This window comes from Herpailurus yagouaroundi, unplaced genomic scaffold (genome assembly GCF_014898765.1).
Source record: "Herpailurus yagouaroundi ecotype Mexico unplaced genomic scaffold, PumYag 140, whole genome shotgun sequence".
In the NCBI taxonomy this organism is placed as follows: domain Eukaryota; kingdom Metazoa; phylum Chordata; class Mammalia; order Carnivora; family Felidae; genus Herpailurus; species Herpailurus yagouaroundi.
The window spans coordinates 10667780-10794374 of record NW_024412395.1 but is presented as its reverse complement, the minus strand read 5'-3'; the positions used below and the strand labels follow the sequence as shown (position 1 = coordinate 10794374).

Sequence of the window (126595 nt, the reverse complement as noted above, 5' to 3'; positions counted from 1 at the left end):
TATTTCTGATTTTCACTTTGTGTTTCTTCATTCATTATTAAAGTTGTGCACGCTCCTTGTAGGACATTACACGCCCATGGGCGCCGTCACCCCGGGGAAGTTTGGGTGACCAGGTGAGACCCAGTGGGACCCTGTGGCTGTGCTGAAGAGAACCGCCTGGAGGCTTCCTGGTGTCCCTGAGAAGCTATTTAAGCACCAGGCAGGTCTTCCCAGTAGCCTGCTCAACCCTGAGTCTGAGTGTCCAGACGGCCTGGAGGCTGGCTTTTAGCCTCTCAGTACAAGGCACCCTCAAATGGCTCGTCTAGATTCAAGTTTTTCTTTCTCTGCTCTGGTGCCCACTCCCTTCCTCTTGGCTCTCCTATCTTACCCTTTCTCCCAGCACTTTAAGTACACATCAGCTCCTTGAAATCCACCCCCCCACACCCCTTTAGCGATATTATGCCCATTTGACTGAGAAGGGCATTGAGGATGCAGAAGACAGTGCTGTTGCCAGGTACATGCGACTCGGCAGTTCAGATGGAAAAGCTTGGGTCTGCATACACTTCCATAGCTAACCCTGATTTTCTGTGACTGACCTCTGGTCGGATTGCTAACCTGCTCGCTCTTAAAACAACACATTCTAGCCCTTAGCAGCCTTCCCTACCCAAAGAGGCTATTGATAAAGGTACAGTTGGTAAATCACAGCAGAAATAAAAGGGGAAAAAATGTTTTCAGCTCTCAGCTCCACACTAAATGCCCTGTATGTATCCGCCTAAAGTATACATGAACATGAGCTCATTTTTAAGAACTTTGGCCCCAGAAATACTCACTCAAAGACTCAATGAAATATATGCAGGGATGTTTGTGGAAGCACTGTGACAGGACCAGAAAACAGGACATAATGTATGTGGAAGGGGAACACTTAGCCCCACCTTGATATTTCCTTCCTCCAGGAGTGCAGCCATGAGTATAACCCTCCTGACCTTTCTCTACCTGCTCAGTAACGCCCTCCCCCTAACACAGACACACACACTCACACACACACACACACACACACACACACACACACACACACAGGTGGGGGAGCTCTATGTGATTCACACATTTAGGATAAGGACTGGCATGAGGTTCTGCACCTCCCCCCTCCCTCCCTTGCCTTTGACAGGTCCCCCACCTGCAGAGAGCCTGTCACTGGATTGCTGTAGCCAGGCTGTCACTGCAGGTCAACTCTGCCCTTGTGAGCCAGTATCACCAGTGATAGGGTGGTGGTCTATGTAATTCTGCAGTTCAGTGCTAGAAAACCCTCTTGCCTGTAAGTATAAGCCACATTCTCCAAGATCGACTTTATTACCCATGAAAGTGATATTTGGCCTCATCTGTCTTACATTTTTTTTTAAAGTTTATTTATTTATTTTGAGAGAGAAAGCACAAGCTGGGGAGAGGGGCAGAGAGAGAAAGGGAGAATCCCAAGCAGGCTCCACACTGTCAGCACAGAGCCCAAGGCGGGGCTCAAACTCACAAACCTGCAAGCTGAAATCAAAGAGTCCAATGCTTAACTGCCTGAGACACTCAGGAGCCCCTGGCCTCATCTGTCTTAACCTTAATTCTTAAATGGTTCAAGATTCAGGCTAGAAAGAATGTTGCTTCCTGGGCCCTTGAAACCCCAACACCCTAAATGTGCATCCGAAAGAAGATGCTGTAAGGACTTGCCATTCTTACTGATTAGACTTCCATGTTGCTTGAACATCTTCTGTAAACTGCTGTATGTATTGCTTTTTTGATGGAAAAAATTTTTCAAGAAAACAATACACAAAAACGTAATCTGTGCTGCATACAGATTGCCAGTAACAAAGCAGAGCAACATTTGTTCTGGGCAATTTCATAAATTTCTGGCCCGCAGCAAAGCTATTCTTCATTAAATGAGAGGCAGCCTCTCTGAGCATTGAGAAAAGGGTCTCAAGTGCTTGGTGAGAAGCCCATTTACAAGCCATGGATACGGTTAGTGGTTTTGCAAAACCCGTCTGAGAAAACAACTCCATGATAGGAGTGGAGGGAAGAGGTAGCGAAAGAACAACGTATTTAGTACCTGCCAGGAGCTGGAGAACCTTTTAGGAACTTGGGATAGGTCATGTAGCCAATCCTTCCCGCCTATATGAGGGATATTTACTTACCTTGACTAGTTGATGACACTCGAGGCTTAGGCACTCACCTCCAACAACACAGCTAACAAGGGACAGGGGGGCAAGGTTTAAACCCAGGACTGAGCGCAAAGCCTCTGCCCTTTGCCCTTTGCACTGGACTAGGGTTCCTCTCAATCATGAAGATGACTTCCTGGGGCACCCGGGTGGCTCAATTGGTTGAGCGGTTGAGCATCACGTCGGACATGGTTTGTGAGTTCCAACCCCACATGGGACTCGTTGCAGTCATGCCTGTCAACACAGAGCCTGCTTCAGACCCTCTGCCCCCTCTCCCTGCCCGTCCCCCCTTGCGCTCTTCCCAAAATAAAAAAAGTATTTTAAAGTTTTTTTTTTTTAATGTTTATTTATTTTTTAGAGAGATAGGGAGAAAGGGAGCATGAGAGGCAGAGGGGCAGAGAGAGAAGGAGACACAGAATCCAAAGCAGGCTCCAGGCTCTGAGCTGTCAGAGCCCAATGTGGGCCTCTAACTCACAGAGTGCAAGACCATGACCTGAGCCAAAGTCAGAGGCTTAACTGACTGAGCCACCCAGGCGCCCCAAAATTTAAAAAATATATATATTTTTTATTAAAAATAATTTTTTTTAACGTTGTTTATTTATTTTTGAGACAGAGAGAGACAGAGCATGAACGGGGGAGGGGCAGAGAGAGAGGGAGACACAGAATCGGAAGCAGGCTCCAGGCTCCAAGCCATCAGCCCAGAGCCCGACGCGGGGCTCGAACTCACGGACTGCGAGATCGTGACCTGGCTGAAGTCGGACGCTTCACTGACTGCGCCACCCAGGCACCCCTAAAAAAATATTTTTAAAAAGATGACTTCCTTACCATGCTTTTGCATGTATCATCTTGTTTGACCCTCAAAACCCCATGGGGCAGGCAGGCCCAGTAGGAGGTCTGGCAGGAGAGGGAGAACCCTTGGCTCAAAAAGTTTCACTGACAAAAGTCAGCCGAATTTAACGAAAGAACCATTAAAGGAGCAGAGGTGTGGGCAAGTTAAAGGGCACCGATGAGGGACAATAAGGTTCCAGGGACCAACAACAGTGGGCCAAAAGAATGGCAAAGACTCTCTCCTTGAGGAAACTTGAGCTCAGCTCCTCAGGGCCTGTTTCTTGACTAGGACTTGACTTTGGTGCCCTCTGTCTCTGGCCTGCCCAGCCCAGTCTTGGCAAGAGTCTGGCCGTCTTCAGCTTAGTGAGAATCCTTCCAACTCTTGATGGCTGACCAAACTTGATATCTAATCAAGTCCCTCATTCCCGCCTCTGATGTCTCAATCCCTGCCTGCCTTCAGCAAGAATCCTGTTAAATCCTGTTAGCAACAATCCCCACCCCCACCTTGGTATCTCCTCTTAGGGATCTTCCATCCACTGCCCCCTCACTGTGCTCCTTGGCCATAAATCCCCACTTGTTCTTGCTTTGTTCCAAGTTGGGCTTGGTCTCTCTCCCTTCGTGCAATACCACTATAGTAAGTCTTGAATGAATTCTTCCTTACCATTTTAATAACTGTCAGATAACGTTTTCTTTTCTTTTTTTTTTTTAATTTTTTTTTCAACGTTTATTTATTTTTGGGACAGAGAGAGACAGAGCATGAACGGGGGAGGGGCAGAGAGAGAGGGAGACACAGAATCGGAAACAGGCTCCAGGCTCTGAGCCATCAGCCCAGAGCCTGACGCGGGGCTCGAACTCCCGGACCGCGAGATCGTGACCTGGCTGAAGTCGGTCGCTTAACCGACTGCGCCACCCAGGCGCCCCTCAGATAACGTTTTCTATAACAAGGGGCAAGGAGAGAAAACAGTGTCCCCGAAGCTGGCAAGAGCTGTTCTAGACTCACCCATAGGGTGAGCAATGCATGGAGCAATGCAGCCACTGTCAAAACCGTGGCCCTGGCAAAGGGGTCAGGAGGTCAGATAAATGCCCTGACCCCTCCTCTCCCGTCCCCAGATCTCCTGGAGATGTTTTCCATTGGTTGAACACAACCCAATGCCAGAGACAAGGCGGACAGACGGGAGAAAGAAACTATTCATATAGTTTACCTGCTGGATGGAAAATGTAGAAAATGGGTTTGGGAGGGATGAGGCAAAACAGAAAAATCCTGATGAGGGAACAAAGGCAAGCTGAGGGTAAAACACAAGTTAACACCCCCACCCCCACAAACTCCCTCCAAGGGGGGTATGTGTGACATTCCTCAGGCGCTCCTGGCTGCCCAAGAACAAAGGAAAATGAAAAACAAGTGGTTAACTGATAGAGATCACGGGCTTGCAGGACGTGACTCTCCACCAGTTTGCAATTGTCTTAATGATTTACAACAACAAAAAAAGCAATCTCCAGAAACCTATAGACTCAATTTCCTGGAGCCATAGCATCACCCTCCCCTCCACAGGATAGAACATCTTATATAATCAGTCACTCCTCACAACGCAAGTGCAGCTCTTTCTTTCCACGGGTCCTGTCCCCGTGCTTTGCTTTAATGAAACCACCTTTTTGGGGGCGCCTGGGTGGCTCAGTTGGTTGAGTGTCCAACTTTGGCTGAGGTCATGATCTCATGGTCTGTGAGTTTGAGCCCCACGTCGGGCTCTGTGCTGACTCGCAGCTCGGAGCCTGGAGCCTGCTTCGAATTCTGTGTCTCCCTCTGCCTTTGCCCCCCCCCCCCCACTCATGCTTACTCTCTCTCTCTCTTTCAAAAATAAACACATAAAAAAATAATAAAACCACCTTTTTGAACCAAAAATGTCTCAATTCCTTCTTGGCCATTGGCTCCAAACCCCAACACTTCAAACCGCATCAACCCCACTTGGAAATATCATTATACCCATTTAACAGATGAAGAAACTGAGATATGATGAGACTGTAGCTCAAGATCACACATTTGGGAGGTAGGCTTGCTGGTACTGAAACTCTGGATTTTTTTTCTTCACACAGAGTGGTCTCAGGGACAGGCAGCTTCAGGTAGCGTCTCAGGATCCTAAAGGTGTGCATCCCAAGAAAGAGCAACACAGGAAACTGTGTTGTAATTGATGAGCAAGCCCTGGAAATCACACAGTGCTACTGCTGCGGCTTTCTATGGTCCATGTTACCAATTTTCATAATTGTTAACTGAGGAAAGGAACAAATGAGCCCCACCATTCTGCTGGGACCAGCTGGTTGTCCCAGTGGGATCCCCAGGGGCCTGGAAAGCACAGCTCCTGGCTGAGTTGGCCAACACCTTTGCTGAACAAACTCAGATAAACCTGTGGCAAGACAAGCCAATAACTCCAGAGACTAGGGCTTGGAAAGAGAAAGGAAAATAAGTTTATTTTGGGTGCCAGCAGCAGGGGGAGGTGGCAAGCTTATGCCTTAACAACCAACCTCTTAGCCCGAAAGATGGATACTAGAGTTTTACAGAGAGAGATGGGGGCTTGTGTGTGAGAGATGGGGGTCAGTATGTGCTCAGCACAGGATCACAGGAGGGGAAAGGGATATGTGGAGTGGTCTTCTAGGCATTCGGTTGCTCTAGACTGGTGGTTGGAATGTTCCAGTTATTGCAAAATGTCTTTGTCAAAGCCTCAAGAAAGTGTGATAAGGAATAAGCGCAATGGGTTTTAGTTAGAGCTGAGTTAAGGGGTCTTGTCTATTTCTGGTTATAACCGTTGCGGTCTAGTTGAGCAAGAGGGCTCACTCTTGACATCCAGACAACCACAAAAGCGTGCCCAGGTTCAAGGGAAGACAGCACAGACTCAACCTCTTTATGGAGGAATGAGAAGATTTTGGAAGAGTGTGTGAGACCATAAATACCATTATGGGGACCGTGGGGACATACCATGCTATAAACCCTTGAAACTTCATTACAGCCCCCATGACAGGGGTCCTCTCTTTGATTCTGATGACTTTCTCGATTCTAATCCTTTTCTCCTAGTACCCCTGCCGGTAGAGTGGGGCATACACACGTAAGTCATGACCACCCCAAACACTGGAGGTTCATGTTCTCCTAACAGTAATTAGAGGTTACCCTGGGGCGCCTGAGTGGCTCAGCTGGGTAATTGTCCGACTTCAGCTCAGGTCATAATCTCACAGTTCCTGAGTTCGAGCCCAGTGTCAAGTTCTGCACTGACAGTTCAGAGCCTGGAGCCTGCTTCCGATTCTGTGTCTCCTTCTCTCTCTGCCCCTCCCCCCTGGCGCTCTGTCTCTCTCAAAAATAAATAAACATCAAAGAAAATAAATAAAGAAGTTACCCTGGGGATGGAAGGTCCTGCATTTGGTTCTAGGGTAACTAACTTGTTCTCCATTGATTTCATACAGATATTCTTATTACCCCAGTGAGGCAGAATGTAAGGGTAAAAACTGAAGGGCACCGAAATATGTGTGAGGATTTTTTTTTTTAATGCTTATTTATTTATTTTTGAGAAAGAGAGAGAGAGGCAGAGAATCCCAAGCAAGCTCCACACTGTCAGTGCATAGCCCAGCGCTGGGCTTGACCTCAGGAACCACATGCTTAAATGACTGAGCCACCCAGGCATCTCAGTCTAAGGGTTATTTTGAGCCAAAAGCCATTGACAACTAGCAGCTACAGGAAAAGCTCTTTACCCCACCTCCCACTACCTAATAATAAAGTATAAACGTGCTTTTTTGTAAAGGAAATTTACATTTGTAAAGGAAATTTACATTTGTAAAAAAGTCTCCAGACCGGGAAAAGAGCTATCCCCGAGACAACTCTTATCACCTAAAAGACTCTTGTCCACATAAGAAGACAAACCTTATTTACCATGCATTTGCTCCCCTCCCCTTCTCATAACTCGCCCCCCCCCCAGCCCAAAAGTCCCCAACCCCCTTTTCCTTTGTTTAGCCTAAAATGGTATATACACTTCAATCATCTGGCCACCTTCCTGAATCTCATTTCCTTGTGAAACTCCAGCTCATCTGCTTTTGCCCCTGTTACGCTGTCTTTTATCAGATTGATTTGCAAGCTTCAGCCATTGAACCTGGGAAGGTAGGGGGTAAAAGATTTTTCCCTCCCCTACAATACAATCCTCCAAAAATTAAATTTAGAAACTTCCCTGGAGCCCCAAGTGGAAGAGATCTTTTCTCCTCTCCCATATCTTAGCATTTCCTTTAGAAACCTTATAATTAGAAATCTCCATCTCTTCGAGATGTATGTAAATCTTTTTAAAAGTGAAATAAACCTATTGCCAGTTTTGCATCCCAGAAATGCCTTTCTTGAAGGCCGTGGATACATCTCCGTGAAATGTGGACATCAAGGCATGATGGTGCCCCGGCTGTCACCATGGAGGTTGGCTCAGGCATTTGGCTCCAAGCTGTAATTTCCTGTTTGTCAAAAAAATATGAGAAGTTTTATTTTTCCTTTGGATAAAGACAATTAAGTTGCGTGTAATGAATTGTATCTGCCTGGGCTCCATACAACGGTAAGATTTCTTATTTGTCTTTGGCATCTGTTTTGGGGATTCTCAGCGACGTGCATCAAAGTCTGGTCTAATGCTTAACAATAAAATTGATTGGGGGGCCTGGGTGGCTCAGTCGGTTGAGTGTCCGACTTTGGCTCAGGTCATGATCTTGCTGCTTGTGAGTTCGAGCCCTGCGTAGGGCTCTGTGCTGACGGCTCAGGGCCTGGAGCCTCTTCAGGTTCTCTGTCTTTCTCTCTCTCTGCCCCTCCCTCGCTCACACTCTGTCTCTCTCTGTCTCTCAAAAATAAACAAACATTAAAAAAATTTTTTAAACAATAAAACTGATTCATTCTTTTCTTCATTTGGGGGAGACGGTTCACCCGGTTGGCTGGAGATTTTATTTTGAATTACTTCTCCAACAAGAAATTAAGTTGGTTTTGTTTTGTTTTGTTTTGCTTTGTTTTGTTTTTGCATTTTTCCAAAAGCAACAAACACTTGTTGGAGAACTAATTAAGTACATTCATTCGATGAATATTCATTGAGCTCCTACTCTGTTCCAGGTGGCTGTGCCAGAATGATAGAAGCCTGGGGAAATTGCCCGTGTGGCGACCTCAACCCTGTACACAAAGCCTGTGGTACTCAGTTGCAACCCCTCCTGGTGGGGGGGGGGGGGCGCGCTGGCAAGATGATGGAGGCTGGTGGTCAAGACTTGAGAGGCCTGCATAACCACACAGTTCACAAACCAGTCGGTCAGCTGAAGTGAGCAACTCCAGAGTGTACAGTGGATGGTACTGTGAACTGTGATACATTCTGTGGGAGCATGTACTAAGGACCGAACCAAGCCTCGTGGGTTAATGTATGAGGTTGAGCCATATCAGTCACCATTCTTGCACGTAAAATATATTTGAATATCGATCATTTTATAAGGTTCAACCTACCCAACATCTGCTGTATCTGGCCAGCCTCTAATCCCTCTTCTTCTGGTATAAGGATCTCCCTTCCCCTCCCCTACTCTCAGACCTTGTGGCTTGGGTGGGACTTCCATCAACAGCAGCCCAGAGGTGAGCATCTGACCCAGACCTCGGCAAGGAGAGGCACCACCAGCAACTAACCACAATGACTGCTTTCAGGGTTGGGCTCATTGATGGGGTTTTGGAGTGATGGGGGTTTGGAGCTGCTGACCAAGAAAGAATTCTGGAGACCTCTTTGGTGCAAAAAGGTGATTTTATTAAAGCACAAGGATAGGACCCATGGGCAGAAAGACCTGCACTGGTTATATAGTTATATACTATGAAGTTGGAGAGGTAAAGTCAACTGGCAAGCCTCCAGAGGGCTTGGAGATGCTAAAGAGGACTCTTAAGCTACTTGAGGCCTTGCTATGGTCAAGCTAAGGTTGTTTTCCCTCTAGGAGGTCATTAACATTAGCACGGTAGAAGGTTCCTGGAGAAATGTTATACTCTGTATTTGCCTCCAGTATTTGTCAACGGGCTGCAGGTTATGAGGAAATTTAATTTTCCCTGCCATTTCCTTCTTGCCTTCTTTCCCCACATCACTATCGAGGGGTGATGTTGGGGCTCCAGGAAACCTATAGGTTTTTGGAGATTAGACTATTGATAAGATTGCCTTTTTCTTGTCATTTACTAAGACATTTGTAAACTAATTGGAGACTAGTGTCCTTCCTGACTGTGGTCTCTATCAGTTAACCATTTGTTTTCTTTCTTTTCTCTTGTTCTTCCATAGCTAGGAGTGCCTGAGGCATGTCACACATATCCCACCTGGTGGTGGTGGTGGAGGGGGTGGTTTGCAGGGTTTCAGCTTGCTTCATACTCCCTCACCTTCTTGACTCACATGTTGGGCCAATAAGAGTGGCGCCACCAAACCTAGGCATTAGCATTATACTCAAGCCAGTAGCAAGATGGCGGCCCTCCCATATCATGAAGCCATTTTGGCTGGAAATGAAGTCAACATTGAGTGGAGAACCCAGAGACAAAGAAAGACAAAATCCTAACCCCATCCTCTGGCACCTAGAGGCGACTGTGACTAAAGCCTCTCTTGACAGAAGATAGACAGGTAGATATGTTTTTAACCTTTGTTTTACTTTTGAATCCATTCTGTCACTAATCCCTTTCTGTCACTTGTAACAATTTCCCCTGGCATACACTTAAGGAAGTCTCCCTGGGAAAGTGATATGTGAGCAGAAGGGACTAGGGGTAGGGGATGAGGAGGACATTGTGAAGGAGTGAGGAGCTGGCTGTCCCTGGAGGTCAGGGGCCTTCACCAAATGAACACACCAGTGACATGAACTTGCTCTGCCCCTTCAGCTGTTCAATAAACCAAACAAAGAGGTCTGTCCTCTCTTGAATGTGAGCTTTTCTGGAGCCGAGCTAATGTATTATTGATGAGCCATAAATAATGGGGCAAGCATGATTTCCCATTCAGTGCTGAAGTACAAAGGTATAACACTGACATTTTAATGAGGTTTTTATGGTCCAGGCTCACTGTTTACACTCTGGAAATGTGGGCTGGCTTTCTCAGGAAAGCAGTTTTTCCTTTACTTTTCTTATTTTCTGCCTCCATTTGTCAGCATCCTCTTATTTTATTTATTTTTTTTAATTAATTTTTTTTACATTTTTATTATTTATTTTTGATAGACAGAGAGAGACAGAGCACAAGTGGGGGAGGGGCAGAGAGAGAAGGAGACACAGAATCCAAAGCAATCTCCAGGCTCCGAGCCGTCAGCACACAGCCCAATGTGGGGCTTGAACTCACGAACTGTGAGATCACGACCTGAGCCAAAGTCGGATGCTTAACCGACTGAGCCACCCAGGCGCCCCTGTCAGCATCCTTTTAAATATTTCTATGAAATATATTTGTTAAAACAGATCAAATAAAAAAAGGGCAAATAAAACCAAATCTGAAAGACAATGTTACCAGTGTTCCCAAGGCCTTATCTTCTCCGGATGGAGCAAAAAATGATGAGGTATGCCCCGACCTCCCAGAGGCTCCCCACATTTCGGCCTGATTAGGCTATTTGGCCTGGCATTCAGAAAAGAATGCTGGCAACAAACAAACCTGGATTCAAATCCTGACTTACTCATCAATTAGCCATGTGCTATCAGGCAGTCACTTTAACCCTCCAGGCCTCAATTTCCTCATCTGCGTAATGGGCCAAATAATACCCATCTTTCAGCAGTATGAGGTTGAAAAAAAATCAGTACAATTAAATTGTCTGGATATACAAGTTAAGATGCATTTGGCTGCAGACAATGGACAAACTAACTCAAACTGGCTGACGTAGCAATAAGGCTGGGTGCTGGCTTATGTGACAGAGAATCCAGAGACAGAGTGTCCTTCAGGGTGGACGAATGCGTGGTTCAGACTCTGTTTGCAGGTGGTTCTCTTGCCCCTTCCTCCTCTCCTCTTTAGCATATCAAAGTCCCTCTGGAGGACTCCCATTCGACTTTACCTCCCCAACTTCATAGTATATAACTAGTCACTCGTCATGACCCCAGTGCAGCTCTTTCTGCCCATGGGTCCTGTCCCCATGCTTTAATAAAATCATGTTTTTGCACCAAAGATGTCTTCAAGAATTCTTTCTTGGCTGTGAGCTCCGGACAACCCCACCATCACCCCAAAGATATTGACACTTTTCTATTGAGAGGTGGAGTGTGCTAGGGAGGAAGCATTTACTCTGCCTGCTGAGGTCCTACTAGCTGGACTAAGAATCAAATGGGCATGAGACAGATTAAAAGGGGAAAATAAAACTTAATGACATACATTCAGGGAATCCAGACAGACAAGAAATTCCAAAGACAGGCAAAGTAAGTTATGTATGTCATTCTGAACTAAGGAGGAGGGGATAGGGGTCTGGGACTTCAAAGGGAAGAAAATGAATTCATAGGAAGATGAAAAAGAATAAACGTTTGCTGTAAACAAACATTTGCTGGGCCCCTCAGAAACAGGGGGGCATAGACAACTTTGATCAAACAGGCCTTGCTGGGTCCCTCCCTGTCTGTCATACCCAGTTCATAGTATAAGGTAGTTGTGTCTAGTGATAGCTCCCTTCCTAGAGCAATTCCTTTAGCTACATTCTTTTCAGGGAGCTGAGGGGGAGATAACGAACTTTTCTTGAATCTTCTGGGTATTGATTACTTTTTATTTGTTGATGTTTTCAAATGTTTATTTATTTATTTTGAGAGAGAGAATGCACGTGGTACACGAGCAGGGGAAAGGCAGAGGGAGAAACAGAGAGAGGGAAGGAGGGAGAGAGAGAGAATCCCAAGCAGGTTCTGGGCTGCCAGTGCAGAGTCCAACTCGGGGCTCAATCCCATGAATAGTGAGATCATAAACTGAGCTGAAATCCAGAGCAGGACACTTAACCCTCTGAGCCACCCAAGTGCCCCTTGATTGCTTAAAAAAAATTTTTTTTAATGTATATTTATTTTTGAGAGAGACAGAGAGAGCCGGGGAGGGGTAGAGAGAGAGGGAGACACAGAATCCAAAGCAGGCTCCAGGCTCCGAGCTGTCAGCACAGAGCCAGACCCGGGGCTCGAACTTGTGAACTGTGAGATCATAACCTGAGCCGAAGTAGGATGCTTAACTGACTGAGCCACCCAGGGGTCCCATGATTGCTTTTTAATTCAAAATAATCTTCCTGACAAAGTGGCCCATCTTGGAGTGGCCTGCCCTTGGCCCCTACAAGTCTATGTTCCCTCTTATAAAAGAGTGGGTCTCCTCGCCCGTTCATGCTCTGTCTCTCTCTGTCCCAAAAATAAATAAACGTTGAAAAAAAAAAAATTTTAAAAGAGTGGGTCTTTGAGAATGGCCTCAATGGGTAGAATGAGGTGAAAGTAGAACTGTGCAACTTTCAAGGTTAGGTCATACGGCTAGCATATGCCTGGCTCTGTCCTGGGACACTTGTCCTTGGAATCCAGTGGCCATGTTGTGAGGAAGTCCAGGCATTATGTGGGTATTTTGAACTGTATATCATTCATATTCCAAATATATATAAATATATATATATATTCCAAATATATAAATATTCCAAAAATATATACATATGCATGTACATATACATATAATATGTATACATATGTAGAAATTTAGATCTCTGTTGGCATGACTCATCAATGACCTGATCCTACAAATATTTTGGAGGTCCTCCCATGTGCCAGGCAGAGTGCAAGGTGATAAGTATACAGTAGTGAACAAGTCAGGCCATCAGCTGACTTCAGAAGAGGTAGACATCAGGAAGACAGACGTCAGAGAGGTAAACCCATTGGTCTAGAATCACACGCTGCAGTAAGTGCATTGAAGGGAGAGCACCCAGTGTTGGGAGAGAGGGTGGTGGGGTTGGGGTAGGGCCTGATTTAGAAAAGGAAGCCAGGAAACGCCCCTCTAAGGAAGGGATCCTTAGACTGAGTAGGAACTGGCCGAGTTTCGGGTTATTTATCGCTGCAGCTATATCTATCCCAAAGCTTGCATGCTTGAAACAACCACCATTTTATTATTTCCTACAAATGTTGCAGTCCCAAATTCAGGCAGGCTTGGACTGGGAGGTTAAAGCAGTCACAGACCTACCTAGATTCATGGGCAGGGCCCAGGGACCCCACCTCTCCATGAGAGGAGTGTCAGAATTTTCAGCCAGCTTTAACCCAGCACACCAGGGGAGGCACCGTGGGGTGTGGTGAGAGAAGGAGGAGAGAGAAGGCCAGAAGTAAGTTTCTGCCAAGCCTTGAAAGTTATGTTAAGGGTTTTGCATTTTCTTTTCCGTACAATATGAAGCCACAGATGAGTTTTAAGGAAGGAAATGAGCTGTTCCCTGTGCTTCTGAAGCTTATTGTTTATAGCTTCTGTGTCTGTTATTACACTCATTTCATTGACTTAGTTTGGCAGAGGTTGGGATACCTTTGTATTCTGCTCACTGCAAACTCTCAGTGAAATAAATGTGAAATACATAAATGAATTAGTTAAATAATTGATCGTGGAAAACAGCGGTAATTGTAGGTCATTGGTTTAGTGATTCTCAAACTTTAAAATGTGTCTGTGAATCTCTGGGGGATGTTATTTATTAAAATTTTTTTTAAACGTTTATTTATTTTTGAGACAGAGAGAGACAGAGCATGAATGGGGGAGGGGCAGAGAGAGAGGGAGACACAGAATCGGAAGCAGACTCCAGGCTCTGAGCCATCAGCCCAGAGCTCGACGCGGGGCTTGAACTCACAGACCGCGAGATCGTGACCTGAGCTGAAGTCAGACACTTAACCGACTGAGCCACCCAGGTGCCCCTGGGGGATGTTATTTATATTTAGGTTCTGATTCAGTAGGTCTGGGTGACCTGAAATTCTGCATTTCCAACAGGTTCCTGTGCTAAAGTGCACGCTTTGAGTGGTGAGTGTCTAGAAATCATTGTATGTCAGAACAATTTCAGTTGAAAGGAGATAATGGGATGCGGGCACCAGACAAGCAGAGGTGAGATGATGTCATGCAGGTCCAGAATCTTCTTCCTGTCTCCTTGCCCTGCTAATCCTTCTCACCAGCTTCACCTTCACCCTCAGGCCCCTCCTGGCCTCTGATGGCTGCTGCATTTCCAAGGAATCACTTCTGGATACTACAATGTCCAGAAAGAGAAAGATACTGTATTTATGAAACATTATCTGTTTATGTATTTTCCAGAAGTTTCCCAGAAGCCTTTTCCTAATGTCTCTGTGGCCAGAATTGGGTTACATACTCAACAGTAAATCAGTGGTGGGCAAGAGGACAGAAGTTTCCATGACCAGCATAGACTAACCAGCATCTACTGCTGGAAGTGGGGATCTGGGGATCAGGGACTGGGGAGAAGCCTGTTCAAAGCTGGGAGGTGGGAGTACACAACCAGAAATGTCCACTACACTATAATATGCACTTTGGTGAACTGTGCAGAGAACCTACATCTTATATCGATATCGATATCTATATATCTATGTTTGTGTCTATCTTTACATATGAAATAGGGACATTGCCAAATTTACCTAAGGAAAAAAAAATAAGGATTTTTTTAATTAAAAATTAAAAAAACTAGGGGCACCTGGGTGGCTTGGTCGGTTAAGCATCCGACTTTGGCTCAGGTCATGATCTTGCGGTCCGTGAGTTCGAGCCCCTCGTCGGGCTCTGTGCTGACCGTCTCAAAAATAAATAAACATTAAAAAATAAAATAAAATAAAAAATTAAAAAAACTAAGGATTTTAATGGGTCTTACCCAAGACCCACTAAAAAGTATATGGAAACAAGCATTTGATGATTTAAGCTGGAGTAGAAAGGTCTGGGACTGTGGGAAACACAGTACTTGTTCTATAATCTACAACCTTGTTGGGGCAACAAAACAGAAAGAACTAAAACAACCTACTGTATAAGCAGATAGATTTTTTTCATCCACTTGGCCAACAGTTACTGGGTAATCACCATAAACAAAGATCTGTGTCAAGGGCTGTGGGAGATCCAAAGATAAGGCACAGTCCCCTCCTGATAAGAATTTCACAGTTTAAGACACACAAGTAGTAAGAGGTGCAACATATAAAAAGATAAGTGCCAAAAAAGATGATAGAAGAAAGTGTGTGGGAACCTGGAGGAAGGAAACAGTCCTTCTGGTTCAGAGGGCTTCAAGGAGGGTAGAAAATATACCATCGCTAGCACCAGTCTTGAAAGATGGGCAGATTTTTAACCAGTGATGATGGCAGTGGGGGAGGGATTGGAAAATAGGATGATGGGAAAAGTAAATATTCCCAGTGTGAGTGTGCGTGGGGGAGGCGGGGACCACATAGAGCACAAGTGATGTGGGTGTGGGAAAGGCAGGTATTCTTATTGGATTCCTGCTATAATTTCTTATCGACATGAAGCCATAAATAATATCACGCAAGTGTCAAGTCATATAATGAAAAAACGAGACAAGGACAACTCCTGGGAAGAGAGAAGCCCAAGCTGTCTGTGTATGGAATAATGTCCATGGGTGGGCAGGGTGAGTAGACAGGGCTGGAGGTCTAGGGGGGGCAGGTCCAGCTTCATGGTGTATAACTCCTAAATACCAGTATCAGAACACAAACAGTTTCTTCAGTGAGTAAGTTGCAACAACAACAAAAAGAAATGGAGGGAGAACATGTTGGTTAAAAGACACCTAAAGACATATCAGTCTGTTGTAACGTGTGGGTTTTATTCGAATTCTGATTCAGACTGGCAACTCTAAACACGACATGTAAGTCATTTGTGGAACTATTGAGTATCGGGTAAGTGAAGATGTTAAATCACTGTAACTTATTAAGGTACTGGCATTGTGGTTGTACTCTTTTTTTTTTTAAGAATTTTTATCTTTTGGAGGTATATTCTGAAATATTTATGGATGAAATGATGCCTGAGATTTTCAAAAGAATACAGGGAATAGGGGGAAGGTATAGAGGAAACAAAGACTGGCCGTGCTTTGATCATTGTTACAGATGGGTGTTGAAGCTTCATCATACTATTTGCCTACCTTCGTATATGTTTGAAATTTACCATAACAGAAAACGGAAAACAAAATATATTGAAGAATTAAGTGATTGGGTGAATGAATGTCTGGCGGGAAGCTCCACCCACTGAGCTCAGGAGGCCCCGCCCCTTGGGGGGCCAGCCGCTCTCCGCCATCTGCTCTCGCAGGATTCCAGTTTATACTTTTTTATACTTTTATGACTTTCCCATTTCCCTTCGGAAATCCATTGCCCTCGCACCTCCTAAGTCGTTCTCTCTGTTCTTGCCCAGGCCGCACAGACTGCTTCGAGTCCCCAGAAGTCACCAGCGGCCTCCGGAGCTCGAGCGCCTGCCGCCCGTATCCGCCCCGCCCCCACGTCCCTGGAGAGTTTGGTCGCGTCCGGCCGCCGACCCTGGGAGCGCGTCCTAGTTGTCATGGCGACGGTGGCTGGCGCCGGCGCCGGCCGAATCCCGCCCCGGAACCACCTCCTGTGTGAGCGGCCTGGGACCTGGGGGTAGGGGTGCCCCCTTGGCCGCCGCTGAGCTGCTGAGGCTGCCTGAACCGCGGGCAGGTGGTCAGAGGAGAGGTCGGACCTAAAGGGTTAAGTGGGGATGTGGGTAGTGCATGGGGCTGGGGTCGACCCCTACCCCTAGCCGGAGATGGAGTGAAGGGGCGCTGAGGGGGAGCAGGCGTCTGGCTAGGATGAGAGGGCCTGCGGGTAGAGGATGGGGCCAGGAGACCAAGAATGGGGGTGTGTGAAAAGAGACAAGTTCACCCTGGAGTGAGTGAACTGGAATAGGAGAGCTCTCCTGAAAACGGTTTAGGCATTGTTCCTGCCTGAAGTACAGGCGAGGAATTTGAGGGGCCCCAAGGAGAGGGGGCTGGAAAGTGAACTTTGAGGCAGGTGTTGAAGGGATGAAAGGGAACGAAGCAGGTGAGGTAGAGGCTGTGCCGAGGAGTAGGGAATCTTCAGAGATGCTGGGGCTGGGGGTAAGGGGAAAGGAGAAATTTTCAGAAAATGATTGGTAAACACCTGCTTGAGTATAGTCACTGTATTTTGCTTGCTGTTGTGGACTCCGGAGAATCTAAAGCTATGAGTCTTCTCCAGAAAAAACAAACAACAAAAAAAGCCAGCACATAAAGATCCAGACCGGATTTTACATTCAGTCTCAGAGGCATCACAGAGCAGCTCCCCCCCCCCCCAAGCTTGCTTGTCCAAGGACCCCCAGTTTAGAGACTTAGCTGTAGAAGATACCAAGATGCCTAGGCTTGTACATGGCAATAAATCATTCATACCTCATGAGTAGTAGAGGCAGTAGTTGTAAAGTATGTTGAAGGGTGTTGGGGTCAGTGTGGCCTTTATGAAGAGGGTGGAACTTAAAATGAATGCTAAGGAAAAGCAAGTCTGACAAAGGGTCAACATGAACTGGGATCCTAGGTCCTGGGACAGAGCCCCTAGGAATGCACCCCCTGGTGGTGGAGGGGGCCTATTGGCTACCCTGTCTCCTTTTCACGCCAGAGAGGGGCCCAGGAAGGTGGTTCAAAAATGCCAGTGTCTTATAAATAGTGTCTCCAAATGTTAAAGGGTTTCATGGTCACATGCAACTAAGAAACTGATTTGGAGAAATCTCAGAAGAGGCCTGTTTAACTATTTACTTCAACATTTTCGGATTTTTTTGATTGTGAGTGCCTTTATTTTTCCCTTCAGGAGTCCAAAGCATCTCAGGACTACAGTTTGGGAAAAGCTCTTGAAAATTAAGGGCCACCGAAGGGTTTTGAGCGACGGCAGGAGATTGGGGTGTGATATGTGACGCCAGATTAATGGGACAGCCCTGTGTGGGAATGGAGTGGCCGGCAAGGGCAGGGAGGCAGGGAGGGCCTGGGCCACAGTTAACCGCACAGTCACAGAGGTACGTTTGTTAAAGATTGAGAAAAAAAAAAATGTGCGTGGTTTCTCATACTGCTACTGTTTTCTTCCCAGGAAGTGACCTTTGGCTCTAAAAAGGAGACTCAATTTTTCATGATAAAATGGCAGTGGTGAAAACCCCCAGCAGAGAACTAAACAGTGCCAAAGAACCATTTACTAACGTATCTCCCCTCCTTTTGAGGAGCCTCGTGGAGGAGCCTAAGAAAAGAACTCCAGTACCTAATCACCTTCTAGAATCAAGTAAGTTGGAATCTAATCAAGTAAGTTGGATCGCAGAGGATCCAAAGTCCAGAAAGCACAAAGAAATTTTTGGTGCTGATCTCTCTATATTGTCTTATAGGCTTACAATAGCTTTTATTATTAAGAACAATGGTTCTGGGGCGCCTGGGTGGCGCAGTCGGTTAAGCGCCCGACTTCAGCCAGGTCACGATCTCGCGGTCCGTGAGTTCGAGCCCCGCGTCAGGCTCTGGGCTGATGGCTCAGAGCCTGGAGCCTGTTTCCGATTCTGTGTCTCCCTCTCTCTCTGACCCTCCCCCGTCCATGCTCTGTCTCTCTCTGTCCCAAAAATAAATAAACGTTAAAAAGCTTTTTTAAAAAAAAAAAAAAAAAAAAAAGAACAATGGTTCTATTTAGGCCCATCCACTCACGTGATAGGTCCTTGTGGTGTACATGAGTCACCAAGTTCTGCTGCTCCCACTTCCTCAAATATCTTACCTATCTGTCCCCACTGCCTCAGCAGGTCACTAGGATATTGTAGTGCTCTCCTCCTTCCGACCTTCACACCCCGTCAGTTTCCTTTGTGGAATCACGGCTGTCCCTGCCCCTGTTCTGCTCAGATGCTCTCAGCGGTTCCCTTGCATACGGAATAGAGCTGCGATTCTTTCCCTTGGCATTTGGCCTCCTCTGCCGTGGATGTGAACTTGCCTACTCGGCCCCGCCCCCCAGGCCTACCATGCTCTGTACCTCTCACCCCCAGCTGCAGCCACACCATTACTCCTGCTCCTTCAAGACCACATGCACTTAATACCCCCTTGCTTTTTTCCGTGCACATCTCTCCCATTCTATGTACGTGGAAAGCCTGGTAGATCCTCTAGTGATTATGTAGAAGACTAATCATTCGGCCTACGTTATTCTCACTCATTCTGCACAACATCAGCGTTCTGTTTTCATTTTACTGTTGGGAAAGCTGACAATCAGAGAGGTCAAACGAATTCCCCAAGGCGGCACAGCTGAGTGGGGAGGTGGTGTTCAGTCATTGTAGCCCAATGTCCAGCTCTCTACCATCACACTAGCTGGCTTCCAATTCATCTTGCAAGGCCCATCACACATGCTGGAAATGCAGTAATTTGGTGTGGCTCTTTCATTACCGTAGAACTTATTGAATGCAGATTAATATACTCAACTATTTCTGGGGGTATTAGCAGAACAATGCCTATTTTACACCTGTTTGTGGCTCTAAAAACAAAAGCAAAATATCCAGCATCTAAAAAATTTACCAAATAAGGGTGCCTGGGTGGCTCAGTTGGTGAGGCTTCTGACTCTTGATTTTAGCTCAGGCCATGATCTCATGGTCAGTTGGGAGATCAAGCCCCATGTTGGGCTCCAAGGTGAGTGTGGAGCCTGCCTGGGATTCTCTCTCCCCTTCTCTTCCTGCCCATCCCTTGTGCTCATGTGCGTGTGCTCTCTCTCTCTCAAAAATAAATAAATAACCTTGAAAAAATTTTTTCAAATGGGGCACCTGGCTGGCTCACTCAGAGGAGCGTGTGAATCTTGATCTCAGGGTCGTGAATTCGAGCCCCACCTTGGGTATAAAGATTACTTAAAAATAAAATCTTTTAAAAATTACCAAAGAATGTTCATTTCAATACTTAAAAAAATGATCAGATAACCGACAGAGATCATCTATCCCCAGAAAGACCATCCTTAACCCCATTCCAGCCCTTCACTTTGGCCCAAAGCTGATGACAGTGTTCAGCTCACCTGGTGAGGATCAAGAACACCAACCATTTCACACTCACTCTAGATATTTACAAGAATCACACTGGGCTAAGGAGCGGGGTGGGGGATCTGTGGCTCACAGGGTGTGGATATAGCCAAAGGTGAAAAGTCACCGTTGGTGAGAAATTGGATGGTGCATTCGTATTGAAGGAGGCAGTCTAGCAGCTGGAATCAGACCTGGGCTTGATTTTCAACTACCAGCCGTGGGCAAGTTGCTTAATCTTGTTGAGTCTCAGCTCCTTCATCTGCACAATGGAAATAATACCTGCTGCGCAGGGTTGGAGTGAGGATTACGAACAAATGCCTGACATCAGCGCTAAAGGCACAGAGACAATGGGGTAGTGGGTTCCCAGTGCCTCCTACACATCTCAGTTCCTGCCTGAATGAAGAGCTGGGAAAAGTTGTGTAGACCTGGATGCTTTTTTTTTTTTTTTTTAAATATATTTTATTGTCAACTTGGCTAACATACAGAGCATACAGTGTGCACTTGTTTTCGGGAGTAGATTCCCGTGATTCATCGCTTACATACAACACCCAGTGCTCGTCCCAACAAGTGCCCTCCTCAATGCCCATCACCCATTTCCCCTCCCCCCCCTTCATCCCCATCAACCCTCAGTTTGTTCTCTGTATTTTTTTTTTAATTTTTTTTTCAACGTTTATTTATTTTTGAGACAGAGAGAGACAGAGCATGAACAGGGGAGGGGCAGAGAGAGAGGGAGACACAGAATCGGAAACAGGCTCCAGGCTCTGAGCCATCAGCCCAGAGCCTGACGCGGGGCTCGAACTCACAGACCGTGAGATCGTGACCTGGTTGAAGTCGGACGCTTAACCGACTGCGCCACCCAGGTGCCCCTGTTCTCTGTATTTAAGAGTCTCTTATGGTTTGCCTCCCTCTCTCTCTGTAATTCTTTTTTTCCCCTCCCCTTCCCCCGTGGTCTTCTGTTAAGTTTCTCAGGTTCCACATAGGAATGAAAACATATGGTATCTGTCTTTCTCTGCCTGACATATTTCACTTAGCATAATACCCTCCAGTTCCATCCATGTTGCTACAAATGGCCAGATTTCATTCTTTCTCATTGCCAAGTAGTATTCCATTGCATACGTAAACCACATCTTCTTTATCCACTCATCAGTTAATGGACATTTAGGCTCTTTCCATAATTTGGCTATTGTTGAAAGTACTGCTATAAACATTGGGGTACATGTGCCCCTATGCATCAGCACTCCTGTATCCTTTGGATAAATTCCTAGCAGTGCTATTGCTGGGTCATAGGGTAGTTCTACTTTTAATTTTTTTTTGAGGAACCTCCACACGGTTTTCCAGAGTGGCTGCACCAGGTTGAATTCCCACCAACAGTCCAAGAGGGTTCCCGTTTCTCCACATCCTCGCCAGCATCTGTTGTTTCCTGAGTTGTTAATTTTAGCCACTCTGACCGGCGTGAGGTGGTATCTGTGTGGTTTTGATTTGTATTTCCCTGATGATGAGTGACGTTGAGTATGTTTTCATGTGTCTGTTGGCCATCTGGATGTCTTCTTTGAAACAGTGACACTTTTTTTTTTTTTAATTTTTATTTATTTTGAGAAAGAGCTAGAGAGCAAGCGGGGGAGGAGCAGAGAGAGGGAATCCCAAGCAGGCTCCACACTGTCAGCGCAGAACCCAACGTGGGGCTGGAACTCACAAACTGTGAGATCATGACCTGAGCCCAAATCAACAGTTAGACACTTAAGGGACTGAGCCTGTACCCTTTTGTAAAAGAGATCAGCTGTTTTAACCTTGTTCTCAAAACTGAAAAAAAAAAAAGAAAAGAAAAGGAAAGACATTCACATTATAGTAATAGCAGTTGGAGACTTTTCTGTCCAGAGCGATAATTATTCAGAGCTTTACAATTATTCTATCACATTGTAATTCTATCCAGAGGAAATGAAATAATAACAGTTAAACACATTAGAAAACTAACACTTGGTGTTTGGATATTCATCGCATGCTAGGTAATCTTGGTGTTATACGGAGCAGCAAAGATAAGGCGCGTGCTTTTTACAAGCTCGCATTTTATTTTGAAGACTTGCACAAAACGTGAAGAGCAGATTATTTCACTAAGTGGTCAACAGTACATGTGAATTTGTATTGTGATGATAATATCTCCCAAACAATGTGTAAAAATAGGGAGAAGCAGTACAGTTCATTTGGAATAGATCATTAATCTGGTTCACATCTGTATCCTCTGTCTGAAACTTTCATAGGCTTAAAATATCCTAAAGAGAGCCCACCTTAACAGGATCTTCTTTTATTTAAGATTTTCTTTTATGTCTCATCTCCTGATGTATTTATTTACATTGCTTTTATAGAGGTTTATGCAAAACTTCTGAATAATAAGGTCATACAGGCAAAACCTGGCGTAGTGCATTTTGGAGGCTATCAAGTAGAAGAACAACACCAACAGATTCTGGTAGGTATTTTTTAAGTGGGATAACTAATCATAGTAATGACATGACGTGAATGGTCTGCATCTATATTATTCATTTAAAGAGCAGCGTAATCTGCAGAAGCACGAATGTCAATTGGGCCAGAAAGATGGTTCTAGGATGAGAAATTTTAAAGTTGTACCAGTGTCCTTGGACAAGCTACTTTCTCCCGCCAAAGGCTCCTCTCCTCACGGCATTCTTTTCGAATGGGTGTCATTGCTAACTGGCTCTTAGGGGCTAGGAGCTGGGTGCCCTGTGCCTCCCATGATTCAATTTCGTCTTTACACTCGCTCTGTGGAGGTTGTACTATTACTCTCAGTCTATAGATGAGGAAACCAGGATTCCAGGAGGTTAAATAGTTGGCTCAAGAACACACAGCTAGGAAGTGATAGAGACCGACTTTGACTTTTCGGCTGCCTTCCTCTAAACCAGTGCCTGCTTGCTCCAAGCCCACACCACCAGGGAAAGGGGTATCCCTTTCCTAAGAGGCTCTGGTGAGGGTTCTGTTCCACCTGTTCAGGTCTGATGCCCATGCCTAATTCATCCATTCTGACCAGAGAGATTCTAGCTGGGTCTGGTGGCAAGGGTCAGCTCCACTGGACAAGCTCCAGAAGGGACAGTTGAAAGGACGGACTTCAGTCCACCACAGAACTTCGTGGGTGCCCTTCATCGACGGCATGTTCAAACTGGGGTAGGCTCTGGGTGGCCACAGCATCCCTAACTTCTATGCTTCTAGGGACCTGAACATTTAAGTCACCTCTACAACCTCAATGACCTCACATCGACCCCCTAAAGTCACACTGAGCAGGACATCTCAGAACTACTCCCACTGGGTTCTGGATCTGAGCCACAATGGCATCTGCACATGTGTTGGGAGTGGGGCAGAGGTGGGCTCTCTTCACTAGGGCCCTCTGAGACTCTGGCTTTGTACACGATGTTCCCCCCTCTGGCTCTGTCACCAGATGCCTCAAGAGTCTCTACTTTTAGACGTGATGCATTCTTAGAAGCCATGTCTTAGAGTGGGTCATTTTAAGAAAGAACTCCAAGTATTGTGTTGGATTGCTCAGGGCAAGGAGAAGAAGCTGACACATGGCCAAGCCGTCAGGAAGTGAAGTCAGCTTTCTATCAGGCAGTCCCCAACAAACAACGCCATTTCCGTGAGTCCTCGTGCCTCAAAGTGGGTAGAGAGAATGAATCCGGAGTGAAATCTGTTAGGTGCTAAGTGTTTCCCCTCGGAAAAAGGGTTAGAATTTAGAATGGTGAATAGGAAATCCCCCCCCAACCCCAACTAATGAGGACACATTTCTTAGAACACAGCATCAAAGACCCAGGTTAATAATTGATTTTGAAGCTTACTTTTCCTGATATTAGGTTTGCTGCTTCAACGGTGGTAGGGTAGAATTAAAATAACTATCTTTCAGAGTTCCTCACTGTTTATAATGAATAAACAATTCACTCCCCTCCCCCCCCCAGCACCCTCACTCTCCTTATTCCTTCACCCAGTCTACCTTTACCCCAGGAGCCCACTAATCTGCTTTCCATTGGTATAGATTTAACTACTCTGGACATTTCATATAAGTGGAATCATATAACATGTAGTCTTGTGTGACTGGCTTCTGTCATTTGGCCTAATGTTTCCCCAGGCTCATCCGACTTGTGGCATCTATCAGTACTTCCTTCCTTTCCATGACTGAATACTGTTCCATTGTATGCCTATACCATGTTTTGTTCAGCCATTCATCCGATGGACGTCTGGGTTTCAACTTTGAGCCTACTATGAATAGCCCTCTTAGGGACACTTGTGTACGTGTTTTTGCGTGGACTTATTTTCAGTCCTCCTGGATGTATACCAAGGAGTAGAATTGTTGGGTTATATGGTGTGTTAGTTTTCTGTGGCTGCTCTAACAAATAACCACAAACTGAGGATCTTAGGAAGCCAGAGATTTATTCTGGAGGTCAGAGTCCGAAATCAAGGTGTCGGCAGAGCTGTGCTCCCTCCAGAGGTTCTTGGGGAGAATGTAGTTTCGCCTCCGGCAGCTTTTGGCAAGTGTTGCTTGGCTTGTGGCTACAGGACTCCACTCTCTGCCTCTGCCTTCCCATGGGCCTCTCTGACTCTCTGTCTTCTCTTCTCGTACACAGACAGGTTATTGGACTGAGGCCTACCTGGGTAATTCAGGATGATTGAATCTCAAGGTCCTTAATAACACCCACAATGATCCTTTTGTCAAATCAGGTCACATTCACAGGCTCCAGGTGTTAGGATATGAACATGCCTTCCTGAGGCCACCGTTCAACTCACTACTTTATTTGTATTTTTGTGTATTTGCACATTTTATTTGCATCTCCCTAATGACTAATGATGTTGAAGATATTTAGGCCAGGATGGTCATGATTTAAAAAAAAATCTTGTGGGGGCGTCTGGCTGGCTCAGTTGGTAAAGCAGGTGACTCTTTTTTTTTTATTGTTTATTTATTTATTTTTGAGGGGAATGGAGGGGCAGAGAGAGAAAGAGATTGAGAATCTCGAGTAGGCTCCACACTGTCAGTGGAGAGCCCAACGTGGGGCTTGAACTCACGGTCCGTGAGATCATGACCTGAGCTGAAGTCAAGAGTCGGAGGCTTAACTGACTGAGCTACCCAGGCACCGCAGAACATGTGACTCTTGATCTTGGGGTTATAAGTTTGAGCCCCACACTGGGTGTAGAGATTACTTAAAAAAGAAAGTTTTGTTTCTTAAAAACAAAAAGATAAGCATGAGGAGGAGAAGCCACTTGATATAGCCCAGAAAGAAAGAGAAGTGGGAAAAGGATATTCAGGGCATAAAGGAAGACGTTGAGAGGTTCAGGGTCCATGCTGCATATTTGGATACTAGCGTGCAATCTGGTTTACCTAGACTGTAGGGTTTGGGGAGGGAGGTGAAAGCTTCATTCTGTTGAAGAACAGAAATCATCTCTTTTGTACAAACAGGAATAGATACATGTGAAAAATGATTTCATCTTAATAGCCTTCTGGGAGATCTTGGGAGAGCCAAGCCTCCTGTTTCCACCGGCAGAGTTAAGCGGAAGCCTAAGGCAATTACCTTGAGATTCTTGCCAAACACGGGGAAATCCAGCTCTGTTTTTATCTTGGTGTTGCTACAGGAAACTATGCAAATTTCCCAAGAATGGAACGATTGAATGTGGGTTTAAAACCACAATAAATTGTTCATTAACATTTGAGATTGATCCAGATCTGGTTAAAGGATTGAAAGCATTTCGCTTGGATTCATATTGAGATCAATGCTTCAACTTACTTCAAAATCGGAAATAGTGTTTCTCAAAACAAAGACCTCTTAAATTCTTTTTACCCCCTTGGAAGAAAGATTTTGTTTGGGAAACTATATTTATTAAATAAATCATTACTCCATTTTCTCATGAGACAAGCAGTGTTGCCGCGGCCAGCCCAAAACAAAGTTGTTAGCCTATACAGACTTATCTTACATAAATTAACAGTTGCTTCAGGCTTTCTGAAATAATAGTCTTAGTTTTCAATTCCCTATTGCAGCCTTTAAGATCCTCCCCACCCCCCTGCAATGTATAGCCAAAAAATACATCTTTTATGATCATAAATGGGATCTATGTTGTTTAATTATTTAAGAAATTAATTCAGTATTTTCTTATTGCTATTTTTTTATTCATTTGACAATGCAGATATTATCTCCTGAGTTCCAAAGCATAGGCTTCACCTACAAATGAGTAGTGGGCATGTTTGAATTTGCTCTGCCACACTCAGGTTGGAGGAAGCATCAGGTTTCTACTTTTTTTTTAAATGCTTATTTATTTATTTTGAGAGAGAGACCCAGAGCGCGAGTAGGGCAGGGGTAGAGACAGAGAGGGAGAGAGAATCCCAAGCAGGCTCCACTCTGTCAGTGCAGAGCCTGATAGGGGGCTTGATCCCACGAACCGCGAGATCATGACCTGAGCCGAAATCAAGAGTCAGACGCTCAACCGACCGAGCCACCCAGGCGCCCGCCCCTTCTGTATTTTTTACAATCAAGTTGTGGCTGGGCCCTCACCCACAGGTGCTGGCCGCATCTCCAGTCTCGGGAGAGCCAGCTTCTGTCTCCTCCCATTCAGGAAGACTGAACAGCTGAGCCACCTCAGGAGCTTTGAGGACAGACCTCTCTATAGCCCGTGATGCTGCTGATTGCAAACTGACCTAAGTCCATTAAGTTATGTCTCATTGCCAGGTGCATATTGATAATCTGACCCCGATGGGAGATGGGAGCCACCGGTCCCCTCCCAGCATCCTTGCTACCGGGTTTATCTGCTGCAATGCAAACAGGCCCAAGAAGAAATTGTGCCACACATAAGACACTTACTAGCAAGCAGGCAAAAAGGAATTTCCATACTCGCAGTCTGCAGGAAGGCCCAGCCATTAGCTCCTTGCAAGGAAGCTTTGCGGGCAGCAGATGCAGGAGCATCTGTGGGTAAGATTGGCCACCCTTCCAACGGGCTAACAACATGTTTTGTGCTGTGCAAAACGCAAGACCTAAAGGAGTCCTGGGTCTTTGGAGGTCACTGTAAAGGACACCGGGCTCTGGGCTCACCAGGTTCTCCTGTGCCTTTCGTTTAAGAGCGGGAATGCCTGTATGATGTTCCCAGTTAGTACGTATACCCTGAACATCCCTTATGCTTATATTGAAGACCCTCTAGTGTCAGTTTAGGTGAACAGGATTGAAGTGCTTTTAGTAGCCACCTCTGGAGTATGGACTCTGGGTTAGGATCTTGCAGTGTGCACTAAGTACTCCTAGAGTGCAGATTACTGATTTCTTCTAAGAAATACACACCTGGGATACACAGTAAAAGCAGTCCCTACCACCCTTGTTTGTTGCCCTATCCTCATACTGGATTTTTTTTTTAAGTGACAGACAATATAAACTACCTCTACTCCCAATTCTTGCACTCCAACGCGAGGGCTTCCCTTGATGACAAGCATGGGCATAGAGTTCATTTTTTTTTTTTTAATGTTTGTTTATTTTTGAGTGAATGTAAGCAGGGGAGGGGCAGAGAGAGGGGGATAGCGGATCCCAAGTGGGCTTTGCTCTGACAGCAGTGAGCCCAACATGGGGCTCAAACTCATGAACTGCAAGATCGTGACGTGAGCCTAAGTCAGATGCTCAACCCACTGAGCCACCCAGGCGCCCCAGGGTGCCGAGTTCTTTGTCAAGGCTTCCAGGTCCTGGGGCTGCATGGCTACCTCTCCACCTCCAGGCAGGTCCCACCACCCCAGGGTTCTGGGTGTGATGAACACAGGCCCCAGGCATCCTGGGTCCCAGCATACCTGTCCCCTCAATCTCTGTTGAAAGACCCCCTCTCAAGAGCAGGGCCCCAGGAGCCCACACCTTCACCAAAACTGCCCCTCTGCAGGCTCCTTGGAGGTCAGGAGTGGCCTGGAGAACCTTTTTTGTTTTTTGTTTTTTTAAGGCTTTTAGTATATTAAAAAAAAAAAAGATATTTAAGAAAAAGATATTTAAGAAAAGATATTTAAAAAAAGAAAAGATATGCCAAAACACAGGGTCACTTTAGGCATGTTCAGAGGTGACAAAAAAGAACTTTTAACAAATGCAAACACTACTGTAACGTCATCAGCAAGTAATATCTGAATTTTAATTTAGGGCTTCAGTGTTGGACAATGGGCCCCGTGACAGGCCCAGCCTCTGGCCTAGACTTTGGAAACCAAACTCCTCTTAACTGTTCCTTGCCCAGGTGAAGCCCAAACCCCCAGATTCCAAAGTTCTTGGTCCCAACTCAAGTAGAAGGAGGAAAGACACCTGTACTTGGAGACCGAGTTAATTTGCCCATCATATTGTCCTACCTCACCGGCAGAGAATTCCCGACCTGGACTTCTTTCCCATTTGCCCCAGGGATGGATTGGAGGCTGTCCTAGCCACAGGCCTTTTTCCTGATTTTTTTGACCACCTAAGTGTTGCTGGGCCCCCAGCACCAGTGGCATGTAATTCCAGAAACTGTGGGAGATGACCGGGTGGCTGGCTTCTTCTTAGTTGAGTCACAGGCCTAAATGGAGTTGTTGTGAAAATTCTTTAATGAAAGGCAACCTGGTTCTGAGAGGAGTCGGGTGGCCAGCAGGGGGAGCTCTCACGCCCCCACCACTCTGCAATTGCACACCCAATAGGAAGAGATGTACCTTAGGTACTATGCTACTATCTCAGCAGGAAAAAGGAAGGTTTTCCTCCTGCCCTAGCAACAGCCCAGCCAATGAGAGACCAGCACAGCTCGGCCAGTGAAAAACTCCCATACTTCAAACTCCCGTGGAGTTTACCCCAATGGACTTTTTGTTTATAACAGCTCTCCCCCTTTCCCCCTTTCCTCTATAAGAGAGCAGTCCTCTCCTTTAGTCTGGGCACTTGTGTATGGGTTTTTCAGTAGCCTGCACGTCCTGGTTTGCAGCTCTCTGCTGTTTCTGAATAAACCCATTTTTGCTGGCAAGATGACTGGCAGGTTTGGTTTTGTTTTTTAAATTTTTGTTTATTTATGGGAGATTGCAAGCAGGGGAGGAGCAGAGAGGAGGGGACAGAGGATCCAAAGCGGGCTCTGCTGACAGGCTGACAGCAGCGAGCCTGATGTAGGGCTTGAACTCACAAACGGTAAGATCATGACCTGAGCCAAAGTCAGATGCTCAACTGACTGAGCCACCAGGCATCCCCCGGCAGTTTTGTTTTTGAGGTTAACAGAGTTCAACAAAAAGGCACACAAGGTAACTGGTCAGGACTGGGGAGGAGGGGCATGTGCCCAAGCAGATAGCTTCCTGGGGGCTACAGGCTCTCGTAAAGCCCCTAGTCTGGGCAGAAGGCACGTGGGTGTGCTTTATTGTCCTTTAAATGGGGTTGTGTTTATTTTATTATTCTTTAAATGGGGTGTGATGCATTTCAAATCTTTTTGAAAGTTTATAAATTCTATCTCCTCAAATCCCTTCAGGAGCAAGGTAAGGTCTAAATAAATGAGGAGGTAAGTACGCAGATACATAAGACCGTGTTTTCTCTGAATGCTTCTCTGTTTCTCGCAGCATCTGGTCAATATTTCCAATGAAGACACACATGTGCATATTTTACCCCCTCAAACCGAATACTTTCAGATCAAGTATGTGAAAAAGGTAAGTGTGGTCCGGTTATCTATTCTCCACTGTGTTCTTTGTTAGGTTGTGGCTTTCTGGGTGGTAGGTCGGCTTGGGACGGGGCCTGTCCCCATGACAGCCTGTGTGCTCTGGGGCCTGTCCCCATGACAGCCTACTTGTCTTCTAGGAACACCACCTTGTCCCCGGCTTGTCCCTCACAATCACCATTACATTTTCTCCGGATGAGTGGCGATACTATTACGACTGCATTCGGGTTCACTGTAAGGTAAGTTTTCTTAAAATTGGTGTTTTTGGGGTAAGGGGCAGAAGGATGTCAAGACTTCCATCCTGAGGGAAGAATGAAGAAATGATACAGTAAGTGAAGTTCTCACCCAGTGCGTATGTTCCTTGGGCAGTTGGCGTGAGTGGCACGAGGGTCCTTGTCCAGTGACATGGGCCCCAGGTGTGAGAGCCACAAAGAACCAGGGCAGAGCCGTGAGACATCATTTGCTGTAGGTTTCCTGCCTGCCCTGGCCTAGAAACCTCATTTATCGTGTAGCGCTAGGAGCTGATAAGGACTTTTTCAAGTAGCTTCGACATAGTCCTTTAAGTGCTAGGTTACAAAATTAGCAACACCCCTAATTTGTGATTATAAACCCCAGGGACCGGATGGTGTCCTGTGGGAAGGCCCTCAGAGGCAGCCCTGGGGGTCTGCAGGGAGGTGGGAGCCTGTGTGGCCTGACCCCAGCTGGCTGTGCCACGTGAGTCCCTGTGAGCCTCTTCTAAGCCAGTGAATTCATCCCGTGGCCTCCAGCCGGAGCCCAGCTCCACGTGCTGTCAATCCCTCTCTTCAGACTGTCCCCCCCACCGCGACACTTCCCTTTGCTCTCCCACGTCTGGCTCTTGCAAGTCAAGAAGCCTTCGGGTGAACTAAATTTAATTTTTCAAAACTAAAACTGGAAGAGTTTGTTTTAGTGATCAATGAGTTTCAATTTTTTTTTTCATTTTTAAAAAATTTTTGAGACATTTATTCATTTTTGAGAGACAGAGAGAGAGACAGAGCACGAGTGAGGGAGGGGCACGGAGAGAAAAGGGAGACACAGAATCCGAAGCAGGCTCCAGGCCCCGAGCTGTCAGCACAGAGCCCAGCGTGGGGCCCGAACTCACGAACTGGGGAGATCATGACCTGAGCCGAAGTCAGACGCTTTAACCTACTGAGCCACCCAGGCGCCCCAGTGAGTTTCAGTTTTTAAACAGAAAATAAAAAAGCTCGGGGCGCCTGGGTGGCGCAGTCGGTTAAGCGTCCGGCTTCAGCCAGGTCACGATCTCGCGGTCCGTGAGTTCGAGCCCCGCGTCAGGCTCTGGGCTGATGGCTCAGAACCTGGGGCCTGTTTCCGATTCTGGGTCTCCCTCTCTCTCTGACCCTCTCCCGTTCATGCTCTGTCTCTCTCTGTCCCAAAAATAAATAAACGTTGAAAAAAAAAAAAAAGAAAATAAAAAAGCTCAACTAAAAATTAGAGTATTGCTTTCAGAAGGAGTATCTGTACCAAGAATACAAATCTCGAGGGCAGACGTACAGAGCGCCACAGCACGTCTGCTGCTACTTAATGGTAGCGCTAATAATGATACCTTGCATTTATGCAGTGCTCTTAACTCTTCCAGGCCAGCACCGGCTTTCATTCTTAAAAATACCTTTAGGGGCGCCTGGGTGGCTCAGTCGGTTAAGCGTCCGACTTCAGCTCAGGCCACGATCTCCCGGTCCGTGAGTTCGAGCCCTGCGTCGGGCTCTGGGCTGATGTCTCAGAGCCTGGAGCCTGCTTCAGATTCTGTGTCTCCCTCTCTCTCTGCCCCTCCCCTGTTCATGCTCTGTCTCTGTCTCAAAAATAAATAAACATTAAAAAAATTTTTTTTTTAAAATACCTTTAAAGTGAAGGCGAAATTATTCATTCCCATTTTGCAAAGGAAGAATCGAGGCCTGGAGAGGTTAACGGTCTTGTTCAAGGTCATACGTTAGGCAGGGCCGGAAGTAGATGTGCCCTATACCAGTTCATTGTTTACTGTTCGATGCCATCTGGATCAGCTGCTGCCATCATGGTTTCTGTTCCTCTCAGGCTACTGCCGATTGTGTTTTCTTCTAATTTTCTGAAATAGAAGCCGATAGATTACTGTCTTTGTGTCTACACAAAGGCATCATCTCCCCTGGGTAATAGTGAATATCGCTTCAATGAAATGTGCTTAGAATCGCCTACATTTTGGTTATAGCTAAGAAAGCTCAGTATGTCTAATGTTCTGTTTAAGCACTCAGCTTTCTTAAGGAAATATTTTTAACGATAGAAGACAACATAAGCAATAAAGTGCCTACAAGTTCACCTTTGAAAATTATAGCCTCCAGTATGATAAACTTGACTTTTTTTTCGCATTAATTTTAGGGAGATGACACTTTGCTCATTCCTATCCATGCCTATCCTGTCATGAACACATTGGACTTTCCCTCATTTATAAATCTATCAGATGTTCTCCTTGGTGAAAGGTGAGTTACCAAGATGACCTACCAAAACGTCACAGGTCATGAAAAGTTAAGAGATACGCATAACAGAAACTGAGATTTGTATTTTTCCTAGGTTTGTATTTTTCTAGCTGAGTCAGCCTGGACTTAATAGTCGGAAAGGTAAAACAAAAACGAAAGCCCATGTCACAATATCGTGAGCAAGGAAGGGAATTTATGGGTCCATTTAACTGAAAGCTGCAAGGTGGATCTTCAGGCATGGCTGGTTCTAGGGGTTTAAATCAGCTTTCAGGAGCCTGCCTCTCTCCATTTCTTGGTTCTGCTTCCCTCTCTGCAGGCTTCTTTCACAAGAGGCTTCCCCTTCACAGGGGTAAGAAAGCTGCCAGAAGCTTTAAACACTGTTGGCAACAGGGGTTGGAGGGACTGGAGGGGTTGGGGGTGTTCAAGCAAAAGTACCAGGATTGAGTCTTATCGGACCAACTTGGATCTTGTGCCCATCCGTTAACCAAACTCTGCTTTGGGTGGGAAAGCGAAAAGAACAGAAAGTTACTGTCCAAGCCACGTCTCAGATTCCTCGACCCTGTCTTATTGGGAAAATAGTCTCCCGTGTCATGTACCTGTTGTTGTTTTTTTCCAGTAAATATTCATTAAATATTTACTACACATACCTAAATATCTCTACCTGTCCCTAGAGATATAAAATGATGGATACTGAGCTGTTAGATAAAGCTATATAATGGCCATGGCAGTTGTTATTACTTCTATACTGGTTGGGAAATATATACCGTCCTGAGCTCCCGTCCCTCCATCCCAGCTGCCTGGCCCCTTTCCTGCCCTCCGTGCCACCTTTGAATGATTCAGCAACTAAGTTGTTGATACCTGGCAATTTGGAGGTCGGGGGGAGACATCTGCGGGACATGGCCTCAGCCTTATAGCCACTCTACTTGAGTGCTGCCCAGAAGTCCCGATTGATTGACACTTTGAATATCACCCATGGCAAAAAGGTAAATGGACAAAGGTTCTGATTCTGAATGTCTCAGAGTCTAATGGGGATAGAATCTTGGCGTCGGTTAATTACATCGATCGCTAAGTGCTGTATGTATTAGAGACACATTGGGGGTCCTATATAGGCCCAGAAGATGAAGCTGACTGGAGAAATGGGAGTGATTACTCCTCACTTCTCTGGGGGTGACATCTGGTTGTCCTAAGAGGACTCCATAGGGTGGTAGAATATGAGGATGGCATTTGAGGTGGGGAAATAGCACGTACAAAGGCATGGTGGCAGCAGAGAGCCTGGACTATATCTTATAGGTGATTTAGCCACTGGAGGGTGTTAATTCACCCAGTAGCTGGCAGATACTAGATGTCTCTTGCTATAGGTCCAGATGGTGAACAAAGCCTGGGCTTCAGCATGCTTTGGGGGTGAAAGCGAGTTCAAGTGCCTGCAGCAGCACTGAGCAGGGTGCGTACAAATTGCTAATGACCAGATAGCAGGGTTAGATAGAGAGAGAGCCAGCTGAACCCTTTGGGATGAGGGACCGCTTATAGACTAATATGTATAACTTCATGGCCCTTCCTTTGTAGTACCATTTGGCATCCTTTTTTTTTTTTTTTTTTTTTCCAACGTTTATTTATTTTTGGGACAGAGAGAGACAGAGCATGAACGGGGGAGGGGCAGAGAGAGAGGGAGACACAGAATCGGAAACAGGCTCCAGGCTCTGAGCCATCAGCCCAGAGCCCGACGCGGGGCTCGAACTCACGGACCGCGAGATCGTGACCTGGCTAAAGTCGGACGCTTAACCGACTGCGCCACCCAGGCGCCCCACCATTTGGCATCCTTGAGCGAAACCCCCAAATTAATTCTGAAATAGTGGCCTTAGTTCAGCCGACGTGTAACCTTCTCCTCCTACCCGCCCCCCAGCCCACGCACCTTCCCATGACCTCTGACTCTCCATCTGTCTATACTTTTTTCTCAAATTATTTAAGAATTACAAATAAATAGTACACACAGAAGAATATATAGTCATGTGTAAGGTTTAAACAATAATAATATAATGAACACTGCCTTCAAGACATAACATATCACCAGTAACTTTGCAGCTACTACTTGGACTTTTGTGATAATCATTTCTTTGATGTATTTTAGTAGTTTTGCCACATACGCATGCACCCCTAAGTAACACATTGTTTCATTTTGCCAGTGTGGGATCTTTACATAAGTGGAATCTTACTGTATGTAAGTTCTCCTGCAACTTGCTTTTTCTATTCCACATTAGGGTTTTGTGGTTTCGCCATGTTAACTCACATAGCTAGAGTTGGTGTCCACTGAATGGATTGACCACGATTTTTTTTTAATTTTAGTTTTTTTTTAACATTTTATTTATTTTTGAGAGAGAGCATGAGCGAGGGAGAGGCAGAGAGTGGGGGTGACAGAGGACCTGAAGAAGCATGCTCTGTGCTGACAGCAGTGAGTCCGATGCGGGGCTTGAACTATGAATTCATGAACAGTGAGATCGTGACCTGAGCCTGAAAGTGGATGCTCAGCCACCCAGGTGCCTTGCTTTGACCAGCACTGCTGATGTACATCCCTGCACGTGGTGTGGAGCACATGTTCTGGAGTTTCTCCAGGGTATGCATCTACAAGTGGATGGTCTACCACAAGTTCACTGTTAACTTTGTAACACCAGCTTGTTTTCCAGAATGGCTATGCCCATTCAGGAAATGGGAGGAGAATTCCTCTCTGCCTATACCACTGCCGAACGATGGGTATTATCAGATTTTGACATTTTCACTGACGTATATTCTTGCCCCCTTGCTCTTCAGCCCTCTGTTTATTTTCCGGAACACATTTTGCCAGAGCTCTATCCCAGTATTTCCTCTCTCCCCCTCTTCAACCCTTCCTGTCTTCACCCAGTCCTTGTCAGTGCTAAGTGCTCTGCAAAGTTGAGTCCCTCCTGGCAGGACCCACTCACTCTATGCATTTTGAGGCCAAATATAGCTATTCCCTTTAAATGGGTGACTATAGTGACTTTTATGAAAATCAAAGTGGTAGAAAAGTAGGAACTATCTAGCTTCCTAGTTCTTGAATCCTTCTTTTCTTCCTTCCTTCCTGCCTTCCTTCCTTCCTTCCTTCCTTCCTTCCTTCCCTCCCTCCTTCTTTCTTTCCTTTTTTCCCTCCACAAATTTCAAATTACTTTTTGTTTGGGTCATAAGCCAGGCTTAGGAATTGAGAACAATGGCAGGGGCACCTGGGTGGCTCAGTCGGTTAAGCGTCTAGCTTTGGCTCAGATCACGATCTCATGGTTCATGGGTGCCAGCCCCGTGTCAGGCTGTGTGCTGACAGTTCAGAGCCTGGAGCCTGCTTTGGATTCTCTGTCTCCCTCTCTCTCTGCCCTCTTCTGCTCACACTCTGTCTCTTTCTCTCTCTCTCTCTCTCTCTCTCAAAAATAAACATTAAAAAAAAAGTTAAAAAATGGGGCGCCTGGGTGGCGCAGTCGGTTAAGCGTCCGACTTCAGCCAGGTCACGATCTCGCGGTTCGTGAGTTCGAGCCCCGCGTCGGGCTCTGGGCTGATGGCTCAGAGCCTGGAGCCTGTTTCCGATTCTGTGTCTTCCTCTCTCTCTGCCCCTCCCCCGTTCATGCTCTGTCTCTCTCTGTCCCAAAAATAAATAGAAAACGTTGAAAAAAAAAATTAAAAAAAAAAAAAAAGTTAAAAAAAAGGAATTGAGAACAATGGTTTAATAAACTGGTGAAAACAATGTAGCTTATAGTGCAGACATTAGTCTGATTCTTAATACATAAATCTACCAACTTACTGAGAAGCTTTTCCCAAACTATTTTGTACATAATGCCCTTCATTTATAACCAGAATGAAAATTTCAGCTAAACAGTTTATTAAACTGTGTATAATGGTGTGAAATTTTTAAAAATCTGTCAAAGGATAAGCATGCTCCTTTTTTCCTTCACACATACTGGCAACAGGCAGTATCCTCCCAAGGCTTTATGCCCTTTACTTAACAACTGTTAACTGTCCAAACTGTCTTCTGCTTCGTTCAATCTAAAAACATCTGGTTATAGGGCAGGAGGGAAGGATTTGAAATGGCTTTCACCTTAAATGTTCTCTGTTCATCCTAGGCTACCTTGAGGGTTGAAGGCACCCTTTGGGTGGGTTCTTTATTTGGGATTCATTCATTCATTAGATGTTTACTGAATGCCAGTGGGTGCAATGCACCATGTTAGGTACTGAGTACACAGAGATGCTTAAGAGCTGAGATCATGACTAAGCAGACAATCCTAATGTCTAATGTGGGTGTATTCAGAGCAAAGACACCTAACCCAGTGCAGTGGGAAGTGAGGGCATTTGGGACAGGGGGTGGGAAGTGCTCAGACAGGATTTTCTAGAGGAGAATATCTCTGAACTGAGGTGTTGTGGATTTCTTTTGTTTTTTTTTTTGTTTTTGTTTTGTTTTGTTTAGAGTTTGTTTATTTTGAGACAGAGAGACGGAGCATGAGCAGGGGAGGGGCAGAGAGAGAGGGAGACACAGAATCCGAAGCAGGCTCCAGGCTCTGCACTGTCAGCATAGACCCCGATGCGGGACTTGAACTCATGAACTGTGAGATCATGACCTGAGCTGAAGTCAGACATTTAGCCCACCGAGCCATCTAGGCACCCCTGTGAACTGAGTTTGTGAAGGATAACCAGAAATCAGCCAGCAGAAGAAGGGAGCAGAACGGAGAAAAGAGGGGTGCTCCGGGCAGGGCAGTAGCTTGGGCAAAGTGAAATGCCATAGCACGCTTAGGCTGGTCTAGAATGTTCATGTGATGGATGTGGGTTGCAAGTTCAGAGGCAGGGCAAGTGGGGAGGGGGCTGAGCGAGAATGGCCTCATAGGCTTTGGTGGGAAATGTAGATTTTACTACCGAAATATTTAAGCAGAGAAATGGCATGATCGGATCTACCTTTCAGAAAGCTCACTCTGGTGACTGAGCCAGTGCGGAGAAGTGGAGGGGGTGTGGCTAGGACCACTGGGACAGTTCAGACGCAGCAGTGGTTGCAAATATATAAATGAGGCAGGAGGGTCTCAGGCCTCATGCGGAAACAAGGACGCATTGCCCATGATATACTAAGGCATGACCTGTAAAGGAGTGAAGGATAGGGATGGGAGTGCCCAGCCTTCCAGAATGGCCAAGCAACAGCAGTCCCAGAGCCGGGTGACGGGTGCACCAGCTGGAGAAAGAGAGTACCAACAGTGCCTGCTGGAGATCTGCGGCAAGCAGACCGGCCCTTGGTTTCTACATCCACTCGTCAGCACTCCATCTGGCTATCTCTGGCTCTGGAGCTGCACTTCTCTGGACTGGCGGTGTGGATTCCACGGGCAGTGGAGGTGATAGAGGCCGTTGCCTGTGCCAGGCAGACTGAGGTCTGGGGACTCCTGGTGGACTGTGCCGTGACTGGATAGTGTAGGGCTGATGTGCACGGGGTCGGCTGTCTCCAGGCTGCCTTCCCTCCCCAGGACAGAGCAGGGCCTAAGAAGGAGACTTCTGTCAGTGGCACAGCAAGAGGTAGGTGGTGGGAGTGATCTTGCCCACTTGCAAGCAATAGCGGGAATTCATTGTGGAAAAATATTTATTTATTTATTTTTTATTATTGTTTTAATGTTTATTTATTTTAGAGAGAGAGCATGAGTCGGGGAGAGATAGAGAGAGAGGGAGACACAGAATCTGAAGCAGGCTCCAGGCTCTGAGCCATCAGCACAGAGCCCGACACGGGGCTCGAACTCACAAACCGTGAGATCATGACCTGAGCCGAAGTTTGATGCTTAACTGACTGAGCCACCCAGGTGTCCCCATGGAAAAATATTTGAAGAGGACATAACCTTCTAGAAGTCAGACTCCTTTTGAATAGCACCATACACCAACAATTCTAAATATTACCAGTGATGAAATATTCCTCCCTACAAGGGCGGACTTGTTCCCAGTTGCTGCTCAGACCCATGAGAAGCGATCACCTCATTCGTGACCACCAGTCTCCCTGAGGCCTCATTTTTGTTCCTATCACAGTGTTTCCTCACCTGTGCGGCCCATTGGGACATCTCTGGCAGTGGGCTTCTGGCTCTTTCTCTGCCTCAGTGTGAGCCCCCCCCCCCCCCCCCCCCCCCCCGCCACCTCTATGCACACGGAACACCCCCAACACTGCTCCTTCGGTTTCTGCAGGGGCTGCTTGAGAGATCATGGTGGGGACTAGATGGGGATGCATGTCCATGCTGAACTCTACACTTGTCCCAGCTGCTTCTGTGCCCGCTTCACCCGGCTCTCCTTCCCGCCCCGCCCTGCCCCGGGGCAACTCCAGTCAGCACCTCCTTCTGCCCTGCGTCCACCTGTCTTGGTGTCTTTTAGAGATGGGGGCGCCTGGCTGCTTGCAGTCTTGCTTCTGGCTCTCTCTGCTCCCACCTTAGCTCCGCATCCTCGGCCTCTCCGTTTGTGCCTCCTCATGGAAAACCTAAATCCCCGCATGGTTTTCTAAGGAGGTTTTAGATTGTTGGAAGAGAACGAAGTCCACCAAAGCTTGTCTGTTGAAGACTGTTTTTAGTCCCCAACTTGTCATTGCTTCATTCATTCATTCATCCATCCATCCATCCATTCGTGCGTCCATTCATCCACTCTGAATTGGACCTGCTGACCCCCAATTTGTAGCTTCTGATTTAATTAAACTGCTGACCTGTTTGGTTTCATTCAGATGGTGGTGGCCCGCACAGTTTTGTTTTGTTTTTTTTTAAACCTTGAATTCACTGTCAACATTTAAAAATCAAAAGATTTCACATAAAAATTTAGATTTTTACTTTTTTTTTTTTTTTTTAAAGAAAAAAAAGGTGCCGGGGTGGCTCAGTCGTTTAAGCATCCAAGTTCAGATCAGGTCATGATCTCACGGTTCATGGGTTTGAGCCCCTCACAGGGTCACTGTTGTCAACGTGGAGCCCGCTTCAGACCTCTGTCCCCCCCTCCCCACCTCTCTGCCCCTCCCCTTCTCATGCTGTCTGTCTCTCTCAAAAGTAAATAAACATTTAAAATGCATTAAAAAAAAAAAAGAAAAGATCCAGCAATACTGGGCCCATGGTCCTGCATGATCACAGTTAGTTCAATGGAGATAAAACAGAAGCTGCCTCTTTATTTTTTTTTTTTTAAAGTTTATGTATTTATTTTGAGAGAGAGAGAAAGGCAGAGAGGGAGAAAGACAGAATCCCAGGCGGGCTCCTTACTATCAGCACAGATCCCGACTTGCGGCTCGATCTCACAAACCATGAGATCATGACCTGAACCAAAACCAGGAGTCGGACGCTTAACCGACTGAGCCACCCGGGTGCACCTGAAGCCGCCTATTTAGAGGGCAGTGCCTTTGCCAGCTCACCGCAGTCCCCACCACTCCTTATCACCTCACATACAGCCCTCCTCACTCCTTTTTGTTACTTGACTGGCCTCTGAGGACTTGCGGCAACAACACTGAAAAGGAGACAAGGCAGCCAAGGGTCGCGTTCCACAGCACGGACCCACTGATGGCTCTGGAGCCCTTCTGTCTGCATGTCTACTCCAGGCTCCCTCTGCTGCATGCTGGCTGTGCGACCCAGAAAAATAGCAGCCTCTCTCCGCCTCTTAGAATCCTCATCTGTAAAATACAGTGCGTAGGAGTCTCTGCCTCTTAAAGTTGTTCTGGAGGATTAAGCAGGTTAAAGTAGGACTTATTAATAGTTAACAACATTTGTAAGTTTTTAATACTTACGAGTACTAAGAACGGTGCTTAGCATGTAGCTCCCGATTCATATTAGCTATCACCATCATCATCATCATCATCATCATCACCCAAGAGATTTCCACCTAAATAACACACACGTGAGACCCAGACGGGTTGGCTCACACTTGAGCAAAGGTAGACAGCATATAGAGAAATCGGGATGAGAAGCTTGGAGCAGGAAGGCGGTGGCCAAGTTGAAGGTGGCCTTCCGACACTGAGCGCTGGGCTAGCAGCTGAGGGGCGTGTGTGAAGCTCTGGAACAGCCAGGCAGGTACTGGGCCCCAGCTGGGGAGAGTGGCCCAGTGGCAAGTGCACAGAGGGGCAGGGCAGGGAGGAGGGTGTGGCTGTAAGTCCAGGATCAGGAGCTCTTTTGTCTTGGCATTTATACTTAAAAAAAACAAAAAACAAACAAACAAAAAAGTTTTGTTGAGATATAATTCACATGTCATAAAACTTACTAATTTAAAATGTGCAGTTCAGGTCGTCTGATGGCTCAATTGGTTAAGCGTCTGGCTCTTGGTTTCAGCTCAGGTCATGATCTCCCAGTTCATGAGTTCAAGCCCCGTGTCAGGCTCCATACTGACAGTGAGGAGCCTGCTTGAGATTCTCAGTCTCCCTCTCTCTCTGTGCCTCTCCTGCTCACTCTCTATCTCTCTGTCTCTCAAAATAAATAAATAAACATTCAAAAAAAATAAATAATAAATAAAATAACATGTACGGTTCAATGGATTTTAGTATATGCAGCCATAACCACAATCAATTTTAGAACATTTTCATTACCCCAAAAGGAAACCCATTATCCACTCTTCATTTTTCCCCTCAGACTTCCTAGTCTCAAGCAGACTCCGACTTTCTGTCTCTATAAATTTGCCTATTCTGGGGCGCCTGGGTGGCGCAGTCGGTTAAGCGTCCGACTTCAGCCAGGTCACGATCTCGCGGTCCGTGAGTTCGAGCCCCGCGTCAGGCTCTGGGCTGATGGCTCAGGGCCTGGAGCCTGTTTCCGATTCTGTGTCTCCCTCTCTCTCTGCCCCTCCCCCGTTCATGCTCTGTCTCTCTCCGTCCCTAAAAAAAATAAACGTTGAAAAAAAAAATTAAAAAAAAAATTTGCCTATTCTGGACATTCGTATGATGGCAGCATACATTACGTGGTCTTTTGTGACTGACTTCTTTCACTTAGCATCATGTGTCCCAGGTTCATCTAACTTACAACATGTATCAACACTTCATTCCTTTTTATTGCCAAGTAATATTCCATTGTGTGCCTGTACCACATTTTATCTATCCCTTCATCGGTTGATGGATATTGATTGTTTCCACTTTTGGGCCACCTTGGATAATGCAACATTTGTGTGCCTGTTTTTATGTTGCTACATGTGCTCAGTTGTGTTGGGTGTATACCTAGGAGTGCAATTGCTAGGGAATATGGGAACTCTATGTGTAGTGTTTCAAGGAACTGTGGAACTAATTTCCAAAGTGGCTGCACCATTTTTAATTTCTACTGGCAATGTATGAGAGTTCCAATGGGCACTTACACTTTGTAAATGTCAGAGTAAAGCAGCCATTTCTACAGCTAAAGAAAAATTACAATGACAAAGGTGATGGGAAAATATAAATCCAACAGAAGGTAGATTCAAAGGGTATATTTTCCCTTTGCATATAGAATCAATTTAGACAAAATGGCTAGAAGTCACAGGGCCTGCATTTAATACCACCAAGTTTGCTCTCTTACTTTGAGGTTGCTTCTAGAGAGAAGCCAGTCTGGCCTGGATAGCGCCTCTCTGAGGACTGGATAGTCTTCACACATTTTCCACAAGGTCATGAAGTAGACTCACATATATTCATTAACCCTATTTCCACTGGCTGGATTTGACGGTTGTAAATTTTCCTTGCTGAGATAAAATCCCACGTGGACATTTGCCAGCTACCCATAAACAACCATGGTGGCTCGAGATCTGGTAAAATGTATTTTTGACAGCTTCTGTAAATAACCAAAAGTTGCATTCTGGTTTCTGTCCAATATCTCTAAATCAAACACTGGGGTGCAGAGGACTTTCAACTCTCTTTCCCTTTTGTAGTTTGAAATTCTGCTTTATAACTAGTCTCACCACCCTGGCTGATTAAATTCTGTGATCACGTGATAGCTTAAAATTTTTTTTTTTTAACGTCTTATTTATTTTTGAGACAGAGAGAGACAGAGCATGAACGGGGGAGGGGCAGAGAGAGAGGGAGACACAGAATCGGAAGCAGGCTCCAGGCTCTGAGGCATCAGCCCAGAGCCTGACGCGGGGCTTGAACTCATGGACTGTGAGATCTTGACCTGAGCTGAAGTCGGCCGCTTAACCGACTGAGCCACCCGGGCGCCCCGATCACGTGATATCTTAGAGCGTGCTGTCGCTAAAATACGATTTTCCCCTTCCTATATGGGCAAGTAAAGAAGAACTTGCTGCTTTTAGGTACTGAAATTCGGTATCTTTCCATTCTTGTGGTTCTAAACAATTCATATTAATTCATCATACTCTGTGGTTTCTCTAGCGGTGCCTACCTGCTACCAAATAACTGGTTGAAATCTGGAACAAACCCCAGTCAGTTGACCGGTTGTTCTCTCCATGGGGCATCAACTGATCTTCCTTGCCCCAAGCTGACTCTGTTGACTGTTTGGTTAGTGTGCTTTAGACAAGCTTATGTGAAAGTCACCTGGGTCCTCCCCTGGATTCCCTGTCACTTCCCATTATTCACTCTGGGCCGTGCCATAGACACAGCAGCCATGTTGCTCTAAAGCAAGTGGAACTCTTGAGTTTATCTCAGGGATACAGATGCTGTGTAGACCACAGGGTCACATTAACAACACAAGTAGAACCTGTCCCTGGGTGCACCATTCCAAAGCCAGGATATTTTAGCCTCTGGAACTTTTATACAAGTTTAAGAATTTACCAAAGGATGCTTTTCCTTAGGAACTGAACCTCATGACTCATTTTAGAAAGTGTGGGAATGGCCAAAGTCAGAGTAGGATGTCCGAATGAAACTCAGTTCTCTCACTGCCCTACAGTTGAAAGCATGTGGGTCATGGGAGAAGGTGCATCCTTAAACTAGCACTGGAGGGAAAGATCGACAGTGCAGGTGCCCAGCATAGACAGCAACCAGGTCCTTTTTTGAACTGTGCCAGGAAAGAGTCTCCGTGTGAAAGGCCCACCGACCAGCTATACCTGAGTTAGAAAGAAGGTGCCAGAATGACTACAAAATTGATCTTCAGAAGGGTTTTTGGGAGCCCTCGCTCCCCAAAGAGAATAATTCCCATTTCTTAGCTCATCCAGGGAAACACATTCCTTACTCATTCTAGGGACTCATTTCTCATATCCCAAAGTCAGAGTTGACTTGAAGGAGCAGCAGCATTTTGTGGAAACTTTCTGACAAAGGCAACTTGAGCTCATCAACACACTTGTGCTTTAATTTATTTCAGCCCCTACTTGGGATTATTGAGCCGTTGTGAACTTACATTTCAAAATTGCTTCAAAGCTGATATTCAGACTTAAAAAATTGCTGTCACTTAACAGCCTAAATGTTTACTGTATGAAAAATTCTACCACATTTTATAGTTAAAATTGCTTTGATTTAATATCCCTTTGTTGAGCTAATGTCTTGACCCAGTCTCTGTGAATTTTAGCAGGAAAGAAAATCATCCCACCCCTAAACCATAGAGATCTATATTAATAATTAAAGGATATAAATGCTTTCCCCTTTCATTTTTTTTTAATTTTTTTTAACGATTATTTATTTTTGAGACAGAGAGAGACAGAGCATGAACAGGGGAGGGTCAGAGAGAGGGAGACACAGAATCTGAAACAGGCTCCAGGCTCTGTGCTCACCAGGCTCCAGGCTCTGAGCTGTGAGCACAGAGCCCGACGCGGGGCTTGAACTCACGGACCACGAGATCATGACCTGCGCTGAAGTCGGCCGCTTAACCGACTGAGCCACCCAGGCGCCCCTGCTTTCCCCTTTCATTCAGCAGACATGGGTACCGTCAACAAAGGGAACTTTCTTTTCTTTTTTTCTTAATATCTTTTAAAAAAATTTTTTTTAACATTTATTTATTTTTGTGACAGAGAGAGAGAGAGAGAGAGCATGAACAGGGGAGGGTCAGAGGAAGAGGGAGACACAGAATCTGAAACAGGCTCCAGGCTCTGAGCAGTCAGCACAGAGCCCGACGCGGGGCTCGAACCCACAGACCGCGAGATCATGACCTGAGCTGAAGTCGGACGCTTAACTGACTGAGTCACCCAGGCGCCCCAACAAAGGGAACTTTCAACGGAAGGCCTAAATTTTTTTTTTTTTTCAAGTTTGTCTCACAAAATGTTGAAATCTAGACTTTTGACTCTTGGAGAAAGTGATGGCAAGTCTAGAAAACTGAAAATGGGGAAAGCACTATTGACCTTATTGAAGCCTGGCTTTCATACTCTGCTTTCCTCCCTTAGTTTCTGTACAGATTTATTTGGAAAACTGCTCACTTGGTTTGCGTGGGGCTCAGGAAAGGAGCGGCACAAATGTATGGCCGGCATCTAGAGCAAATGAACGCGTGCATCGGGGGCAGTAATTGAAGGTGGCATGTTTCGGTTTAGGGTCCTCTAGTCTTTCAAATGATTCCTTAAACTCAACAGTATATAAATGTTGTGATTTACGTGAAACTACCAAGCTAGTATCACGGACCAAGCAGTAAGAACTTGAAACTGTTTTACTTTTTAGGGGCACCGGGGTGACTCAGTCAGTTAAGTGTCCAATTCTTGATGTCAGCTCAGGTCTTGATTTCAGGGTCGGGAGTTCAAGCCTAGCACTGGGTATGAAGCCTACTTAACAAAAAATAAATAAGTAAAATGTAGAACATTTTAATCTTTTTAATGTTTATTTTTTATTTTTGAGAGAGAGAGGGGGACAGAGGATCTGAAGAAGCAGGCTTTGTGCTGACGGCAGCGAGCCCGATGAGGGGCTTAAACTCATGAACCGTGAGATCATGACCTGAGCTGAAGGCAGACGCTCAACTGACTGAGCCACCCCAGGCACCCCTACGTTTTATTTATTTTAATGTTTACTTATTTATTTTGAGAGTGAGGGCACATGCATGCACCCGCGCACAGGAGTTGAGAGGGAGGAGAGGAAGAGAGGGAGAATCCTAAGCAACCTCCATGCTCAGCTAGGAGCCCGGCCTGGGTCCAATCCCATGACCGCGAGCTCAGGACCTGAGCATATATCAAGAGTTGGACGCCCAGCCAACTGAGCCACCCAGGCACCCCAGATGTTCTACATTTTAAATGCTGCAAAAAATATTCATGGGTCAGTTCCTAATTCTGATATTTAAGAATACAACACAGGGAGTTTCCATAAGTCTACCCAAAGCACGTTCCTGTGGATAGTTTTCGGTCCTGGAGAGATACCGCTAAATTGAAAAATGAACGTGTGCATCGGGGGTGGTAATTAAAGGTGGCATGTTTCCATGGTTCTGGACACTCCTCCTCCTCTCTTGGTTTATACAACTGTTACATCTCACACCAAACACTATCCAAGCAGCCACATCTGGTCACCACTGTTGTTGCACTCCATGTTCTACTTCAAAGGTTTGTGATACCTACATACGCATGTGCATACACACACTTTTTTTTTTTTTAACATTTATTTATTTTTGAGATAGAGAGAGACAGAGCATGAACGGGGGAGGGTCAGAGAGAGGGAGACACAGAATCTGAAACAGGTTCCAGGCTCTGAGCTGTCAGCACAGAGCCTGACGCGGGGCTCGAACTCACAGACCGCGAGATCATGACCTGAGCTGAAGTCGGACGCTCAACTGACTGAGCCACCCAGGCGCCCTGCATACACACACTTTTAATGTGGTTTCTAGAATGTGATGATTTAATGCCTGTCAAAACACTTAGAACAGAGTAACTAGCCACCAGCCCACTGAATTGTGACTCTTTTTTTTCTTAAATAGTTGCTTTCTCTTGAATATGCCCCACATTTCTTATGAAAAATCCTAATACCATTTCAAGACCAGAATTATTTGAATTTAAGTTGCTTGGCTTTAAAAATTCATTTCTTGGGGCGCCTGGGTGGCGCAGTCGGTTAAGCGTCTGACTTCAGCCAGGTCACGATCTCGTAGTCCGTGAGTTCGAGCCCCGCGTCAGGCTCTGGGGCTGATGGCTCAGAGCCTGGAGCCTGTTTCCGATTCTGTGTCTCCCTCTCTCTCTGCCCCTCCCCCGTTCATGCTCTGTCTCTCTCTGTCCCAGAAATAAATAAAACGTTGAAAAAAAAATTCATTTCTTGCTCCTCTTCCAAGTGAGCTTTTTGTTCTAGTAATTGCTGGTGGGTAAGCCATAAGACTAGAAGCTGGCAGCTGGGCGCCCTGCTGGCTGTGTCAGGCCAGACATTATAGGGCACTTAGCTCTGAGGAAGCATGTTTGGAACACAGTTGGCATGAAGTTCCTTCTGCCCTCCATTCTAAAAGAAGAAGAGGCCTAGCAGTAGTTTTTAGTGTATCCTCTTATCTTTTCCGAATAAACGCTATATTTTTCTCAACAAAAGGAAAAAGCAGTCTGCAGGAGGCTTTTCATCTCCCTTCATGTCTCGATTTAGTTGCTTCCTTTCCCTTGAATGTGACTCTCTTGTTCGATGCCAGATGTCCCTGTTCTCTGGTCTCTGGCCACAGGCCCTGCTCCGACTCAAAGGAGCACCCCCTGAATTTCCTTCCTTACCCCATATTATCCCTCTGGTGAGTTGTAAGGTGCAATTTTCTCTAACATTTGTTATTTATCTGAATACTCTCATTTTAAAATGAAGTTAATGTTTAATTTTTAAAAGGTATTGTATATTATTGTATGAGACCACTGACAGGAGGTGCTTAGAGCAGGCATATTCAGAGACAGAAAGTAGAAGGAGTGGAGGCTTCCAGGGGCTGGGGGTGTGGAGGAAGGGGCAGGTAGTGTTTAATGGGAACAGAGTATCAGTTTTGCAGGCTGAAGAGAGTTCTGGAGAAGGATGATGGTGACAGTCACACAACAGTGTGAATGTGCCTAATGTCACCGAACTGTATACTTAAAAATAGTTAAAATGGTACATTTTATGTTATGTATGCCTTACCGTTTTTTAAGTGTTTTTTAAAAAAAAAAATATGAATAGGGCACATATTATCTCTGCGGATGGCAGATAACATGTCATGGTCACCTCGAACTTTTTCCGAATTCAGTTCCATTCCAGCCCCTAGAGAAATGCCTTAACTTCTTTTACCAAGAAGGCAGAAGTGACCTCATTTAATTCTGATTTTTCCCTAGGGTTGCACCTTTTTCTAAACTACAGAGGCATGAATGAGAGCAGGGAACGGGGGATTTTACCAACAGGGAGGACTAAGTAATTAGGTTGAGAAAAGAGTTGAACCAAAGGCAAGAAAGGAGCTCAAAGGCCAGGCCAGCAAGACAAAGACATCGAATCTCCCTGACTCTTTGACTCTTTCTTGTTCTTTGCCTCCAATTTTGGTCTAAGCTTAGGCTAAAAAGGAGGGTGGTGTTTAATTCTCTAGGTGTAAAAAATAATTAAATGCCTGCTACTTGAGGGGCGCCTGGGTGGCTTGGTCGGTTAAGCGTCCGACTTCAGCTCAGGTCACGATCTCGCGGTCCGTGAGTTCGAGCCCTGCGTCGGGCTCTGTGCTCACAGCTCAGAGCCTGGAGCCTGCTTCCGATTCTGTGTCTCCCTCTCTCTCTGCCCCTCCCCTGTTCATGCTCTGTCTCTCTCTGTCTCAAAAATAAATAAACGTTAAAAAAAAATTTTTTTTTAAATAAAAATAAAAAAAAAAGCCTGCTACTTGAACATGTAAATTTGTGTTTTTCTTTATTTGACTATATCATTAAGGACCACGGGTCCACTCTGCTTCTGGTTTGAGGCTCCAGTCCCGGTGAGATTAATTGTGTCTTTGAAAATAAGATAAGCAGCAAATGAAAGTTCATACGAACATAAATTATCCTAGATGAAAGGACATACTTTGAAATTTGAAACGTAATTTACCCTCAACTCTATGTCTTTTCAAATTGTTGCCTGTTTGTGGGGGGTGGGGTCTGGTTTATCAGGCAACTAATCATTATGTCTGCTTTCTTTCTGTTTTGGGGGTCACACTCTGAATACAAAAATTTACATCTAAAGCTTAAAGAAAAATAACTAGCCAGCCCCCAAATTTCTTCCTTTGTCTCTGTGTGCATAGCAGTGCTTGAGAGGAGGCCGGTAACATTTGAGGAATGGTCTTGGGATTTTCTAGGCTTCTCTTGCTGATGGGATAATGAAAGGAAATGCCTTCTAAAAGTTTTTTTTTAATTTTTATTTATTTTTGAGAAAGAGACAGAGTGTGAGTGGGGGAGGGGCAGAGAGAGAGAGAGAGAGAGAGAGAGAATCCCAAGCAGGCTCCACACTATCAGTGTGAACCTGATACAGGGCTTGAACTCACAAACCATGAGATCATGACCCGAGCTCAAATCAAGAGTCAGGTGCTTAACAGACTGAGCCACCCAGGTGCCGCAAAATAGGGAACAATTCTTTTGAAGTACTTAGTATGTTTTTGTATATCTTTTTAACGTACTTAATAGATATTTATACAGAGCCTTAGCATAACCAATAAAATGTTTAAATAATAAAGTAACAGGTATAAAAGTTGTGGTTAACTTCAAAAGTACTAACTTCTATCTGCTTTGAGATTTTTAACTGGCCGCTTCCTATAAGTTACAGAAGAACTCAGGGTCCTGTTTGTGCCTGTGAAACCATAGGCATAAGATATGTATATGTATTCATGTTTCTTCAGTGTAGATCAGTTTTTTGTTTTTGTTTATTTCACGTTTCTATTTAAATTCCAGTTAGTTAACATACAGTGTAATATTCGTTTCAGGAGTAGAATTTAGTGATCCATCACTTACAAACAAAACCCAGTGCTCATCACAAGTGCCCTCCTTAATACCCATCACCCATACCCATCCATTTAGCCCATCCCCTGCCCGCCTCCCCTCCAGCAACCCTCAATTTGTTTTCTATAGTCAACAGTCTGTTTTATGGTTTTAATGGTATTTAGCATAGGAATTTAGTGTAGAATTTCTAAGTCCCCTTAGAATCTAATGGGACTCTGTTTTTTTCAAACAGGAAACATTTCTGAATAAACTAAACTTTATATTTGTCAAAATTCTTTGTGACCCATAGTCATCCAGACTGTCCTTGATTTATGATTTTGGTGGTCATCCGTGCGAATTCGACAGCCATAATATGAGCTGCAGTAAGGAACACGAATCTGTATTCTGTATTACTTGCACTACAATGTCTCCTTCAGAATCAGGGTGCTTGGAATTCTGTGCCCTTAAAGAATTGTTTGTTTTTCCAGACTGGTTAATGCATCGGGAACTTGGCTTCACGTAATCATCACTAAACAAATACCCTTACACCTTTTCTATGGGAATTATCGGAGGTCTAAAATTAGTTTTAAATTGTGCATATATAAAAGCTCCGGCAGGTTTTGTTTTGTTTTTTGTTTTTTTTTTAGTTCAGAAAACGCAAACATGCAGCTCTTAGCAGAAGATTCTTGAGAAGCCGGCTTTACCTCACTGGGTGGCTCTGAGCCAATGGCTGGGGTTAACACCCCAAGCACCATCCAACTCATGTGGCTGTGGGAGTCCCCAGCCTGGTCTTCAGAGACCACATCTGAGCAGTTTAGACTTCACATTGACCATCACCCATGGCTACTCATTCTTTTTTTTTTTTTTTTTTTAGTGTTTGTTTATTTATTTTGAGAGAGAACATGAGCAGAGGAGAGGCAGAGAGAGGGAGAGAGAGAATTCCAAGCAGGCTCCGCATTATCAGCACAGAGCCCCATGCGGGGCTCGTTCTCACGAACAGTGAAATCATGACCTGAGCCGAAATCAAGAGTCGGATGCTCAACCGACCGAGCCACCCAGGCGCCCCAAGACTGCTCACTTCTTGAGGGGCATATGTAACTTGTACGGTTAGTTTTATCTCCCCAGTGCTGTGGAGCAGCTGATGTTCAGTGGGACCCCAGTGTCCTGAAAATGTAATGACCTTTATGTGCCCTGTGTTTCAGAATTAGGAAGCACCTCAGAGAGTTAAGATGGACTGGCTGCTTCTAGAGAGTCTGACCAAGGACAGGGTTTATGAATTTGGTAAAAAAAAAAAAACAAAAACCTATGAAGGGTTCATCTCACTGCTGGCTGAAGAGATTACTATGTATAATGATCCTTGACTTGAATTTATATCACTAGATATAATTGACAGAATTAATTTCTAGAATTTACAGATTGACAAGAGAGCAGAACTTCATAGGAAAATAGGCAAAGGATATGTACCGATAGTCCATAGACGAGGAAACCCAAACGTCTCCCTCTGAATAGAAGGTCAACCTCGAAGAAATGAACGTGAAAATAAAATGAGATAGCACTTTACCCCCATTGGGCCAGAAGGAGTTAAAATGTCTGAAAATCCTGTGTCGGTAAGCAAGAGGGGCTCTCATAGGCTGCTCATGGAGGTAGACATCAGTAAAAGGGCTTTGGAGAGCATTTGGGCTATGTCTAGTAAAGTTGCTAATTTTACTTTGCTCATAACCAGCAATTCTTGTCGATTATACCTGGAGTAGTTCTGGTATAGATGCGTGAGTCACACACAAGGATTGTCACCGCCACGTTGCAATAGTGAAAAAAGTGCAAACAACCTAAATGCCCCCAGCGAGAGAGTAGGTGGACAGGGGTGACATAGTCATGTACTAGAATTTTCATCCCCAGTGAAATGAACGAACAGTACTTTGTGTATCATGATTCAAAATTGTGTATCAGGGATAAATCTGCAGAGTGTTGAGCGACATTAGCAAGTTTTGGAATGGCATTGTTGAAAACAAGTAATACCATATTATATATTTCGTGAGCGCAGACACATGTGGCAGTGTTATAAAAATGCATGAGGATGGTAGACAGCGGAGATGAGGTAGGGATCACTCCTGGAGAGAAAAGAAGTAGAGGGGGGTGGAGAGGTGTACAGGGAGCTTCAAGTGTTCTGCAGTGTTTTATTTCTTTGAAAATGAAACACTGATTTATCCAAAGTGGAAGATTTGAGAGCTTGATGGTGGATAAAGGGACCTCTCCTTTTTTTAAATGTTTATTTATTTTTGAGAGAGAGAGAGACAGAGAGACGGAGAGAGAACAGGGGAGGGGCAGACAGAGAGGGAGACAGAGAATCCGAAGCAGCTCCAGGCTGTGAGCTGTCAGCATAGAACCCAACGCGGGGCTCGAACCCACACACTGCAAGATCATGACCTTGGTTCATTGACTGAGTCACTCAGGCACCCTGAGTGACCTCGATTATATTATCCTCTGTATTTTTCTTTACATTTGAGATACTCCAGAAACTTTAAAAAGGGAATGAACTTAAACCCAAGTAAAAATGCTCATGGCATAATTTTTAAGTTTATTTTTATTTATCTTGAGAGATAGCAAGCAGGGGAGGGGCAGAAAGAGAGGGAGACAGAATCCCAAGCTGGCTCTGCTCTGTCAGTGTAGAGCCTGACATGGGGCTCGAATCCCCGAAACGTGAGATCATGACCTGAACCAAAATCAAGTGTTGGCTGAGCTACCCAGGTGCCCCTCGTGGCATAATTTTTTTTTAATGTTTATTTATTTTTGAGAGAGAGAGAGACAGAGAGACAGAGTGTGAGTGAGGGAGGGGCAGAGGGAGAGAGAGACACAGAATCCGAAGCAGGCTCCAGGCTCTGAGCGGTCAGCACAGAGCCCGATGCGGGGCTCGAACTCACGGACCGCGAGATTATGACCTGAGCCAAAGTCGGACGCTTAACCGACTGAGCCACCCAGCCGCCCCGTGGCATAATTTTTAAGACCACATTTGAGCTATACTATATCCTCAGAATTACTACTAAAAAAGAGTTACTCTACTTTGCTCCAACAAATGTTTGTTGAATGTTTGGCCTGTGCAGGACTCTGGAATTTTGTTGAGGTTATGCTAGAGAAGTAAGTAGACCCAGTTCTGCCCTCATAGGACTTAGAGGCTCCCAGGTAGACAGGCGCTGGGCAGGTAAAGAAGAGGATCCTGATGGGAAAGGTCCCCACACAGAGTAGGTCGGGATGGGCACCACCCAGAAGGCAGCACGCTAGCTGGTCTGGCCGCTCTGCTTACAGTCATATTCCCCCAGGACTGGGAGATGTGAGGGAGAAGTGTAGTGGGCAGGAAGGCTCTCGTCGAAAGCTTAAGGAGTAAGGACCGACCACTGGGCAGGAGGGCAAGATGGGCTGTGAGGGCATGGGAGTTACGAGGTAGAGAAGGGAGGAGGCAGAAAGGTCAGGGAGAGAGGGCAGGGCTGAGTCTCTTAGTGGAGGAGCTCAATGTTCAGCTGCTGAAAGGGGCCCAGATAACCCTCCCCAGCTCTGTGTCTGTAGGATGCCAGGGGACAAGTAGAGAACTCGGCTTCTCCATGCCTCGCTCATCCCACAAACTCTGGCCCACCTCATAGAAGGAGAGGACATGAGGAGAAGCTCAGGCCTCTCTGAGAGATGTCACAGCTGTAATGACTCCTGTAGTGCCCTAAGGGACCACCGCAGGCCCAGTCAGAAGTTGGGCTGGTCTTGGCTGAGGGAGCATTTCCGAATTCACAGACCCTCTCCGGGTCCTCTACTGCTTGTTTGCCCTTCTTACCAAACAGTCTCTGGCATATTTCCATCACACACAGCCGGAAGTGTGGTTTCTTCAACATGGTCTAGTTCTAAGCTCTGTAAAGGCCAGGAGCTTCCCAGGCTTCTTTGTGTAAAGCCTGCCCATTCAGTGTTCCCTAGGTTCCCTGGGGCCCGTTGTGTGGCAGAGAAACCCTTTCCCTGTGACTGAGTGTCCACAGGATAAACCCACTGGTACTCAAGAGGCAGTGAGGACCGAGGTATTTGGGGTGTGGAAACTGGGCACAGTTGACCTGCCTTGAATCCCGGTTCTGCCATTAACTAGCCGTGTCACCTCAGACAGGACACTTATGTTCTCTCGTGCCTTGGTTGCCTTGTCTGTGAGTGGGGATGATCGATCACAGTACTGCCTCATGGGATTAGAAGAGTTAATATCTGGGAAATGTATACAGTAGCTGGCACCCAGGAATTACTACAGCCGCATTGACTATGGTCTTTTAAATTTTTTTAATGTTTATTTTTGAGAGAGAGAGAGAGAGAGCATGAGTGGGGGTAGGGGCAGAGAGAGAGAGGGAGACACAGAATCCGAAGCAGGCTCCAGGCTCTGAGGTGTCAGCACGGAGCCCCACAAGGGGGTTGAACTCATGAACCACGAGATCATGACCTGAGCGGAAGTCAGATGCTTAACCGACTGAGCCACCCAGGCGCCCCTGCTGTGGTTCTTTATTATGTAACTTGAGTCTATTCCTTGATATCAAAAGAACTAGTTATAAAGAAAAAAATTTTTTTCCTTTTTGTTTTGTTTTTTTTTTGCAGCAAAAAATATGTTATCCCTTTACAGTGCAGCTGCCCTATAGATTTCGAGTTTCATATCACTCTGATTCAGTCTCATGAAGCCTTTACCGTTGACCCGTTATCAGGTAAGGAGAATCAAGGTTTCAAGTTTCCAATTTCCTCAGAGTTCTCAGATCAGAGAGGATTTGGAGAGTAGGCCTCAAGTTATGAAAGAGAATAAACTTCATTTGAATATGGTTTTTTCACATGTGTAACAATAGCAAATTTGACGTACCTGACATATCGTAAATTGGGATTGGATACCAGAGAATGAGGACACTTTGGGATCATTTGGGTCATGCAGATCATTTATAATAGCATCCAGGTAAATCTCTTTCATGATCAACACTTGAAGTTGGAAACTAATCCATTCCTACTCTAATTTTGGCTCTTGGTATATCCTTGGATTTGCATTCATCTTTTCATTCAATTTCAAATAACATGGGAACATTATTTCTTACCAAGCGTTTGGAATGTTGTTGAAAGCTCTTGTGAATTTGCTGCACGTGGTGTGGCCAGTCCGTCTTTGCCTGCCCTAAAGGACATAGATCCTGACACTGCTCAGGACTCTTGGAAATGCCGTCTCCATCTGAAGTGATTTCTGCTTCCCGGTTTTCGTCTCTTGATGTTTGGGTTTGGGCTTTAAATATCTGTCCACAGCAGTCTGCTGTGAACACTAAAATAGTTTTGTTTTTGAATGTCTGGGTAGGAATCCATTAATTTCCTGATTGCAAGTGCATAGATGAGTGTTCAAAGCAGAAATTTTGAATTACTTCTACATTATGAAATGTATATAGATTATTTCCTAGGGAACCAGGAGCCATTCTGAGATTTTGGAAATTCAGTGTAGCTTTACCATTTATACTGCATAAAACAGGACCTGATTCTCTTTCCAGAGAGAAGGTTTATTATTTTTAGGCTTTAAAAAGAAGAGAGAATAAGTGGTTACCAAAATTGTACTAAATAATATTACATTTCTGCTTTTAATTATAGTTGATGTTCTCACTCTAAGCTTTTTGGTAGAGTAATAATAGTAACGCTTAGTAACTATTATATACCAGGCACTATTCTAAGTGATAGATATAGATACATTTTATGTATGTGTATGTACCTATACATTAAAAAAAATTTTTTTTAATGTTTATTGTTGAGAGAGAGACACAGTGTGAGTGGGGGAGGGGCAGAGAGAGAGGGAGACAACAGAATCTGAAGCAGGCTCCAGGCTCCGAGCTGTCAGCACAGAGCCCAATGCGAGGCTCTAACTCACGAACCGTGAGATCATGACCTGAGCTGAAGTCAGACGCTTACCGACTGAGCCACCCAGGCGCCCCTATGTACCTGTATATTTAATCTGCACTACAACCAGGTAAGATTGGTACAATTATTATTTCCATTTGATAGACATAGAAATGAGGTGCCAAGTGTTTAAATAACTTATCCAGGGACACTCAGTAGTAAGTGGCCGAGGCGGGACTTGAAAGCAGTCATTCTGGTTCCAAAGCCTGTGCACCTGCCTCATGAAATACAAACTGAATTTTTGCCTTAACTCCAAAAGGTTATAAAAATTTGACCCGCGAGGTAAGTTGGTAAAGTGAGCTAGCTCCTGCGATCTTAGTCCAGGCTCTGCTTAGAGATTATGGCAAGAAAGAGGAGGGGTTCCTCTTCTGGCCTGGGCCATCAGACCATACTGGACCTCTGGGACTGTCCCTGAAAGCCACGTGCTAAAACAGATCCAGATAAATCCCAGTGAGAGGGCATCAGGTCACGGCAGGAACAGGGATGGGGGAGCCTCAAGAAGAGAAAGGTACTGGAGGCAGGCTAGCTGTGTCAGTAACAGGAATCACCGTGGTGTGGAAAGGAACGGCCTTGGCCCGGGTGGCTCCCGGTACATCACCAGAGACGCTTAAATATGAAATCGGTTTCTTATCAAGCAGCCAGTTCACCTTCACCAAAGGCTCAGACAGCAGATGGGGCTTAGAGTAGGGCAGTGCCCCAAGATGTTGAACACTTAGGACAGCTATGAAGCCAAGCGAGCCATCCCTGGTGATTTGCATTTAGTAGCTCTGGGAAGGGTCTGGTTTTCTGTACTGGTAACAGGCACCTCCAGGTGATTCTGATATAGCCATTCCTCAGTGGTTCTTGGTAATCACTGGACAAGGTTCACCAGTAAGATCCTGTCCCACCTGATGGTCTATAAAGCTGTTAAGGGAAGAGAGGGAACCACCGAGATTTCCGAGCAGTTGTGATAGGAGCGGTTTTTTAGGAAGGCCAGTGTAGCTGCAGTGTGCAGGTGTGACTGAGGTGGGAGCAGGCAGGAAACCAGGAAGTCATTGTATCGGGAATGAAATCGAGTAGGCCTTGAGAGCCTGAACTAAGCCAGTTATCGGTGCCAAGGAAAAGAAAGGGAGAATCTGGAAGAAAGCTAGAGGTTCTTGTGGCCAAGTCATACTTCTGCCAAGAATTATTGTCCCAAGACACAGAATCGACGAGAAGGGTTTTGAAACACGGCCTATTCGTAAAACCAGTGGAATACATACATAAGCAATTAAGTGCTGAGCATCGATGAACGACAACTGTACTTAAAAATCATGCAGGTGTGTCCTTGAGCATTCAGATTATAAATTGCACAGCCACATAATTCAGACAAATGGGGCCATGAGCTCTTTGATCCACCTTATAAGCTTTCGTTGCTCTGGTGCTTTGTTTGTTGCTTATCTTTTAAGTTCTTCCCTTAAGTGAAATTAAGTTGGATATACCAGTTTGAAGTCGAGAGAGAGGTGGGAGCTAGGGACATATGTTTTGATGTCACCTAGGTACTGATGGAACATACGGCTGGGGGTCTGGAGATGACATCACCCGGGGAGCAGGGGTGGCCAGAGGAGAGAAGCGGATGGAGAACTGAGACCTGAGCACACAGGCACTCAGAGGACACCGGGGGGAAGTGGGTGCAGGACAGAGACTAGGAGGAAAATCTGGAGAGTGTGAGGCAAGCAAAGCTGTGAGTGAGTGAGTGAGTGAGTGAGTGAGCGAGCCAGGGCTCCTGAGCTTTGGGGATCCACCTATACGATTTCAAATGTTCTGCGTCATGTGGATGGTGTTGCTGATGTGACTGATATGCTTGTACACAAGCAGGTCTCCTGGGCTGGACCACTCAGCCTCCTCGGTAGCCATTTTATGAGGCCTGGTGCATTCCTTGGCCCACTGGTCTCTCTGGCATTTTCTTGCTTTGGTTTCCCACTGTGTTAATGTACTGATGCGTCTGTTATACATCTTCAAGGCTATGGAATTTGCTGATGACTTTTACTCACCTGGAATAAAAAAGCTCTGTCTGCGAGGACGGTGACTGCAGGTCAGGTGCATGTAGCCCAGGCAGGTGCTGGGCTTTTCTGACTTGCCAGGCATCTGACCTGACTCCTAGGTCTTATACAGTTGGACAGTCAGGGATCACATTTCGGCCAGTTAAGTCCTTACTGCCCCCATTTTATAAATAGGACCCAGATAGGCTAAGAACCATGGGCTGATTTTACACAGTTAGGGCATACAGTTATAGACACTGTTTTAGGCACATCTTTAGAGGCGGTGGAGACATCCATGGTCCATGGGGTTATAAAGCAAGTTCTCCTCTAGGAGCTAGAAGCATCATTTATCCATGCCTTCCAGGCATTTCGTGCTCAGGCTTGCCAAATGAAAAAAATTTGAATAAAGCTAATTCCATTTACAAGATACGAATCTGACATAGTGCCCCTGACTTTAACTCAACTGGCCATTTGCCCACTGGGCATCCTTAAGATGCATGTGTGTGCTATAGCTATCAGAAGCTGGATCTCTTGACTGTGCCAAGATCTTCCTGAGACTGGGGGAAAGGAGTGAAGGATTTTGTGACCTTCTTTACAGTGCTGACAAGAAATCATATACAATTAAAGCATCAAGAACGCTCACTCCGTTGATAATTTTGGAAGAGGCAGCAATACATTTTATTAGTGTTGGAGAGCAGCCAAATGCCACACACAAAAAATATTGTTGAATTTGTTCACTTTTGAACACTTGGAGATCCTGGGCATTCACTTGGTGTCCCATACCCTCAGACGAATGCATGCAATTCATATAAATAGTAAATTGTAGCATACAATGGCTAGTTAAGCAAGAGTTCCTGAGGACTATTGCCCAGAGTTCTTATAGAAAGTTTTAATACTTTTGTTCTCTTTTTTCCCCAGTGATGAGGCATAGAGCAGCCATTTGGAAATAATTTTATATTTTGCATTTTCTTATGAAATGCAAATTTATGACAATGTGATACTGATTTGGGAGTAATCCCAGAGCCTCTGCCCTCGCTTTGGACCCAGACTACTTTTTGATTATAAGCAACCCAGCCCGGAGCACATCTTGGCAAAGAATAATTTCCCTTACCCCTGGATGAGCACTAGGATGCCATAAAGAGTGCACCCTACGTATCAAAGCCCAAGGCACCTCCATGCACCTCTTACTCTGGGTGGGCCAGAGGGACTTGACCCCTAGTCCAATCATGTGATCTCCGTTGGATTCATTCATACTCCTGCAGCACCTGCCATGGTGCTGGCCATACCCCAGCATTTACCCATTTAAGTTTCAACAGGAAGTGAGGGTTAACTCATTTTTTTGCGTCTTTTTTCTCCAAAGGCTTCTTCCCCACTGGCTGAGGTATTTTATCATGTAACAAGCCTCACCGGCAGGTGAGAATCCATGAGCAAACCCCTTCCTTCCAGACAAGAGTATGAATAGGGAAGGTTGCCCCTGCTTCTCCCCACCTCACTATACACCTGTTGGTGGGTGAGACAGAAGACCCCCAATCCCAGCACAGACTGAGTAGGGGACAGATCAGGATTGTCAGGAGGATGGTAAGACCTTTGGATCTTCAGCACACAAAGGAGGCTCCCATAAAATGTTTCTTATTGGTAGTTAGGTCCATCGTGAACCCAGAAAATAATGCTTATTATATGGCTACATAGCGAAATGGAGACACACAGATATATCTTTGGCAAGTGATAGAAGTGAGTGAGATACACCAGCCAAATGCTTCTGATTACCGTTCAGGTCAGCAAACTGGAGAAAAGCCAGGGCCCATATGCCAGGTCAGAATAGAACACTTATGGGAAGTAAAGTCAAGAGGTCAAACGTTTCTATGACTTTCTAGAGCACCAGACTTAAGGGTGAGGAAGTGAGAACAACTGCGGACAGGTAATATATCAAATGCAAATGAGTTCCCAAAGCCCCTTATTTAAGGATATATGTAACTAATTTATAGCAGTAACTAATGGAAGCAGGAAAAGCTGGACAGGCAGGTAGCAATTCTTTATGCACAGCCCTGAGGCCGTTCTGCCACGTTGTAGCAATGCTACATTTTACCTGGCGGTTGGTATCTCCTTGATGGATGACAGTGGTTGTACATAGAGTAGCTGGCGTAACGTTAATAATCGCTTCCATTTGCTAATTGTTAAGCACGTGACAGGCGCTGTCCTAAGCACACTGGATGCTCTACTACATTCCATTCTACAACCCGGTGAGAACTCTTAGCATCACCTTTTTACAGCCAACCACACCCAGACTCGGGGAGGCCAGATGTCTCGCCCAAGGCAGCAAGGTCTGTCTGACTCCAGACCCCGAGCTCTCAACCCCTCCCTTAAGCTGGAAGAGTAACAATACAGGATCCTTGAAATAGGAGAGAAAGCCAAATAGAATTGTATCACAGGACTAAGAGTTTAGGAACGTTCTCTTTTGTGAGAGAAAAGTTAGGGAGATCAATAATAGCTCTCAACCAGGCCTTGTGTATTCTCCTTGCCTTCAGGGTCCTTAGGTATCTCTTGCTCAAGATGATCATTTGGTGGCATGTCAGTCTGAGCTGGTTTGAGCTCAGTTGACCAACACCATTCAGTGGACTTCGCCCAGAGACCAACTCCTGTGCTTTGACCAAACTCTGTACCCCTACTGCCCATGCAGAAGTGCCAGTCCCAGGGAGGTCCAGGGAGAGGCCAAGGATAGCATGACCCAACCCTTTATCCTGCTGGAAAAGCCTGTCTTCCGGGAGACTGGAAGGGAACGCCAGCTTTGCTTACAGAACAGGCCCTTCTGGGGGTCCCAAGGGGCTGGTATGGGAAAGGCGACTTGCCCAAAACCAGACAACAGCAACAACAGAGGGAAACAAGAAAAGTTCTGGGTGTAAATAAGTGTGGGAGATAGTGGGATGAGCAAACGTAAGTATTTCTTTAAGAAATGGCTTTATAAAAATGAAACATGTTTGTTATGAAAATATGTTTCATTACTTGATATTGATTAAAAAAAAAACACAACAACAGGTGAAGCCAAAGGAATTAATGAACTTCCTTGATATAAGTGATACTCCTAAGGGTACCTTATACCCTGACTGGGTGGTTCAGTCAGTTAAGCATCTGACTCTTGGATTTTGACTCAGGTCATAATCTCATGGCTCGTGGGATCGAGCCCTGCATCAGACTCTGCACTGACAGTGTGGAGCCTGCTTGGGATTCTCTGCTCCTTCTCTCTTTCCCTCCCCCACTCATGTGCTCTCTCTCCCTCTCTCTTTCAAATTAAATAAATAAAAACTTTAAAAACGAGGGGCGCCTGGGTGGCGCAGTCGGTTAAGCGTCTGACTTCAGCCAGGTCACAATCTCGTGGTCCGTGAGTTCCAGCCCCGCGTCGGGCTCTGGGCTGATGGCTCAGAGCCTGGAGCCTGTTTCCGATTCTGTGTCTCCCTCTCTCTCTGCCCCTTCCCCGTTCATGCTCTGTCTCTCTCTGTCCCAAAAATAAATAAACGTTGAAAAAAAAATTAAAAAAACAAACGTGATATTCCTAAAATTTACTGCTAAAAATTAAGAAACGAGATTATGAAAGGTCACCTGGGTGGCTCAGTCGGTTAAGCATGCGACTTTGGCTCAGGTCATGATCTCACAGTTTGTGGGTTGGAGCCCCGCGTCGGGCTCTGTGCTGACAGCTCAGAGCCTGGAGCCATCTTGGGATTCTGTGTCTCCCTCTCTCTGCCCCTCCGTGTCTCACACTCTGTCTCTCTCTCAAAATAATAAAGGAACATTAAAATAATTAAAAAAAAAGAGAGATTAAGAGGTCAGAGCCACTGCTTCCTTCAGCTGCATGCTTCAAGTTCAGCTAGAGTCTTGGTGGTGCAGAAAGGGGAAGTAGCATCCATAACTGTCTCCCCCCCCCACCCCCCCTGCTCCTTATGGCTTCCTGTTCTGTGATATTATCTTTCCTTATCTGGGTTTACAGCCTTTGCATTCTGCCTTGTGACCATAAATGCCACAGTTGCTTAGTTTCTATTTAAATGGAACCAGGGTGTCCCCTCCATTCTTGTTCCATGTTTTCTCCACTCTAAGTTCTTCATGTCCGTCCTTTCTCCTGGCTTGTCTGGACTGTGTAATCCAGCGGCTTGTTAACCAAAGTTTCCTGGAGTCAACATACCGAGAGTGCCTGCGTGTTTGACAACGTCCCTGCAGCCTGTCATCTTGAAGGACAACTTGACTGGGTCTAAAAGTCTTGGTGTACAGCTTTGGTCACCTCAGAACTTTGTAGACGTTGCTCGATTGCCTTTTGCTTCGAACTTGCTAGGAATTCAGAGGCTGGTCGGAATCTTTACCCACCCAAGGTGAATTCTGGATGCCCTTAGAATTCTTTTTCTTTTTGTTTTTGTTTCAACCTTGAGGTTAAGTAATTTGCCAAGATATGTGTTGGTGTTGCTCCGTATCATTTGTTTTCCTTGAACATCGCATGTCCTTTTGGTCTGGAGAGAAAGAACTTTCATTATTTTAGGACATTTTTCTTTTTTTTTTTTTTCTTTTCTTTTTTTTTAAATTTTTATTCATTTTTGAGAGAGAGAGCGCGAGCAGGGGAGAGACAGAGAGAGAGGGAGAACACAATCCGAAGCAGGCTCCAGGCTTCAAGCTGTCAGCACAGAACCCAACATGGGGCTCAAACCCATGAACTGTGAGATCATGACCTGAGCCAAAGTCGGATTCTTAAGTGACTGAGCCGCCCAGACGCCTCTGTTTTAGGAAATTTTTCAACTATTAAAACTGGATACGTTAATCTTCTATTTGCTTTGTTCTTTCCCTCAGGCATATAAATTATGTGTATGGGTTGGCTCCCCTTTGCCCCTGCTTTCTGTTATCTTCTTGAAAATAATCTAATTCTGTACGGATTCCTCCTTCCTCCCTGCCACGGCTCTCCCTGTGTTTCTCCCTTCCTTGCATGTGTGTTCTTCACCGGCTTTTGCTTATGTTCCCTTCCTCCTCCAAAGTGGATTAATTTTTGAATTTTCAGTTTTTGTGCATAACACAAAATGTTGGTTCCACTCAGCATTTTACTCAGCGTTGAGTAGGGCCTGCTGCCAGCAGAAGGATAACGTGGGGAAAGAAATGATGGCGGTGATAATAATAACAATTGCAGCTGATGCTTATACGGTGCTTACCACGTGCCAGACATCAGTGCTGCTCATTTTTAACAAATACTTATTTTGAGAGAGAGAGAATGCACGCAAGTGCACGCACGAGTGGAGGAAGGGACAGTGAGAGGGAGAGAGAGAGAATCCTAAGCAGGCTCTGTGCTGTCAGCATGGAGCTGGATGTGGGGCTTGATCTCATGACCTTGAGGTAGATCATGACCTGAGCTGAAACCAAGAGTCAGAGGCTTAACCAACTGAGCCACCCCAGCACCTCAACACCGCTCACTTAATACTCCCAACGACACTTATGACTGGATGCTATTATTATGTCCGCTTTGCAGATGAGGAATCCGAGGCATGGAGTGTTTAGGTAAGTTGCCCAAGGGTAGAGCTGGGATTGGAACCAGGGTCTGGCCCACAGTCTGTGGGCTCAGGCATCCTGGGAGGACATCTCCCATCACTGCCTCAGGCTCACGAGGGCAGGGTGCGTCCTCTGTGCTGTGTGCTGTCATTCTGTGGTCACTTGCTCTGCTCTGTCCCTGTCATGTCACCTCCAGCCTCCCGGTCCCAGGTCTAAGGCCATTGAAATGTCAGGGCAATGTAGTTACTTCTTCAGCTGCCTCCCCCACTATTCTAGGATGCTGAGGTCACGTCTCTTCTGTCCTGATCCCTGCTTCTCCAGGGCCCAGCCACATACCACGTTTTATCTCTTTAATCAAAGACTAGTGAGTGTTTTGTTTTTTTTTTTTTCGGGGCCATTCCCCTTATCCTCGGGGAAATTTGTTGCCCTCCCAACCCCCCCGCACACTCCCATACCTTACTTTACACTAGTAAAACCTTGGTTTGCTAGCATAATTCATTCCAGGAACATGCATGTCTTCCAAAGCACTCGTGTGTCAAAGCGAGTTTCTAGAACCGTGGGCTCAGTTGTGGTCACGTGACATTCGGCATCACACACTACTCGCGTTGCAAGACGTGGCTCGTTTGTCAAGTTGAAATTTATTAGAAATGTTTGCTCCTCTTGTGGAACGCTCACAGAACAAGTTTTGGGGGTGTTACTGTATTTGGTAAGCGTGCTGCTTTTCAGGCTTTGGGATTGTTTAATGGAAGACTTTCCTTCTCTTCCATTTTATGCATTTGCTTCTTGGAGTTTTGGTGAGTTTTCCAGCAGGGTGTTCTAGTTAGAATAGCTTCGCTTCACCATCTTGTTCCGGAAATGCTGCTGGGCTCGGTTCCTCCTGCTGCTGGGTTTGCTTCCTGCCCTGTGGCCCCCCATTTGCATTTGTTCCAGAACTAAGCACTCAGTACTTGTGCATCAGGTACTGATAAGCCCTGGGCTGCCCCAGGGAACAAGACAGTCCTGCTTCCCTCTCTGATGTCCCAGTTCAGGGGAGAGACACAGGCACATAAGGAGGACATTGTCCAGGGGGTGGAAGTGGTTGTGAAGAAAAACAAAATAAGGGGATGTGACCAGGTGACTGCTTTCGTCGGTGGTCAGGAACTGGGGAAGCAGGCTTTAAGCACAGGAGCCACCATCGCTATAAGGTTGGAAGCCCAGCATGTCTGGAGGATGTGCCCAAGGGGAGACCAGGTTGGAGAGGCCCCGGGGAGCTGAGGATGGTAGGAGTTAGGGTTTGGTTCTGAGCTGGGAGGCAGTCCAGTGGAGGGCTCTCAGCAGGAGGTGGGGCCTCATGACGCTCCTGAGGGGAGAGTGGGTTGGAGTAGCACAAGTAGGGAGCAGGTTGTCCTCAGGAAGGAAGCCCAGGGCTCGCCTCTGGGAACCACACAGGGAAGATCAGCATGGCCCCTGCACAAGGATGGCATGCAAATTCGTGAAGCATTCCATATTTAAAAAAAAAAAAAAAAAAAGGAAGGAAGGAAGCCAGGTTGGCCTGGATGGCTGCTGGCTGTGAAAATGGCGAAGGGTGGGTGGTGGCACAGTTGGGCTTTGCTGAGGCGTCAGTGAACTGGGGGCGTGCTCAGGGGGTGGCTCCCTGTGTCCCCGTGAGCGATGGGGAGTGCAGGCGCTGTGCTTGATGCTTCGTGCAGCTCTTGAGTTCAGCTATAAGCATTCCCATACAGTCTCTCTGGCCTCCCCGGAGCTGTCTTTGCGTGCTGGACAGCGCCCAGGACGGTGGCCATGTAACATATGTGTGCTACACTCACTGCTCCCTGCCAGCAGGTTACAGGCTTGACAGAAAATGAATTGGTGGCCTGGCTTGCCTCTCCCCAGCATCCTCCTGCTCAGACTGCCCCTCACCTTCCCATCAGCACAGGTAGGGTCCCCAAGCTGTTCTGATCCTGCTCCCAAGGCCTGCATTTTGGGTACTTGGTAGACAGGGAGGAAAAGGAAGATCCCCCCAAACTCTCACTTTACTGATTATTTCTAGTTTCCGTCACAAAGGCTTGCTGGAGGGAGAAGAGAATGAAAGATTAAAGGAAGATCGGGGATAATTGGCTGTTAGCATCTGTCCTGCACCTGCTGCGGCTGAGCAAGCGTTGGCTCTTCCCAGGAAGCTTAGAAACGAACTGATAACTGAAAGCCTCAGGGCTCATATTTCACCCCTTTACAGAAAGTCCACAGGCCTAAAATTTAAAGTAGACCTTCCCAGGGGCACCTGGATGGCTCAGTCGGTTGAGCATCCGACTTCGGCTCAGGTCATGATCTCACGGTGTGTGGGTTCGAGCCCCGCGTCTGGCTCTGTGCTGACAGCTCGGAGCCTGGAGCCTGCTTCGGATTCTGTGTCTCCTTCTCTCTCTGCCCCTCCCCCACTTGTGCTCTGACTCTCTCTGCCTCTCAAAAATAAAATAAATGTAAAAAAAATTTTTTTTAAGTAGACCTTCCCAGGGGCAGCCCAGTCCTTGTCTCATGACCTGTAGAATAGCCTGAGTTTGGCAGCAAAAAGAAAAAGAAAGCAAAAAGAAAGACCCGGTGCTTTCGGAAACCCATCCCAGTGGCTTGGCACCGTGAGGCTGTTGCCTCTTCCTTTTTTAGGTACAGGTACAGTTGTCCCTTAAACAACACCGATTTTAACTGTCTGAGTCCACTTCCAGTGGACTTTTTTCCACTTTTTTTCCAGTAAGTACAGCACAACTGTAAATATATTTTCTCTTCCTTATGATTTTCTCCATAACATTTTCTTTTTTCTAACTTGCTTTATGGTAAGAATACAGTATAAAATACATAGAACTTGGGAGGAGGGGATGGGCTAAATGGGGAAAGGGCATTAAGGAATCTACTCCTGAAACCCTTGTTGCACTATATGCTCACTAACTTGGATGTAAATTTAAAAATTTAAAAATTAATTAATTAAAAAATAGATAAGATGAAACGCATAGAACTTATAAATATGTGTTAATTGTTTATGTTATTGGTAAGGCTTCTGGTCAACAGTAGGCTATGAGTCATTATGTTTTGGGGGTGTTAAGAATTATATGTAAGAGGGGCGCCTGGGCGGCTCAGTCGGTTAAGCGTCTGACCCTTGGCTTCGGCTGGAGTCGTGATCTCACGGTTTTGTGGATTTGAGCCCCTCATTGGGCTCTTCATTGAAGGTACGGAGTCTGCCTGGGATCCTCTGTCTCCCTCTCTCTGCCCCTCCCCCACTCGCGCTGTCTCTGTCTCTCTCAAAATAAATAAACTTAAAAAAAAAGTTGTATGTAGGTGTTCAACTTCACAGGGGGTGAGTGCTCTTCCCCCTCATGTTGTTCCACAATCAACTGTGTAAGTTTTTCCAAAAAATACTTCCTCTTCTTGACATCTTGGGTTTTTTTTTTTTAACTTTAACAACAACAAAAATAGTCTCCATGCCCATGGTGGGGCTGGAACTCATAACCCCGACATCAAGAGTCGCACACTCCACCGACTGAGCCAGCCAGGGGCCCCCTCCTCCCGACATTTTAACGATAATATAATACAGAATAAGTCATTACTCATTATATTTGGCACAAATGTTGGGAAGGACACATTTATAGGACACACACTGCCTCCTAAGTAAGCATTATCCCAGACTTTATGCACTGTTTTCTCCTTTAAACCTTGTCTCATCCTACAGCTGAGAAAATTGAGCCTCGGGTAACATAACAAGCCAAGTCACAGAGCTCGTATGGGGCCCAGTGAGCCAGGGTCTCTGTTGTCCACACACCCTGGGCAGTGGCAGTGATCTGTGAGTGTCCCTGTGGACGGCATGTGGTTCATGGTGGTGAGTCTCGAAGCCCTCCCTTCTGTAATCCAGTGAATCCAAAACACCGAATTTGTCAACGGCTTGTTCGTGGACAGTTTTTAAACTATATGCTATTAAATCCCTACCCGAAGCTTAGGCAGATAAAGAAATTTACCCCACATCACACAGCTCGTAAAACCCTAAATCCTGGAAGATTAAAACCAATACTTACTAACACTTCAAGCATGAGGGCTTTGTGATAATTTAGGGAGGATGATCTGTGCTTTCTGAGAATTTGAAGTAAAAAGTTACTTAAAAAGGATAACAATATTGTAATGACACTATATGGACGTGAAAGAAGAAATGTTTAAAAAATGATCCCCCCCCAAAATAATAAATAAATAAAAATAAAAAATGATCCCCATCCTGGGCCTAACCACCCTAACAAATCTCCTGTGGGTGGCTGGCCATGTTTATGCATACTTTACATAATTATAATCAAGGCCAGGGCGCCTGGGTGGCTCAGTCAGTTGAGCATCAGACTTCGGCTCAGGTCATAGTTTTGTGAATTCGCGTCCTGCTTCAAGCTTGCTGCTGTCAGCATAGAGCCTGTTTTGGATCCTCTGTTCCCCTCTCTCTCTGCCCGTCCCCTGCTCGCACTCTCTATCTCTCTCAAAAATATATAAAAAAACAAAAATCAAGGCAAAGATCCAGTGGTATTTTCTGGTCACTTCATGAATCATTATAGTATTTTTTAGTGTTGCTACGTTTTCTTCGTTATAGCCATTTTACTGATAGACTAGGATTTTCTTAGCCTCTAGTTCATTTCTCAGTTTTTCTCTCCTCTCTCTCTCTGCCCTACACCCTCACTGCCCTGCAATTTAACATTATCCCTGCTGATCTAAGGGCAGTGATCTGAAATTGCCCCCAGAGTGGACGGAACCTATAAAATCTTGGTTTGGGCTTTTTAAAATAAAGTAGTAATTGGGGGGGGGGTGTTTCTTACTGTTAAAATATGAAACTTGCTCTCCTTCCTCCCACCATTAGTTTTTGCCAAGCAGTAAGCCCGGACTGCTAAGCACACCTTTAAGAGCTGTTAACATTTGACAATCAGCCGCAACCAAGTTCCGTTAACGGAGCTGTGCTAACTCATGTCCCCGTTAATGGAAAAAGCATTGTCCACTCTGGTTGCCCAGGTTACGCCTCCAGTGTGTTTTATGTATTAGGTGTAGGCCGGGAGCACTTAAAAATAAATCAGCCGGGTCAAGGCAAACATTAATCCTTGCTCCAGAGCTTGTTCTTATTATTTTAAGTTAATGAGCCGGAGCAGAAGCAGTCTAAAGCCCCCCAGTGAACTTCGGGTCAGATGATGTTTTATTTTCTGACCGGGTGGGTGGTCAAGGTATGGACCTGTAGCACATGGGTTTGTATTCAGCTGATCCTAGGTTGGCCTATAGAACCGAGCTCTTCTGCTGATTCACTCTGCCCTGCAGGGAGTTCTTGGGTCACTAGTGGATGTCATTTAAAGGTTTAGACTTCTGCTCTCAGGAAGTTGACCCATACCTATTTCTGAAGCACTGAGCTAAGGGTCTGGGATGGTAAATGAGATTTGGGGCCTGCTGCCAGCCTTAGGGGTGTGCAGTCCAGGGGGAGAGCTGTAAACTTGAGCAGGCAACAGTTCGGGTGGCCCTTGGGCTGATACAAGTTTAAGGGAGTGAAGGCTCCTAGGGATGAGGAGTCAGGAGGAGTTTCACTGGATACAGAGGTTGAGTGAGTGAATGAAACTTGGTTCATTCACTCACTCAACTAGTATTTATTGAGCTGGGAACACAGCAATGAGCAAGTTCCTACTTTTGTAAAACTATGTTTGAGTCTAGGAGAAGGCAGATGGCAAAAAGAGGTCATTTCAGAGAGTAGGATTAAAAAAGTTAAAGAGGGGGCACCTGGGTGGCTCAGTCGGTTGAGCATCCAACTCTCGATTTTGGCTCAGGTCAAAATTGATCCCAGGGTTGTGGGATCGAGCCCCATGTTGGGCTCTGTGCTGAGCGTGGAGTCTGCTTAAGATTCTCTCTCCCTCTTCCCCCTTCTCCTACTTGCTCTCTGTAAAAAAAACAAAAACAAAAAACCAAAAACTAAAAGAAGATCTAGAGAAAGGGAATAGCACGTGCCAAGGCCCTGAGGCAGCAGGAGCCCAATGTGTATGACCTTCTTTCAGGTCTCAGCTGCATCATCTCCTCACTAGAGAAGCCTCCTGTTCATTATGTCTCAAATGGAGCATTTCATTTCACTTGCTTCCCCCATACGTTGCTTTACTTTTCTTGCTGGTATTCGTAACATGACTTTATATTTTATATTCATCTATTTGTTTGTTTGCTTTCAGTCCCCAGCTAGAATGTAAAGTCTGTGAAATCTGGGACTTTGTTTTGTTTATTGCTGTTTCTCGGGTGCCTAAAACGTTGCCTGGAACACAGTAAATGCTTAGTGAATGCCTGGATAGGCACATAAAAAGTCCATGTGGTTGTGCATAGAGAACAAGGAAGACAGCGGGACAAGATTGAGAGGACGGCATAGATGAGAAGGAGGGTATGCCAAGCAATTCAGAGGGAAAGTATAAGGCCTCTGCAGGGATAGTGCAAAGACCAGACACATGAGGGCATAAGGAATCATCTAGAAGGCAAACCAAAGAGCCTTCAGTGGAAATCAGAGAGAACATTAACCCTTCTTGTATCTACTACATTGATCCTTCCTCCCTCTCTTCCTCCTTTTCTTTCTCCCTTTTCTTTCCCTTTCCCTGTTATTGAGCACTTACTAAGCCCTTTTGGCATCAGAGATAGAAAAGAAAAATAAGGTAAGCTGGGATATTTGACTTCAGAGAGAGAGCAGTAGTCCATCCCAAAGATTTGGAAGGAGAAAATCCAATTACACCAAAATGCAGGAAACTGAATTACCTGGACAGAAACTTTTATGCGTGTTCCTAGCTATTCTTTGTTGCTTACAGCATTAACATCGACAAGTGGTAATTGGCTTAAAGATGATAGTTCTGGGAGTTCACGTCTGACTCGCTAATGCTGATGGACATATATCTATATAAGTGACAGTCAATTATTATGAAGGATTAACATAGCAGTGGGTAAATAAGATCAGTGTAAACATGTAGAAGTCGATTCACATGGATTTAATGAAAAGAGCATGGAAATACTTGTACTTACCATGGGAAGAACATGTTTGTGTGTGTATCAGCCTCTTTGACTGGACTTCGCAAGACAAGAAAGAATCGTGTCTTTTCTTTCCCCTCAGGACTAATCCCGGCTAACGGGAAGATGAATGTGACCGTGAAGTTCACACCATTTCACTATGGGATTGCACAAATAAAAATGCAGCTATGGATCTCACAGTTCAACTCTCAACCATACGAATGTGTCTTCACCGGAACATGCTGTCCCAACGTGGCTTTACCGTATGGCTGCTTTGGAATGTCTTTTGTTTCTTCCTAAAATTTGTTTAAAGTAATTCCTAAGTCGCCATTTCTTCCCATTCTTTCTTTCTTGTAGCAGAATGCCATTACAACTGTACGTAAGATGATGAGCTTTCATAAAATACTCTTTAAAATATGGGGCGCCTGGGTGGCTCAGTCGGTTAAGTGTCCGACTTCGGCTCAGGTCACGATCTCGCGGTCCGTGAGTTCGAGCCCCACATCGGGCTCTGGGCTGATGGCTCAGAGCCTGGAGCCTGTTTCCGATTCTGTGTCTCCCTCTCTCTCTGCCCCTCCCCCATTCATGCTCTGTCTCTCTCTGTCCCAAAAATAAATAAACGTTGAAAAAAAACTGAAAAAATAAATAATAATGCACAGAATAGCTCTAGGCTTGTAGCGGTAGTTGTTCCTACTGAGAGGGGAAGAGATGACCAAGAAAAGGTGGTTTGAGGGATACTTGCTTTTACTGATTACTACTGCTGGGCTGGTTGAGTTTTGACCTTATTCATGTATTTCATGTATGTACATTACACATTACATACATGATCGTATGTATCTATTACACTCTATTTTATTTTTTATTTTTTTTTAAGTTTATTTATTGAGAGAGAGAGAGAGGTGGGGGAGGGACAGAGAGGGAGGGATTGAGAGAGAATCCCAAGTAGGCTTTGAGGTATGAGTGTAGAGCCCGATGCAGGGCTTGAACTCCCACACTGCGAGCTGTGACCTGAGCCAAAGTCAGATGTTTAACTGACTGAGCCACCCAGGTGCCCCTACACTCTATTTTAAATTTTTTTTTTAACGTTTCTTTTTTTTATTTATTTTTGAGACGGAGAGAGACAGAGCATGAACGGGGCAGGGGCAGAGAGAGAGGGAGACACAGAATCGGAAGCAGGCTCCAGGCTCTGAGCCATCAGCCCAGGGCCTGACGCGGGGCTCGAACTCACGGACCGCGAGATCATGACCTGAGCTGAAGTCGGACGCTTTAACCGACTGAGCCACCCAGGCGCCCCCCTACACTCTATTTTAAATGTAAATCATAAGACAGGAACAGCATAACTATTTTCAAATTTTCAACATGACATCATTTTTCTTAATGTTTATTTATTTTTGAGAGAGAAAAAGAACACAAGTGGGGGAGGGTCACAAGGAGGAGGAGGGACAGAGAGAAAGGGAGACACGGAATCCAAAACAGGCTCCAGCTCTAAGCTGTCAGCACAGAGCCCGACGTGGGGCTTGAACTCATGAACTGTGAAATCATGACCTGAGCCAAAGTTGGACACCGACTGAGCCACCCAGGTGCCTCAATATGATGTTATAATTAGTTGAGTGCCTACTGTGCGCAGTGTCCATTGCAAAGCCCTATGGGACACAGTCTACACTCTGGAGACACTCACAGCAGAGGAGCTAAAAGAAGTCAGGTATAACAAGTGACTTCAACATAAGGCAAACATGAAAATGTGCCACATGGGAGGTTTGTTTTTTTTTTTAACTCATCAGCATTCACAGAGTAAAGGTGTGAAATGAGATTCAGTTTTACTTTGTAACAAATTTTTTCTGAACTTCTATTTCTATTTGACTGTGAGCGTGTATTTTTATATCCCAATATATCTGATTAAAGTTACACATTTTTCCTAATATGCGTGATTTGTATAAAAGCTAAAGGAAAACTTGTCACAGCGTAAGGAAAATCCTTACAGATGTTTTGAAAAGGATAAAGAAATATCTGGAGTTTCCTTTTCACATAGAGATACACATCCCACGTTGACATCATTAAGCATATTGAAAGTAGAGTAACACCCCCATATCAAAATATGAACGAACTCCATGATTCTATATTTATGTCATGACTTTCTTCCTAAAAATTCAAAGCAGACTAAATCAACTGTAGGATGTTAGCGTGGCCTGCTGAACCCGAATCCCGCAAGTAACCACAGTAGAAATAAAATCATCCTGGCAATGAACGAGTCGCATTGGATATGAGGGAAAGACCGTAGTAATTTTTCTGGTATTAGGTAACTGGCCACACAAAATGCTATTTGCTGGCTCATGTCGTATGCTGTGATGTACAAATGGCTTTCTTAAAGACCTCACTTGAGTGGATTGTTGCTTCCCAAGACGTGTTCTTTTTTTTTTTTTAATTTTTTTTTAACGTTTATTTATTTTTGAGACAGAGAGAGACAGAGCATGAACAGGGAGAGGGTCAGAGAGAGAGGGAGACACAGAATCCGAAACAGGCTCCAGGCTCTGAGCTGTCAGCACAGAGCCCGACGCGGGGCTCAAGCTCCCGGACCGCAAGATCGTGACCTGAGCCGAAGTTGGACGCTTAACGGACTGAGCCCCCCCCCAAGACATGTTCTTAAATATACGAGGGCGTTGTATGGTAGAAGCACCATGCAAATGCAGACATACCCTGTTTTTAAACTACTATGTTTTGGTCACCCAGCTGGAATTTAATGTCTCATTTAGTACACTCTTGATGTTTTCAAGGACTGTGCCTCAAGACCTACGTATCTCCCCAGACTGTAGATAGTACTAGAACATATAAATTCCACCATGAAGGAAGAAAATTATCCTGGCCTCAGTGTTCTCTGAAAGATTCATAGGTTGCTGGGTCTTGTTTGGTTTTTGTCATTGCAGAATATGGTGTATGATGGAATTCCTCAAGTTCCCCGAGTAACTCCCTGTTAAAATTTACCATTTTCTTCGACCCCTTTGTTTCCATCGTCAGCCGTTAGATTGCGTGAGGAGACTGTTTTTCCACGCCTTCAAAGATGTGGAAACAAAAATGTTCCCCAATATTTATAGCAGAGGTGGTGTCAACGCTCTGATGAGATGTGGACACTGGGCCACAGCTCGCCCCCTGACCCACTGCCTCTGCCCTGCACGTCGCAGCCCATCAGTCAGTGTGTGTCTTGCCAAAGGGCATGTTCTCTCAGGCTATCGACCTTTCAAGATACTCTTATGCAGGCAATGTTAAGTTTGAGATTGCTGGTGTGTCCCATGTTGTGCAGTGGGGGTAGGGGTTCAGCATGTGTATTGTGATTGTCAGAGTGAATAAACATTAGGGGTGCCTGGGTGGCTCCGTCCGTTAAGCGTCCAACTTCGGCTCAGGTCATAATCTCACAGTTCGTGGGTTCGAGCCCCGCGTCGGGCTCTGTGCTGACAGCTCAGAGCCTGGAGCCTGCTTCAGATTCCGTGTCTCCCTCGCTCTCTGCACCCACTCCCCCCCCCCCCGCTCGTGCTCCATCTCTCTCTTTCAAAAAAATAAACATTAAAAAAAATTAAGAATGAGTAAACGTTAGGGTATTCCTTTTTCTGTAATATCATGAACATAAGTCATTTTGCAAAACTAGTGTTCACATATTATAGCTTGAAGAAATGCCTCACAGTATTGAACGTGACGCAGTTCTACTACATCTCGTAATAAATAAGTCCGGTAGCTTCTGTAGGCACGGTAATAGCACTGCCTATACCTACATATGTCCAAGACAGTTTTCAGTTGCAGAAAAGATCTCAAATATTAGTCCGAGTTGCTTTTTAAAAGATCTTCCTGGCAGTGCCTGGGTGACTCAGTTGATTGAGAATCTGACTCTCGATTTTGGCTCAGGTCATGATCCCAGGGTCCTGGGATCAAGCCCCACGTTGGGCTCCAAGCGGAGCGTGGAGCTTGCTTGAGATTCTTTTCTCTCTCCCACCCTCTGCCCCTCCCCCTCACGTACACATGTGTGTGTGTGTGTGTGTGTACAAGTGCACTTTATCTTTCTAAAAAAAAAAAAAAAACTTACTGTAAACAGTGGCCATAATCATTCTTTTACTAGGAAGATAAATCAGTATAAGATTTTTTTTTTAATGTAGTAGATTTAGCTGTTGAAAACCAACAGCCTAGAAATGAATCACACTAGACTGTGAGAGCATTTTTCAGTGTGTCACATTGTCCTCTTGTTATATTCTTCGAGAAGGTAAAGAAAAGCACCCATTGGTAGACCGTTTTGACACATATGATTATACGCTGGTATACTGATATTGCATTTATTTTAGTAGACCACTGTTTTACTTTTTTTTAATATAAAGCTTGCTTTCTTTCTTTCTTTCTTTCTTTCTTTCTTTCTTCCTTTCTTTCAGTAGGCTTCACACCCAACGTGGGGCTTGAACTCCCGACCCTGAGATCAAGAGTTCCGTGCCCTACCGACTGAGCCAGCCAGGCGTCCTAGTAGACCACTGTTTTAGCACATAAATTTATTTTCAGTGCAGATATAGTCATTAATTGACCAAAAGCCATGGTATTACCAACAGGAACATTAAAAATAGAAAGCTTGTGGGGCACCTGGCTGACTCAGTCAGTAGAGCATGTGACTCCTGATCTCAGGGTTGTAAATCTGAGCCCCTACATTGGGTGTAGTGATTACCTAAAAAAATCCTTTAAAAAATAGGAACCTTGGGGTGCCTGGGTGGCTCAGTCGGTTAAGCGTCCGACTTCGGCTCAGGTCACGATCTCACGGTCCATGAGTTCGAGGCCTGCGTCGGGCTCTGTGCTGACAGCTCAGAGCCTGGAGCCTGTTTCAGATTCTGTGTCTCCCTCTCTCTGCCCCTCCCCCGTTCATGCTCTGTCTCTCTCTGTCTCAAAAATAAATAAACGTTAAAAAAAAATAAAAAAAAAATAGGAACCTTGCATTGTTGGATCATATACTAATTTAATACCTGTTTTAAACTATAGATTAGAAGAATTTGAAAGATTAAATGCTCTTTCTAAGAGAGTGGATGTTCCTCCAGAAAAGGCAATGACACACATAAATTTTCACCGCCTGCCACCAAAAATAAAGCCTCCAAAGATTAAGGTAACGTGCGCATTACACTCAACACGCTGGAAGGAATGATAGAGAAGCAAGATAAGTGACTTTTCCTTCCTGATTTGGTCTCAGGAAATTGAATATCACGACTTGAGATTTCCAGTGGATTTATCAAATCCGTTTGCTGTGGCAACTGTTTTAAACCAAGAACCAGGGAAATTGAAGATTAAAGAATTAAGAGAAGGTAACTGGTCGATTCATTATAAATCAGCCCCTGGCGGAACAGGAAAGAATTATTGCTTGTCGCATTTAAAAACAAATTTTTTTTAATTTTATTTTTACATTTATTTATTTTTAAGAGACAGAGTGAGACAAAGTGAGAGTGGGGGAGGGGCAGAGAGAGAGGGAGACACAGAATCCGAGGCAGGCTCCAGGCTCCGAGCTGTCAGCCCAGAGCCTGACGCAGGGCTCGAACTCATGAACCTCGAGATCCTGACCTGAGCCGAAGTCGGATGCTCAACCGACTGAGCCACCCAGGCACCCCACTGCTTGCCACATTTACTGTTAATGAACAGCAGCAAAGAAGCTGAGATTGCTGTTGTGTTTTGCCATTAGAAATGTGTTTTTGGGGGCGCCTGGGTGGCTCAGTCGGTTAAGCGTCCGACTTCGGCTCAGGTCATGATCTCACGGTCCGTGAGTTTGAGCCCCGCGTCGGGCTCTGTGCTGACAGCTCAGAGCCTGGAGCCTGCTTCCGATTCTGTGTATCCCTCTTTCTCTGACCCTCCCCCGTTCATGCTCTGTCTCTCTCTGTCTGAAAAATAAATAAACATTAAAAAAAATTAAAAAAAAAAAAGAAAGAAATGTGTTTTTGTCTTAGCAGATGATTCTGATTTGACTCTGGTATAATCATCGTTTGCTTCTGCCCTCAGTTTTGGACCAAGGCAATGAGATTTCAAAAACAAGACAGATGAAGGAAGCACTGTTTGAACAGAAAGTCAGACAGGACACTTATGAAGAGATGGAAAATCACCTTAAGTGGTAAATATTGAGCAATTATTTATATCAAATGAAAATACAGTGTTTTTAGTAATGGCTTTTTTTTTTTTTTTTTTTTTTTTAGTAATGGCTTTTTATACATGAGACATGATGAAATGTAACAGCTTTTTGTGCCCTTTTAGAAGTTTGATTATTCCCTCTCCTCCACTGGCCCTCCGACGTTTCCATTAGGACTAAATGATTGCGAGCAAACACGTTCTTGCCTCAGTGTGACCAGACAGTGGCAGAACCAGGACCCTGCTCCCTCTGGCCACTGCTGCCAGCGTCCCATCTCTCTCTCCGCAGGTGCCCCAACTCTTGCCCCAGCATTAGCCTCCTGTGCCCTGGGCAGTGTGCCCCAGGGGCCTTGCGGGGAGCCCAGCAGTGCGGGCTAGGGGTTAGGAGAGGCCCTGGGGGGGTGGGGTTCTAAAACTCAGCTGTGAGACTTCTGTCTTGTGCTCCGGCAGTCAAAATAGAGCCCTTTCCACAATTTGTTACAAGTTCATATCAGATGCATCTGTGTGCACAGACTCCACTAACGTAAACTTTAGGAACTCTTGAATTGAGCTAAAAAAGACACTGTTAGAGTCTTTGAGAGGCCGCCTCGTCCACGCCCCACCTCCACACTTCCTGGACAGAAGGAAGGTGCGCTGAGCCCCAGGGCCCTCACAGATGCCCCCTGCGGCCCCTCTGCTTGCACAGAGGACCACCCTTAGTTTCTCACGGAAGCACCTCTGCTTCCGCGGCAGTCTGTATCCACGGGCTGGCCTCCGTTAAATGGGAAGAACGCTAAGTACCTTCAGATCATTTTTTAAAATACTCTTTCCCTATTATACGAAATGATCATGTTGTCATTGCCGAAAACCTGAAAAATATATATTTTTTAAGTGTAGAGAAGGGGAAAAAAAATCTCTATAATGTGCTAACGACCACCGTTAGCCCTGGTGTATTTCCTTCCTTCCGTGCTTCTTCGCAGCATACCTGAAGTCACATCCTAAATTCAGTTTTGTATGCTGTGTTCTTCACTTAATGTTTTCCCCCGGCTGTTTTTGTTGAAAGCTTTTTAAACCTGCCAGTAACATGGGGTGCCTGGGTGGCGCAGTCGGTTAAGCGTCCGACTTCAGCCAGGTCACGATCTCGCGGTGCGTGAGTTCGAGCCCCGCGTCGGGCTCTGGGCTGATGGCTCACAGCCTGGAGCCTGTTTCCGATTCTGTGTCTCCCTCTCTCTCTGCCCTTCCCCCGTTCATGCTCTGTCTCTCTCTGTCCCAAAAATAAATAAACGTTGAAAAAAAAAATTTTTTAAAAATAAACCTGCCAGTAACACCCATAGACACTTGACATGGGTTCTTCACACTTGACACTTGACATGTCACCGGTTGCTGACATTACACCATATCTACTCCTCCCTCTCCACATACACACGCTTCACATGCGTCTTTCTTTGAACCATTGGAAAGTAAGTTGCAGATGTCATGAGGCTTCACTCTTAGGGACTTGAGCGTGTAGTTCCTAAGAACAAGGACATTCTCCAACATTACCATAATCACTTCCAAGAACGCTGACATTGATACCGTAATATTATCATCTCCAGCCTATATGCAGATTTACCCGGTTGTCTCAATAATATCCTTTCTATCTGGCTTTTTTGTTTGTTTTTGGAGAGGAAGAATCCAGCATCCAAAGATCATACAATATGTATTTAGCTTCTAGGTCTCTTCACTCTCCTTCTCATCGAGCCGCTATTTATTTTTGAACATGTGCCAGCCTCCACAGTCAATACACTCCATATCAGAGTTTTCTAAACTGTGGTAAAATTCACCAAATGCAAAGTTCACCATCTTAGCCATTTTCAAGTGTACAATGCAGAAGTTTTTCGTGTATTCACGGGGCTGTGCAGCCATCACCATTACTCGACTCCAGAATATTTGCATCACTCCAGAAACCCCATACCCATTAGGCAGTCGCTCCCCAGTCCTCTCTCCCCTCCTCCAGCACTTGGTGACCACTATTATATCTCTGTAGATTCGCCTATTCCAGACATTTCATTTATTTTTTATTTTAAAAAAAATTTTTTTTAACGTTTATTTATTTTTGAGACAGAGAGAGACAAAGCATGAACGGGGGAGGGTCAGGGAGAGGGAGACACAGAATCTGAAACAGGCTCCAGGCTCCGAGCTGTCAGCAAAGAGCCTGATGCAGGGCTCGATCTCACGGACTGCAAGATCATGACCTGAGCCAAAGTCGGATGCTTAACTGACTGAGCCACCCAGGCGCCCCTGGACATTTCATTTAAATGGAATCATACAGGGGCGCCTGGGTGGCTCAGTTGTTTAAGCACCCACCTTTGGCTCAGGTCGTGATCTCACGGTTCATGAGTTCGAGCCCTGTGATGGGCTCTGTGCTGACAGGTCAGAGCCCGGATTCTGTGTCTCCCTGTCTTTCTCTCTCTTTCTCTGCCCCTCCCCAGCTCACACTCTCTCCCTGTCAAAAATAAAGAAACATTTAAAAAAAATAAATGGGGGGCGCCTGGGTGGCGCAGTCGGTTAAGCGTCCGACTTCAGCCAGGTCACGATCTCGCGGTGTGTGAGTTCGAGCCCCGCGTCAGGCTCTGGGCTGATGGCTCAGAGCCTGGAGCCTGTTTCTGATTCTGTGTCTCCCTCTCTCTCTGCCCCTCCCCCATTCATGCTCTGTCTCTCTCTGTCCCAAAAATAAATAAACGTTGAAAAAAAAAAATTAAAAATAAATAAATAAATAAATGGAATCATACACACCCATATGGCCTTTTGTAACTGGCTTCTTTCATTTAACACGGTTTAAGGGTTCATCTGCATCATAGCATCTATCGGGGCTTTGTTGCTTTTCATGGCTGCGTACTATGCCGTTGTATGGCCATGCGGTGTTTTGTTTATCCGTTTCTTGGTTGATGGGCATTGGGTGGTCTTCATTTTTTGGCCGTCGTGAATAACGCTGCTGTGAACATTCACACACAAGTTTTTGTGTGAGCGCATCTTTTCAGTCCTCTTGGGTACATGCCTAGGAGTGGAACTCGATGTTCAACTTTTTGTGCCACCGCCACACCGTTTTCCGCAGTGGCTGCCCCACTGAACGTTCCTGTCAGCGGTGTAACTAAGGTTCCAGTTGGCCCACATCCTTGGCAGAGCCTGCTTTGTTGCTGCTGTCATCATCGTCACTGACATCTTCGTGGGTGTGACGTACCAGTACACCAGTCGCTGTGGTCCTGATTTCCATTTCCCTCATGACTAGAGATGTTGAGCGTCCGGATTTTTGTTTCATTTATTTATAAAGATCCAGCATGTGTTGCTAGAAGAGAAGCGTCATTTTGTAGAACGCATTCTTTTTTTTTTTTTTTTTTTTTCCAACGTTTATTTATTTTTGGGACAGAGAGAGACAGAGAGTGAATGGGGGAGGGGCAGAGAGAGAGGGAGACACAGAATCGTAAACAGGCTCCAGGCTCTGAGCCATCAGCCCAGAGCCTGACGCGGGGCTCAAACTCACGGACCGCGAGATCGTGACCTGGCTGAAGTCGGACGCTTAACCGACTGCGCCACCCAGGCGCCCCTAGAACGCATTCTTCATCTCAGCTGTGTTGCTCTAGTCTCCACGGTGTCTGCCCCGCCATGGCCCTGCTCCAATGTCTCAGCACTCCTCTTCCGTTGTAGAGTATAGCTAAGACATTCCATCCCCAAGCCGACCATGGTATTCTGATCGGTTCTGGAAGCTGGTTTTTTTGTTGTTGTTTTTTTTCTCCCCAGGCAGGTGCACCTTGGTAAAGATCATGTGTCTTTAAAATTTAAAAAAGACCTTATTGAAGAGCGGCAAAGAGAAAACGCCAAATACAAGGTCAGAATCACTGTTAGTTTGATGTCGCTGATTGCACTCGATAGGTCGAATTCCGGCTATATGCAAGATGCCACATCAGGAGAAAGAAAACTTAAAGTTGGGGGGAGGAAGCTGATGACAAGTTCATTGTTAACCATAAATCAAGGCCGGCCGTAAGTGTCACAAGAGACCTCTACTAAGTATTGTGGGGATTTCGAAGCCAGAGAGATGAGAGAACTCATTTAATTGAAAAGCTTCCTGGAAGACACGGTATGATTTTGAAAAGCAATAGAGAGGACAAAGGCATTCAATTCAGAGGGAGGGAAACGCCTCAAATTCAGGTTGGAATTCTGGACATTAGGTGCATCTGTCCTGTATTCTGCAGAGCATGAAAGTAAGAGGGACACAAAGACAGTGGCCAGGAGCCATGCCAGAGCCAGACAAAAGGTCCAAGTCAGAGATGCTCAAGGGGGCTAAGCAGAGAGCAGGAAACCGGTTGAGAGGAGGGAGCCACGGCTGGGTCGCCAAGGCGGCACCTGTGGATTCAGGGAGCGGGGGGTGGAGACGGGAATGGTGGGGCTGGATCACACCCCTGGGTTTGTCATGGCATGAGAGATGTTGTTCCCTGAGGACAGGTGCAGGGGACACTGGGGACAGGCCTGTAGTGGCCAAAGCACAGGACACACACGGGCCAGAGGAGATAGGGCTTCACTTGCACCTCCTGTCTCGGGGGCTCGGACTTTGGTGGTAAGACTTGCAGAATCACCACATGTCCTGTTGGCCTGCCGGGGCTGCCATAGCCAAGTACCACAGAGTGGGTGGTGTGATCAACGGAAATGTATTTTTCTGGCCGTTCTGAAAGCCCAAGATCAAGGTGTTGGCAAGGTTGGCTCCTTGTAAGGGACATGAGGGAATGATCCCCTCTCGTTGGCTTGTAGATGATCGTCTTTTCCCTGTGACTTCATAGTTTCTGTGTCCAGATTTCCTCTTATAAAGGACACCAGTCACACTGGAGTAGGGCCCACGCCATGACCTCATTTTAACTTGATTACATCTTCAAAGACTGTATCTCCCAATACATTCATATTCTGATGTGACTAGGGGTTAAGATTGCAACATATGACTTTTGGGGACATAATTCAGCCATAACACATATATTTCAGCCCGGGAGTGTGTGCTTCCCACAGTCAGAGACGCACACAGTGGCAGCATTGGGTAGGAGGGACTGCGGAAAAATAGGTATGTTGTCAGATAGGAATATTTTTCTCGTATAGAATACATTTCTCTTCCTCCGTTTTCTTCTTGATTAGAGTCTAAGTCAAGTATCTGAATAAATTTATCTTACTTTTCTTTATTTTTCATGAGATAGACAAAAGAATGTAAAATCATTGCAGTAGTAAATCTTAGCATTGAAGGAGGCACATATTAGATTGGCATTTAAATTTAGGTTGATGAGTAGATCAGTTTCTCCATATGTGATTTTCAAAACAAAATACCAAGTTTTCTGTCCACCCTACAGTGGGTGATGTTTTCTTTAAAGAATTTTTTTGTATGTTTATTTATTTTTGAGAGAGAGAGAGAGAGACAGAGCGTGAGCAGGGGAGGGGCAGAGAGAGAGGGAGACATAGAATCTGAAGCAGGCTCTAGGCTCTGAGCTGTCAGCACAGAGCCTGATGTGGGGCTCAAAGCCATGAACGGTGAGATCATGACCTGAGCCGAAGTCCAGCGTTTAACCAACTGAGCCACCCAGGTGTCCCTTATTTATTTATTTTTTTGATGATAATTTCTAACGTATTTTTTGTATTTTTTGTATTTTTTTTTAACATTTATTTATTATTGAGAGAGCATGAGCATGGGAGGGGCAGAGAGAGAGGAGGCGACACAGAATCAGAAGCAAGCTCCAGGCTCTGAGCTGTCAGCACAGAACCCGACGCGGGGCTCGAACTCACAAACCACGAGACCATGACCCGAGTCAAAGTCGGACGCTCAACCAACTGCGCCACCCAGGCACCCCTCTAACTGTTTTAGAGATGAAGGTGATACAGACATGGCACGACCAGGTCAATGTGACCGTTAGGGCTGGAATTGCCAGCATTTGGTGGACGGGCCAACCCAACTGTGCGTTCGCGTGGCAAGTGTGCTTAGTGAATGCTCACTGTCTGTAAGATTCTGCTGGAGAATAAGCCACTTTACCTGCCCTCGAGAAGGGCACAGTCCAGAAGGGGCAGAGAAACATGAAGGGATGATTTAAAAATGTACCAACTGCAGTAATTAAAAGGTAAAGAAAGGGAGAAGATAGGGTGATTCCTAGGTGTCCAGCTCGATGCTTGCTGGCGATTTTAAATGAGATCCCAAACACCAAAGAAGGGGGAAGATGAACATTTCAGTTTGGGGCATGTTGTTGGGGGGACTGGAGGGCATCCAGGTGGCGGCTGAAGGAACAAGTCCTCAGCAGAGAGGGAGCCACTAGACCACAGAGGAGCCCGGTGACCTGGGGAAAGTGAGTGGTGCGAGAAGCTGGTAACTCAAGACTGGACATCTAGAGAAGCTCCTGATTTGAGGGAAGAGCAGCGGACGATGGAGAAGACAGAAGGGAAGTGGTCAGGGAGGTCAGGAGAAACGGACAACGCTGAGAGAACCGATGGGGGAGAGATCCAGGATGGCAGGGCCTGAGAAGAACCCATGGCGTTTGGCCATTCGGAGGCCTTTGTTTGCCTTAGCGACGGCAATCCTGGGAGACATGCGGAGGTAAAAAAGCCAAATTGCAATTGCCCGAAGAATGTATGGAAGCGAGTAGATGGTTTCTTGAAAAGTTGAGATGAGCAGGGGCGAGGAGTCAGGGCCTGGACCATTAGAGGGGGATGAGGTGTCTAGGAGGTTGGTTTCTGAGTTGGCAGACTCGGGCGTGTTTGTACACGGAGAGCAAAGAGCAATCCCAGAAGAAGAGGCTTCTCTGGTCCAGGAAGCAGAGACAGCCGTGAACAGGGGCTGGAGAGAGGCCCGCGGAGAGTAGTGAGTGTCCACAAAGGTGCCCGAGTAGAGCAGGAAAGGAGCCGTCACACCCTTAACAACACCCACCAGGACCCTGAGCCCCAGTGCAGGGGGACTGTTGCAGAGACCCTATTCTGTTGTGTCCGGGAGATTTCATCTGGCAGCCGAATCCTGGCAGGTGACCCAGCGGCAAGGAACACCTGGAGGCCCAAGGCAGGTGGCAGAAAGGCGAATGAGAGAGAGCTGGAGGGGGGTGTGGAGGGAGCAGAGGGAGTAGGCATTATAGCAGGATGATGGGCTTTTCCTCGGGAGATGATCAATGATAGTGAATTCCAAAATGCACATTGGAAATAAGTAGAGTCTTGATAAACGTATAATACATCACCCTCCTCTCTCTCCTGGCTACCAACCTATTTGCCATTCCCTTCTTTAAGGTGCTTATTTTATTTTATTTTATTTTTAGTCATGTGAATGTCTGGTGTCTCCCCCACAAAATCTGTATTTTGAAGATAAGATCCACAGTCAGCTCCCAGATACGTGCACATCAGAGCTGCACAGCTTACCCCCTGGTGACAATAATACAGTTCTCTTGTTTCTCATGTTAGTGTGGTGATCAGAGTACCTTTCTTTCAGTTAGGTCTTTGGAAATGATTGCAAACAGGGGCATCCGGGTGGTTCAGTCAGTTAAGCATCTGACTTCGGCTCAGGTCATCATCTCTCGGACTGTGAGTTCGAGCCCCACGTCGGGCTCTGTGCTGACAGCTCAGAGGCCTGGAGCCTGCCTCAGATTCTGTGTCTCCCTCTCTCTCTGCCCCTGCCCCACTCACACTCTGTCTCACTCTCTCAAAAATAAATATTTAAAAAGAAATTTTTTTTAAATGATTGCAAACAGCGTATGCACAAAGCAAGCTAGATTTAGAAGTCACTTAAATAATAAAAACCACAGGTAAAAACCAGTAAGTTTTTGCAGTGTGCATAGTCCCCTTTTCCCCGAAAGCAGGTATATGTGGGGATATCAATCCCAGCCCAGCCACCCAGCCTTCCTGGGAGTGTCCCAGTGTCCCGGGGCTCCTGGTTCAGGGGAAGCAGGAGGTGAGGGAGGGGAGCAGCCTGGGGGGACACTTCCTCCAGGGAAGGGGCAGATCCCCATCCACCTGCACCGCCCAGGAGAGGGGGAGGGATTACGGGGCCTTTGTTGAACCTGATGCTGAGATAATCCACTCTGAAGAGCTTGAAACTTTACTGAGACATTAAATTTCTTTTAAATGAAATCTCTGCACTCCCGTAGTTACACGGTTTTCTAAAATACTTTCTGTGAATTTTAAATGTCTTGGAAATGATTGCCAGAGCCACTGTCCCCTGGTTACTAAAACAAAGTGCTGGGTCCGTGCGTCTGTAACCAACCCCTATGTTGAAACAGTGAGTGTAATTATAATGGTCACTTGAAACTTCTGTCAGGCTCCCAGCCAGACCTCATGGCGGGTGTGGCCGATCACTTGATGGGTTGCTGTCAGTTTGAAAGAGATGCAATGTTGTGCGCGTTTGTATTCAATTTAATATTTTTGTTGATTAAAAAACCCAGCTAGATAGAGGAGATCCCATTTTGGATGAGGAATTTCAGCGCCTCAAGACAGAAGTCAGCCACAAACGGGTTGTTCATAATCTGGAAGAAGTAGGTAACTTTCCTTTATTTGGGACCTAATTTTTGGTAGCCCTTTATGATGCTTATTTTTATTATTTATTTAATTTTTTGTTAAATGTTTATTTATTTTTGAGAGAGACAGAGACAGAATGCGAGTGGGTTAAGGGCAGAGAGCGAGGGAGACACAGAATCCGAAGCAGGCTCCAGGCTCTGAGTTGTCGGCACAGAGCCCAATGTGGGGCTCGAACCCACGAATCATGAGATCATGACCTGAGCCGAAGTCAGATGCTCACCGACTGAGCCACCCAGGGGCCTATAATGCTTATTTTTAAAACACTGAATAATTTTATAGAAACACTTCCACTAAGAGAGGCTTGCTAACTTTTAATTTACATTTACATTTTAACGTACATTTTCAGAGTGGTTTTTTTGCTACATTTTTGCAAGCGAAGCATCAAAAGTCATTCATTAATGTTACCCTTGAAATGAACGGCTTTAAATTCTTTGGCTCTTCTCTGCCTCTCTACTTTCTCCTTTTTGGATCTTTTTTGTTGTTGTTTCCCTTTGCTCTCTAAGCCCCTCTGCAGGTCCTCGAGGTGGGTCCCAGGGCCTCGTTTCCTTGCCTCCTGCATGACAGGAAGCCAGAAGCCAGAGTCGTGGTCCCAGCTCTACCACAGAGTTGGGACCAGGGAAAAGCCCTCTTAGCCTCTGTGCCTCAGTGTCCTCAAACATAAAAAGGGGACAGTGGCCCCTCCCCCTGAGAGTCCTCTGTCATGTGATAGTGTCTGGTTAAAACCCCCAATTTTTATTTATTTTATTTTATTTTTATTTTATTTTATTTATTTTTTTAAAACACCGATTTTTAATTTTGAAAATGAAAACAATTCTTAAAGTTCCCCACCCCCATCATTCTCGATTTTTATTCCTGGGTTTGCCATCTCTGAATTTTCTTACCTCTTTTCTTCTCCCTACATTTAATCTGGCCAAAAAGTCTTGCCCATAGCTCCTCCACGAAAGCACACCTGAGCTCAAGCCTTCGTGTCTTACCCTCAACTATTCCAACAGATTGTTCGTTCATATATCTGCCCGTCCTCCCTGCCCCCTGCAGCCCACTGCATATGCCAGCGTGAGACTAATTCACTGTATACCCAGCCTGGGGCTCGAACCCACAGCCCCGAGATCAGGAGTCTCACACACACTGCCGACTGAGGCAGCCAGATGCCCTGAGACTGATTCACGTTTGATGCCTTTTTCTTCATAGCGTTTCCCTGCTCAAGAACCCACAGTGCCTGAGGTTCTGGCTGGCCTCAGTGCACCCCCAGACACCCGTTCCTCCCCAGTCTACACACTCTGTGCCACGATATGCAAGCACTGTGTGGTGCTTGAGGGCGGGGCTGAGCAGAGCCCTCCTCCTTCTGCACTGGGGGGGTTGGGTGGGGATCATAGAGTCTGCGCCTCTCAATGTGGCAGTGCCAGCACCCACCACATGGGACTGATTGCTCTGCAAGCCTCTTCCTCTTCAGGGTTGCATGTATTTGCCTGAGCTTCTCTAGACTCTAAAATTTCCTTTAAAAAAAAAAAAAAAAACATTTATTTATTTTGAGAGACAGCGTGAGCAGAAGACGGACAGAGAGAGACACACAGAATCCGAAGCAGGCTCCAGGCCCTGAGCCGTCAGCACAGAGCCCAATGTAGGGCTCAAACTCACCAACTGTGAGATCATGACCCGAGCCGAAGTCGGATGCTTAACCAACCGAGCCACCCAGGCGCCCCTAGACTGTAAATTTCTTAAAACCCAAATCGCAAATCCCACGTTTGCCGCCCCCACCCCTGCAAGAAGTCTCTTTATTGCTACATACACTTAAAGTGCTGAATAAATGCTCATTCAGTAGCAGAACAAATAAATAATAACTTGATTTGGGATCGAAATCTACGTTTTTATTAAATGCTCATGCCTGGAGTTAAATGAATGTTTTTATTAAATGCTCATGCCTGGAGTTGAATTTTAAGTCTAAGATGTGCCTGTGTTTTGTGTTCACAGAAAATCAAGGAATTGCATCCTAATTTTGATCCACTCATTAATAATACTTGGGTCAACAGGTTCAGGGCGCAAAGGCGGTTTCAACAAGCAGCCCGCAAGGTGAGTCCCAGCACCAGACGGAAATTTCAATTCGTGTAGCCCTCAGCACAAGGAAATCAAGCAGTGCATTTTTTTATAACAGCTTTATTGAGGGATAATTCACATACCATAAAACTCACTCTTGGTAAAATAGACAGTTTGGTGGGTTTTAATATATTTACAGAGTGGTACAGCCATCACCATCCATGCTTAAGAACATTTTTTTAAAAGTTTATTGAAGTATAGCTGACATACAATGTTTTGTTAGTTTCAGGTGTACGATTTGGCAATCAACAATTAATTTTAGAACATTTTTTATCACCTCAAAGAGAAACCTGGTTCCCATTAGGAGCCCCTCTCCATCCCCCAGTCCCTGGCAACCACTGATCTGTTTCTGTCTCTATGGATTCACCTCTTCTGGACATTTTTTTTTAATGTTTATTTATTTTTGAGAGACAGAGACAGAGCGTGAGTGGGGGAGGGTCAGAGAGAGAGGGAGACACAGAATCCGAAGCAGGCTCCAGGCTCTGAGCTGTCAGCACAGAGCCCTACGCGGGGCTCGAACCCACAGATTGCGAGATCATGACCTGAACCGAAGTCGAACCCTCAACCGACTGAGCCACCCAGGTGCCCCTCGAGCAGTGTTTTCAGTGTGGACTGATGACAATCTAGGGGGAGAGAGGCAGAGCCTGCTGATGGGTGACCTGTGTGTCAACCTCCAGGGCCCTGTAGGGCTCTGCATGTGTGAACAGAGGTGGCCCCAAGATGCTCCAGTGTGGGGAAGAAAGTGGTGGAAAGAGGCAGCACAAAACTGTCAAGGGACGAGGGCACAGGTGTTGACAAGGGGCAAACAACAGTGAGACTGGCCAGGCTGGCTTCCCCAGCAGTGGGACCACACGGCCTTTCTGGGGTGAGCCCTCCAGGGTGAAAAAGTATTTTCAGCAGTCATGTGCTTTGCTCTAAGTGATGGCTCAGTCTTTCCCTCACTCCTCAGCAAGACTGTCAGCTCAATGTACAAATATGCGCCCAGTTTGATGACTTCTTGCCATCTCCCTGGATCGGCCACAGCCCCATCATCCCCTGCCTGGACCAGGGCAACAGCTCTCCCTGCTTCCAGTGCCCCCATGGCAGCCAGACTAGCATTCCCAAAACTTAAAGGTGACGACACCTCTCCCCTGGTAAAACCCTCCAGAGCCTTCCCATTGCAATCGGAATGAAGTGCACAACTGTTGTCAAGGCCAAGGCCACACTGGACTTCTCTCTGTCCCTTAAATAGGTCTCCTTTGTTCCTGAAACAGGATCTTCATACTTGCTGCTCTGAATTCTCTTCCCAGGTCATTCTCTCCTCCTCATCAAGTCTGAGATCAAGCCTCACCTCCTCAGTGAGGTCTTGCCTAATTATTCTTGCACCAGTGGCCAGACCAACCCCCTTTCCAGTCCCTCGGTCATGCCCTTGTGCATTTACTCTTTTATCATCTTCATGGTATTTATCCTGTAGATTCATTTAAATGTTTATTGTTATCACCCCCCCACACACACACACCAACACACACACACACACACACACACACACACACACACACCTAGAACATCAGTTCTGTGCAGGCAGGACAATTGTTTGATCTCATGGTATCTGCAATACCTTGAACAGAACTGGCCACAGCACTGGCACGTTGTACTATTTATTTGTTAAATAGAGTCCTTTACAAGATGGAAAGGGGTATTAATCATGGAAGGAATGGTCCTTTCAGCCACAGCTTTGTGCACAGGTAGCACTCACCTCCAGTAGCAGGTGCTCTGGGTGCAAAGCACAGTGATAGACAGTTAGCATTGCCCAAAATCCACAACCCTATTCCCACACAATCATCTATTTATTTGGTCCCTCCACTCTGAAAATAACACGGCAGGAGCATTATTATTCAGATACACTAAAAAGAAGGAATGTGGGACTAGTCATTCTTTCCACTCTGGAAATAGAAAAACAGGGCTCATAAATTGGGTGGGACAAGGCCAGATGACAACTTGGTCTCTGTTTGTATTCAGGCAAGTCAACATGGCCGAGACCTTGAAGTCCCTGTGGCCTCACCCTGGGGCAGCGTGCCATTTTCCCTGTGAATTCTGACTTAGAGCCGAGGCCTCAGCCCTTAGCATGGTTGGGGAAAATGAATTAACTCGTACGTCAAAATGAGCTTGTACCAATTTAATAATCTGAAGCTGTCCCTTCTCACTCCAGATCATGGTTCATCGGAGGTTACTCATTATGCTGAGTGCTATTCATAACATGGACAGAGAGACCATAATCAGAAAGCTCAGCCAAGGAAGACAGACAATAACATCAGGTAAAGCACAGCTGTCAGGTGCAACAATGCTTCGGCCATAAGTTCTCTGAACATGATTCTTCTGTGTAATGAGGTTAGCTGCATAGAGGTAAAACAGTTTCATAAATCACATCCATTAGGGTTTTGTTTTGTTTTGTTTTTTATGGCCACCATAACAAAGCGACACAAACTTAATGGCTGAAAACAAACATAAATGTATTATCGCACATTGCTGGAGGTCAGGAGTCTAAAATCAAGGTGTCAGTGGTGCTGGCTCCTTCTGGAGGTTCCAGCCGAGAGTCTGTTCTGGTCTTTCCAGCTTCCAGAGGCCCTTTCCTCATACCACTCTGACCTCTTGCTTCAGTCATGACATCTCCTCTGACTGTGACCCTTCTGCCTCCCTCTTACATGGATCCTGTGACAACATTGGGCCCACCTGGATCACTCAGGACACTCTCCACATCTCAAGATCCTTAACTCAATCACACCTGCAAAGTCCCTTTTATCATGTAAGGTGATGGAGTCACAGCTCCCGGGGAACTGAACGTGCACATCTTTTAAGGGGACCACCTTTCGGCCTACCCAGGACATGAATCAGATTTCCCCACCAGGTTTGGTTGAAATGCACAACTGAGAGTTAGCAAGGCCGACCAACCGAGTCAAGTTGTAATGTCCGCAAAGGCTGGGCATGGTTTAATCTCTTGTTTTGTGTGCCCTCTGTTCTGTCAGGTCATCAGAGAGACCGGAGTAGTCCATATTCCTACTTGCTGACTGAGTGGCTGCATCTGGTGCTGTCTCAACCTACCATTTGCACAAAAAGCTTTTTATCTCATATCATCTTTGCTACTTAAAGGCATTCCATTCCAGTCCTTGGATACCCGAGTTGACTGGGCTGTTGGAGCCACACTCTCAGTGGCTTCTGGGAGTCCAAAAGCTGTGTCACCATCTTCTCCATCTGCGGCTTGTTTGCAGACCCACAGGCAGGCCCCTATCCTTCCAGACCCTTCCCGCCCTCCCTAGCCTGAGGCCTCCGAGCCTGGCTCTTTGTTCTTCCTCTTCTTCAAGATCTAGATGGGTGTTTTTTTCAAAATATTTTATCACATTTTAATCCTTTTTTTTTTTTCTTCATCCAGTGCTGTTTATTGAGTCCTTTATCAGAGGAAGAAAATACTTGCCATTTAGCACAAAATAGTGGGCTGGGCTTCACCACAGGAGGGTGTGGTCTGGGGGGCAGCAGGTGTGAGGCTTGGAGTCCTGCAGAGGACAAGCAGCCTGTCCAGACCTTCACCATGGACACACCCGACAGTCATTGGGCATGTCCCCAGCAGCATCCCATCACTTGTCGCAGGCAGGGCCCCCAAATCAGAGCCAGGGAGAGACCCACATAGCCCCAAGGGAGGGAGAAGCCCCGGTTCTTCCTCCCCTTCAAGATCCAGATGGGTATTTTGTTTTTCATAACATTTTATTGCACTTTAATTATGCTTTCTTCTGGGGCACCCGGGTGGCTGAGTCAGTTAAGCATCCAGCTCTTGGTTTGGGCTCAGGTCATGATCTCAGGCTTTCATGAGTTCGAGCCCCACATCGGACTCTGCTCTGGCATCGCAGAGCTTGCTTGAAATTCTCTCTCTCCCTCTCTGTCTGTCCCTCCCCCACTCGCGTTGTCTGTCTCTCTCAAGTAAATACATAAATAAACTTTAAAAAGAAATTATGTTTTTGGGGCACCTGGGTGGCTCAGTCAGTTGGGCATCAGACTTTGGCTCAGGTCATGATCTCACAGTTCGTGAGTTTGAGTCTCGCATCAGGCTCACTGCTGTCAGCGCAGAGCCTGCTTGGGATCCTTTGTCCCCCTCTTTCTCTGCCCCTTCCCCACTCATGTGCACACGTGCTCTCTCTCTCTCTCTCAAAAATAAAACATTTTTTTAAATTATGCTTTTTTCCCCTCCTATATTATTTTGATGTCCGGTATTGATGTTTCTAATAAAGGAACTCTTCAAGTATTGTTTTGTTTTGTTTTTTAATTTTTTTAAATGTTTATTCTTGAGAGAGAGAGAGAGACAAGAACTCCAGTGGGGGAGGGGCAGAGAGAGAGGGAGACCCAGAATCCGAAACAGGTTCCAGACTCTGAGCTGTCAGCACAGAGCTGGACTCGGGGCCCAAACTCGTGAACCATTAGATCATGACCTGAACCGAAGTCGGATACTCAACTAACTGAGCCATCCAAACACCCCCTTTTTTAAAGTATTGTAAAGTTTACCTGTTAATTATATATGGACCCATGTAAAATGTCTTCATGGTTTTTTTTTTTTTTTAGTTTTTTTTTAATGTTTATATATTTTGAGAAAAGAGAGGGAGGGAACATGAGTGGGGGAGAAGCAGAGAGAGAGGGGGACAGAGGATCTGAAGGGGGCTCTACGATGACAGTAGAGAGCCAGATTTCAGGGCTTGAACTCACAAACTGTGAGATCATGACCTGAGCCAAAGTCGGAGGCTCAAGCAACTGAGCCACCCAAACGCCCCTTCATATGTCTTTTTTTAGTATCTTTTCCTTTGCTGACAAGGACAAAGAATATTCATTAGCAATCCTTGCGTTAGGAATTATAGTTTTTGTGGAGGTAAAAAAATGAAATTTTTAAAAATTGCAAAAGGGGTGAGATAAAGAACTAAAGAAAACTACAAATGGGACCGTATGCATAGACTTCTATTCTTTTCTTTTTTTTTAATTTTTTTTAATTTTTATTTTTTAATGTTTATTTATTTTTAAGAGAGAAAGAGAGACAGAGTGAGAGTAAGGGAGGGGCAGAGAGGAAAGAGAGAGAAACAGAATCAGAAGCAGGCTCCAGGCTCTGAGCTGTCAGCACAGAGCCCGATGCGGGGCTCGAACTCATTAACTGTGAGATTATGACCTGAGCAGAAGTCGGATGCTTAACTGACTGAGCCACCCAGGCGCCCCAGACCTCTATTCTTTTCCACAGTGGCATGCAGCACGTATCCACTAATTGGTGGGTGGCAAATAAGAAACTGAAGATGGTAATTTCACATAAAAATACCCCAAGAACTCCCCCAAAGTGCTCTTTTGTTTCTCACCCACAGATAAGAATTCGTCCAGACACCTCCTGTCCCAGATCAGTCGAGATGATTATTCCAGCTCGTTCTTTGTCTCACCCAAGAAAGTGCTGCCCTTCGCCTTCCCATCCTACAGTCCTCCTCAGAGCTCCAACGAGTTGGTAGGTGCTGTTGGGCTGTGGGGTGGGGACGGGGCGCGAGCAGATGCTTGTTGGGCAGATACCAACGCAAGCCGTACCTCAGTCTCTGTCCCTTCACCTCCCCCTGAGAAGCTCCCAGGGGACACCTGTGCCCAGGGACTTGTGACCAGTGGGAAACCAGGGATCATCTACTGCCGCCTGCCCGGCCCCTAACACACGTGCAGAGCTCCCTGGTAATCTGCACTGGGTGGTTTCCAGCCTGGAAGCCAGCAAGAACCCCTCCGGACAGCCCGGGGAACCGGGCCTGAGAGCAGAAGGGCAGGTGGAGAATCCGAGAAGGCCAGGCCTGGGGAGGTGGGCCCCACTGCATGGGCAATGGGGCAGCCAGGGACGGGTGGCCCCGGGGTCTAACACTCTAAGCCATGAGACTCTCAATTCTCTCTGTCTTTCTCTCTCTCTCTCCTTCTCTCTCACTTTCTCTGGAAAGAGGTGCGACAGTTCATTTTCTTGCCTTATGGGCATGATGATGCATTAAAATAAAAATAATAGCTGACTCTTACATTGCACTTACCATGAATCAGGCAGTGCCTGAAATGCCTCACTTGTAACAGTTCATTTAATCTTCAACGAATCTATGTGATAGGCTTACTGTTTTACAGAGGAGGAGGAAACTGAGACACAAGGTCATATGGCCGGTAATAAAATGTAGCCTAAGTTCATGTCCTTAGCAATAAAAGGCATCTTTAATTTGATGCTGAGGGACACCTGGGTGGCTCAGTTGGTTAAGCGGACAACTTTGGCCCAGGTCATGATCTCACGATTCGTGGGTTTGAGCCCCACGTCGGGCTCTGTGCTGACAGCTCAGAGCCTGGAGTCTGCTTTGGATTCTGTGTCTCCCTATCTCGCAGCCCCTCCCTGCCTCGCAGCCCCTCCCTGCTCACACTCTGTCTCTCTCAAAAATAAACATTAAAAAAAAATTTTTTTAATAAATTGATGTTGAAAGTGCACAGGCAAATTATTTATTTATTTTTTTAAATTTAAATGTTTTTTATGTTTCTTTATTTTTGAGAGAGGGAGAGACAGAGCGTGAACAGGGGAGGGGCAGAGAGAGAGGGAGACAGAGAATCCGAAGCAGGCTCCAGGCTCTGAGCTGTCAGCACAGAGCCCGATGCGGGGCTCGAACTCACGAACCACGAGATCATGACCTGAGCTGAAGTCAGACGCTCAGCCGACTGAGCCACCCAGGCACCCCTAATTTTTTACTTTTAAAGAATAAGCTTGCCATTCACATCCTACGATGTATTTTACACATTGCCGGTTCATCTACTCAAGAATTGCAGGACTGACTTTAGAAATTCCACGTGTTTTCTGCATTAGATAATTAAATGACCTTAAAGATCAGACTACAGAATTCCTAGGGAATAATAAATTGGTGATTTTCAAGCATTAATAAGCACACTTAATAATTAATGGGGTGCAAAGGGTGAGAGGGATGAAGAGCGCATCGTCTCATGGTGTCTGTGATCCTTCTTCCTGTGGGGCGCATCTCATTATTTTTCAGTCGTTCCCATCTCACACATTCCATCTGGCATCTTAGTCCTACAAAGACTTCTCTGCCACCCAGGGTTGATGAAAGAGTGCTCAGCACTCCTGTTTATAAAGAATTGTATAATTCATTCCACAGATATTTTATCTCATCAATTCTTTTTTATTACCATCTTTGAAATTGGGAAATGTCTTATAATGGATGGCATGTTAGCATTGCATCGGATTCATTTCATGATGGTGTCTCAGATTGGGTGAAGTACAGTATTTATCGAATGTCCATAGTATGTCAGGCAGTGTTCCAGGTTCTCTGGGTGATGGAGGCAGACGGCATGCAGGAAGGTAATGCTTTGGGGATCAGCCCCTGGGGAAGGGAAGCAGCGGGAGCTGGCATAGGACAGAGAGAGGAGAACCGCCCTCCTGGGCAGAGGCCTCAGCTGAACTCGCGAGGGGCTCTGAAGCTGGGGCAGCATGAAGCCACCCGGCATTTATACCTTTGTTTCAACTTGAGGTTGTAGGCAGGCCTCCCTGGGTGGGGCACAGGACCTTGAAAGAGGCAGCTCCCTTCAACCAAAGCAACCCCTGAAGAGGGCTGACCCCTGAGAGTTGTTTCTGTCGAGAGGACTCCTCGAAGTAGGAGGACTGAGTCTGTTAAGCCTGAAGGGGATGCTGGGTGGCATATTGCAGCACCCACAACAATAGGAAAGGAAGAAGGATCACAGACACTATGAGACGAGGGGAGGTTGGTCAGCACTGCCTCCATGCCTCACACATCAGGTAGCAACTGTGGTCACGGGAAAGGTGATGGGAGGTAGAGGAATAGAAGCGTAGCCGCTTTCGCCCAGCGTTGATTATGTGTCCTTGTCTTTTGAATTTCCTCATTTTAGGCTCCTGATGGCCTTGGACCAGTCCCAATTAAATCTTCGGAAATCCAAATCAAGCAGAGTTACTCTTTCTTCAATCTGCAGGTCAGACCTCTCATACGGGATTAGCTAATGGGTTTCTTATGAAGTGTACAAAATATTCTTGAATTTGAATTGCATTACTGGTTTTGTTCTTTTATAGTTGATACACTAGAGCATACCGTGTGTGTTCTTCTGCTATCATTTGATGGTATGTGTGAGGTGTAACATACGTGGTTTCTCTTTACCCTGGGGATATATGGTATATATCGCGTGCGTGAAGCTTTCCGAACTACATACATTATAAACTTTAAGAAAAAGCACAAGGTGAAGTGAACAGAAGTTAGTCAGCCTTTCTTGAGGTATACAGCCACTTCTGGTTTCGAAAATATAAGTATTTTAAATCACTGGTTTGTTAACCAGTGTTCGGTGTATTTCTACAGATAAGCCCTGTGGTACAGAAGAGTAATGGCAAATGCACATGTGTCCTGGGACCCAGAGCAGGGACCTGGAACAGGGCTTGGGACTTATGCTAATGTCCCCGAGCGCTGGGCCAAACCAGTGCTTGACCGCACAAGGTGATGGCTGCAACCCGGTACTCGTGTTCCTTTTACCGTTGGGCAACTCAGAAGTGCTGTTATTGAGAATGAGATCCCATTCATTGGTAACGGGTGTTTTAAGAGCGTTTAGTCAGTTGTCTTCTTTAACCTCAGGTTCCTCAGCTGTACAAAATTAAAGGGTATCAGCCATTCTGTGTCCAGAGATCGTCAACGAGCTACAGACCTCAAAAGCTTGCTCGAACCCTGAAGCAAGGGGCTGAGGTAACACAACCCCCACCTTTAAGAATTTCTCTCGGGGGGCCTGGGTGTCTCCGTTGGTTGAACATCAGCTCTTGATTTGGGCTCAGGTCACGATCTCACGGTTCATGAGATCGAGCCCTGAGTCAAGCTTGGGATTCTCTCTGTCTCTCTCTCTCTGCTCCTCCTCCACTAGCACCCTTGCGCGCTCTCACTCTCTGTCTCAAAAATAAATAAATAAACATGAAAAATAAAAAGAAGTGCTCTTATGTTTCCGCTCTTGTCCTGGTGTCAAGACTGACACGCTGCTTGGTCCCTTCACAGGATGAAGCCACCACCATCATAACTCTGCCCAAGCAGGACGCCACAACTCAGCTCCCTGGCAAGACCTCGGTCTTGGGCATGAAACCACCTGAGGCCTTAGCCAGGTCTCCAGATTATGACCCGCTTTATATTTTTGTAAGTGACAACTGGCAGAAGTCTCATGTTGTATGTTCCTCTGTTTCAAAAGTTACTCTATAAGAAAACAGCAGCATTACTTGGGAATATTTTTCTGTCTTTGGAGTTTCAAGTGTTAAGCGATATCTCACCTTTGAAATCGATTGCCAGCATTTATTGTTTGAAGAATGTCAATGTTCCTGTCTTCTAGCAATTCCAGAATTTATTTATGTTTATGAAAATACCTTTATGGTCTTTTCTAATTTCATATAATTATATATATATATATATATATATATATATATATATGTGGATGGTTAAAAAAAAGAAGAGGGTACGTAGGTGGCTCACTCAGTTAAACATCTGACTCTTGTTTTCAGCTCAGGTTGTTATCTCACAGTTGTTAGATCGAGCCCCAAGGCAGCGCTCTATGCTAGGCACAGAGCCCGCTTAAGATTCTCTCTCTCCCTGCCCCTCCCCTGCTTGCAGTCTCCCCACTCTCTCCCTCTCTCTCAAAGAAAAGAAGAAGAAGAAGAAGAAGAAAGAAAGAAAGAAAGAAAGAAAAAGAAAAAGAAAGAAGGAAAGAAAAACAGTAGAAAGAGAAAGTTAAATCAACCCAAACCTCATCACTCAGAGCTCTCTGGATGCCTTATTTCTTCCTTGGGCATCCCTTCCATGCTTCTACCTCTGTCTCCCAGATTTCTGTTCCACTTTGTTTCTGTAGCCACACTTGATTAACTTCCCTGAAGCACACCCTAACCATGCTACTGTCCTGCTCCACATTCTTCACTGACTCCCCATTTTCTTCCAAATTAAGTCCAAGCCTATGTGAGACCAACAACAACAAGACCACACCCCCTTCTCTGTGTCCCTGCATAGTTCCCTGCCAAACTTGGTGCACTTTCCTCCCTCACCAGGCCTCCACTTCTGCTGATCTGCCCTCGTGGGGTCCCTTCTCCTACCCTTATATTTCTTTCTACCCAAGTCCTAAGTGAATGAAACGCTGACAGGAAATCTGATGAGGTTCTATGTAATGATGGGATCATCAGTGAGGTGCCACAGTAGTTGCCCAAGTTATGGTTTATGTTTTAAAGACAGACACACACATACATACAACCAAGAACAACCTTAGATACTAGTTGAGAAAGTCTTCTTTGGAGAATCTCCAAATGGGAATCTCCGTCTCTAATGTGGGCAGAGATGCTGATACTCAACACCAAAGGTCTCTCAGTCAGCTAGTGGGAGACATAGGACAGAAACCTGCCTATTTCCTGGTTGTTTGCCTCAGGGCTCTTCCTCCGAACTGTGTTGCTTTCCTACATTAGCCATTATGGGGCATTTTTTCATAGTCACATTGGTTGAGAGGAGTGTTCCTTGGAGACTTAGAATCTTAGAGCTGGGATAAACTCACAGGATGTTTAACTCAGAGATTTTCAAACTTCATTTAGAACTACAGTCCTCACATCAGCTGAAATTTTACATCAGAAGGCAATAGGTAAAATGACCTAGAATCCTACTTACTTGCTGGGATGGCAGTGGGGTAGAAGGCTCTCCTGGGGAAGATGTCCTTGCAAAACTGTGGGGCTCCCCACAGCAAGATTTGAAAAACACTCTTCAATCTTTTGTCCCCCAGATTCACCCATTACCACCCCCTCCCCGTTCTAAAAGACAGGAAATTGGTCTAAAGGAGCTACCGGAATTTTCCATAGTCACACTCATACTTCCTTGGAAAATATCAGTAGTTACTTATTAACTCATTAATTCCACAAATACTAAGAGCATGCCTTAGGTTAGGAACCTAAGGTTAGGGGCAGTTCATCAGAGGGACACAACAATTCTAAATATTTATCCACCTAATAACCAGAGCTTCAAAATACATGAAACAAAAACCCATTGAAATGCAAAGGAAAAAAGAGACAAATCCACAATTATAGTTGGTGATTTCAATACCACCCCCCTGTCAATAGTTGATAGAAGAAGTCAACAGAAAATCAGTAAGGATATAAAATATTTAAATACCACTATCAATCAACGTCACCTAATTGGCATTGCTAGAATACTCTACCCAAAAGCAATAGAATGAAGATTCTCTTCAAGTGTATACAGAAAGTTTGCCAAGATAGACCATATTTGGGACCATAAAATAAGTCTCAATAAAATTAAAAATACTCCGATCATATGAAGTATTTTTTCTGGTTTTGAAGAACTTGAATCAGAAAAGAAGAGCCTAAAGATATCTACAAACCTCCCCTCAAAATTAGGAAGCTGAATTAAATACTATAAAATAGGCTATACTGGGGCACCTGAGTGGATCAGTCAGTTAAGCATCCGATTTCTGCTCAGGTCATGATCGCACAGTTCATGGGTTCGAGTCACGCATTGGGCTCCATGCTAACAGTTCAGAGCCTGGAGCCTGCTTTGGATTCTGTGTCTCCCTCTCTCTTTGCCCCTCTCCTGCTCTCTCTCTCTCTCTCTCTCTCCCAAAAATAAATAAACATTAAAAAAATTTTATTTTTTTTTATTTTTTTTTTAACGTTTATTTATTTTTGGGGGACAGAGAGAGAGCATGAACGGGGGAGGGGCAGAGAGAGAGGGAGACACAGAATCTGAAACAGGCTCCAGGCTCCGAGCCATCAGCCCAGAGCCCGACGCGGGGCTCGAACTCACGGACCGCGAGATCGTGACCTGGCTGAAGTCGGACGCTTAACCGACTGCGCCACCCAGGCGCCCCAACATTAAAAAAATTTTAAATGGCCTATAGTCCAAGGAAGAAATCAAAAGAGAAATTGGAAAGTATTTTTAACTTAGTGAAAATGAAAACAAAAAAAATTTGTGGGAATTTTATAATGCTGTACACCTACATTAGAAAGTAAGAGTGGGACTTAATGTCCTCAGCTACTCTTTTAGAAATTCAAAAAAGAAGAGTGGATGAAATCCAAACTAATCAGAGAAATAACAAAGATTAGATTGAAAACCAGTGAAACAGAAAAAAGAAAAACAATAGAGAAAAACTAGTTCTTTGAGAAGATCCGTAAACTGGATAAAACTGTAATCTAACTGATTAGGGAAAAAATGGTTAAAAGGCATAAATTATCAATATCAGGACTGAGAGAAGTGACATCACTACAGATTAAATAGATATTAAAAAGATAATGAGTTAATGTTATGAAAAACTTCATGCCAGTAAGTTCAACAAGTTAAATGGACAAATTCCTTAAAAGGTACAAAAGATTAAATCTTATTCAAGAAGAGATAGATAACTCTGCTAGCTCTATATCTATTTTAAAAATTGAATTGGTGGGGCGCCTGGGTGGCGCAGTCGGTTAAGCGTCCGACTTCAGCCAGGTCGTGATCTCGCGGTCCGTGAGTTCGAGCCCCGCGTCGGGCTCTGGGCTGACGGCTCGGAGCCTGGAGCCTGTTTCTGATTCTGTGTCTCCCTCTCTCTCTGCCCCTCGCCCGTTCATGCTCTGTCTCTCTCTGTCCCAAAAATAAATAAACGTTGAAAAAAAATAAAAAATAAAAATAAAAATCGAATTGGTGATTAAAAGCCTTCCCACAAAGAAAACTGTAGGTACAGATGCCTTCACTGCAGAATTCAGCAATCCCGTTAAGGAAGAAATGACACCAAATCCACAAAAACTCTTCCAGAAAAGGGAAGAGGAGATTCCTTCTCAACTCATTCTAGAAGTCAGTATTACTCTGATGCCAAAGCTAGACAGAGACATTACAGGAAAAGGATCAACAGATATCCTTCATGAGCATAGATGCAAATAAATAAATACATAAAGAAGCAAATAAAATTTTAACACATCGTGTTCATCATACAAAAAGAATAATGTATCATGAGCAAATAGGGGCTTATGCAAGAAACACAAAATTAGTTTAATGTTCAAAACTCAGGGTACTTCACCATTTTAACAGACTAAAAAAGAAAAACAACATGAGCATCTCTATAGGTACAGAGGAGCAGTCTGTCATTCCTGATACTTAGTCTCAGTAAGTGACAGACAGATGGGAACTTTCTCAACCTGATAAAGAGTATCTGTTAAACACCTGGAGGGGCACCTGGGTGGTTCAGGCAGCTAAGCATCCACCGCTTGATTTCTGCTCTGGTCATGATCTCATGGCTCGTGACTTCGAGCCATGCATCAGGCTTTGTGCTGACAGTACAGAGCCTGCTTGTGATCCTCTCTTCCTCTCTCTCTTCTCCTCCCCCACTCACGCTCTTTCTATCTCTCAAAATAAATAAATAAACATGAAAAAAAAAAAACCAACCTGGAGCTAGCACAATACTGAATGGTAAATGATTGAATCCTTTCCCCCTAAGATCAGGAATAAGGCAAGGATGTCTGCTCTTACTAATTCTATTAAGATTGTAACTATAGCCAGTGTAACAAGTCAAGAAAAAAGAAATAAAAGTCCTCTATATTTGAAAGGAAAAAGCAAAACTATCTGTATTCAGAAACAAAATTATTGTCTATGCAAAACATACAATTGAATCTATCCAAAAATCTGATAAAACCAATAAGTAAATTTACCCAAGATTGCAGGATATAAGATCAAGACACAAAAATCAGCTATATTTCTATAGACTGGCAACAAACAGTCCAAAACTGAAATTTTTAAAATTCATTTCACTGAACAATAGCACCAAAAAATATGAAACACTTAGGGATAAACCTGACAAGAGCGTGTAAGACTAATACACTGAAATTAAGAAAAATTGCTGAGAGAAATCAAGAAAGATCTAAATAAATGGTTAAATACACCATATTGATGGATTGGGAGATTTAATATTGCTAAGACATCACATCTACAAAGTAACGTAAAAGTATTTAACACAATCCACTCAAAAGCTTGCAGCCCCCCCCACCCCACTTTTAAAGAAATTGACAAGCTTACTCTAACATTTATTTGGAATGCAAATATATCCAAAACAACTTTGAAAAACAAAGTTGAAGGATTTACATTACCTGACTTCAGTGGGTATTGTAAAGCTACACTGACCACGACAGTATGGTATCAGCATAAAAACAGACAAACAGATCAATGGAACAGAACTGAGAATCGAGAAATAAATGTGTTCATACATACATGGCCAGTTAATTTTTGACAAAGCTCAAAGACAATTCATTGGAGAAAAGACAGTCTTTTCAAGAAATAGTGCTAGGATATTTGGGTATCTGTTTACCAAAAATAAAAATAAAAGAACTTTAATCTGTACCTCACACTGTTTACAAAAATTAGTGGAACATAGACCTAAATATAAAACTAAAAACTAGAAAAGTTCTAGAAAACACATAGAAGAACATCTGTGTGTACTTGGGTTAGACAAAGATTTCTTAGAACACCAAAACCACAATCCATGAATGGGGGGAAAATGGATTCATAAGATATGTCCAAAGTAAGAATTCCTGCATTTCTAAAGACACTGTTAAGAAAATGAATAGATACATCACAGATTTGGAGAAAACACTTTGAAATCACAGTATCTGGTAAAAGACTTATATCCAGAATATAGAAAGAACTCTCAAAGCTCAATACTAAGAAAACAACTCAATTTTATTTTTTATTTTTTGAGAGAGAGAGAGAGAGAGAGAGTGAGAGAGCACATGCATGCCATAGAGCAGGGTAGGGACAGAGGGAGAGAGAGAGAATCTTAAGCAGGCTCCCTGCCCAGCACAGAGCCTGATTCAGGGCTTGATTTCATGACCATGAGATCATGACCTGAACTGAAATTGAAAGTCAGATGCTTAACTGACTGAGCCACCCACGTGCCTCAACAACCCAATTAAAAAAAATTTTTTTTAACGTTTATTTACTTTTGAGACAGAGAGAGACAGAGCATGAACGGGGGAGGGTCAGAGAGAGAGAGGGAGACACAGAATCTGAAACAGGTTCCAGGCTCTGAGCTGTCAGCACAGAGCCTGACGCGGGGCTTGAACTCACGGACCGTGAGATCATGACCTGAGCCGAAGTCGGACGCTTAACCGACTGAGCCACCCAGGCGCCCCTCAACAACCCAATTTTAAAATGGACAAAAGATCTCCACCAGAAATACACAGGTGACAAATATGTACATGAAAAGGTGCTCAAAATAATGCGTTATTAGCAAAATACAGATTAAAACCACAATGAGATACCTCGTTAGAATATCTAAAATTAAAAAGACTGCTGGTGAGAATGTAAAATGATACAACTACTTTGAACAACAGTGTGACAGTCTCTTACAGAGGTAAACAGTTAGTTGTAAACATATACCTATCATATGATCCAGCTATTCTGGTCCTAGGTATTTACCCAAGACAGATGGAAGCATGAGGCTTGAGTAAGAATACTCATAGCAGCTTTATATGTTTCCCAACCTGGAAAAGAGTGACCACCAATAGGTTAATGGATAAACAGACTGTAGTATTACTATCCAGTAGACTACTCCTCAGTAATAGAAAGCAATGAACCCTTTTTTGTTGTTACTGGTGGCGATGGTGGTGGTTTGCCAAATGATCCTTTATTGAGATATTTTCCGTTGTTGTTATTGTTCACTAGCTGGGCATTCACCGCATCACTATTGATGTCATCTATGATGTCATGAGGGTGGCAGCCATCAGCATTGCAGCCCACGGACTGGGCAGTCCCCGGGATCTCTTTAATGGTTCCAGAGAGTTCTCCAGCTAAAGATCGGTGCCTCATCTGTTGGGCAATGTTGACGCTCTCATCAAAAGTGATATTTCCACCGTGCTTACTGTTTTTCTGCTCCTTTCTGTCTCTTGGTGGTTCCTTGAGGGCTTTGATAATCAGGGCAGAGGCAGGAAGGTGCCACTTCAATCTGGGGCTGTCTGTTCTGAATGGTCAGTTTCACCGTAATCCGTAGACTGTTCTAGTTACCATTTGCCTTAGGAGAAGGACGCAGGGGGCCGATCTTCGGGCCCAGGGCATGTGTGACACCAACTTCGCCACCAGTGCGCCTCAGGTATATGACTTTGATCTTGTTGGGGTCGAACTTGGGCCACATGGTGGAGGCGGCTGGTGTTAGATGAACCTGGATTTGGGACAATGGAAGACAGTTGTACCTTTGCCTCCTCTGAGCTGAAAGCCGAACTCCTTTTTTAAAAACTGAAGTATAGTTGAGATGCAATTTTATATTAGTTTCAGGTGTGTAACATAGTGATTCAACATTAATTTATGACTTAGTGCCCACCGCAAGAAGTATAGTCCCTATCTGTCACTGTATAGTGTTATCACAGTATTATCGACTATATTCCCTATGCTGTACTTTGCATCCCCATAACTTATTTATTTAAAAAAAATTTTAATGTTTATTTATTTTTGAGAGACAGACAGACCATGAGCAGGGGAGGAGCAGAGAGAGAGAGAGGGAGACACAGAATCTGAAGCAGGCTCCAGGCTCCAAGCTGTCCTCACAGAGCCTGACACGGGGCTCGAACTCATGAGCCGTGAGATCATGACCTGAGCCTAAGTCGAAAGCTTAACTGACTGAGCTACCCAGGTGCCCCTATTTATTTTATAACAGGAAATTTATGCCTCTTAATCCCCTTTATCTGTTTCACCCATCTCCCCACCCACCTCCCTCTGGCAACTACCAGTTTGCTTCCTGTATTTAGAGTCTGGTTTCTTGTTTGTTTTGTTTTCAGATTCCACATGTAAGTGAAATCATTCCATATTTGTTTTTCTCTGTCTGACTTACTTCATTTTTCATAATACCTTCTAGGTCCATCCATATTGTTGCAAATGGCCATACTTCATTCTTTCTATGATTAATATTCCTTTGTATATATGTACCGTATCTTCTTTATCCACTCACCTATTGATGGGCATGGGCTGCTTCCATATGGTGGCTGTTGTGAAAAATACTGCAGTGAACACAGGGGTGCATATATCTTTTAATGGGGCGCCTGGGTGGCGCAGTCGGTTAAGCATCCGACTTCAGCCAGGTCGCGATCTCGCGGTCCGTGAGTTCGAGCCCCGCGTCGGGCTCTGGGCTGATGGCTCGGAGCCTGGAGCCTGTTTCCGATTCTGTGTCTCCCTCTCTCTCTGCCCCTCCCCCGTTCATGCTCTGTCTCTCTCTGTCCCAAAAATAAATAAAAACGTTGAAAAAAAATTTTTTTTAAATTAATGTATTCATTTTCTTTGGGTAAATACCCAGAAGTAGAATTGCTGGGTCATATGGTATTTCTTTTTCTTTTTTCTTTTTTTTTTTTTTTTTGAGTAACCTAGAAAAAGTGAGCTCTTGATACATGTAACAACATGGATGATTCTCAGAATAATTATGCCGAGTAAAAGAAATCAGACCAAAAAACGAATACAGGCTGTATGATTCAATTTGTGTAAAAGTCTAGAACATCTAAAGTAATCTATAGAGACAGAAAGCAGATTAGTGACTGTGTAGTGATGAGTTGGATGGATTGGTATGGCAGAGCAGGGAGGAAGGACAGAGAACTTACAAAGGGACAAGAGAAAACTTTGGAGGGTGATCAAGAAAAATCTTGATTTTTTTTTAATTTAATTCAAAATTTTTTTAATTTAACTTTTTTAATGTTTTTTTTTTTTTTTTTTTTTATTTGAGAGAGAGAGAGTCAGAGCGTGAGCAGGAGAAGAGCAGAGAGAGAGGGAGACACAGAATCGGAAGCAGGCTCCAGGCTCTGAGCTGTCAGCACAGAGCCCGATGTGGGGCTCGAACTCGTGAACCACAAGATCATGACCTGAGCCGGAAGTCGGTCTCTTAAGAGACTGAACCACCCAAGCGTTCCTGAGATGTTTGTAATTTTTCTGGTGGTTTTGCAGATGTAACATTCATCAAGACATCAAATTACATAGTTTTGATATGTGTAGTTAATTGTGTGTCAGTTCTATATCAGTATAGCTATAAAAGAAGGAATTTGGAAACCCTAAGAAAAGAAACAAAAACCAAAAGAAAAAAATACTGGTTGGAAAGCATTATCGCGAAGTCCTCCTGCATTCAGCTTGCAGGAGGAAAGGTAAAGGGCTCTGGGAAAGAGGTGTAGAGGGAAGGGTGGGCCCCACACACTAACAGTGCAGTCGAAAGGATGGAAACATTCAAAGATCTGAGAAAGGTACATCATCCAGGCAAAAGAAAAAGCCATTATAAATTCTAGAGGGGAAGGGCACCTGGGTGGCTCAGTGGGTTAAGCGTCCGACTTCGGCTCAGGTCATGATCTCGCGGTTTGTGAGTTCGAGCCCCGTGTCAGGCTCTGTGCTGACAGCTCAGAACCTGGAGCCTGCTTCAGAATCTGTGTCTCCCTCTCTCTCTGCCCCGCCCCCACTTGTGCTCTCTGTATATCAAAAATAAATAAAATGTTAAAAAAAATTTTTTTTTTAAAGAATTGAGGGGGTTCCTGGGTGTCTCAGTCAGTTAAGCATCCGACTCTATGTTTCAGCTCAGGTCATGATCTCACCATTGGTAAGTTCGAATCCCGTGTCAGGTTCTGCACTGCCAGCATGGAGCCTGCTTGGGATTCTCTATCTCCCTCTCTCTCTCTGCCCCTTCCCTGCTCACTCTCTGCCTCTCTCTCAAAATAAGTAAATACACGTTTAAAAAATAATAATAAGATAAACTTTAGGGGGGGAAGCAATCAACTAAAAATCGATACTTGTTCCAAAAAGGAAACCGAACTAAAATTTGATGTCATTTTTAAGAGTTACTGGTAAATAAAAGAAAAAGTGGAATCCAGTTAGCCTTGCTACTGGGACTCTTTTTCTGTCAGTGACCTGATAGTGAACCTTCACACACACGAAAAAAGAACTATAATCTGAGCCTCTACTTGGCCTGGCAGAGAAACATATTTCCACAGTTAAGACAAAAGAAATGCTCTTTATTAGTTGCCAACTTTCAAAGACAACTAATGAACAAAGTATGGAGGTCTTGCCTGTGGTTCCAGAAGGCAGATGTTAACCATCTCCATGACATAAAAGCAAGACTGTGGAAGAGGGCAGGAGGGTTACAAGAAAGCATAGGAATGGTAATGTTTTCATCGCATGTGAGGGGGGAGTTGAAATACTCAGCCAAAGATAATGAAACAACAAATAGGGGTATAAGTGCATCCTTCCAAGTCACGAAGATAACTCACAGCAGCACTAAAAATAACAATGTGATTTTCAAAATTGGAAGGAGCATTTGTGTACATGAGCAAAATCCCTATCTCGCATAGGAATGAGTCCATGGCTACTGGCTGAGGTTGGTAATACAGAACTGGAAGAATAAGCATAATGTTTAGAGTAATGGCCATTGGAGGCACAAAACTCAGACATAATGGAAAGAAACAGCCTCTGGGATATGGGCCTGGGGACAGGAATGGTCTTCAGGAGCCCCATCGCTTTTCATCACAAACCCTTCCAGCCTGGACGAGTTGCTGCCACATGCGTGCATTAGTCTGAGGAAAATGAGAATTAAAATAATTATGGGATGACCACTCAGGCCACTTACTCTGGTGGCAATGGCCACCCAGGGGAATCTGAAGTATGACAACTATTAAAGATAGTGATATTGCCGTTTCCAAAAGCATTTCCTTCTTTAATCACCCTTGGCCCCAAGGCCCATCCAGAGAGTCGGCCACACAACTTCACTGGCCCTCAATCAAGCAGGGTAGGAGAGGCGCCTGAAGGCCACGCAGCTAATTTCACCTCCCTGGTGTTGGGCACTGTTGCCTTCCTCACCACCTGACTAGCGTGCAGCCGGCCTATCCGCCATCACGCTGTCTCCTAGTCTCACTGTGACCCAGCCCCACTGAGGTCTCCGTCACTCCTGCCCCAATTCCCCCTAGAGTCCCTTCCCAGGCACTTTTCCGATTGGCCTTCGGTCACCTCAGGGGTGACTCCTGGTGGTGGGAGTCAGCAGTTATCAGACTATTACCCTCCAATCGCTCTCTTTACCCCTGAGGTGGGGCTGTGTTCCTTTGTCCCTTCTCCAGTCCTGCCGGTCTCCCCCGCTTCCTGGCTGGGGGTGGCCAAAGTCCTCCTTGCTCCTTGGGCATCTCTGTGGTGTAATATACAGATGACCTGGTTCGCCCAGTGAGGACTGGGGGGCTCGTTCTGTCTTCCGTCCTTGGGTTCTCCTTCTGAAATGCACTGAATGGAACACGAAATGTCCCCCACTTCTTCCACCACCCCCCTCCTTACTATCCTTCCTCCTCACCCACCTTTCTCTATGTTCTCAGACCTCCCCTGCTTTGTCCCGCCAGGGCCCCCACTTTCACCTTGTTCCCTTCCAACCCTCCGGCCCCTAACTGGGGAAGGGGTCTTCCCTTGGGCTCCATGGGAGCCCATTCTCTTCTGTCTCTGCCCCCACCCCATGCCGTGCTTTGAGGGACCTGAAAAGAACCTGCTGCTGTCAAAAAAATACATGTAGATGTGTACCCTAACTCTTCCTTCAACCGCAAGTGCTCACTGAGGGGTTTGCTTGTTTCTACAAGGCTGTGGGATTCCACCAGGGGGCACCTTCCCTCTCCCTGCCCGGCACCTTTCTTTGTACCCTCCAGTTCAGGCAGGGGTCCCCTCCGCATCTCTCTCCCTGGCTCTAGCTGCAGGTCAGCCTCTGCACCAACAGCATATACTCTTGGCAGTGCTCATGACTGGGCCACATTTGATTAGTACACCACCGAGGATGCCAGCTCTCCTACCCCTGACATCTGGGTGCTCTGGGGCTCCCCCCCCTCCTCCCCACCTGGCTAGCTACATTTTCTTCTTTGTGGGAGACATTTGTTGCTTGGCAGTGAGACTGGGTTTCTGTAAGCCATGTGGAATTTTGTTGTTTTGTAAAAAAAAAAAAAAAGTCCTTAAAAATCACACGAACAGAGGGCAGCTGGGTGGCTCAGTCGGTCAACTGTCCGACTCCGGCTCAGGTCATGATCTCACAGTTTATGGGTTCAAGCCCCGCGTCGGGCTCTGTGCGGACAGCTCAGAGCCTGGAACCTCCCTCGGATTCTGTGTCTCCCTCTCTCTCTGCCCCTCCCCCGCTTGCACAGACACTCTCTCTCTCTCAAAAATAAATAAATATGAGGGGCTCCTGGGTGGCTCAGTCGGTTGGGCGTCCGACTTCGGCTCAGGTCATGATCTCACAGCTCGTGAGTTCGAGCCCCACGTCAGGCTCTGTGCTGACAGCTCAGAGCCTGGAGCCTGCCTCGGATTCTGTGTCTCCCTCTCTCTCTCCACCCCTCCTCCGCTCATGCTCTGTCTCAAAAATAAATAAACATTAAAAAATTATAAAAAATAAACTTTAAATATATAGAGAGACATAATAAAGAAAAAATAAAAATCAGATGAGCATACAAAAAGAACCAAGTGTCAAGTTAGTGGTTCTTAAACATCTGAAATTAAACAACCGTGAGGGACAAAAGCTCCATTATTGTGTGGGACAAGAGCAGGGTTTGTTGGACAAGCCCCAGAAGGGACATTAAAAGGCTCTCTATTTTCCTATTGTGATATAATTGCTCTGGGCCTCCATTAGTTCTGTTGGAAAATTAGGAAAAAACAGGATCTCCCTTAAAACCAGATACTGCTTCCAAATGGAGCCTTCCTGAATTAAAAACATTACCAAAACAATGTTAAATGTTGACATTTCCTGATCTATCAAATGTCATCCTCTTCTTTGTCTTGTCTCTAAAGTAGCCTTCCAGAAGCTATTTTTGTTTTCAAACCCAGAAGCTTATTTGCTTTTTAAAGCCAGTTTGCTTATCTAATAGAGTCCCCTAATTCATCAAATTTAGAAATAAATACAGAACTTTAAGCTGTGTTAAGCTACGATTTCAGTTGTGCTTGTTTCCACTAGAACTTAGTAAATCTACATGGCATGTACTGAGGCTCTTAAACCAGAAAAGTGGCATTTATGAATGACTGTGGCTGCTACCAATTTGAAGACGTGTCTCTTCTGCTGCTTCTCTTTCCCAGACGAGCTGACGAGGACCCAGAGTGTTAGTGCTAGCAGGAGCCAGGGACAACACTCGCTGTCGCCTGGCCTGTGCCTGACGTAGAAAATGGTAAACAAAAGAGATTTTTTTCTCTCTTTCTCTCTGTCTCTCTCCTGCAGAATCCCAACCCAGGATTATTTCCTGTGATGCACCCTCTGACCTACGCAGAAACCTTGATAGATTACCATCTGTGCCCTCACCCCAAGTACAAGTTCATCAAGGAGTCCCACGGGGGGTCCAGCATTCCTCTCACCCAAAAGCAGTTTCTTCATCACACGGTAATGCCAACGGTGGGCTCACTGTCGCGGCTGGCCCTGGGCTGCAGGGAAGGGCAGGGGACAAGGATAGAGGGTCACAGCTGGAGTCAAGAAGAAGGTTTGCAGCCACAGCCCCGGCGCCGCTCTTGCCCCCTCCATGCCCACGTCTCAGGCAGCATGTGGCCGATTCTTTCAACGTTATCACTCGCCTTTACCCGTGAAAGCTGTGACTACTATTCATTTTCTTCCTATTTCAACCATGTAGAAGATGGTCATGTGCCTGGTGTAACCTCACGACCTGACCTCCTCTTTCTTTGGCTCCAACAAGTACAGAAACATCAGAATGGACAAGGTGGCAATGTGACCAGTGCACAGTACAGGAGAGGCTCCAGAGAACTCCTTCTCCCCTGAGATGACCAACCGGACCTGAAGGTCCAGAGACATCTCTTAAAGGGGGCCCTCGGGCCCTTCAAAGTCAAGAAGTCCCTAACTCAGATCATTGTCTCTGCCCTGCTTCTGCCAGTCAGACCTCATACCGCCTCCCCTTCCTGGGCTGCCCACTTGCCTTTCTGTTCTCCATGCTCTTGTGCAGGGACCCATGTGGTCCTTGATCCCTCCCTCTCCTTCCTGCCCCATATGTGCCCATCACCGGATCCCCCAGTGTGCCCCACACAACAGGCAAGTCTCCTTCTACTTCACCCCATGGACTGACTGTGCGGTCAGCCCTCCCTGGAAACCTTCCCTTGACACAAATCGGGTCTTGTTTTCCAGTTTAATAACCTTCAGTGCCCCCTGCTGCCCGAGGGCGCGGCTGGAGCTCATTGGCTCGGCCCCAATGAGCCCAAATCATTGGCTAGGCCCTTCCTGCCCAGCCTGCCTGTCCAGACTCACTTCCCACCAGGCCCCATCTAGCCCTGCACTCAGCCAAGCTGTTGGTCCCCTGACAGTGCTCTCCTTTGCATCTCTGTGCATTTGCAGGCACTTTGCCCCACCTGGAATGCCATTTGATGAACCCCCATCGCTTTGAATATTGCTTTAGCATCACATTCACCAGACAGATTGTAAGGTCCGATCTGTCCTCCATCACCAGGAGAATTTTCTTGTGTGCCTGATGAATCAGCGGGGAGAAAAGGTCTCCTTCACCCCTACTTAAGTTCCATACAGCATTGTGTAGTGCCCTTTGCTAGAGAAATTGTCTTTTACCTCGGAACACTTCAGTCAAACTTCATGAAATTATACATTTTGGGGCTTGGGGCGCCTGGGTGGCTCAGTCGGTTGAGCATCTGACTTCAGCTGAGGTCACGATCTCTTGGTTTGTGATTTCAAGCACCAAGCCCCACGTCAGGTTCCCTGCTGTCAGCACAGAGCCCACTTCGGATCCTCTGTCCCCCTCTCTCTCCACCCCTCCCCTGCTCACACGCTGTCTCTCTCAAAAATAAACATTTAAAATAAGTGCATACATAAATACATTTTGGAACTTAACTTCTAAGACTGCAAAAAAAGCCTGTTGAGTGAAACGGAAGTCCTTCCTAGACTTTAACCTCACCACGCAGTTCCCTTACATGTCAGATCCTGTGCCGGCTCTCCCTACAGGACATTATTCCTGGAATAATGAACTGGTGCAAGTTCCAGCCCCTGGCCCTCTCATTCCTGCCAGAAACTTCGAAGACAGAGACTACACAGAGGTAAGCCACAACTCATCTGTGTGTCTCCCAGGGGCATGTTTGCCCCACGGATCACAGAGGTTAAGATCCTCAAAGTTAAATGCCAATAATGTATCAAATCCTACTTTAAGTGCGTGAGGGAAGTTTGCTAGTTAGAGAAATATGATGATGTGTGTAACTGATTCACGTATTTTGAATTATCATCATTGAGGTCTACTTGTTAAAAAAATGAATGTCCCAAGCGGTTGGTTGGCCATATTTCAATAAATGTGGACAACCAATCCATATAATTCAGCTGAAATATTCATGGCCAGGTTTTAACATGTTTGAATTGCCAAGATGAGCCTTCAACACCCTGCCTATCCGATTCTACTCCTCTCTCTGCCGCAGCCTGGCGTGCCCTGCGAGGTGCCACAGCTGCAGAAACAGAATGGGTAGATGAGAATATTGTTGGGCCAAAGAAAGAAGAAATCTAGAGTAGCCACATTTTTTGCTAGTTTGCTTATTTAACACCTCTTCCTCTTCAGAGCCCTAAGGTCTCAAACAAGGAGTCCGGTGCCTTTTCTCTGGGACTCTGGCTGGTCAGTACCCCACTCCTGAGCCCCTGAATTTGCTTCTTTAGTCCACTGTCCTTACAAGCATAGTTAAATCGGTTATTGGTGAGTGACTGTGACTAGTATCCACAATGATGGCCATCGGCAGGCAGTCACCTTTCGTTCAAGTCCTTTGATCCAAAATGAGGCCCACCCCCCGGGGAAACCTGAGCTTTGCCACTATCCAGGATCCACAGGTGAGCACTATGCCCCTTGGCTCCCACCAGGGAGTCACTGGATGTGCAGTGACCCTGATAGACTCCCTGTCCACCCGCCTTCCCCAGGTATTTGAGGGGATCGGTGAAAACCAGTTTGTGACTCTAGACCACTGAATTTTACTTCTTCCTTCATTGCCAGAGGAAAGGCTGGTTCTGAATTAAGCAACATTCAGCCACACTTCCCCAGGCATTTCCACATGCTCTTTCTTTTGTGTTATTTCATTAGCACTTCTCAGCTACTCTCCTGTGCTTGGAGATGAACAGGAAACAAGAAAAAAAAAAAAAAACCCAAAAAACAAAAACCAAAAAAACACCCAGCCTAGGATTTGCGACCTGGTTGGGGCTCAAAGATATTAGTTCCTTTTCTGTGGGTTCCTCCGTAATTCATCCATCCTGGAGCCACCTCAAAATAAACGCCACATCTTTGTTCTCCACCTTAGCGTGTTTTTAAAATCTGAAATTTCCAGAATTAGGAGAAGCGATGGCACTGTAGAGAGAGTGAACGCCTTGGAGGAGCCCTTGGAGACCTGCCTTTGTAACTCATTAGCGGGTCACCTACTCTGTGTCCTTGGGCGAGTTACTTATTACTGAAGCCCTTTGAGCAATAATTTCCTCACCTGTGAACAGGGACAGCAGTGGTGTCCTACCCGGACTGTTGTGCGGATCAAAGTAAAACGATGATGTGAAGCATCTAGCACGATCCTTGATAATAACTCTTCCCGGCCCTTCTACCCTCCCCCCTGCCCTCCCCCCAGCCACGAAATCTTGCAGTGGCTCTCCTGCCACCAGATGGCGATGGTCTGCCACCGCCTTGACACACATTTGGTGTAGGGTAGGGACGCTTCACCCAGGTAACCAGTCAACCAGGCATAGCTGGCTGTGGAGTACCATCAGGAGACCAAATAAGCAACATGACCCATGGATAGATGGTAAGAAGTGCCCACCAGCTTTTGGCACGCAGAAGTCTCAAGAATTAAGGGGGGAAAAAAAATCCCATTTTTTTTTCTTCCAAACCCACGTCCTTGGAAAAATTTCCAGAGGCTGTTCTTTCAAAAAGCAGTCAGAATGCAGTTACCTTGGGCTTGAACTAACCATGAATTAAACATGAACTCTACATGAATTAAAGAAAACTCTCCAACTATGAGTTGTTAGTTTCAACGTCTGTGCCTGGGTGCTCTGTGGGGCCAGTTTGTTTCAAAATAAACCGTAATTGCGTAACAGATTATAAAATCAAGAGAGGATTCTACGTTTCCTTATCGTGGATTTCCATGATGTCAGATTCTGGACCGTGTTTTTATTTATTTAAAAAAAAATTTTTTTTTAACGTTTATTTATTTTTGAGACAGAGAGAGACAGAGCATGAACGGGGGAGGGTCAGAGAGAGAGGGAGACACAGAATCGGAAGCAGGCTCCAGGCTCTGAGCTGTCAGCCCAGAGCCCGACGCGGGGCTCGAACTCACGGACCGCGAGATCGTGACCTGAGCTGAAGTCGGACGCTTAACCTACTGAGCCACCCAGGCGCCCCCCCGTGTTTTTATTTTTAAAGGCAGTTACAAAATAATAATGGTATTCTTTTTTAAGTTTCTACAAATCCATTAATGATACTTCAACTTTGTAGTCATTTTGCTTCGATAAATGACCTATTACTTATGAGATGTTTCTTTTGCCCCTGAGAATTATCTGTTGTCAGACCATGCGATATGGTTATTTACTGTTTATTTATTTCAAGTCATTTTTGTATTCATACTAATCAAAACAAGCTTGCTTGGCTTCTCTGCTCCTTAATAAATTCAGTGCGAATTTGTTGAGTCTCTAGGAGTTCCATACACATCTCGAGAGTCAGCAGCAACAGAAGAAATTACCTAATCCAGTAGCACCCCAACTTTTGGATTTTTTTAAAATTCTTTTTAATGTTTATTTATTTTTGAGAAAGAGAGACAAAGCATGAGCGGGGAGGGGCAGAGAGAGAGAGAGACACACACAGAATCCGAAGCAAGCTCCAGGCTCTGAGCTGTCCGCACAGAGTCCCGCACAGGGCTCAAACTCATGAACCGTGAGATCATGACCTGAGCCGAAGTTGGTTGCTTAACCAAGTGAGCCACCCAGGCGCCCCCCAACTTTCAGATTTTATAGACGAGTGAAACGTCCAGAAGAATTCTGAGAACCGTTTTTAGAGCCGTCCGAGTTTTGCTTTGCCAAGAAAGGCATTAAAACCAAGCAAAGCAAAACAAAGAGCCCAACCACCATCTACTGTCTCCACCATTTCAATTCCAGAAGAACATATTAATACACACAAAAAAGTTAAAGAAACACAGTCTCAGAATTTAAAAATCAGGTACGTTTGGTCTTATGAGAAATGCTTGCCGGGCTGTGTTCCCAGACCGGCTCGCACTCTGGAGAGAGGCATCTGGGCTCTCCACTTCTCAGCACCTCTTCCCGTCTGGAATCCCCTGGGACACTGGCAGTCAGTGGGCTTGTCAGTTAGGACCTTTGTCATGAAGTCAGTAGATAGGACTAATCCCTGGTGGTAGCACCCAGGCTCCCATTAGTAAGAAATGGTGTTAAAACCCAACACCTGGGGGCTGGGGGTTCACATTGCTACTTGGAGGGTTTGTTTCTTGGCCTTCTCAGCAGACTCGCCAGGGAGTGTAGGTGGGGAAATACACACATGCACACACACACGTATACGTGTGCACATAAGCACACATACACACATTTTAGAAATTATGGATTCGCAGCAATGCTTGTAACTCCAGTCCTACCCGTAAAGTTATTACCTGCTGTCCCCCATTCTGTATTTGTATGTCCCTTCTGCTGTGAGAACCTTGGCTCCCAACATATTTACTCATTACTCTGTTCCCTAGTACGTCCAAAATAGTTTCGGAATTGCTTCACCGATAAGCATTTCAATAAACAAGCATCATAAATAGAGTTCAGGTTTATCTGAACCCCACATCCCACCAAAACTGTGACCCGACAGTCAACTACTATATTTCTAAGTTTCTTAGGTTAGTTCTTTCTTTTCCTTTTTCCTTTTCCTTTTTCCCCTTCCTTCCTTCCTTCCTTCCTTCCTTTCCTTCTTCTTTTTTCTTTCTTTTTTCCTTCCCTCTTCCTCTTAATTTCTCTCTTTCTTTCCCTCCACTGTGATTGTGGAATTCATGTGAAATATCCTTTGCTTCAGTTTGCTTTCACTTTGGGGTTTTCCCGCTTCCCTCTGTGATAGATTTAATCTCATTATTTTTTTTTTAATATGTAGAATAATGACATGCTTTCCAAATTCAAAACTACACAAAAAGGCACACTTAGAGAAGTATCCATGCTGGCCACCTCCCTCCCATCCTTGTCAGTAACAGCTCTGTCTTCTGACTCATTCTTGCAGTTTTTCTGATGCTAAGCAGAATATATATTTTTTTCTCATTTCCCCTTCTGCCTTATACAAAAAGTGCCACACTAGATATGCTCTACTGCACGTTGCTTTTTTTGCTTATAAAAAATATCTCCTGAAAATTGCTGCATATTATAGATCTCTTCCTCACTCTTTTATACAGCTGCAAAGCTATATGCCCTAGTTTGATTCATTCTCTACACTTGGCAAACAGGTGCATTTTTGCACAGGAAAAAAAAAAAAAAAAACAAAGAGAAAAAAGCTTATTTCAAAGACATAGGTGCACATGCCAAGGAGGCTTCAGTTAATCCCCTGTTTTTCCGTGCCTGCCTCCTGCCTCACCATCAGCCCACAACCTCTCTAGCGTTTGTAGGAGGCCGGTTTCCTTCCTGCGTGTTCTATGCTCTGTCACTGTGTACTTTTTCATGAGACAACACTCTTCCCAGCCTCCAGAAACTTACTCCAGAAAACTGTTGAAAACGTTTACCCCACGTATGTTTTTTCTCTTCCTCTTTGTTGTGCGTTCAATTTTTAAAGGTTTTTAAGTAATTGAGGCCAAAGGAAAGAAAAAAAGCAAATGCCTCTGCTACCATCTTGAAACAGAATTCTGTTGCCAACTTCTAAAATAACAATATTTTTTCTCCCTCTTTTAAATATTTTAATGTGCTCAATACCCGGGAATTTTTATATAAAGCTCTAAATATATAATACCAAGCAATATATAAGGGGGTTGGGGGAAGGTCTGAAATTGAATAGAACAATAAAGGGAGACTGTAAAGATGGGGGGGAAATATTAGGAATTGAAAAGTGAGCTATCTAAATTTCACCCCAGGCCCCCCAGGAAATGACATTATTTTAGACACTACCAGCTTGAAAGTTCTGTTTCTAAACTCTGGGAAATGGCTTGTTGGGCCGCATTCTCATGGATTTCACTTACCTGTTGCACCTGCTGTCTTTGTCTGTAGGGAAACATGGGGGGTGTTCAGGAGCGAAGGACAGAAAGGTAAAGTCCTCCCCTGTGGCAAAGTAAAAGTGCTTTAGAAAGTTAGGTCGGCATTCCAAGACTGTGAATGTGAGCATTTATCCTGGCTGCCTGTGTGATTCCTCCACAGATGTGATCCCTTCAATTCCGTTATGCTTCCTATAAATGCCCCCGCCGTTCTTGAGGCCCTACCAGAAGAAGACAGGTTGGAAACAGCAGAACGGTACTTTTTTTGCCTTTGGCTTCTCATGTGGTCTGTGTCACAAAAATAAGCCAGGTGCCGTGAGAGATTTCAGAAGAGCACACAGTGTCCGAGCCTGCAACCCAGAGGAGTTCAGGCCTCCCTAGGGGATAACATGCTGAATTCACAGTCGGGAATGGACAGTCTCTGCGGCCTCACATTTGCTGATCTTTAGGTGCCCCTGGAGCTCAAAGGAGCCAGAGAGTAGAGGTGGTGCTAAGTGGGCTTGGAAGGCTTCAGTGGTCATGTGAACTTGGGTTAGTACTTGAAAAAGGGTAGGATTTGGAGAGGCATAAAAAACAATAGGCTCCTCTAAAATAAAGAAAAGGGGGTGCCTGGGTGGCTCAGTTGGTTAAGCATCCAACTCTTGAATTCCACCCAGGTCATGATCCCAGGGTTGTGGGATCGAGCTGAGCCCTGTGTCAGCCTCCACGCTGAGCGTGAAGCCTGTTTAAGATTCTCTCTCTGTCTTTCTCTCTACCCCTCCTCCTCCACCTCACACTCTCACTCTAAAGTTAAAAAAAAAAAAAAAAATTAATTAAAAAAATACAACTATAGGCCCCAAACCAAGGCGCTTAAGTTTGATTTTACTGGTGAGCGTCCAACAGCCGGTAGAAATACATCCTTGAATCTTCCGTCATTGTGCCCATGTCAACATTCTTACATGTAAATAATCCATTAGTGAAATCCTAAATATCTGAGGCGCGCATCTAGTTCTCAGACCTGCCCACACGCAGTGACATTTGGCAATACCTGAGCATTTGAAACTGAACCCAGGTCTGAATGGGAAGGTTGAAGTCTTGTCTATTCAAACCACTGCCTGCGGGCATTGGTGAGGACGCTGCAGCCAGGGCGGGATGGCACGCATCTGCCCGAGGTTCAGGGGCCACAGGGAGATGCCCAGCAGGCGAAAACTTCTCTGACCCTCCACTCAGCACTGATGCGGGGACTGTCGTGACCCAGTGTCCGCATCTGTGAAATGAGAATAAGAGTATCTATTTCACGCAAGTTGTCAAAATTACAGGCGATAATGCCGATGCCGATGACGAGGGTGGTAATTATAACAAACATTTAAAGCACTACCTGTGTATCGGGCACAGCACTTTGCACGCAGTCTCATCTACCCCCCACGATGAGGTCTCGCCGTCATCCCCATCTTAGAGACAGGAAACTGCTCACAAGAAGATGATGTTTGCAGAGCACCCGCCTGTGGCTGCTTAGGAATTGTGAGTTTTCAATCATATGGGACTGGAACAGCTTTTGTGGCTTTCGAAGGTACTTTCCACAACAGAAACTTGCTATGACACTTCTGTCTACTACTGCTGAATGACGTTTCTGTTGTTTTTTTTTTTTAACTTGTTTTATTTTTTATTTTTCTAAATTTACATCCAAATTAGTTAGCATATAGTGCAACGATGATTTCAGGAGTAGATTCCTTAGTGCCCCTTACCCATTTAGCCCATCCCCCCCCCCGACAACCCTTCCTGTAACCTTTCTGTTTTGTCCCCCTCCCTGTTTTTATGTTATTTTTGATTCCCTTCCCTTGTGTTCATCTGTTCTGTGTTTTAGAGTCTTCATATGAGTGAAGTCAGATGATATTTGTCTTTCTCTGACTAATTTCACTTAGCATAATACCCTCCAATTCCATCCATGTAGTTGCAAATGGCAAGATTTCATTCTTTTTGATTGCTGAGTAATACTCCATTGTGTATATATATATATATATATATATATACCACATCTTCTCTATCCATTCATCCATCGATGGACTTTTGGGCTCTTTCCATACTTTGGCTACTGTTGATAGTGCTGCTATAAACATGGGGGTGCATGTGTCCCTTCGAAACAGCACAGCTGTATCCCGCGGATAAATGCCTAATAGTGCAATTGCTGGGTCGTAGGGTAGTTCTCTGTTTAGCTTTTTGAAGAACCTCCATACTGTTTTCCAGAATGGCTGCACCAGCTTGCCTTCCCATATATTATTTCATTTTAAAAAATTTTAATGTTTATTTATTTTTGAGAGAGAGAGAGAGAAGCAGAGCACGAGCTCGGAAGGTGCAGAGAGAGAGGGAGACACAGAATCTGAAGCAGGCTCCAGGCTCTGAGCTGTCATCACAGAGCTTGACATGGGGCTTGAACTTATGAACTGGGACACCATGACCTGAGCCAAAATTGGATACCCAACCAACTGAGCCACCCAGGCATCCCTATATTATTTCATTTTTAAAGCAATTGTGGATTTTTTAGTTCTCTTCTCGTTGGTTTCTACTTGAATTCCATGGTGGCCAGAGAACATACTGTGAATACTATCAGAAGATTGAAATCATTCAGGCTTTCATTTTGGTGTAAGATATGGTCAAGACTGGTACACATTTTCAAACGTGCACTTGAAAAGAATATGAATTCTGTAACCTCACTTTAAAAATTCCCTTTTAGGGGCGCCTGGGTGGCGCAGTCGGTTAAGCGTCCGACTTCAGCCAGGTCACGATCTCGCGGTCCGTGAGTTCGAGCCCCGCGTCGGGCTCTGGGCTGATGGCTCAGAGCCTGGAGCCTGTTTCCGATTCTGTGTCTCCCTCTCTCTCTGCCCCTCCCCCGTTCATGCTCTGTCTCTCTCTGTCCCAAAAATAAATAAACGTTGAAAAAAAAATTTTTTTTAATTCCCTTTTATTCTCTGCTTATAAATAATGATTCCTACCATTGTTTTTGGGTGGAAAGCAATTTATCAGCTATATGCTACTCTTTTTTTTTAACTTTATTTATTTTGAGAAAGAGAGAGAGAGTACACAGGCAAGCAGGGGAGAGGCAGAGAGAGAGGGAGAGAGAATCTCAGGCAAGCTCCACGGCTCAGTTTCATGACCGTAAGATCATGGCCAGAGCTGAAATCAAGAGTCGGACGCTCAACTGATCGAGTCAGCCAGGTGCCCCAGCCTTATGCTTCTCTTAACATACACTCAACAAAAGTGGGTAGAACTAACCTTGAAAGCCACAAGAATTACGTAACTCTTAAACGATCAGGATTTTTCTCTATTTTATTTTGGGAAGGAAAATCCATGCCAGCTAAGCGTCTTCTCCCTTTTCAGTGAGCTCTGCGAACAGAATGTAGAAGTTATACTGACTCCAGAAATAATTGAAGCAGAATTCCCTATCTTGGACCACAAGGACACCAAAAAGGAGAAGTAAGTAGATGATTTATGCTTAGGAAGGGGCAGCCTTCCGATCGAATGTGTCCTATATGAAGTGCATGATTGTCACGTTGTCCGAATCGAAATACCTCAGGCTTAAAAAAGAGAGATTTGCGCATATCTTAGTTTATATGCACAATTACGTGCCCTCAAATGTGGTTGGTAGGTGAACATTTAAGAACTGAACCCAATTTTTCCCTTTGCTTATCATCTCATTTCACAAGTGTGTTTGGGGAGGGGGGGGCACCTGTAGCCACATCGCAGCCCCACCATGTGTTACACGTGAGATTTCCAGCCATGTCCCTTACCTCAGTAACTGAGCTCCGGGTTCCTCGTTTATACCGTGCGGAACATAGTGTCCCTCACAGATGGCGTGAGGATTGAGACACCAACGAGAGGACGTCTCGCCAGTTGCTTGATGGGAGCTAATATGCTCAGCAAACGTTAATGTTTCCCTTTGCCTCTCCATCAGGGGCCAAAGAGCTAAGCAAACATCGTCATCCCTCAAAACATTAGTTTCGGTGAACAGTTTTGTAATGGAAATAACCTGATATAGTTCATATGGTTTATAAGTTTGAAATTCCAAGTATGCTTTTAAAATGTTTTTCTTTTGGGGCACCTGGGTGGCTCAGTCGGTTGGGCGTCCGACTTCGGCTCAGGTCATGCTCTCTCCATGCACAAGTTCAAGCCCCGAGTTGGGCTTTGTGCTGACGGCTCGGAGCCTGGAGCCTGCTTCAGATTCTGTGTCTCCCTCTCTCTCTGCCCCTCCCCCGCTCTCTCTCGCTCTCTTTCTCTGTCAAAAATAAATAAACATAAAAATATTGTTTAAAATGTCTTTTTTCTTTTAAAAAATGCCTTTTTGGGGTGCATGGATGGCTCAGTCAGTTAGGCATCTGACTCTTGATTTCGGCTCCAGTCACGATCTCACAGTTTGTGGGTTCGAGCCCCATGTCAGGCTCTGTGCTGACAGTGCAGAGCCTGCCTGGGATTCTTTCTCCCTCTCTCTCTGCCTCTCCCCTGCTGTCTCAAATGTGGTTTCTCTCTCTCTCTCAATAAATAAATAAACGTTAAAAAATAAAAATAGGGGCGCCTGGGTGGCTCAGTTAAGCATCTGACTTCGGCTCAGGTCATGAACTCGCTTCCGTGAGTTCAAGCCCCGTGTTGGGCTCTGTGCTGACAGCTCAGAGCCTGGAACCTGCTTCAGAATCTGCGTCTCCCTCTCTCTCTGCTCCTCTGCTTCTCGTGCTCTGTCTCTCTCTCAAAAATAAAGACAGATTTGGGGCGCCTGGGTGGCGCAGTTGGTTAAGCGTCCGACTTCAGCCAGGTCACGATCTCGCGGTCCGTGAGTTCGAGCCCTGCGTCCGGCTCTGGGCTGATGGCTCGGAGCCTGGAGCCTGTTTCCGATTCTGTGTCTCCCTCTCTCTCTGCCCCTCCCCCGTTCATGCTCTGTCTCTCTCTGTCCCAAAAATAAATAAAAACTTTGGGAAAAAAAATTTAAAAAAAAAAAGTATTTCATAAAAAAAAAAATAAAGACAGATTTAAAAAAATAATAATAAAGATAAAAATAAATAATTTAAAAATGCCTTTTTATTATTAAAAAATCAGAAAATACAAAAAATAAAAACAATAATACCACCAGAGACAGTAACTTGTACATTCTGATGTACGGTCTTCCAAATATTTACTTATTTAGTATCTATATTATTCATTATATATAATATGTTAATATATATTAACATAATTATATTGATTATATACTTATGTTTTAATAACATTTAACATATTATTCATAATGTTTCATCTTCTGCACTTTTATTTATCAATCTACCATAAACATATATTTATAAATATAGGTAGACATTGTATTCCACCATAAGTTATTTAACTGTCTTCTGAGTTGTCAGTGTTTTGCTGTTAGCGATTGTGCTGTAGTAAATTTCCATGCTTACTCCATACTGCATATTGAGAATCACTGTATATAGTCTAATTGTCATTCAGAGTTCCATCAGCAGAGGTCAGGACTGCCCACATTCAAATGCCCTGAATAACATGGAAAACTATCATTTTTCTTTTCTTCTTTAGCAATAGGATAGATTTAAAAAAGACCTTCTCATTGTCTTCATTTTAATTTCTGTGTGTACAAGTGATGTTACATAGTTTCTCAGGCTGATATTATCACCCTATTTTTCTTCTTTAATGAGGGGCTCGCTTTGCCTTTTTTGCCAGAAACATTTATCTGTTTGTCGTTTATTTCTGTGTCTCTTGTACATTAAGGATAATTACCCTTTCTTAGATACGTTATAAGTTTCTCAGTTTGTCTTGGAACTTTGTTTGGAATGTTTTGGGAGGCCTTGCCTTTTTTTTAAAGGAACTAACCCCCACCCCGCCCCCCACATGTCTTAGTATGGGGTTCCTTTGGCCTGTTTGTGATGGTTTCAGAGACCTACAGAAACCAACACTCCTCGGAAAATTTTTTAGCAGTTTCTAGGAAAAGGAAATTTAAGGTAGAAAAATGTTAAATAGAATTTCAGTGAGCCTGGTTTCGTCAATTACCAATGAAATATCATCTCACACAACACAGCATGTCAAACCTCGTGTACCTCAACAAACAGATGCTCTTTGCACTGCATTTGTTTCAGGTTTCAAACAATTGACTGAGGGTTTTAAATAAAACCCTTTGTTTTTCTATTTTATTATTTTTTGAAGAGACTCTTCTTTTTTTTTTTTTTAGTATTTATTTATTTTTGAGAGAGAGAAAGACAGAGTGAGAGTGGGGGAGAGGGAGACACAGAATCCAAAGCAGGCTCCAGGCTCTGAGCTGTCAGCACAGCACCCGATGCGGGGCTTGAACTTACAGACCGCGAGATCATGATCTGAGTGGAAGTCGGACATTCAGCCCACTGAGCCACCCAGGCGCCCCTTTTTTTCTATTTTAAAACTTGCCCCTGGACAAATAATGACTTGCCACACGAATGGAGTAATATGTAATACCTCTCTGCTCATGTGCTCTTAAATGTGGTTTTTCACCCTTTATACTACAGAGCAAATGTTGAATGCCACCTGATTATCAAATTATTATTAAATGAAACAGAAGTTATTACTTTATATATTCACCCAGTGGTATTTTTTTTACATATTTCAGCTGCTTTACCACAAAAATAAACTAAGAGTGACCTCTAAACATTTCGGCACATCACATTAGCTTCTAATTTTTTTCAAAACACACAGATGTAGGGGTGAGAGATGTTTTTTCTCTCTCTCTCAAATAAATGAATCAACTTGAAAAAAGACCTTAAAAAATACAAGAACATTCGACCCACTTTCAATAGACATATCATGGCATTTTCAATTCACCTATTTTTCTGTTTACATTATTGTATGTACATGTTTTCCCATGGCAAAATTATCAACGTGATCATCATTTCATTGGCTGAAGACTATTCCAACAGGTTGATAGCCCATAGACGGTTTTAGAAAGTTCATTGATTCACAGGTTCTCTTCAGCTCGTATCAAGCATTATCCTGAGCTGTTTTGTCCTCTCTGTCCCTACTTGTTCCTTTTCCTCACCTCTTCAACCTCAGGCAGAAGCTGCCAGCGTCCCCACTGTCACACACACACACACAACCAGGAGGTAGAGAGAATATAAAGAACACATCAGTGGTGTATAATTTCCCATAAGGACTGCTATCTGTTTGGTCTCTGGAAAATTCTGTTTTCAGGGATGCAAAGAATCATGTGTTCTCCCTCAACAGCTGTAATTACCGTGAGAGGTTCTTTGCTGCCCTCGTGGTGATCTCAGCCTGCTCAAGCCCCCCCTAAGGGGAATCATGCAAAATGTCCAAGAAACTGTGAGGGTGACTTTAGTTGCTGACACATCATTTGACACTTCTGAGATTTTCATAGTATCATTCAACCATTAGTATCTTTACTAATAAAGATAGGGAGACAGACCTACATATTTAAATGTTTTAATTTATTTATTAGAGAGAGAGCATGAGCAGGGGAGAGGGGCAGAGGGAGCAAGAGAGAGAGAGACAGAGAGAGACAGAGAGAGAGAATCTCAAGCAGGCTCCACTCTCAGCACGGAACCCAATGTGGGGCTTGATCCCACGACCCTGGGATCATGACCTGAGCCGAATCAAGAGTTGGACACTCAACCAACTGAGCCACCCAGGCACCGCCCCTAAGATTGATTCCATTAAATGATACCAATTAATATTTTTATGACATGCATCAGGGAACATTTTAATTCTTCATTTTCAGATATTTCTGCTTTCTCAAAACTGCCAGGCATTTGTCAGAACTTTACATTTCACCCTGCTTAGAAAACGTTCCAGAAACACTTGAGTTTATATCGTATTCTCCTGACTAGGCACATCATCTAGCTGAGCTCACCATCCTCAGACATCTGTCCTTTCAACCAAATGCACTTGGGTCATTCCTTGCCAGACATTTGGAAACTTCTACCCAGCAACCCCCTTGCCACGCCCAGCCAAAGTCTGGGCTCCACACCAGCCGTCACTTGATCCAGATGCAGAACCCTCCCTCTTGACTCCCCCGCTTCTGGAGCCGTCATCAGAGTCGGAGATATTATGTGTCTGCTTCATTCACAAACGTGAGGAAGCGTCTAACGCTGCCTGAGCATTCAGAAGACATCATACTAAGATGTCTAGGAGTAATTTCTCATTTCACCTCGACAATGTTGGGAGGTGGGAATTCCCACTGTCTGTACGTCTGGAAACGGAGCCTGAGTTAGGGAACTTGGCCATGCTAAGAAACGCGTGTAGCTAAGATCAGAAGCCAGGTTTGCATCACTTATCAGCCAAGTGTTTTCACTGGTAACTAAATTATCGCTAAATATAGTTTTTTATATATACATGTAGTTATACATACACGTTTGTGTACATTGAGATGTGTGTGTACATATGTACATATATGCTATCAATCGCGTATAAAAACATGTAAAACAAGTCGTCCAGCCTTCCAGCAGAAGGGCGTGGGGGGATGGGAGATGGTGACTGGAGCTGTTACCAAATGCCCTGATGTGTCCTTGTTGGGTGTTTGATATGCAGAGAGGCCAGAGAACAAGCACAGCCAGAGGAGAAGGCGGGAGAAAAGGTGCTGGAGGAGATGAAGCTTCTGCAGAGCAAAGCTCTCAACTCGTGCCTGATTCTAGGATAAAACCTCCAGGAGGTCAGTGCCTTCCATCGGCTTTCCGCCCGTCACCGTGGTCCTCTGTGTCCACTTGCATCCCAGCCATCTCTGGAATTAAACTTCCTAGAGGATAAAATCGGAATGTGGACGGTGTATATATTTTTAAGTAATGATCTTTCCGTTCAAAAATAAGATGTCACTGGTGGGATGGCGGTGTCGGAAGCTTCTCGGTGCGAGATTTCGTGCTGGCACAGACTTCCTGAGTAAGTCGTGGGCCACCATGCCGAGACCTAGAGCCGGGGCTATCCGCTGTTCCTGAGAGCCTTTTTGGAGGTGTGGTGCCTGGGGCCGGAGGTAGGAGGGTTCAGAGCAGGGCTGCTTGGCTTGCTCACTTCCGCGGCCCCTGAGTGTCACAGCCTTGGTGAGGACCCTCGCTCCCCAAGCATCTGTGGGACGGCACGCACTAGCGAGCAGGGGCTGGAAAACGGAGGGGACACAGTGAGCCACCCAAGCGTGCAGACTGGTTTGGAAGCAACTGGAAAATATCCCTCTGGAAACGCTAAGAAACACCTGAGGCAAAAGGTCACTGCCAAGGGGTCGGGAGGCTCTGTGAACGCATCAGCGAAAACCTTTTGATTGTGTGGGTCTTTGGTTTTGCTTGTTTGTTAACAGGACGCCATTCATTTGCAGAAGCAGGTAAGACTGATGACATTTGGGTTATAACAACCCATCATTATCCAAGTATATTTGGATGTATTCCCTACATTCCTCTTTCTGTGCGAAGCTGTTATCAGACTCTATGTACCGTTTCAAAAGAGCTCTTCATTAGCTCATTGATTCTGACATTTGTTCTGGGATTTGTCTTTCCATCATGAAACCAAAACTCTTTAGGGACAGGACCTACAGTGTGTTTGAGGCAATTCGCATACGTTAGACAATTAAATGTTGTTAATCACCATTTCCTTCCTGTCAGTACAATAGGTACACAAGTGAGCTTGGGTCTGTGAAGCCATTTCTTTAGTCTTCTTAAAAATATATATATATTTTTAAATGTTTATTTATTTTTGAGAGAGAGAGAAAGAGACAGCGCACAAATGGGGGAGGGACAGAGAGAGAGGGAGACACAATCGAAGCAGGCTCCAGGCTCCGAGCTGTCAGCAGAGAGCCTGACGCGGGGCTCGAACCCACCAGCCGTGAGGTCATGACCTGAGCCCAAGTCAGACGCTCAACCACCTGGGCCCCCCAGGCGCCCCCTTTAGTATTCTTTTTTTTTTTTTAATTTTTTTTTCAACGTTTATTTATTTTTGGGACAGAGAGAGACAGAGCATGAACGGGGGAGGGGCAGAGAGAGAGGGAGACACAGAATCGGAAACAGGCTCCAGGCTCTGAGCCATCAGCCCAGAGCCTGACGCGGGGCTCGAACTCACGGACCGCGAGATCGTGACCTGGCTGAAGTCGGACGCTTCACCGACTGCGCCACCCAGGCGCCCCCCTTTAGTATTCTTAAAGGCTAACCCAGCCCACGTGCAAGACAGAACTTCGCATCACTCATTTATGCAACCAAGTCCCTCTGGGGAATGTCCCAGAGAGAGGGAGACACCAACAGCACTAGGCAGAGGCCACGGCCCCTCCTCAGAACTGGGGCTACCAGATACAACGGCACCCACTTGAAATTGAATTTCAGATATCAACAAATTATATTTTACTGTACGTATGTCCCAATAGGGCATGCGCTTTCTGGGACATATTACGCTAAAAAAAAAAATTCATTGTTTCTCTGAAATTCATATTTAACTGGGCATCCTACATTCTTATTTGCTGAATCCGCCGACCCCATTCAACACCCAGCAGCCTCGTGAGAGATCCCGGGTGAATGAAAGATAGGATGGCTGAAGGACACAGAGTCAGTGGTTAACATGGGAGTCGCATGTAAGGCAGGGGACAGGCTTTCCGAACAAGAACACCGGTTCCTTTTCCCTGGCGTCCCCCATGTGTCAGGCCCTGTGCTGGCCCATAGGGGGGACTGCTCTTTGAGTCTTCACACCCTCCCGCACAGAGAAGCCCAAGGGTCCCAGAAGCCAGGTGACGCTTCAAGCTGGTGACGACCCACAAGGCCTGTGTGACTACGAGGTCGGGCAGAATCAGAGAGGGACTCTTCAGGCAGCTAGAACTCCAGCTGGGTCGCCTGTGCTGGGCAAGAGGGGCAGTTGGAGATGGGGACACTGCCTGCCTCTGCCAGAGGACACCAGACTCTTCATTCCCGAGTCACACACAACAGGCTCTGTTTTCCTTCTCTACCACCGCCACCTCTTGCCCCTTTAAAAAAAATTTTTTTTAACGTGTATTTATTTTTGAGACAGAGAGAGACAGAGCATGAACGGGGGGAGGGGCAGAGAGAGAGGGAGACACAGAATCCGAAGCAGGCTCCAGGCTCTGAGCCATCAGCCCAGAGCCCGACGCGGGGCTCAAACTCATGGACCGCGAGATCGTGACCTGAGCTGAAGTCGGACGCTTAACCGACGGAGCCACCCAGACTCCCCAACTGCCCCTTTTTTAAGCTACCCGTTTGTCCTGCCTCATCAGCTTCAAGGATAAAAGGAGGTCACAGTACTTGGACTAATCAGAGTTCACAATTTGTATCTCCCTTCCCACCTAAAATGTCACACTCCGTTTCCAGGATAAGTGGAAGCACCCTGGGGAGTCCCGCTCAGCCCAAGAGGCTGGTCCTGATGACCTCTGAGGAGCCTGGACCTTTGGTTGCCCAGCTCAGGGGTCTCTGCAGGCTGGTGTCGGATGGATGCCCATCTGCTGTGGGGACACAGGCTCATGCCACCATTGCTGGCCAGGCAGTGGTTCTCTGGGTGGAGAAGGGAAGAGTGGCCTGGAAGAGGGCACACGTGTGCATGCACCCCCCGCCCCCCCCCAACACACACAAAGATGTACAC

At 45.3% G+C, this 126595-nt stretch overlaps 1 protein-coding gene and 2 pseudogenes across 9 annotated transcripts; 2 read left to right on the top strand and 1 right to left on the bottom strand.

Moving 5' to 3' along the window:
• Nucleotides 1–16179: 16179 nt before the first annotated feature.
• On the top strand, nucleotides 16180–123796 carry CFAP221 (cilia and flagella associated protein 221). 9 transcript variants are annotated; one of them, XM_040474846.1, is made up of 24 exons: nucleotides 16183–16514; nucleotides 18008–18189; nucleotides 22294–22394; nucleotides 29475–29561; nucleotides 29710–29808; nucleotides 31952–32052; nucleotides 53317–53420; nucleotides 69238–69397; nucleotides 74130–74250; nucleotides 74335–74446; nucleotides 75132–75240; nucleotides 79011–79098; nucleotides 83651–83740; nucleotides 85752–85850; nucleotides 88063–88168; nucleotides 91238–91371; nucleotides 93783–93863; nucleotides 94511–94618; nucleotides 94919–95053; nucleotides 108093–108251; nucleotides 109824–109915; nucleotides 115203–115295; nucleotides 118394–118489; nucleotides 123569–123796. In XM_040474846.1, exons 2-24 carry the CDS (start codon nucleotides 18051–18053, stop codon nucleotides 123675–123677), a joined length of 2523 nt encoding a protein of 840 aa, XP_040330780.1. In that variant the 5' UTR covers nucleotides 16183–16514; nucleotides 18008–18050; the 3' UTR covers nucleotides 123678–123796. The 9 variants fall into 9 exon arrangements, with proteins under 9 accessions (XP_040330783.1, XP_040330782.1, XP_040330784.1 ...); XM_040474842.1 differs by having other exon boundaries at nucleotides 18004–18189; XM_040474843.1 differs by having other exon boundaries at nucleotides 16480–16608; nucleotides 18004–18189.
• LOC121031142 (uncharacterized) lies at nucleotides 63539–63632 on the top strand (annotated as a pseudogene).
• On the bottom strand, nucleotides 101462–102348 carry LOC121031111 (60S ribosomal protein L12-like; annotated as a pseudogene).
• Nucleotides 123797–126595: the final 2799 nt, after the last annotated feature.

What these genes read in the sequence shown, in the direction of transcription:
- CFAP221 (XM_040474846.1), top strand. Translation starts at nt 18,051, where the DNA reads ATGGCAGTGGTGAAAACCCCCAGCAGAGAACTAAACAGTGCCAAAGAA. An exon ending in GAGAAAACGCCAAATACAAG is followed by an intron (nt 79,099 to 83,650) that starts GTCAGAATCACT and finishes TAAAAAACCCAG; the next exon opens with CTAGATAGAGGAGATCCCAT. An exon ending in TTGTTCATAATCTGGAAGAA is followed by an intron (nt 83,741 to 85,751) that starts GTAGGTAACTTT and finishes TTGTGTTCACAG; the next exon opens with AAAATCAAGGAATTGCATCC.